This window comes from Budorcas taxicolor, chromosome 2 (genome assembly GCF_023091745.1).
Source record: "Budorcas taxicolor isolate Tak-1 chromosome 2, Takin1.1, whole genome shotgun sequence".
NCBI classification, from domain to species: Eukaryota; Metazoa; Chordata; class Mammalia; order Artiodactyla; family Bovidae; genus Budorcas; species Budorcas taxicolor.
The window spans coordinates 105667584-105808585 of NC_068911.1; the positions used below are offsets into that span (position 1 = coordinate 105667584).

A 141002-nucleotide genomic window follows, 5' to 3' on the forward strand; every position below is an offset into this window, starting at 1 on the left:
ACTCGAAGCACAAGAAAGAAAACCATACCAAAACACTTAATAACCATATTACTCAAAATCAATGAAGAAGAAACAAATCATTTTAAAAATCAGAGAAAAAAGACACATTACACACAGAGGAATAAAGATAAGGATGGCTGCAAATTTTAATCAGAAGCAATGCAAATGAGAAGACATTGGAACAAAAAGAACTGAAAAAAATCGTAATCTTAAAGAAATATTACAAACCCTAGGGCAACCACTTAGAAAGTTATTTAAGGAAGTATATTTGATATGCTTAAGACGAAAAGAAACAGAATCATACGGAATGTTCAGTTAAAATCAGAGAAGTCAGAAAAAGAGAAAGATGAATGGTACAGGAAAAGATATATCATGCTAATCAAAAGAAAGTTGTAGTGACTATATTAATTTCAGACTATGCAGACTTCAAAACAACGAAAGTCTTTAGGACTAGGGAGGAGCATGACCTAATGATAGAGAAGTCAATTCTCCAAGAAGATATAATCCTTAACATGGACTCCTAACAACAAAGCATCATGACACAAGAGGCAGAAACTGGTAGAACTGCAATAAGAAATAGACAAATATAATAGTTGGAGACTTCAACACCCATCTTTCAGTAAATGACAGAAAAAGGAAAGCAGAAAAAGGAAAAAATAGTGAGAATATAATTGAACTAAATAGTATCATCAATCAATTGGATCTAATTAACATTTATAGACTATTTCATCCAACAGTTAGCAAATATACATTCTTCTTAAGTTCACCTGGAATACTCACCAAGATAGGCCATATTCTGGGCCTATCTAAAATAGGCACCTAAAACAAAATTTTTTTAAAACAAATTTTAAAAACAGAAATCATATAAAGAGTGTTCTTAGACAGCAGTGAAATTAAGCTAGAAATCAGTAACAGAAAGATAGCTGGAAAATCCTAAAATATTTGGAGTTTAAACAAGGCAATTCTAAAAAGACTAATCATAGGAAGTGTTGGTGTTGTGTACAATTGAAACCCTTATACACTGCCAATGGGAATGTAAAATAGTACAAGCACCCTGGAAAATAGATTGGGTTTCTTAAAAAGTTAGACATAGACCTGCCACATGATCTATGCATTCTATCCCTAAATATTTATCCAAGAAGAATGAAAGCATATATTTATAAAAAGACATATACATGAACACTCATAGCAGCTTTATTTGTAATTACCAAAAACTGGCAACAGTTCAAATATCCTTCAACAACTATATGCATAAATGATTGTGGTATAGCCATATAATAGAATGCTCTATGGCAATAAAGAGTAATGAACTACTGATGAATGGTACCATCTGGGTGAATCTCAAAATAATTCCTGAGTATAAGAAGCTAGACAAAACAAGAGTGCATACTGTATGGTAACTTTATATAAAATACTAGAAAAACACAAACTAATCCATAGTGACAGAAGTCAAATCAGTAGTTAACAGGTGATGCTGGGTGGAAGGAGGCATGTAGAAGTGTTTGGGAGTAATGAATATGGAATATATTCGTTACCTTGACTGTGGCAGTGTTTACATGGGTTATACATAGGTCAAAATTTATCAAACTGTATATTTAAATATGTGCATATTTAAACTGTATATTTAAATATTTATATGTCAATTATACCTCAAGAAAGCTGTTTTTGAAATGTATGTAATGCAAGTGCCCAGGAAAAAAATGCAGTTACATAATGTAATTATTTCTTTTGTCCTGAACCAGATTAAGGGATTTTCTAATTTAAGTGGTCTCTAATTTAACTGGTTAGTTCACCTGGCTATCACAAACTATCAAAATCTAAAAGCATAAATGATAAATCAACTTCATTGCAGTCCATCTCATTTTGTTTTGTTCCATGAATTATTTTTTTCAGTCAGCAATTATGTGCTTGGCTGTGAGGGTAGCAAGGCCATGAAGTATATGGAAAGAAAAGAACTTCAAACTAAATGATGGTAGGTTAGGAACATTATCTTCTTATACAGAAGACATATGTTGGTGCTAAGTCACTTCAGTCACGTCTGACTCTTTGCAATGCTATGGACTACAGTCCACCAGGTTCCTCTGTCCATGGGATTCTCCAGACAAGAATACTGGAATGGGTTGCCATTTCTTCCTCCAGGGGATCTTCCTGACCCAGGGATCCAATCGCATCTCTTATGTCTCTTGCATTGACAGGTGGATTCTTTACCACTAGCACCACCCTGGAAGCCCTATACAAAAGATAGCACACTATGTTTCTACAAGAAGGTGTTTTATATCTCTACTTTCCTGAGCATCTTCTTGCAAATGTCAGCTCCTAAATACAGAAATCACATCATTTACTTTGTGTTTCATGGAGCATCTGTGGCTTAAACATACTCTTTGATGAGAACAAGGATATTCCTATCAAATCTCAATTTTGCTCTAAACTGTTTCATTATTTTGCAGCTGCTTAAAACAAGTGTGGTCTTCTAGGGCTCTAAAAAAAGTAAATGAGCAAATATTACCCATTCCCTAAGACACTATCTGAATATCATGAGGTTCACTTTGTGTAACTATGTTTTAGATTCTGGGCATGTGATCCTTTACTTGTTTTCATAGCAGACTAAAGTTCCTTTGCAGTCTTTCCTTAGAGATCTGCTGATGACTTCTTTCATTATGGGATTCTCAACCAAAGGGCTGTTTACCAAACATTTAACTTGCTTCAGCCTGTCACCTCTACATAACATTAACTTAATCATGTTTGAGTAGGAAGAGAGGAAGATTAATATGCTTTTATAAACACTTAGTAAATAAGGTAATGATATTAAATAAAGCTATGCTTGTAAAAGTTTCTGTTTTTACAGATAACATGAATACCATTTCTCCAAAGAACCAGCTTCTTCATTTTCTCTCTTCCATGAGTTGTCTTTTCTTTCTTGGCACCTCTGAAATTAGTGTCCACTGAGAGGTACAATTAGAGCCTTGTAGACTCTGCCTAGGAGACTGAACACTCTTCACTCTGAACTTAGATTTAACATATAGTTAGAACAGCTCACATGGACGTTAGCAAAGTGTACTTAGCATCATTAGTTTTTTGTATTAATCCTTACTCTCCAACAAAAAATTGTGAATTAACTGTATTGCCCCTTTGAGTCTTAATGTTGAACCTATCTAACTCTTGGTATTGTTACTTTTTAAAAATCTTCTTCAGAAGTTACGTATAAAGGGGAGTAGAATTTGAGAATACTACATCATCTTACAACAACATGTATGGAGCACTGCCCTTGATGCCAAGAATTCTGCTAGACCTGTTGGAAATACCAGGATATGTCAAGTTGTCACAGAGGTCGCATGAGATCAGATCGCAGAGGGTTCCCCAGTGCAAGGCGAAGGGATTTGGACAGGATGCATGCTTAGTTGCTCAGTCCTGTCTGACTCTCTGTGATTCCACGGACTGTAGTCTGCCAGGATCCTCTGCCCATGGGATTCTCCAGGCAAGAATACTGGAGTGGCTTGCCATGCCCTGCTCCAGAGGATCTTCCCAACCTGGGGTTCGAACCTGTGTCTCCTGCACTGGCAGGTGGATTCTTTACCACTGGGCCACCTGGGGAACCATTAAAGGTTTTAAAGCAGGAGGAGGACAAAATGAAAGTCAGTTTTTAGGAAGTCTTTATCTGATAGAATCATACAGGATGAATAAATTCAGGACAAACTAGAGGCAAAAAAACAAAACCTAATTAGTAGAGTAGGTAAGGATTGAAGTTGTCCAGCTATGAGATCAAGACAGAAAGAAGTGGAAGCAGTTCAGGGAGAAAGGAAGATAACTATGGGCTGAAGGCTTGATAATGAAAACACAACTTCTATTATTTAAGTCCTAAGTATTTTTCTCTATAATTTTTATTCTTTACTTATATATCTGTCTTCTTCCAAAATAGAATTTCAGAAAGTTTATAAAACTTCATGCAGGATAACATGAAATTTAAAATAAGTTGGTCACAAAATTAGAACAAAGGAACGATTCTGGTTAGAAAGTAAGGGAAATCAACCCTGAATACTCATTGGAAGGACTGATGCTGAAGCTGAAGCTCCAGTATTTTGGTCATCTGATGTGAACAGCTGACTCACTGGAAAAGTCCCTGATGCTGGAAAAGATTGAGAGCAGAAGGAGAAGAAGGTATCAGAGGATGAGAAGGCTGGTTGGCATCACTGATGCAATGGACATTAACTTGGACAAGCTTCAGGAAATGGTGAGGGACATGGAGGCCTGGCATGCTGCAGTAATGGGGTCACAAACAGTTGGACACGACTAGGCAACTGAATGACAAAGACAAGGTTGTTATAGAAAATGCATGCTGAGAGGAGAACACAATTTGATACTTGAATCATTGTGCAAATAAATGTAAAAAATTAAGATGGAAAAAACCAATTTCTCAGTATAAGCCCAATAGTTTCTGATACCAAAAACAAAGAGACATGTCTCTCCAAGGTGTGCAGACAGAAGATACTGTGCTCTTTGGTGAAAAATAACTGTCCTCAAAAAAAATTTTTTGTGTAACTGCACCACACAGCTTTCAGGATCTTAGTTCCCTCACCAGGGCTAGAATCTGCCCCCACCTCCCGGGGTGGGCAGGAGTTCTAACCATTGGACAACTAGGGATTTCCCCTCAGCAATATTCTCAGAGTAAAAACATCTAGTAATGTAGGCACTTGGTATAACACGAGGAGGAAAAAAGTCAAAATTAGTGAAAATAATAACAATGAGAGGCTCCAAAGCAGCAGGATCTCTTTTTGGCTAGTCTGACTGAACTTGGGGATGGATTTCTTTTTTAATCCCCAGATGTCATGTTTCCCAAAATATGACCTACATACCATCAATATAAACTGAGGTACTTGATAAAAATGTAGACTCCTGGATCTCCCACAAGTTGTAATGAATCAGAATCTCTGGGGAAGGAGCCTCAGGAATTTAACTTTTTTTAAAAGATTCCCAAGTAATTCTGGTAAACACTGATGACTGAGAACCTCTGACTAAAGCCAAGTTTTTCAATTCTATAGTTTTTCAGATCTATAGACTTGTTACAGGATGTGAATTCAGTGAGCCATGATAGACCTTTTAAAAAATGAGAACAGAGACTTCCCTGGTGGTCCAGTGATTAAGACTCTGAGCTCCCAATGCAGGGGACCCAGGTCAGATCCCTGGTCAGGGAACTAGATCCCACAAGCCACAACTAAGAGTTTGCATGATGCAACTAAAGATCCTGCTTGCCATAACTAAGACCTGGCACAGCCAAATAAATAAGTAAATAGTAAAATAAGTAAATAATGAAATAAAAAACACAATAGACTAGAATATATCACAGTGCCCCCAACTCATAAGGGTATGGAACAAGCATAAGTATTCTTCAGGGTAAATTTTGTGAATATATACATATTATTATATGAAATACATATAATTTAACATAAAAATACTTATAGAGTATATCCATATATATGTATATATAAAGCATGACTATTATATACATGTATGACATCATAACATATATAAAAGTCTTACAGTCATTATATATTTTTTCATGGCAATACTAGTTATAGGAATCCTTCAGAGGATATTTCCTCTGGCTTGTTTTCTCCACTCAGTTTTCATCAAGTTCTGAGCAGCAGTGTGTCTGAACTCAGACCTGAGGGAAGGACCCTGTAGGTAAGTGTCATGTGTCCTAAACCATCAGCCCAACTGGGCAGAAGCAAGTTATATTCGTGAGGAGTTGAGAAGTTAAGACAAGAACTAGAAAATAAATAGAAGGCCAGAGATAGCAACTGTGCTCCCGAAGGCCAATCCAAGAATCTCCTCAAGATATAACGGGTTCACCTAATACAGAAGTGGAACAAGCAAGTTTACCTCTACAACTGAACAGTTCTTTTCCTTTTTGACCACTTTTCCTTCTCTTTCTAAAAACAACCTCCCCTTCTACTCAAGAAAGAGCTCATCTCTTTGAATCCAGGGCCTTAAAGTTGAGGCATCTTTTCCCTGCCTTCTCAACCTAAGAAATATACATATTTCAAGACCAAGCTGAAGTTCCACCTTCTCAATGGAAACATCACAAACCACAGTCAGGGTTCTTTGCTCTGAATTTCTATACTCATTTATTCATTATCACAATTTGTCTTGTATAAATTCATGCATTCACTCAGAACAAGTGTTTATTAAGCATCTATCATGTGTCAGGTTTCTGTAATGGTAGAAAATGTACTTGGCTTTGAACTCTTCACAGCACTCAGGTCAATGACTTGCATGTATTAAGTACTCAACATGCATTGTTGACTAAAATGCATTTTTGCCTCCTACTTCTGTTTTTTTGTCACTTTCTTCTTTTAAAATAGTAACAGTAGATACACAAAAAATACATGAAAATGTGTAGCAAATTAAGTGGCAGCTAACTGTGTTCACATTTTCATGTCTTTACAATACAAGGCTGTTCTTGTGTGTGTAGATATGACTTTCTTAAGTTATATTTAGTTAAATTAAAAACATTTATCAGACTACATTTATCTGAATACATTCCAAGCATCATTTACCCTAAAAAGGCAAATCAATTTTGAATTCACGATGGAATCTTTAATTTGTTTCAATTTGTTCTACCTGAGATGCTTAAATGAATACATAATACTCTCACATCTCCCTAGGAATATCCTAAACCAAAAGCTAAGAATGACTTTCTCCTTTCTTTGTTAAACAAGCTTTAGGAGTGAATGTATCATCTTATGCATTTTTAAGCAATAAAAATATCTTCATGGAAAAAAATTTTTTTACTCAGTTTCTATGATTGAATAATTTGCAACAGCTCGGAAGCTAGGTACATTAAACCCACTTATAACAAAGCTTTTAAAATACACAATAATATGTATTAATTGTCGTAATTTTTAGACAATCACCTATAACCCTATTACCTAGGAATAAGTACTTGGAAAATATCCTGCTAGGTTTAAGAAGTCATTCAGTTCAGTTCAGTCACTCAGTCGTGTCCGACTCTTTGCGACCCCATGAATTGCAGCACACCAGGCTTCCCTGTCCGTCACCAACTCCCAGAGTTCACCCAAACTCTTGTCCATCGAGTCGGTGATGCCATCCAGCCATCTCATCCTCTGTCGTCCCCTTCTCCTCCTGCCCCCAATCCCTCCCAGCATCAGGGTCTTTTCCAATGAGTCATTAGTTTATCAGTTATCTATGAGAAATCTTTGAATTTACTAGCCTTAAGGATAGAACTTTGTCATCCAGCCTTAGACAACAGTGGTAGAATCAAATAGGAGAAAACAATGTGGAATAGGTAGTTTTTTCAGAGAGAATTCATCATACATCTTTCTTCATGAAGCTATTAAGATGGGGGAGAGAAACAGTTAAGAGAAGGTAACTTTATCTCTGAGACAAGATATGTTATTATTGCCTTAATAACCAAATTACTCTGCAATATTACTTTCACTCAAGAATGTTATATGCTTAATAAGAAGTACCAAGATAGGATGTGCTCAGCATTTTCACACTCATTTACTGCAGTACCTCAGAGCATTATAAAATGTTCAATTGAAATATCATTTTCCAGCTGAGTTACAGTTCTGCAAAGAGTTAGGGAAACTAAAACTCTAGATTCTGTCCTAGAGATTGTTAAATTTAATGTTATTATGACTATCTCACATGCCAAGGTAAAGCCAATAGTGTTAACTTACACCCAAGAGAATAGAGTGAAACTATAATCACTGACTGACAACTGACTTACAACAAAAAATCCTCACAGACTTAAATTGCTGCTTTAAAGGAGACATAACTAATGTCAGTACTAGAGAGAGGAAAGCAACTTGATCCCTGCGTATTCATGTCAGTATGTCAATGCATATCTATCTATGATCTCAACATAAAAATGGAAGAAGGTCAGGATATCTGAGCATGGTGTTAAAGTCTAGACCAAATTTGATCAAAGATCAAAGCTACTGCAACTACCAATCTTAACCACATTCTGTTAGGTTTAATTACAATTAAACTCATAATTCATTTCCAGGATCTCAACATCCTGGCTAGTACTCTGGAAATTTCTACCTAACCATACAGGGATTGAGATATTTTAAGATTCTAAGCCTATAATAGTATGTTTGTAGATAATTATATGCTATGGGATGCATAATATGATTCCCTGATCTTTAGATAACATGGGGACCATTGAATGAGAGCCTGAGTAAAAGCAGTAATTCAAAATTTCCTTCCTTTGTAATTTGTTGGTCTAAATCTCACCATTACTTTTTCATTGTTTGGACCTTATTGTATTAAAAGGCAGGGCAAGCCTGATAAGAGCAAAGGAAAGGCTTAACACAGTTTGGAGAAGGCAGCATGGATTTCCTCCAGAACAGGGACCCACCCTAGAGGCCTGGAACCATGGGAATTTCCTGAAGGATGTGCCAGTCTATAGCTTAATTTTCACCCTAAGATTAATGGACCTGGGTGGGTATGGAACATTCTCCAACTCTGGGTGAAATCAAATATCACAAGTGAGAAGTTCAGGTGAATTTCTCTTTTCTATGGATACCAGTATACTGTCAAGGAGACTCACAGACTACATGAAGGGAGAAAAATGTTTTTCCTGCAACTCCTATGAACTGTGAAGAATTGAAATTATATGCTTGAGGACAGCAACAGCCCAAAGCCTAAGAAGAAAAAAAAATTTAAGCTACTTCTGAAAACTGATGAATGTCACATATTATGCTCACAGGATATCCTATCCAAAAGGATTTGCTTCTTTCAACTGTCCTGCAACTCACAGCTGTGACTGTCACATTCTTGAGGTGAAGTTATGCTCCATGTCCACTTAAGCATGATCTGCCTATGAAAACTGCCAACCACAAATATGCAGGCATTAGATCATCCTGCCCTCCCATCACTACCACAAACACTTGGGATAGTGCTGGATGTATTAAAGTGATTAAGTGATTCTACTACAGCAGTGGTTCTCAACAGGGGGTGGTTTTGCCTCCTAGGGGACTTTTGGCAATGTCTAGAAACATTTTTGATGGTCACAACATGTGGGGTGGGGGTGGGTGTTGCTATTGTCATTGAGTGGGTAGAGACCTAAGATGTTGCTAAACAAGGCACACAACAGCCCTTCAACAGCAAAGAATTATTGTGCCCAAAAAGTCAATAGTACCTAGGTTGAGATACTCTGAACTAGAGTTTTCTTTTTCTCACAATTGCTCTGTGGAGACGTGCATGGATGCAGGTATGTAAGGATGATAGAGCAATGTATTTGCTCCCTTATTTCTGCATCCTTCAAAATCCTCTTCTCTACCTTTGTGTAACTGCTTACCATTCTGCTTTCACCAAAATCTACAGCTTCTAAATGAAAGACACCAGAGGTCAGTTTTAGCACGAAACAAATGTTTCTCTCTTCCAGTAACCAAATGGTGCATCCTAACTTTTCAAGTGTCTTCAAATGTTTTGATGAATTGAGGTTCTTCTCTAGCTGGTGAAGAAAAACAACATAGATAATGGTCTCTGCAGCTGCTGGGAGGTTTGTGTGTTGTGTACTTTTTTTTGTCAAGGTTAGCTGCCCCGGCTACATTAATTTATGCACTTGACCAAGCAAAATGCCTCATTCCTAAAATAGGGTAGTCAAAGAAACCAGATCAACCTGGAAGGAAACATGAAACTGTGGAAAAGAAGATAAGGCTGACCACTCAATCACCTCATTTTCAGAAGAATCAAAGTCTTGCCATGCCAAGGCCACCTGCTAAAGTTCAGAAAAAGAAACATTGCAAGAAGAAAGAAATGCTGATGCAGATGCAATGATAGGCCAAACTAGAACTAGAGGTTGTGGGGCCAAGGGAGAGCACATTCTTTTCCCATAACTACTTCATAATCATGCTCCCAAGTAGAGGTATTTGCCTGCCTTATGTTAAAAGCATTAAAGGATAACCCATATCCTCTTTTGCTTACAGACCTCATAATCAAAAGGAAGATAACTATTTCCAGGAAAGTTTGAGTCTGCAAGAAGAGTGGTGTAAATAACTAAAAGTTCTTACCTGTTATCAGCCTTTAACATAGAACACATTTTCATTCTATGTGCCAGTGTTGCAGATAATATAATGTAAGGAGGGGAAAGCCAAGACTTAATCAAAAATCTATTCCCCTTATGAGGAGAATAGATTTGAACTTATATTTAGGCAGAGTGACATAAAGATGGATCCCTTTCTCAAACCAGGTTTTCCAGTGCCTATCACAAAGCCCATCAGTCATCCATCCTCCTTGCTAATTAAACTCCAGTTATGTAAGGAAGTGTGATTTTTCACACTTAAGGACAGTTTCCTGGCCTCTTTTCCTTTATCATACTCTTCCTCACCATTATCCCCACTTTTGTCTTCTCTTTCTTTAAGATTAGACTCAGGTGTCAGTTTTAGGGAAACTTCCTATGACCCTCTCTCTTCTTTTTCTGTGCTTCTATAATAGCCAATTAATAACAGCATTATTCTTTATGACATTTTCCCATCTACTCACATTTCCAGTGGATATCAGATGTTTAGTATTCAAAATATTCACTTGAGGAATTTGCTAAAAATACAAATTCCCTTGCCCTGTGCAGAGATTTTTGAATCAGTAGGTGTGGGGTAGGCCCAGTGATCCTGATGCTGGTTATCCACCAACAACACTGGAGAACTGTCTTGAACCCAGAGCTCCTTGAAAACTGAGACTAAAAGCCATCTTTAATTATTCTTCATATTCCTAGCTCCAATCCAGGATCAATCCATGGCACAGGGAAAGTCCATGTTTCAAAAAGCTGTTGAATAAATGAGTCCTGAAATATCTCTGGTTGAAAAAAAACATCAAATAAATTCTTTATGTATAGTAGTTGTGAGTATGAGGCCAGGAAGAGAAATTAGATGATAAGAGTGATGGAAAATCTCTGAAGTCAAATTTCTAACTACCTCATATTTTGCCAAGAAACATTACTGAAAGTCTCTTCTTCACTTCGGAGAAGATGATGGCACCCCACTCCAGTACTCTTGCCCGGAAAATCCCATGGATGGAGGAGCCTGGTAGGCTGAAGTCCACGGGGTCGCTAAGAGTCGGGCACGACTGAGCGACTTCACTTTCACTTTTCACTTTCATGCACTGGAGAAGGAAATGGCAACCCACTCCAGTGTTCTTGCCTGAAGAATCCCGGGGACAAGGGAGCCTGGTAGGCTGCCGTCTATGGGGTCGCACAGAGTCGGACACAACTGAAGCGACTTAGCAGCAGCAGCAGCTTCTTCACTTTCAGAATCAACTCCCATTACTGAGCCCACCATGCCTGGTATTACACCAATCAGCTACCTGTGGACTTTTATATCATCTTTATCCTGCATCCCACATCCTTCTCGCATTGCATCAGGAAGAAGATGTGCTTTATGCTAAATGCCCTCCTGTACTTTCTGATCATCCATTCTTAATCAGTAGTGCCCAACCTGAGATAGAAAGTTTTAAATCTCAATTTGAACAAAGATACGGAAAGGGTTTCATAATATTACACCACTTTTAGACAAAGATAAATAATACTCTGTATTCAAACAACAAGTAAAATCAGGACAGGAATAGAGAACCTGGATGTTAGCCATACTTGAAAAGTGTGTGTGTGTGTGTGTGTTGTGTGTGTACATATGTGGGTGTGCAGTTAAAAATGAGCTTTCCAGGAATTTTCAAATTTTCCATTAGAGAAAAATGGAGTTGATTCTTTGTCCTAGTGTCTCCCCATTCTGATTCAGAGGGAGCTGAAATATTCTTCACCCAACTCTTAGGGTCAAAGAGGTCTCCGTTATTGGAACGCTATTTTGTTTTCAAGCTATGTGATGTTAATGGCCTGATTACCAATATGGTGGTATAGCAGGGGTTTCATTTTAGGAAATCTGCAGTGAAGAATCTGCATGCCATTCAGGAGACTCAGGAGATGTGTATTTGATCCCTGGATCAGGAAGATCTCTTGGAGGAGGAAATGGCTGTCCACTCCAGTATTCTTGCCTGAAAAATCCCATGGACAGAGGAGCTGGCAGGCTAGAGTTCAAAGGGTCACAAAGAGTCAGATATGACTGAATGACTGAGCGTGTACCATATGTCAATGAAACTTTAAAAAAATATTTCTTTATGGCTTCTACACACACACCCAACTCATTTACCCTCTCTCCATAACAAATCCCTTTCCAAACATTCTGTCTAAAAAGCTTGCCGTTTAAATATATTTAAATAAACTTTCAATTTTGGAATTTTAGGTTTACAGAAGAAATTACAAAGAAAGCCCAGAGAGTTCTCATATACCCTTAATCAAATTTTTTCGAATGTTAACATATTTTATAACTGTGGTCCATTTGTCTAAACCAGAGAATGACAAACTATAGCAGTCTACTGGCCAAATCCAGCCTGTTGCTTGTTTTTGTAGGACCTGCACGCAAAGAAGAGTTTTTATACCTTTAAGGGGTTGAAAAAAATCAAAAGAAGAACATTTCATGACACATGAATAGCAGATGAAACTCAAAAGTCAGTACCCATAAATAAAATCTTACTGGAAGGCAGCCACGCCCATTTTTGTACAAACTGTCTGTAGCCCTTTATCACTATTATGGCTGAGTTGACTGGTTGCAACAAGAGACCACAGAACCCTCAAAGCCCAGAGTTTTACTTTCTGATCTTTTACAGAAAAGTTTGCTGACTCCTGGTCAAATCCAAGAAATTTACAGTGGTGCAATACTACTAAATAAACCATAGACTTTTAATGACCAGTTTTTCCACTAACGCTTCAGGATCCAATCCAGGACAGCACACTGCATTGGAGTGTAGCCATGTTTGCTCCACTTTTGTATGGTGAATATATTCACCCACCAGGTGTTCTGCATGTATATATTCACCCACCAGGTGCTTGATCCAACTTTGGAAAATATTCCGGCCTAACAAATGGATTTCAGCTGGCCACTTGAACAGGGTTTGTTTTTGTTGTTTGTTTGGGATTGTTTACATGTTTTACACAATAGGCAGCCAATTTAATGCAACATCTGGGCTAGGAACGCTGTGAATTTGAAGATGGAGGAAGAGCTATATTTATTCAAGCAGTCCATGCGCTGGGCCAAGGCAGGGTACCAACTTGGGCCCTTCATAAGGCGGCTCCCAACGTCCACCCACCCTCGTACAGTGTGAGGCCTTCCCGCGGTCCCATGTAATCCCTGTCCTTTGTTTCCTCTTCCACCAGCCTGGCCTGTGAACAGCACCGCTCTCCCTTTCACCCGGCGGCTTTCAATGGGCTCCGCAGGCACAGGCGGGCGGCGTCCGGTTGCTGGGCAACGGCCAGAAAGGCAGCGCACGTTGCCGCCAGGGCCGAGACACATCCGCACCAGCCCGTCTGCACTACGAGACTGTGGCCTGATTTCTCCCTCTCCATTGTTGTAGCTCACACAAAAGACTACAACTCCAGTGTCGTCCCGGGTCCTGCATTAAATTACGCGCCAGGCCATTCTTTGAACCCCAGCCTTTGTGGGCTGGGATGCGTCCCATTCCAGTGCCAGAACTCCAAGCCTGTCACTCACAAGCTGAAGCGCTTCCCCGAGTGTGGGCGAGTTGTCTCTCTCCCTCTTTCCTTTCGCCATATCCGCCCACCAACCGCTTTTGTTCCTTTCAGCTGGCAGCCAGGCTTCACGTTTGCCTTTTGACTGGTATGAGATCACTCCAGTGGCGCTCTTGGGCATTCCTCCCCACTTGCTTCCTTCTTTCTCAAACTTAAGCGTCGAGTATAAAAATCCCAGGCCTATGTGGTCATCTTTTCTTATCTCTTTCTCAACCATCCCCCTACCCCCCATACCTCACTCTCAAGTTTTTGAGGCTGCAGTTGCCAGGGCACTCAAACAACTTTAGAGATGAAGGGAGCTTTTCTCTGGTGTCTGCCAAAACTCCTCAAACTTCAGAGGCTGAAGTCATCCCTGAGCCCTTGGGATTTGCCAGCGCTCCTCTGTCCTCCAGTCTGAAGAGTTCCCTTTTACTCACCACCTCTGTTCCCAATCCATTGTTCAGCACCGTGTTCAGATTTGGGGCAATTCGCTGGTGAACCGAGAAGAGAAATGTTAAATCACACTTAGGAGCAACTGCATGTAAAAGCTGAAAGGGGTCTCCTCCAAAGGAAAAACATTCTGAGATGAATCTATTTTTCTTAAACGTGGACAAAGTGCATCCCATTAGATATTTGATACCAGTTCTTACTTGCTGAGGGAGAAGTACATGAAGATAACACTAACTCTTCTGGCTTTTTTTATGCTGTTTATGTGAAATGCTTGTTCAGCGGAGGTTCCCAAGTGTGGGCTCCACCCACAGTGCCTTCACAGGCCAGGGGTGGAGGCAGGCACTCAGGTCTCAGCACGCTGGCTACTGGCAGTGCGGGAATGCAGGTGTACCTGCCGCCTCCTGCCATCTCTGTGTGTCTCTCATTAGTACTGCTCCCTTCCCCATCAGTGCATTCAGTTCGGTCAATCATTCGTGTCCGACTCTTTGTGACCCCATGAACTGCAGCACGCCAGGCCTCCCTGTCCATCACCAACTCCCAGAGTTCACTCAAACTCATGTCCATCGAGTCAGTGATGCCATCCAGCCATCTCATCCTCTGTTGTCCCCTCCTCCTCCTGCCCCCAATCCCTCCCAGCATCAGGGTCTTTTCCAACGAGTCAGTTCTTCACATCAGGTGGCCAAAGTATTGGAGTTTCAGCTTCAACATCAGTCCTTCCAATGAACACCCAGGACTGATCTCCTTTAGGATGGACTGGTTGGATCTCCTTGCAGTCCAAGGGACTCTCAAGAGTCTTCTCCAACACCACAGTTCAAAAGCATCAATTCTTTGGCGCTCAGCTTTCTTTATAGTCCAACTCTCACATCCATACATGACCACTGGGAAAACCATAGCCTTGACTAGACAGACCTTTGTTGACAAAGTAATGTCTCTGCTTTTGAATATGCTATCTAGGTTGGTCATAATTTTCCTTCCAAGGAGTAAGCGTCTTTTAATTTCATGACTGCAATCACCATCTGCAGTGATTTTGGAGCCCAGAAAAATAAAGTCAGCCACTGTTTCCACTGTTTCCCCATCTATTTGCCATGAAGTGATGGGACCGGATGCCATGATCTTAGTTTTCTGAATGTTGAGCTTTAAGCCAACTTTTTCACTCTCTTCTTTCACTTTCATCAAGAAGCTTTTTAGTTCCTCTTCACTTTCTGCCATAAGGGTGGTGTCATCTGCATATCTGAGGTTATTGATATTTCTCCCGGCAATCTTGATTCCAGCTTGTGCTTCCTCCAGCCCAGCGTTTCTCATGATGTAGTCTGCATATAAGTTAAATAAGCAGGGTGACAATATACAGCCTTGACGTACTCCTTTTCCTATTTGGAACCAGTCTGTTGTTCCATGTCCAGTTCTAACTGTTGCTTCCTGGCCAGCATACAGGTTTCTCAAGAGGCAGGTCAGGTGGTCTGGTATTCCCATCTCTTTCAGAATGTTCCACAGTTTATTGTGATAAGATGCTGCTAAGATCCAGGGACAATGACACAAAATGGGTCACGAGAGGAATTCAACCTATACAGTTAAAACTTACTTTTAATGCAGAATTCTTATTATGGGAGTGGGAGAGAAAGAGCAAAAGTCTGTATGTCTTTAGTATATTTTAGCTTTCAGTTGGCTAATGTCAAACTCCAGCTACCATAAATTAATCAAGCAGGGATGATATGCTACTATTTGTCAACTAATGTGTCACAAGCACTGACACAGAACAGATACCCTAGTAGTGAGCATGGACCCTGGCCAGTAACTTGCATGGGTATGAACCCACTGAACAGTACTGCTGTTCACCACAAGGATCACAAATCCACGCCAAGCAACTGAGTGAGGGGTGAGTAGAGTTCCAAAAGGTAAAACATTGTCTTTTCTTCGAGGTATTTATTATTTAGTTTTTTTTTTAAATGAAACTAGCTTACACTAAATGATGAGATGGAGAAGGAAATGGCAACCCTCTCCAGTATTCTTGCCTGGAGAATCCTATGGGCAGAGGAGCCTAGCAGACTACAGTCCATGGCGTCACAAGTGTCAGACATGACTTAGCAACTAAACCAAATGATACCAATTGATAGAAGACAATAAAATTAACTATTCACAGCTTGGAATTTTTCTTGGTAATAATAATAGCTACATTTTTAAAGCAATCCTATGAAGTTATTGGTACTATTATTCTCCCCATTTTACATATATGGAAATATAAAGAAATATGAGAGACTTCCTCCTCTACAAAAAGAAGAGTGAAGTCCTTATTAATTGCCTGCAGGGTTTCAGGTACAGTTCCAGGCAAGATGGCCATGAATACAGATGACCACACTTTAGAAACCTGGATTTAGTAGCTCTGTGCAGGATGAATAAGAGGAAGAAAATGCTACAATCAAAGGTACTAGGTAGGAGAAGTTTGGAAGAACCTAGGTCAAAAGACTGTAAAAAGGAAACCAGGGTGTTGGAGTAAACTATCTTCCGTTATCTAGCAAATTCAGGAGAGCAGATAAAAGACAATCATGTTTTGAAGAAAAAGAGAAGAGAGATGTCAGGGGTATAGAGGCTCTCTGTGAGAAGGGGCCCCAAGGTTCAACCACAGGTTAGAGGTGGCAGTTGTGTAACAGGGCCTTTAAGACAAGCAGAGGAAGAAAGAAAAGAAGTGATGTAAGAAGCACTTGGGAAAGAATGTTAGCCACTGATTTATGTGGGGGATATGAGACCAAGGAGTAAAAAGTGATGGAGGTTCCAAATTTGCAGAAGTTTGTTATAATAAACAACTCTCGAGTGGTATCCAAGAGTTAACTCGGCAACTCCCATTGTCAAACTTGCCTCTGAGTAGTTTACTGACAGAAAATCTGAGCTAATAAATAAATATTAAATTACTTTACATCCTGTAAAGTAGTCCTGGGCACCTAGTAGAAGCTAACTGAATATTTATTGATTGACTGACTCCTAAAATAAATTGAGAAACCAGGGTATGTGCAAATCCTCAGCTTTTCTTAAAATCAGCGTGCTTCTGAGTTTCTGCCCTTGGGACCCTCCAAAGGCACCAAGGTGTGGAGGAGCAATGGAAAGGACCGGGAGACCTGGGCTCTGTCTCTAGCTTGGATATAACCCCTTAACAGGTTATTTAGTTCCTCTGTACTTGGTCTCCTTGCCTGTTAAACATTAAGGCTCAACTAAATAATCGAAGGGATGAACATTCAAATTTTACAAGTGTATATCCATCCAAAGCATATGAAGAAAAGTAAAGCATTTGGCACTGATCAGAGCTTGATCATTTTCTCCCAAAGCAACAGAAATGCATCTTACAAAAGAGTAAAGGATGGTATTTCTAGGCTCTTTTCTCGCAAGAATCCTGGCAATTCTCTAAGTGTGAAAGGGCTTTCCCATCAGTTTTGATTTCCATGATTTCACACCCATGGAAAGTGCTTCCTCAGAGAAGCAGTTTCTCTTGCAGCCCTGTGTTCATGATCTGCTTAGTATCAATGGGAGTTCCGCAGACATGTCAGCAGGGGGATAGGCCTCTTCTGGGCAGTGGGAAAAAGGAGCTGTCTCCTTTTATTACCAAAAATAAATACAGAAGGCACAAAAGATTTGTACTACACTTGTCACATACGGTGGAGTAAGTTGAAGATGGAACTAAAGCCTCCACTATGAAATAAAAGGCTTTTTGTGTGTTTCAAAGGCATTTTATGTTGCGTAACATGGAATTAGCCCCAGCTCCAGCCCTTTGAGCTTTGCATATTTATATAAATATATTGTCTACAATGAAAGAATTTTTAATTCTTTCTTATATTTACCCTCCCAGGAAATTAGAACAACACTGGGGGGAAAAAAAAGCTGAAAGGAAACATTGTTTGGGGAGAACCTATCTATAAACAGTGAAGTACCTTCAACAGTAAACCCTTGCAACAAATTGTTCCAGTGGTCAAACTCATGGTGTTTAGTACTTGCTATAATTTTCAAATCTAGACTTAGCTTTGATTCATGACTGTTTAGCCCCATGCTCTACACAGTGTGAGCCATGGATCAGCACCAACAGCTTCACCTAAGTGTTTGGTAAAAATGTAGAATTTCAAGCCCCACCCAGATCCACTGCACCACAATCTGCATTTTAACAATAGCCCAGGTGATTTCTATGACCACTGGAAAAGACTACTCTAGTCTACAGCAACCCATCCAGTAGAAGTAATGTTTAAAAATTATTTGCTTGTTTTGAAATGAAGTTTTATTTTCTGGGGAAAAACTTGTAAAAATTATTGGTTACATCTGTCAAAAATGGGACTAGACCCTCCCTAGAGACAGAGAACAATAAAATACAGAATGCTATCAGCAGTATAAAAAAAATGCCAAGAGACCTACTATCAGTGAGGCTTGCATTTGGGGTGGTTTTAGGGCTCCTGTATATACACAACCTTCCTGTGACCAAATACACACTTTTGAAAGATGACTAAGGTTAACAGTGCAATCTGGCCACAGAAAGGAGAAAAGCTCACTGACCCATGCTGGCCTCTGACCTTGACCTCATTAGCTAACCAAATGAGCTGACCAGCCATGGACATCAGAGAGCATTATGTGTTGATTAAGCCAAAGCATAAGAAGAACCAGCAAAAGATCAGTTACACAGATGTCTCTACCTTGATCAGCCATATTTATTAACACAATATACACATATTCTTCCATCCTCTGTTATTTTCCCCTTTGTAATACTGATCAAGCACCTGAAGATCTTCTCTGAATGTTCTTCTCTTTCATAGCTCTCTAGTCTTTTCCTTCAAAGCACTTAAGACAAATTTTAATCAAAATTTTATTTTTGTGTTAATTTTTTTATAACAATTTCCACCAACAAACTCTCCAAGGGCAGAGACCTTCTCCCTCTGGTTCACCCAACACTTAGCAAGATCCCTGGCATCTAGTAGAAGCTCAAGGAACATTTGTTGAGTGACTAAGTAAATGAATAGTAAATATGGATCATATCTCTAAAAGCAAACCTACGTAAGCTACCTTATAGCATTCAATAAATGTTGAATATTATATTATGCTAGGGATTAGACATACACGTTTGCCCTGCCTTTGAAGATCTTATAGTCTAGTAGAAAAATAGATTTATTACCCACATTAATAGCTAACATTTTAGTCAGCATTCTAAGAATGTTATACTACTAATTTATTGATTTCCAATAATTTTAGGAGTTAGATATTATTATCTCCATTCTGCAAATGTAAAAACTGAGGCTCAGAGAAGTTAAGTTACTTTCGCAAGGTCACACATCTAGTACAGAATGGACCTGTATGTAAACACAGGTGATCTATCTCCAGAAGCCATACTCTTAATTAGGCATGTTGATAGCTGCCTTCTAATAAGCCATGAGAAATGATCAAACAGGTATGCACAGAATCTAAGGAAGCAGAGAGGGACAACTAGTTCTGAAATCAGCCTGTGCTCTTCAAACAAATAACCGAAAGCAAGCACTTGCTGCCGATGAAGAGTTTCCTAGGCAGGTGTACGCAATGGATGCAGCCCAGTGTTCCTCGCGGGTTGACGTCAGCCTGAAGTCGATCTCATCTTCCCTCAGCTTGCTCTTTTCAGCCTTGATAGTCACAGAGATCCCAGTTCAATAAAAACACATGTTAACCCTACACTGTGAGCTTGGTGCAGGAATTGAGCAGTGGCTTCAACAGTTTAATGGATTCAGAGGAAGACTGAACAAGGTATCAGTGAGGTCCAGATTCAGAACTCAGGACACAAGGTAATCACTTCCCCAGACACAATGCTTGTAACTGTTTCCCCTCTTGGTCATCTCTCTACTTTTATTCTTCCTTTCTCCCCACTCTGGAAAGGGCCCTACCTCCTCCAGTCTTGACATTAGGGTCTTTCAAGTGGAGTCACTTCCTCTAATTCCTGACAGGTTCTGAATGTGACCTCAGGTTCCGCTTCATGTGTTTCAAGCTGAGATACCATCAGAACTCACATTTCCCTTCCAGGGCTCCACAAATTACTCTGGTGTGCAGGTTACATAAAAATAAAACTCTCAGTTCCTCGAAGTAGTTTAACAGAATTTGGAATTGAAGGGAATTCATGCACTCTGAAGCAATCTTTAAATAATGTGATTAGACCAGTTAAGTTCTAAAAAGGAAGATGCCCTTTAATTCAAGTCTTCTCTGGGGCAGCTATGTATAATTAGCTCCTTGGCTACCCAATTGATTAAGTAGGTACCTTTTTTCTAAGGGATAAACCATAGGAAATAAAATAAACCTTCTACTACATTAAAAGTTACTTTGCACAATCTGCCTCTACCTTCTACCTCTGTTTTTGGATAACTGCATCTCTCAATATGTTTTTGTTTGTTTCTTTTCTTATTTCTTTTATACTTAGACGATGCCTCAGTGTTTTATTCAAAGAAAAATCTCTTCTTACAGTGATTCCACTTACGCTGTGGTGTTTGGTTGGGATTCCCTCTACTCCTCTTTTTTTTACTGGCCCCTCCTAAACTCTTTGTCTTCTCTACTTCTCCCTGTCTGTAGGTTTTCCCATCAGCACAATTTATCTTCTTTCTCCCCTTCTTACATGCCTAGATAGTACAAAATCAACAGTACAAGCTGACTGTTTTTCTATGTGTCCTTCCATCTATCTGCCACTTCCCAGGTGGCACTTGTGGTAAAAGAATCCACCTGCCAATACAGGAGACGCACGAGATGTGGGTTGGACCCCTGGGTCAGGAAGATCCCTTGGAGGAGCAATTGGCAACCCACTCCAGTGTTCTTGCCTGCAAAATTCCACGGACAGAGTTGCTGGTGGTCTACAGTCCAATGGGCCGCAAAGAGTCAGACATGACTGAGCGACAGGGCACTGAGCACTGCACTTACACCTGTCTATATTCTTTCCTCTCTGTGGATATGTTATCAGAGAACTTGTCACTCCTTGGAAAACACAGCCAGTGGCTTGCAACTCAGCGTTTATGATCCCTATTGTTTGTAACATACAGCCATATCAATTCGCAGCCAGATCAAATAGAACTGATGGCCAGTATGAAGGCCAGATAGTGGTGAGCGTGCTCTCCTCACTGCTCAGAGCCCCTCCCTGCAGTGGCCTAGATGAAGGGGCCTATTAAGTGAGAAAACACCAGTGGCAGTGGCTTGGGGATAGGGGTGCTGCAGTGCAGCAGTGGCAAATATTCTTATTAGAAAGCATTCTGTTTCATTCGCTCTACGTGGCCCACCAGGAGACCCTGAGAGCTTTAAACTTGACGTGAATAGCTAACCACTTATCTGTGATTTTCCAGCCTTGTCTACTTTCTGTGTACCTGAAATATTTTTTCTTTTCCTGATTTCAAACAAGCATTACTTTCAAAGCACAAAAGTTGAGTATGTAAACTCAGTAAAATTGGTAGAAGTAATAGTGTAGTCACACTGTGTTTCATTATTAACATTTTGCAGCATTGCATTGTTTTTTAATACTTGAATAAGTATTAAATTTAACTTCCTAATTTTAACTTTCTTAGAAAAGTTCTTCCTAAATCTAGATTTAACTAACGCATGTTAATAAGAGTAATCCTGAACTGCCTGGAGTTTTCATTACCTTCCTAGCCAAAAGTGCTATGACCATGGTTTAACTCTTCAGCTCACCAAAAGCATAAACAAGAATATTCAGCAACTCTACTTTCATTGTGAAATATCAATTTCATTAATATCTAAAGAAAGTCTGGACAAAATAAATACAATTAAGGGGTTGGACTGAGGTGGTGTGGCTCTAATACATCATTTTCTGCTAACAGTATTTCTAAATCTATTACCTTGTTAGTATAAAATATAATTGACAATTTCCTATGTGTGCTATAACAATAGAAGTCAGGCTGGAAGCTTGTTTCTATCATAGGTCTTCTGCACTGTCACTGTGCAAAACAAGGTCTCTTTCAACAAAGTGCCCACATCCGACGAGTGGTGTTGAAATGCTAAGTGATTTGTAATTCCTAATAACAACTTTCATTTGTTAATCTCTTTCTGCCCTTTAGCATCCTTCAAGGCTTTAATGATCCATATAATTAAATTATAACTCAGAAGGAGAACTTTCTAGATATATAAAACTAGAAATATAGATTTTGTTTAAAATCAGAGCAATACAATTTAAAGATAAAAGGCTATATGTGATTGAAATTGGAGGAGCATAGACCTGAAACAAGAAGTACTTCTAATAAAGAAGTGAGTTGAAAATGTGTGAGAGGACAGAGAACCACACCCCAGGGGCCAAGGTCAAGATTAATTCACTTTCTAACCAAGACAGATGAGAATCATTGCACACAGGCTCACAGAGATGAGGGCCATGCATCAAGCCCTGATGCCTATGGATCTCAAATGCTACAAATGGCCACTGAAAACTCATCAATTCCGTTTCAGAGGAGGGCAGTCTTAATGAACAGGGAGCAGGGCTCACACAATCTCCTAGTTCAGACCTGGGGGACTTACTGCCCAAACAGTAAATGGTGTCAGATTCCTGCTACAAACAGAACTACAAGAAAAAGAGAAAACTGGGTTTCATCATCATAAAATGTGTTGCCATTTTGTCATCTGGAAAGAAATAACAGCGCAACTGCACAGCTGACACATATGGATGAGGTTCTGCTATCCTGGGAGAAAAAGGATTGTCCCTTTGAAAAGTGTGGCAAGTTTCAATCTGGATTCACCACTTTCATATTTTAAAAAAGGTGAAAAAGGTGAAGGTATGAAGTGAATGTGAGCAGGGGTGTGTGTGTGTGCACATGTGTGCACCAACCTCACAGTTGAAAGATTCTTATTTGCTAGACAAAGCAAATCAGCCATGCTGTTCCAGGTGGTCAGGGACAAAGAGATCCCCTCTCTACCCCCACTCCTACTGGCAAGGAGAAAATGTCTCCTAGACATTACAGTGCAGGAGGCACCGGAGAGGATGATTAGCCTGGTCAGGTCCATTCTAGCATAGCATTTTAGCAGAGCACATCTGTTAGAATTTCTAGACTGGTGCCTCACTGTCTGCTCCCCAGACACTTAATTTTAGACACCTACCGGAGATCAGAATCTCTGGATATTAAGTGCTATCTACAGATCAAAATATTTGGCCATGTAACAGCTCTAGCTTCATCTAGCAGTTTCTACAACATCCCAGCTCTGATCCATTATCTACAGTGCCAAGAACTCAAATTATCTTGGAATTGTGAAGAAGTAGCCACAATTCAGATTAGGCAGAGACTGCCCATTGAGTTTCTCTTTCTATCCCTTGAGACTTTTACTGTATCTTTCTTATATCCTTTTAATCATACTTTTTGAAGTTATGACAGTTCATAGCTCTATGGCACTTTCAAAATATGAGGAAGGTGGTTTTCCTGGACAACTTTGCCAAGTGTGGAGAGTCCACACAGAGGGGTAAGTTAATTTACAAAGTACCAGCTCGATTTAAGCCTGTATTTAAGCCATGTGAGGTTCTCTTTCTTAGACTCAAAGCCCAGACTGAATCATTCTGTTCTGTTTGATAACAGCAGTGCTGCCTACACAATTGGTCTTCCAAGACAACTTAGATATTGGACTATCTGAGAATTACAGAAAGCAGGGCTTCCCAGGTGGTAACATGGTAAAGAATTCACCTCCCAGTGCAGGAAATGCAGGTTGGATCTCTGGGTCAGGAAGATCCCCAGAGAAGGAAATGGCAACCCAATCCAGTCTTCTTACCTGGAGAGTCCTATGGACAGAGGAGCCTAGTGGGCCACAGTCCATGGGGTTGCAAAGAGTCGAATACGACTGAGCAGGTATGCACTCACTGAAAGCCAGTTCACTGAAATTCCGTCCTGTCTGGAACTCAACCAGAATTGGAAACCCTCTGGCATCCTGACCTTGTTAGTGCCTTTTCCACACCTCCTAGATTTTCTCCCCTCCCTCAAGAGGGAGACATTGAAAGAGAAGTTCTGGGAAACAGCAGAGAGAGAGGTATGCATGTGCCTGGAGGAACTTGGAAAAGAAAACTCTCTCTGTGAAGTGGAATGCCAATAAAGAGCTTACACTGTGTTTGGAATGCCAACTGAACAGGGTCCTCAGGAGAGAGATTTTTAGAATAACATGTTTGTATTCATGTACCCACCATGTGATACTTACAGTTCATAGGGAAATGCCAAGTGAAAGGCAAATTTGCCATACATTCCCCATACTCCAATTAAATATTCCCACTGTAACTTGTTTGCTCTCTACTTCATACAAAGGAATTTAGGACAATATAACCCCTTCCTTTAAAAACAAGCAGTTTTCCCTTTTGGCCACCACACTGTAATACAATTGCAAGCCTGGCTTGTGGGATGGGCCCCACACAGCCTGCACCCTCCCCTTCCTCAGGCTCTGGGAGCTTCCTCCACACACTGTGCAAACTCTGAGAGTTTCTTTGACTTTGCCTGTTTATAGCACTGCGGGAGGAAGAAACAAAGCAATTGTGAAGCTTGTTAAGAGGCAGTTCATATGATATTAAAGGTGACCTTGTCACTTCCAGTTCTATTTATTCCACTTCCTTCCAAACCGGGGCAAATCCTTCCTTTCAGGGCAAGAACATCACTCTGTGGATGCAGTCTGTGGGAACGGAGAAAAGTTCAAGCCCTCAGAGGTTATTCATTACCCAAATCGGGAAATATAGTATTTCCCATTGGCTCACATGTTAAGTCTTAAATCACTGCTACTTGGCAGAGGGAGTGAACCTTTGTTTGGTGAAAAGTAGTTTTTGTTGTTGTTTACTGATAAAAATAATTCAGTGAGGCTTGATTTTGCCACACTGGGAAGTTAAAACAAAGGAATGGTTCCCCCCTACACAAATTATAAATGCATACGTATACACATGCATAGATTCATGCATACATGTACAACAGAATCCAGAGTGTGGATTCTCCATATTCATAGGAATTTTTTAGATAATAATTTCTTTTGCGAACTTGGCCATAGCATAACCTGCAAATACCAGTCACCCAAGTATCTAACCCTGTCCCGAGGGGAACCACAATTCAGTTTGGTGTCAGCTGGCTGCAGTGGTGTTTTGTGTTGTAGTTTGTGCATTCTTCAGAAAGTTAAAGGCATTTCCTGAAGGCCCACAAAACGCAGCAGGTGTATTGGTAAGTGCAATATAACATGTAGGCAGGGGTTCTACCAGGTGGGTCAGAAAATGCCTTAGCAAGACTTAAGCGTGACTATTTTGAACAGTAGTTCAGCTGCTCAGATTATTAACTTCCGTACTGATAGTGTTCTCATCATCAACATGAATGGCATTTATGCTGTCTATTGAATCTAGAAATGCATAAATCAACGTGTATTCACTAAAACTCTTTCAAATTTCTTTTTCTCCCATGGAAAATATTTCATTTTTATTTTGCCTCTCAATTATCTGAATAATCCTCATTCCTTCATTTTGGTACAAATGTGCTGTCTTTAAGCCCTGCTGATTAAAGCAGATGTTATTGGGATGGCAAATGAACTGAAAGCTGATCAGAGGTGCTTACTTGACTTTGCAAAGGTCTTCATTAATTCCCCCTCTTCCACTAAATGGAGGGGGGATGCATGAGGGTCGGGGAGATTGCAGTTTGCTTTATCATCCTGGTTTCCTCTCTCAACAACTCCTCTCAGTCCTGGTCTTACTATTCTCATCATGGTTCGGAAGGAATACATCAGCCCCCTGCCACACAAGAGGGAGGCACCAAAGAGCATCTTTTGTACTTGTCAAGCTCATCCTATGCCTGTGGAGATCCCTAGAATTCAACTCCAAGGGCACTTCTTTCACTCATTCATTGAACAACCATATCCATCATGCTTCATAACTATGGGGGATATAATTCTGAACATGACTGGCCCCTGTCCTCAAGCTGTTTGAAATCTTAACAGGGAAAATAAAATTTATATTCAGATCATTATAATATAGGACAGAGGTAAAAAGGGCCACCTAACAGGAAGATAACCAAATTCCTATGAAAGGACAGAGAAGGGAATAAACACTCCATCTGAGTGATTTAGGAGAACATCATTGTAACATCATGTAGGGAGGCTTACAAAACTGAGTCTTCAAGACATGGATCTCAGAGATTAAGGTAAGACCTCAGACAGTGTGAAAGGCATGAACGAGACCAGGAAGACAAAAAAAGTGTGCAGGGTCAGTTAAGGACACAAAGAACAAGCGGTCCTGTTGGCCAGTGTACAGAATATCTAAGAGGAGGAAATGAGGGAAAAGGGTTGACCTTAGGGAGACTGACTGACACTCAGGAAGATTTTTTTCCAGACCATGGTTTCTAGGTTTCCAGGTGAGTGGACCGCCACTATTTCCTTCCTAGTATAATACCGTATATATACAACCCTATTGGGAAACATTTATTTCTTTACTGGTTCTTCCGAATAATAAAGCACTAAGGAATATTTTGGTACTTGAGTATCTGCACACATCTGTATTGTTTCCAAAGGGTTTCCAGGTGGTTCAGTGGTAAAGAATCTGCCTGCCAATGCAGGAGACACAGGTTCAATCCCTGGGTCAGGAAGATCCCCTGGAGAAGGGAATGGCTACCCACTACAATATTCTTGCCTGGAAAATCCCATGGACTGAAGAGCCTGATGGGCTACAGTCCATAGTGTCAAAAGAGTTGGACACAACTGAGAGACTGAGCACACTTGCTGTTTCCTTAGAAAAGATTCCTAGAATATTCATGAGCTGTAGGACGTGGACTGTCCTCCAGCGCTGATGAACCAGGAGGTACTTCACAGGGAGAAGGAGGGGGCCTGCTCCTCCCATCCTCCCTAACACTTCGGAGCTGTTTAAAATCTTTATTGATTTGAGAAGCCAAAACACTTACGGTATTACAGTTTGATTTTCATATTCTTTCATCTTTAAATATTCATGAGGCTAAATATTTTTATCAAATATTAGTGGCCATAGAGCCAACATACAAAACCCTTTAACTTGGATTTTATTAGGAAGAAATGAACTAAAAAAATAAATCAGATTCATTTTCATTTTGCTTCCTAAAGTAAAACTGTAAAACTCTTGATCTCGAGGGTACATCTCCAGGAAAATAAGGGAGGGAGCCCTGATTTTCCCATTGATCGAATCTACCCTCATCCTTGGGCTTCACCTGACTGGGAACAGCTGGCCTTTGAAAACTGGCCATGCAATAATGCACTGCACCAGAACCCCAGCTGCACTCCTGATCTTGGGCTCTTTGAACCTTGACCTCCTTTCCTTCCAGCTCTTTGCAGCTTCATTAAAATTTATTCTTCTCTAAAGGCATGTATCATATTTTGCTTCAAATAGGTACTTATATCTTTCCCTTCTACTAGATTACAATTTTCCTTGAGAGCAAGTTACTCTGTCATATTCAGTTTCTCCCACAGCACCTAAGATCCACCTCCAGTGTTTTTGAATGGAAAGAAATGTAACAGCTTAAAAAGTATTCATTTCCTTTTCTTGAAAACAATTTCTTTTGTTGTCATTGGAATCTCTTATTCTTGGAAAAACTCCTACACACACACACACACACACACACACACACACACACACACACAAAATCTCAGGGAAGATATAACCAAATTATTAGCCACAGTGAATTAAACAATGCCTTTAATATGTAACACCTAAGGAGGATATTGTCTCCTTTCTAGAAACCTTCCCCTTCATGGGTCAGCTGCCATTGAATCATTAAATTATTTTGTATTCCAGTGGGTGTAAATAAGAACATATTTTTAAGGGACTTATCTTTTGATTCACAAATAAATTTGGATTTTTTTGTATATGTTTCAGGAATATTAGATTCTAAACAATGTATGTTTTATTTTTCCACTAAAAATATTCACCTCTGTTAAGCACAGGGTTTCTGGAAGGGAACCTTAATAGCATACTTAGCAAAGGAGTAGTTGCCAGCTGACTAGCTATTGATTTAATGTTCCATAATTTCCATGGTTCAATCACGCCTACCATGGTGAATCAGATGGAGCATCCTCAATGAACCAATAAATGAGCAATTTCCCCCACCAGAGGGATATGTTTCCTGTGTGGCAAAGGCATACATAACTTATCACAAACAATGTGAGGCTTCAGTGAAGCATTGATTTACCTTGGATCATCCAGCCTTCTGTTTTCAGTAATGGTTTATTCTTCTAATTGGCACTCACCACACACCAGCTTTTTGTTTAAATGTTTGGGTATGTGATCTATCTCTGCTTGAGGTCAGGGACCATTTCACAGACACTTTATCATTTTCTATGACATATATTGGGTGGTCAATAAATATATGTCAAGTGAAAATCGTATGTGACCACAGAATAGGGCCAGAGTTTGCTGTATGTGTGTGGCTCTCAACCCTGGATTTCCATCAGGATCACCTCAGGATTTTTTTCGAAAAGACCCAGGCCCCATGCCAGAGCTGTGGAGGTATCTGGTTAGAGGTAGGGTCTGAGCATCCTACCTAGACCCTATGTTTTACAGGTTTTGTGGGTAATTCTAATGGACAGCAGAGCTGATAATCACTGCTCTAAGTCGTTGTGATACAAGACAGGCAGGCAGATTAGCAAGTAGCCTAATAAATATGACCATTTTGCTTTTTCTCTCTCTTCTTAAAGCCTGGTACCCAGATCAGCAGCTTCAGCATCATCCCAAAACTTGTTAGAAATGCAAATTCCCAGTTCCTCCCCAAACCTAGAGAATCAAAAGTTCTGTGAGTGAGGTTCAGCTCTCCATCTGACTCCAGTTTGGGAACCACCACAATAGAGAAATATGTTGAACTAAAAATGGCAATGTTGTGGATGTCTTAGGGAAATTGATTTCAAGACTATTCAACTCAAAGCTTCAGATTATGCTTTATGAAACAACTCTCTGGTAGATAGTTTTTCTTAGTATTAGCCTTCTGGCACCTAAAAGAAAGTAAATTTTGGCATATATGGAAAACATTCTGTAAGGTTTGACAGTGGCAATGACTGCAGTTGACATCCCACACACAGTAACACTTGACCAGGAGGAGGGAAGCAATCACATCTCAATCGGCTCCCATCCCGTTGTTTTATGCTGTGTGGTAGCCCTCGGTGCTTGGGCAAGAGATCTGTTACTCAACTTTAGGTTCTACTCAGTTGTAAAATCAAGACAGCAGGAAATTCAAACCACGGGCACAACTTTCCTACCAGGTTACAGAGCTCCTTAAGCAGCCAGGGTCAGAAGCAAGTGTTTCTTTGCTCCCAGACGTGGGGTTGTGAATGCAGGATGAGAAGGACCTCAGCCTGCCTTCCACAACATGCCTCCCTGTATGCTTCCTCAAGAGCTCCACGATGGATCTGACTCAGCCTCAGAGGAGGAGGGGCCTGCGGGTGGTGGTGGTTGGTGGTGCCCAGGGGAAGTGGCAGAGGGAAGTTTGACAGTGAGCGGCAACAGCAGAAGTTGTGACTGGCAGCACATGATGTGGTGGGGTCTGATGCCTTGACTGTCACACCCTACAGTGACAGACACCTCCTCTGCCACACCTTTATCTGGGACCCATCAGAGAGACAAGGCAGACCTGAGTTACTGGTCTTAAAAAATGATTAAAGGCCTAACATCAAGAAAGGTTGGTGATTCGGACTTGTGAGCAGATTTCTCCAAGCGCAGTCCCTGTGCTGCCCACACTGAAATCATCCGGGGGACACTTGGTAAAGTTGTAGCTCCCTGGATCCCAGAACCTACTGAATTGGCATTTCTGAAGGTGGGAGGTTCCAAAATCTTCACATTAAACAAGTCGCTCAGGTGGCTCAAATTCTGACTTTCACAAATCTGCCTGAATATAATTTTGTTGATTCAAAATTTGAAGTCACTTAACATTCATTGGGAGAAGGCAATGGCACCCTACTCCAGTACTTTTGCCTGGAAAATCCCATGGATGGAGGATCCTGGTAGTCTGCAGTCCATGGGGTCGCTAGAGTTGGACACGACTGAGCAAATTCACTTTCACTTTTCACTTTCGTGCACTGGAGAAGGAAATGGCAACCCACTCCAGTGTTCTTGCCTGGAGAATCCCAGGGACGGGGAAGCCTAGTGGGCTGCCATCTCTGGGGTCGCACAGAGTCGGACACAACTGAAGCGACCTGGCAGCAGCAGCAGCAACATTCATTGAAGACTCTGTGCAAGGAAATGCAGGAGATATAAAGATACAGTCGCTTACAAAGAAGAGTTAACCACAAAAAGTAGTAGTGATGATAGTGGTAGCAGCAGCAGTGGCGACAGTAGTGATAAACAAATACGTGTTAAACCGTAGCAAGGTAGAGTGAGGTAGGAAAAAAGAGAAAAGGAAGACCTGCGAACATTCAAATTAGATCAAAACTCAGGGTTCAGGAAAGGTGGTAAGGAGATGGCATTTCAGATTTTAATACTTTTTTTCCTAAAACAGGAATGCATATCTAATAGTAGGGTTACTTATAGATATCTCAGATCATTCTTGGGGAATGGGGAAGATTTCATCGGGAAGGGGAAGGACAGCATTCCAGGTAAAGGGAACAGTGTAAGCAGTGCTGTGTATTGACCAGTATTTCTGCCTTCTCTGAATTTCCTCTTAGTAAGAGTCCTCAAGGTCCTTGGAGTTAGTCAGGAAGCTGAATTTCCTTTCTGGCTTACTGATGCTAATCTACATTTATTGTATCCAATGATATTTTTCCAGTAATTATTTCTGGTTCCATAATGTGTATGCATTTGGGGTATCAAATAATTAGACAAATAATGATAAATAATAATTAAATAATGACAAAGCATAATGCTGATTTAAGGGAAGAGTGTAGATGTCTGCAGTTCACTTTAAAATGCTTCCAAAGGACTTCCCTGGTAGTGCAGTGGCTAAGAATCTGCCCACCAATGTAGGGGACATAGATTTGATCCCTGGTCCCAGCAGATTCCACATGCTATGGGGCAGCTAAGCCAGTGCACCGCAACTACTAAAGCCTATGTGTCTTGAGCCTGTGCTCCATAATAAGAAAAGCCACCTTAATGAAAAGCCCTTGCACAACAATGCAGAGTAACCCCCACTCACCTCAATAAAGACTGAGCACAACCAAAAATAAATAATAAAGTAATTTAAAAAAAAAAAAAAAAAGTAAAATACAGCCAAGAAACTTCCCTGATGGTCCAGGGGTTAAAACTCCTCACTCCCAGTGCAAAGAGTACAGGTTTAATCCCTGATGGGGGAACTAAGATCTCACATGCTACAGGGCTCAGCTGAAAAAATAAAATCCATCCAAATAATAAGGTAGGATGACAGGGAGATGGATAAATGAAAAGATGCATGATGCAAGAGATGAATAAAGTGGTAATGGTAGAATCTAGGTAATGGGTGTATGGGTAGTCCCTGTAAAAATCATTCCAACTTTATTATGTGTTTGAAATTTTTCACATCAAAACTGGAGGCAGGGCGGATGGTCTGCTTCCAAAGGTCACGTGACCTTGAGCAAGTTTCTACTTGACTGTCTTGGCTTTACTTTGTTTAGTTATCCAGGGAGTTGAACTAGTTAATCTCAAAGTTCCCTTCTGGTTCCCAAATTCTCTCATTCCTTTAGCCTTTCTGACAGGGAACAGAAGGGTTACTACCACAGAGGGGCAGCCATCTAACCTACCATGACTTAGCTCAATTAATAAAGGTAGATAATCTTCCTCCTAGCATGGCGGAGATGACTTAACTCAGACCCAGACAGAGTTACACTGCTGTCTGTGGCCCTAGAGCAGGTGCTGTAAGAGTCAGACCTTGAAATTTGTTTTGAAACCTACCACCTGTTACTGTGATTGTGTGGCTGTTTTCCTGGCTTATGGGATTTTACTTCAGCTGTTGTTCTCAGGCGAGAGTTTATTTCCTCCAGGAATCACCTCGTTCACTGGCCCTAAACTTAGCATTTGTGTGCAGGGATCTTCCGGAGACTGATTCAACTTTGCAACACTGAATGTTTTGCCAAAAGTCCTGAAGTCACTCACAGACTTGAGTAACAGATTTTCAAGCCAGGGAAGGGGTGGGGATGGTGGAAGGGTGTTAGGAATTCTCTTTCAAGTCTTTTGTTACAGACAATCATCTTTCTGAATTTTGATTTGGGGGGAAGGATTGAAAGAATCAGATTAATAGTAGCTCCTGACTTTTTTTTTTCCTGCTAACAATCAGCATTGTGCTGAGTCAGTACTTCCCTGGCCTTCATTGCGTCTCTGAAAATTCTTGTGCCTATAAAATTTTACTGCAAGTTAAAAACTTGGCAGATGAAAATTCAATTGCTCCCTGACAGTTTGAAGGGAATGATACAGTTTTGGAACTAGAATGGATTTTAGTGATTAACTAGTTTCAATCCTTCATTTTGACACTGAGGTACATGAAGCTCAGTGACATTATTATAAAGAGACTTGCTCAAGGTCATAAACCTCATTAAGAACTGAGATAGAAATCTACTTATATTACGGTGTGTGCTCTGTAAAGCAACAATAAAAAGCTTAAAAAGATATGCTTACAAATATTAAGTTATTTTCTTATTAAAAAAAAAAAAGCCATGGTGTTCTAGTTTCCTATTGCTGCCTAACAAACAACTGCAAAACTGAGTGACTTCAAAGAACAACATATCTGTCATGGTTCCACGAGAGAGAACAACGCTTGGCTCTGCTAGGCAGTTCTCAACGGGAGTGTTTGTAGCTGAGGTCCGACACTAAGAAGGCTCTTTGATTACTATGTCTGGTACCTGAACTGGGATAGCAGGGAAAGCTGGGGGCTGGTCAGACATCTCCCTCTCTCCATGAGGATAAGTTGGGCTTCTCACAACCTGGTGGTTCCAGGGAGGCAGATCTCTTACATGGCAGCTGGCTCTCTCCAGCACAAGTATTTCAGGAGGACATTGGGAGGCTTCTTATGACCCAACTTCTGCTACATTTTATTGGTAATACAGGACCAACCTAGATACATGGAATGTGGATTATAAAAAGGCATAAGGGACTTTCCTGGCAGTCCTGTGAGTAAAATGTGACACTTCCACTGCAAGGGCACAGGTTTGATCCCTAGTGGGGGAATCAAGATCCCACATGCCACGTGTGGGAGTCAAAGAAAGCAGGGAGTGGGGAAGGCATGAATTCATTAGGGACCAGGAGGCAGAGTTCATTAGGGACCATCTTTAGAGACTGCCCAATATACATGATTTCACCTCTACTCTTTAGAAATAAATATTTTAATATTCTAAAAACAAAGAGAAGTAATTCTAAAATCTATGGCTCTGCTCCAGAGAAGGCAATGGCACCCCACTCCAGTACTCTTGCCTGGAAAATCCCATGGACGGAGGAGCCTGGTAGGCTGCAGTCCATGGGGTCGCTAGAGTCAGACACAACTGAGCAAATTCACTTTCAATTTTCACTTTCATACACTGGAGAAGGAAACGGCAACCCACTCCAGTGTTCTTGCCTGGAGAATCCCAGGGACGGGGGAGCCTGGTGGGCTGCTGTCTCTGGGGTCGCACAGAGTCAGACTGAAGCGATTTAGCAGCAGCAGCAGCAGCATGGCTCTGCTCAGGTAATACCAAGGACTGCAGGAGATGGTAAGAGTTTGGAGTTAGAAAAGCCTGAATTCAATTCCAACTATTATCATTTACGGAGACCTCAAGCAAGCAATTAATTGCTTAGAGTCTTGAGTTTCAACATTACATAATTAGAATGACACTGACTTCCAAGGATTATCTTTAAAAACTAGATAAATAATGGGTGTTAAGCTCTTTGCACATAATAGTTGCTCAGTACATTTCAGTTCCTCTTACCCTAAGCCATCTCAGAATCCAGAAATCTAGCCAGGTATTCACTGAACATGTGTTTGTCCGATTGACCAGGTTCTGTCATTGAATTGTTATTGGATCATTGAATGCCTTATTCAAACATTACTAAGACAAATTCCCTTCCTTCAAGGAGCTCATACTTCGATGAAGGAGAAGAAAATATAAACACAGCTGTAACCTAGTGAGAGGGGTACTATCATGGAGGCTCCGATGGGAAGAGTAGGGAAGAGTCCACACCCAAGAGGAGTCCTCAGGGAAAGCTTCACAGAGAAGGGACTGCAGAGCAGTATCATACAAATCGGGTAGGAGTTTGCCATACACGGGGGGTGGGAAGGGAAAATCCGAAGAACAGAAGTCGCATGTGCAAAGGCACAGATGGGCGAGACAGCATGAAGAGTGAAAGCAGCTGGGGCACACTGAAGCAAGGAACAGTGGGAAATGAGGTCAGGTAGACGCCTAGGTAAGGGGGCCACCTTGAAAGCCATCATGGTGGCCTAAGGAAGAGACCGTGGAGGCCGGAGGTGGAGCTACAGAGGAGATGAAGAGGAGAGGGATCAGAGAGAGGGAAGACTGGCTATCCACAGGGAGGGAGAAAAGAATCCAGAGGCAATGCCTATATTTCTGGCTGGGATGATGCAAAGGATGGTACAGTCATCAGCTTGTAGAGTGTATCCGGGCAGAACAGTGGGTGGAGTGGCAATGACTCTGGATTGGGACTCTCCAAGTCTGAGAAGTCTGTAGGACATTCAGAACAGAATTGTTCCACACACAGTGGAATTTAGGATTCTAGAGCTTATGGAGTGGGTTGGGCAGGAGAGAGAGATTTGGGAGTTGCCTGACAACTTGGAGAAGTCTTCTTAAAAGTTAATCTTTTCTTACTAGCCAGGTAAATAAATGATGTCTGAGGTTTAAAAGATTGCTTAAACAGCTGTAGCTTTGGGCTTTTTTTTCTTTTTCTACAGTTTTCTTCTTAGTTAGAAGATGTATGCAAAGGGAAGGAAGCATAGCGGTTGGTAAAGGACTGCAGGTCTACACTATCTTACAACTCCCATAGCAGGAAAAAAATTTTTTAATTCCTGTATCACAAGCTAACAAAATACATCAAACTTAAATTGATGGTCCATTTAGCTAATTCCATAATAATCACAACTAAATCATATACCAAAAATAGCCCATTTTCATTGGACTTGATTCTCCCTAGCTTTCAAGGGTAGCAAACAGAGTCAGGGTCTAGTAAAAGTGACAGAATTATTGAGACATTGGCTTAACTATTTTCACTAAAGGCTAACCATTTGTACTTATTCTTCTCAAGACCCTATAGCAGCAGCATATTAAACATGAGAGACTATATATTCTAATTCCCATTCTTCTATGTTCCAGCATAATCTGTTATCAAATTTTTGGAGCTTCAGATTCTCCCAGGAAGTTTTTTTTTTTTTAATCCATGTTTCAGAGCCTCAGCCACAGTGATTCTCATTCAGTAGATCTGGGGGTAGAGCCAAGGTATCTGCAATTTTAACAAGTTTCCCAGATGATTCTGATAAAACTATATGACCAGAGGCAAACTGAATTATTTCTTAGGGCCCAGTTTCCTAATCTATAAAATGGCAATGACACCTGCCTTAGCAGTATGGATCATGAACTGGGTGAGCCCTGGTGGCTTGGATGGTAAAGAATCTGCCAGCAATGTGGGAAACCTGGGCTCGAACCATGGGTTGGAAAGATCCCCTGGAGAAAAGCAGGGCAACCCATTCCAGTATTCTTGCCTGGAGAATTCCATGGACAGAGGAGGCTGGAGAGCTACAGTTCATGGAGTCACAAAGAACTGGACAATATAGTCTAGCCCTTCCCAAATTTTAATTTGCATGCAAATCACTGGAGATCCCCTTAAATAGGGCCTGAGGCATTTCTACCAACCGAGCTGCTGCTGCTACTGCAATTGATATCCAGAATACACTTTGCATAGCAAGAGTATAGAAAATATTAGAAAGTAAAGAGAGAATGTTCTGTCATCCTTCATTGAGAGAGAAGTGATATTTTTCTTGAAAATACAGATGAAAGTTAAAGGGAATGGTAGAAGATGGGGGACTTAGGATAAATCATGATATTGGGGAATTCCAGATGTTGAATATTATTCAGAAGAATCTATTATGTTCCTTTTAGCATATAGATTTAAAAGTTAAAATATTGTCATCAAAATAGTCTAGATAAAATAAGAATTCCTTTTGTAGTTTATTTAGAAGCAGCTTTAACAGATTTTACAGAACAAGTTTTTCTGCTCACAGCTAAGTGCTGCTGCTCTGCCCTAGGCCTCCACCAGCCCTGCTTTCCCCCGCTTCCAAACGTGAAACCGTTTCCACTTCCTCTGTGGCTCCTTGGGATTACTGCCCACAGCCAGAGCTCAGAGCTGCCTACCATGGCCTCTCTCGCACTTTCTCTTCACCCTTGCTAACCGATGTTGCCAGCGTTCTCCCTCCATCCCCTTGAAAAGGACCCAGGACTTGGCTAGATTGAGAGGGGAAGCAGATGACTAAGGACACCAGGGAGAAGGGGTTATGGAAGATGCCTGTTGCCTCCATGGTGCTGCCTGCTTTGAAGCCTTGAAAATAACAGACAGAATCTGTTTCCCCGACTCCCTACCACTCCCGGCTCTAGAGGCAGGGGTGGGAACTGAGTCATTTTATGTTATAAACCATATGGCTTTTTCTTTTAAGGAATAATCTTCCTAGAATGCATCCAGAGTACACAGCAGAGTTAAAAAAAAATCTAAAAATCGGATGCCTCTTTGCGTAAACTGCTATACCACACGATAGATCCCTTGTTTGTTATCATAAGCACGTGTTTCCCCCAAATTTCCTGTTTTTTAGATGATTTGTGAACTGAAAATTTTGTGCATGGAAGGAAAGCCACATTATTGAAGCTGTAAACAATAGAATGACTATGGCTTTAATCCTTTGAATACGACTTTGTTTCCCATTGACCAAAAACTTCCTAAAGGAAGGAAAGCTAGAAACATTCAGGAAGGATTTGTATTTTATTTCATAACAGCTTTGTGAAGAGGGAAAATCATTTGGAAACCTTCGATTCCCGTTCCTGGTTGATGGGCATCAGAACACACAGCCGTACTGGGCTCTGTTTGCAGACGGTAGCTTCCCGCCCACCAAAGACTTCCTGACCTCAGTGCCAGCTTTGTTTCATTATTGTCACACTGACACCAACAGACGTTCATCCTGTGCCAGAGTTTCACATATTCCCTGGACACACTAGGAACAGGTGCACCCACCATTCATCTCAATTTATTTACGCAGATCAAAAAATGTTTCCCTAATATAGTCTATTGCATATTCCATAATTCATGGATTATCTGTTAATTAAAGGGATGTAATAATAACAGCTGCAAAATTAGTCATCATCCATTGAAATCTTATTAATAAATCACTTTAAATCCTCTCCCCTGAGGACTGTATTTTCATTTATTTTATGTTCCAACAAACACGCTATTTAAAAACAAGGTACAAACAGGTATCTCATAATAACCTATAATGGAAAGAATCTGAATATATATATATTTAGTTGTAATATGTATGCATATGTATATACATATATATATAACTGAATCACTTTCTGTACACCCAAAACTAACATTGTGAATCAATTATACTCCAATAAATTATTTTTGAAAATGAGTATATATTACAAGAAACTAGAAAACATTAAACTTAGTAGTGAAATGTTGAAACTTTCCATATTTTAAAAAAAGTTATTAATTAGCTGAATTATCCTTATAATTTGGGAGACAAGGGTCTGTGGATAAGAGAAACTAGCATTAAATCCCTAAATGCTGATGTGACCATCTCTGCTTTGTGTGTATTCTGTGCCGGAGGCATAAATTACAGACCCCAGTGCTCGAGCTGTCAGTCCCCACTGCAGAAGCCAAAAGGGCCCCTTGGACACCTGCCCCTTCCAAGATTCTAAGTGGTATCAGCCTCATTTAATAAGCCCCACTGAATGAAGAACACCACACACACTCCTTGTGGCCATCAGCCTTTAGAGCTTTGCCTCAGGTATGTGTCTAGAGATATAATTTAGATATTTGTCATCCTGAGAATTATGTTTCAGGTAGCAAATCCTCATTATCAATCTGCTCCATCAATGACTTCCCAGAGACAGAAGGTGCAGCTGAGGTTAGGCTTTGGTCTTGTCAGTGGTAAATAGGGAAGGCAACACCTCTTCATCCACAAGGTCCTGTCTTTACAGCATTACCTGAGCCAGCAGGAATAGCCAGCCTCCCACTCTGTTAGGGACATACTGGGGAAAAAAGACTGGCTTAAAGACAGGATTCATTTCCACTGCTTTCCAGAGCAGTGTTTGCTTTGTTTTAAGTCAGGGAAGGCCTCCAAGTTACTTTCAGTAGAAGATTTAAGCAACTGTTTCTGTACGAGTTTTTTAGTCTTTTGTCTAAGCACAGACCCTTCTGAGTGTCTGTTGCTAATTATGAACCATTTCCCCCCACCAAAAGTGCACATACATGTAGACACACAGTGTCGCATACCATTTCAAAGAGGTCAGGGACTCTTCGAGACCAGGAACCCTCAGATTAAGAACATGTGATTGAGACTGAGATACTTTTTAAACTTGTATAAGTCAGTTTCATAACACATATCTCCAAAGCCTTTATGGGATGAAATTAAAATGAAAGCATCAAAAAAGATCATACTTTTTTAAAGTAGTTGTGACAGTTGTCTTTTTTCCTGAGCAAACATTGTATAGTTGAGCATGAAACACCAAGTCCAACCTTTGCATCTTACACTCTAAGGAAGCATGGTAATTCATGGTTATCTAGATGTCCATATATATTGTGTATAGAAATAATAGGTAGCCTGATTATAGCTTAGTTTACATGAAACCAAGAAGTTTGCCTATAGGATTTATTTAGTCCTCACAACAACCACACAATGTAAATACCACTAACCCTTTCTACACCTAAGGACATTGATGCTCAGAGAAGAAAGCAATTTTTCCAAAGCCACACAATTAAGCAATTAAGCAGCAGAGACAGGACTCTGACCCCAGAACTGTTTGTCTCCAAAGACCTTGCTCTAAATACACATAAGAATGCAGATCTATCCAATTTTATAATTAGCTTTTTTTATATCCCCCAGAATTCTTGAGGCAGTTATCAGGCAGATAGGGAAGAGAAGGACTTTAAAGCTACTTGAAGCAAAATCACACCCTGTCTTCACAGTAATATCTCTAGAATGTCTGCTTAAGAGGGACCTGAAGGCAGTCATCCAGTTTGGCAAGTGGCACTGGGAGCTCATGTTAAGGCTGCAATTACATAAGAAACGCAGAGGCTACTCCCCGCTTTAAGTATGGCTGGAATCACTTTGGCTGCCCCTGGCTTCTGTTATGAGAAGCAGCAGCTGTCCCCTCCACTCTGATGAATGATGAGGGACTCTGCTGCACTCTCGCCTGGGTCTCCCTACCTAGCCCACAACGGCACTGCCTTGGTCCTCCCGCCAGCTCTGTTTCTCTACCCGCTTCTCCAGGTGGCTGCCTGCCTGTCACTCTGCTGCCCTCTCTGGTGGCCACATGGGGATGAGAAACCTGTGAAAACTGAGCAAGCGCTCCATACTACCCACTGTGAATGTAGAAATAGTCCAGCATTTAGACTCCTCTAACATTATGTTTTTCTAAATGTAAGTGGCAGCATGAGACACAGTCCAGAGCCTAGTATTAATAAAAATGAGTGAAGCAGTCAAAGCCTGAAAGAACTTTCTTGAAGTGTGAGGATCAAGTAACCTAAGTGAAAGAAATTTCACCCGCCTAAGTCACTTTAGGGATAACCTGATGAGCATGAGGCATTTTTTGTGGGAAGCAGTTCGTGGCTGGTGATTCCTTCACTTGCTATTGGACTTCACACAAGTAGCTTCACTTCTCTGTGCCTTGGTTTTCCCATCTGTAAAATGGAGATAATAATAGCATCTAGCTCAAAGTTGTTCTGGGGGTTAAATATATTAATAAATATATTACATTTAAAACAGTGTCTGACACATGATAAGTATTCAAAAACTATTATGACTACTTTGGTTTATCATTTGGCCATTTTCATAAACAAAGAAGGGTGAACTATATAGTCCATAGAGCCAAAAGGATATTGTGAAGTCCCAGAAAGTAAATTACACTTGTCCAGAAGTCTGGGGGTGGTAAGGTAAGCAGGTGAACTTGATGCAAGGCCTCAAAACAAGGTGAGTAGAGCCCCAGCAGTCCTGTTAGGTATTGGACTGTAGCCCGCCAGGCTCCTCTGTCCATGGGCTTCTCCAAGCAAGAATACTAGAGTGGGTTGCCATGCCCTTCTCCAGGGGATCTTTTCGACCCAGGGATGGAACCCATGTCTCTTATGTTTCTTGCATTGGCAGGCAGGTTCTTTACCACCAGCACCACCTGGGAAGCCCTTTACTGCATTACAAACCATCTGAAAACATAGTGGTTTTAACAGCAGCAACTTATTATTTATCGTTTTTCTGTGAGTTGATCAGGCAGTTCAGAGTGTTGGTTAGGGTCCTGAGATGGCCGGAATGTCCAAAAGGACCTCATTCACATCCCAACTGGGAGCTCAGCAACGGTTGCTGATCAATGCCTTCATTTTCCTCCATGAGGACTCTTCACGTGGCGTCTTGGGCTTCCTCACAGCTCACAGCATGGCAACTGGATCCAAGAAAGATCACTCCAAGACATGAAAGCAGAAGCTGCAGATTTCTTAAGACTCAGCCTTGAAAGTTGCAAGGCATCATTTTTTTTTGCTGTATCCTATTGATCAGAATAAATCATTGGCCAGCTTAGATTCACAAGTAATGAAAATAACCTCTACTTATGTATAAGGGAATATAGCACAGTCACACTGCAAAAGAACATATGGGATGGGAGATCTTTTTTCTTGCCATTCTCAAAAACATTCCTAGCTCACAGAATAGGAACTAGATTTTCTTAACAACTTTTGGATTGAGTGACTCAATTAGGAAGACCAGTCTGAGTTTGGATCATTGAAAAGAGAAATAAATGGAATTCAGTGTTTTAATTTAGCATGACTTGTTTATAAGTGACTTAAAGTTATTCTTCAGAACACAGAAAATAGTTCCTTTGGATCTAAAAGTCATACTTAGAATCATCAATAAGAATAGATAAAGGACATTAGGCTGATGGAGAGAATGGACTTGTGGACACAGAGGAAGGAGAGGGTGGGATGATTGAGAGAGAAGCACTGAAACATATACATTACCACATGTGAAGTAATTAATAGATAGGTAGTGGGAAGTTACTGTATGGTACAGGGAGCTCAGCCTGGTGCTCTCTGATGACCTAGAGGAGTGCGATGGCGGTGAGGGGGATGGTGGGAGGAAGGTTCAAGAGGGAGAGGATATATGTATGTAGCGTTAGCTGCTCAGTCATGTCCGACTGTTTGTGACCCCATAGACTGCCACCCTCCAGCCTCCTCTGTCCAGGGGATTCTCCAGGCAAGAATACTGGAGTGGATTGCCATGCCCATCTCCAGGATATATGTATACTTATGACTGATCCACATTGTTGAACTGCAGAAACCAACACAACATTATAAAGTAATTATCTTTCAATTAAAAATAATTTTTTTTAAAAAAGGACATTAGACTAGAGAACATAATTATCAGTTAAGAACATTTCTAAAAGTAAAACACTTTTCCTTCAAGAAGAGATAGATGGTAAAACTTCACATGCTCCCCGAATGGTGGCAACAGTGAATTTATAGTGAAAAACTGTATTATGTTAAAGTGAACAAAGCAGAAAACAACAGAAGGGCACCTGAATAATGAATAAGAACAGTCAAACAGCGAGAGGCACATGAGATCCCCATAGTTGCTATTATGGAGAATTTGATAGTTTCCCCACTTCCAACCTCATGTACAGTTCTTTTAAAAGTACGATATACTTTGCATTTGCTTCTTATTTTATATTTCAATTTATTGCAGGGAGGGAGTTTGAGTCCTTTTGTAGTATTTCTGGATATGACTATAGTCAAACATGGAATCACAAAATAAGATTGGACATAATCCAACCAAATGAATTATTATTTACCCTGAACTCTCTAGGTCCCTACGATTGTACAAAGCCTGGTCTTTGAGATAAGTTATAGATGGATAATGTGAAAAAGTCAAGAGCAGATAGATATGGGTAGATTTTTCAATGTTGGGGAGAAGAGAAAGCAATAAGAAATGACACCAAGATTTGGGGCCTGGATGTTATATGAATGGCTATGTTTGCTAGAGTGATTAAGAAGGTAAGTAGGAGGGAAAGTGAATTGTGTATTGCAAGGGAAGATTACAAAAAGAAGTTTGAGACTGAAAGAATATTTTAAGACAAAGTAGCAGCTTGCCAGCATTTTCATAACATACTGATATCCTCAGCTTCTATTTGGGAAGGGATCCCCACTCATTCTCCTTTTATGAGACTATAACTTTTTATTATTCATTTTACTGTTTGTCATTTATTGAGTTGTTTCTACCCAGTGTGTTTACAACTCACATAAAATACAGAAAACAATCAAATATACAGAAACAAGCCTGGGAAATGCAACTCACCCAGAGAAAATATCATTAGTATCTAGCGGCAGCTGCACACTGTAAAACAATTGGAATCATCTCAGCTAGAAGGCAAATGAAAAACAAGGGAAATGAGTATCTAGGTGCCTCAATGGAAAACTTTTTTTTTTTTTAATAGAAGGTAGTTTTAAATGGGCCGTCAGGGAAAGAGGATAAGTTGTGTAAGTGAGAAACAAGACAATCCATCAAGGACAGAATGCAAAGAAGAGAAAAAGGTAAAGTTCTCATGGGAACAGGATATAAAGTTGATGACAATGGGCCTTCACAGAGGATGAAGAGCAACATAACAATGTGTGCTATGTGTTATTTGCATAAACTCCAAAGAACTTGGCACCATCTACATTTTTCACATCACAAACATAAACCAGGAAGTGGGGGAAAAAAGTGTTTCATGCAGCCAAACTAGGAGTGGGAGTTTTCAACTTTACTCAAGTCCCCAGGCCCTCACTCTGCAATAATTCCAATAAGCTTCGCTACTTTTTTAAAACTCAACCATTTCAAACAAGATTTAAACTCAACATCTACATAGTTTCCACTATAATAATAGTTCACACTTGTTGAGCACTAACTATGCACCAGGCATTGTTCTAAATTCTATCTGGATGGACTCATTTATCACTTATTGCAACCTTAGAGATAAGGACTAGGAATATCTTCATTTTATAGATGAAGCGATTGAAACACAGAGAAGTTTTTTAAAGTACCCAGAATCACACAACTAATAAGTGGTAGATTTAGGACCTGAACCTAGATTAGTCAGGTTCCTACATCCTAAATAACTAGACTGGCCCCATCCAAACTTGAGTGCTCATCAGAATCATCCAAAGGGCTTTTAAAAACACAGAGCGCTGAGTTCCACCCTCAGAATTTCTGACATTAGTAGTTCTAAAATTAAGCCAGAGCCTTTACATTTCTAACAAGTTTCCAAGTATATTAATTAGCTAAGGCTGCTATAACAAAGTGCTGAAACCATGCGACTCAGATTTGCAACATGAACCCTTGTGAGGGGACTCAAACCTGGCCTAAACCCAGACTGGGATTGAACCCATTGTTTTTTAAATTGAGATCTCACAGCTAGTCTCAGGACTTAAAGAAGCTCAGGTTCTAAATGCCTCCTCACTGAAAGAATGCAGTGAGAGATAAAGTGATAGGAAGGAAACAAGATTTATTTAGAGAGAAACACAGATGGTGACTGCAGCCATGAAATTAAAAGACGCTTGCCCCTTGGAAGAAAAGCTATGACCAACCTAGACAGCATATTAAAAAACAGACATTACTTTGCCGACAAAGGTCCATATAGTCAAAGCTATGATTTTCTCCAGTAGTCATGTATGGATGCAAGAGTTGGACCATAAAGAAAACTGAGCGCCAAAGAATCGATGCTTTTGAACTGTGGTGTTGGAGAAGACTCTTGAGAGTCCCTTAGCCAGCAAAGAGATCAAATCAGTCAATCTTAAAGGAAATCGGTCCTGAATATTCATTGAAAGAACTGATGCTGAAGTTCCAATACTCTGGCCACCTGATGCAAAGAACTGAATCATTGGAAAAGAAGCTGATGCTGGGAAAGATTGAAGGCAGAAGGGGACGACAGAGGATGAGATGGTTGAATGGCATCACTGACTCAATGGACATGAGTTTGAGCAAGCTCCGGGGAGTTGATGATGGGTAGGAAAGCCTGGCATGCTGCAGTCCACGGGGTCGCAAAGAGTCAGACAAGAATGAGCAACTGAACTGAACCGAAGAACTCAAAAATCTTGGCAATTCACAAAAAAACAAATATTTTATTATTCCATTTATATGAAATACCTAAAGCAGTTAAACCATGAAAACAGAAACTAACATGATAGTTTCCAGGGAACTGAGGAGGGGGGAAATGGTGAGTTGTTCTTTGATGAGTATACAGTTTCAGTTTTACAAGATGAAAAAGTTCTACAGATCTATTCTATAACAATGTGAATACGGTTAACAAAGCTAAACAGTAGCTTTCAAAAAGTTAAGAGCATAAATTTTATATTATGTGATTTCTTAATCACAATTTGAAAAAAATTTTGTGAAAAAAATTGCATAGCAAATCTGAGTCATTTAGGCCCACACTTCAGAGGCCCTGAAGACATTACTTTGTTGTATAGAATATTTGCATTGTTCCTCTCACCTTAAATCCCATTGGCTGTTCCCTTGCCTGTAATGCTTCTTCCCCAGATATGTTCCTGGCCTCGTCTCTATCTTTAAATTGTGAAATGTCACCTTCTCAATGAAGCCTACCCTGATCATATTTAATATTGCAACTCACCCCATGCTCCTGCCACTTAGCACTCCCCATTCCCTTATCTTGCTCTAATTTTTTTTCTTTCTTATTATCACTGTCTAACATGTTTTAGAATGTACTCATTATAATTTTTTTTATTGTCTACCTCCACACCTCTAAAAGTTAAGATCTACAAAAGCTGGTATCTTTATCTTACTTTGTTCCCTGATGTATCTCAAATGCCCAGACTAATGCCTTTCACATAGTTGGTGCTTATTTGTTGAGCAAATGAGTAAGCATTCACCATGAGCTAAGTGTCTTATATGCACCACATGTGTGTGTGTGCTAAGTTGTTTCAGTCGTGTCCAACTCTTTGTGACCCTGTAGACCATAGACTGCCAGGCTCCTCTGTCCATGGGATTTTTCAGGCAAGAATATTGTAGCAGATTGCCATACCTATCTCCAGAGGATCTTCCCAAACCAGGGATCCAACCTGAATCTCTTATATCTCCTGCATTGGCAGGCAGGTTCTTTACCACTAGCACCATCTGAGAAGCCCCTTACCTGCACTAACATTATAAAATAAAATATGAAAAATGGCTTTTGTGTTAGGATGGCAGATCCAGTCTTGCTTCTGTCCCTAGTCCTACAGAAACTAAAATCAAACAGATGGGAGAACAGAAAGGGGGAGAATACCCACAAAATTCGAGGAGCTGGAGAGCAGACAGACCAGTGCTAACCAATTTTGCAGATATGAAAAGCTGAATCCTAAGGCAGTAGTCAGGAAAGCTGAGAATCAACCTAATTTATACCATAGAAACCTCAGAATACTCAGGATAAGCAGCACCAACTACCTCTGCAAATAGAAGTGGGGAGGAGAACTTACAGCGAAAACTGTGGGAAACGACATGAAAAGTCTGATCTCTACATCCCTCCCTACTTCACTATTTTGTCAAGAGTCCTCTTCTACCCTGACATGATGTATTCTCTGGAGAGGGTAAAAGAGTGGGTCCTTGAACTTTAGAACCTAGGTACTCTACCAGAACTAAAATTCAGTGACCACGAGCATGCAGAATGCTGAACTTTCCTAGAACACTAGACGCCTTAATCTTCAGGCAGGAGATTAGAAGCACTTTACACTGAACAGTCTGACTAGCCAAAGGGAAAGAACTATAGATATAGACACCTAAGGTTGCCCATCAAATGGCCCAACCAGATCATCACCGGGTAAAACTTGAAATTGGCAAACTCCAGTCAAATGCTCAGAGCTTCTAATTAGCTTTCTAGTGCCCACTTTTAACATGAGCTGACAATCAAAGAACCACCCATAAACAAATGAGTGAATGAATGAATGTTAACATCACAATATACAGGAAATATAAATAAATATAAACTTATTTATGCCGATTTAGCACAGCATAAATAAATAAGGATTCACCAGACAGCTGACGTGTGTCTCTAACATGAAAGAGACCAAAAGAAAACAAAAAGCAACTTGTAAGACATGGGCTATTCAGAGAGAATACTTTAAAACTTACCCCCCAAAATCACCTTATTGATATGCTCAGAAAGATATTTCATTCATGAAAAAAGATTAGGATTCTATTCTCTTAAAACACAATTCAGAGAACAAAATGGTGTGTGGGAAATGATAACATATGACAGCAGAAATGAGAAAATCTCACTTGAAAGATTGGAAGATAAAGCTGAAGAAATCTCCCCAAAGGCAGTTTAAAGAGGCAAGGAGATAGAGAATGGAGAGGAATGATAAGGAAATAAGATGACCAGTTTGGAAAGGCCAGTATTTGAATAATAAGAATTGAAGCAAGAAAGCAGACAGGAATTAAAGGGAGAGAATCATTGAAGAAATTTTTAAGAAAATGTCCCAGAATTAAGTGAGTTTCCAGGTTGAAATGCCTTCTGAGTGTCCAGCACAATGTTGAATTTAGACCCATAGGTTGGTACACTTTGTGAAATTTCAAAGGGTTAGGAACAAAGAAAAGGACTAGTGGTAACTTACTTGGAAACTTCTTTTTTCCAAGGGAAAAAAAAAATCACATACAAAGGATTAGGAATCACAGTGATGCTTCAAACCTCTTAACAGCAATACCTATACTGGATCCATGGGTCTCATAGTTATTTTCCAGGTCTCTAAATGCATAGTTTGGAATGAACACATTTGGTAGTTGGCAAACCCCACATTGGTTCCTGGCAAGACAGGAACACACAAAACAAGCAAGGCCAAGGTCAAACCCTGACAGATTTGATCAGTCAAGCTATAACAACCACTTCTAGATTTAAACAGTTTGCTACTCACTTACACAGCAAAAAGAATAGCCAAAGGTGTCAGCCCACCTTGATCCTTGCCCTTCATACCAAAAAAGGACAACACTGAAACAAAAGGGACCAGATGACTGCAGTGTGACTTATGGGACACCCTGTTGCTGAGGAGGTTAACACTGGCTATGTAGTTTTACACTGTTTAGCTTCACCAGTGGGGAGTAGGGGTAGGGATCAGACAGCCTCCCAGAGGAGACAGGGAAACCAGTGGGAGACGGTTTTCATCCCCTCTGTTACAGGAGGATCACAAGGTGTGTTTCCAAGACTCAGATAAGCTGCACTTCAAGCCAGCCCTTGCCTACATGGCTTATTTGGATGCCTACAACAGACTGGTTCCAAATAGGAAAAGGAGTATGTCAAGGCTGTATATTGTCACCCTGCTTGTTTAACTTATATGCAGAGTACATCATGAGAAACGCTGGACTGGAAGAAACACAAGCTGGAATCAAGACTGCCGGGAGAAATATCAGTAACTTCAGATATGCAGATGACACCACCCTTATGGCAGAAAGTGAAGAGGAGCTTAAAAGTCTCTTGATGAAAGTGAAAGAGGAGAGTGAAAAAGTTGGCTTAAAGCTCAACATTCAGAAAACGAAGATCATGGCATCTAGTCCCATCACTTCATGGCAAATAGATGGGGAAACAGTAGAAACAGTGTCAGACTTTATTTTTGGGGGCTCCAAAATCACTGCAGATGGTGACTGCAGCCATGAAATTAAAAGACACTTACTCCTTGGAAGAAAAGTTATGACCAACCTAGATAGTATATTCAAAAGTAGAGACATTACTTTGCCGACTAAGGTCCGTCTAGTCAAGGCTATGGTTTTTCCTGTGGTCACGTATGGATGCAAGAGTTGGACTGTGAAGAAGGCTGAGCACTGAAGAACTGATGCTATTGAACTGTGGTGTTGGAGAAGACTCTTGAGAAGTCCCTTGGACTGCAAGGAGATCCAACCAGTCCATTCTGAAGGAGATCAACCCTGGGATTTCTTTGGAAGGAATGATGCTAAAGCTGAAGCTCCAGTACTTCAGACACCTCATGCGAAGAGTTGACTCATTGGAAAAGACTTTGATGCTGGGAGGGATTGGGGGCAGGAGGAGAAGGGGATGACCCAGGATGAGATGGCTGGATGGCATCATGGACTCGATGGACGTGAGTCTGAGTGAACTCCAGGAGATGGTGATAGACAGGGAGGCCTGGCCATGCTGCGATTCATGGGGTCGCAAAGAGTCGGACACGACTGAGTGGCTGAACTGAACTGAACTGAACAAGGAGGTCAAGTGACAAGGCAGAACTGTTCCCTTACAGTTCTTCAGCCTGTGGGTTAAAGCTATCATATTGCAGAAAGCTAACAGGAAAACTTAAATTTGCTTCCCCAGCCTCCAAGTAGGATGATAAACAGTATCACATGCTCAGAGGGGAATAGCAGAGATGAGTGCATCACATGCTCAGAGGGGAATAGCAGAGATGAGTGCATCTCTTGAAGACCTGAGAGCTGACAGTCCACATCATATTCCTGTTTTTGCTCCCGCAAAAGCCAGAACAGTCTGCGAGGTTGGCGGTTGACTACTGCAAATTCAACCAAGTTGAAGCTTTAGTTGCAGCTGTATCTTCATTAAAGCAGATTAACAAGACCTCAGGCACATGATATCAGTGGCCACTGATCTGACAAATTCTTCTCTACCATCACAGAGGGATTTCCCTGGTGGCTCAGACGGTAAAGCATCTGTCTACAATGTGCGAGACCCGGGTTCAAGCCCTGGGTTGGGAAGATCCCCTGGAGAAGGAAATGGCAATCCACTGCAGTACTATTGCCTGGAAAATCCCATGGACAGAGGAGCCTGGTAGGCTACCATCTATGGGGTCGCAAAGAATCGGACATGACTGAGTGACTTCACTTTCCATCGCAGAGAGCCAGAAGCAAAAGTATTCCCCCAGGGCTATGTCCTAAATAAGAATAATCTGAGGCCTCACAGGCGATGGAAAGTTAAGATCCATACCCTAGTTAAGGGACAATATATGGGATTTTTGTTCAGATTTCTGAAGAACAGTTCATATATTAGGACTATACCTAACTGAGGGAATAAAAGCTTTAAAAAAAAAAAAATCCCAAGATGGAACAGTTTCATAGACTCACTTCTATATTGGAATGTCATGAGTATGATAGAATGTTTCATTGATCACAAAAATCCAGTGATGTTCCCTCACAAGAGAGTAAATTATCCTGCCCTGTTGAACTCATGAATAGCCATGTGACTTGTGTGGCCAATGAAATAAGAGTACAACATGAAACATGTCACCTCGAGGCAGCCATTTTAAGAGCTAGGTTCTCTCTTCCCTGCCTCTGTGATCATGGAAGTGAGGTAGTGTCACTGACACACAAGTCTGTATGTCTGACATACAGTGAGGCCAAACAATACCAAAATGTTGGAGAAGAAGCAGAGAAATGTTTATCGCAATGCCATGCAATGAGATGGGTGGTTCATGCCTTAAAAACCCCAAATTCCCCAAGAGCTTTCAGCAAAGCCCTTTTCTAGGAAAGGTGAGGGAGGGGCGTGGGTAGTTGTTGCAAACTTCTTGGTGTCAGAACCTCTGTTCTTGAGGTCAGGTCATGGTCAGGTAATGATGTTCCTGTAAACCTCCACCAAGTAAGATTATTCCCTGTTCTGACAAGAACAGGCAAGGTCCCAAGGCATAACTCTCACCCTCCAAGGTCCAGGTCCTAGCTGAGAGGAGGCAGATCTCAGCTGACAGCTCCCTAAGATCATGTTCCCAGACTTTGCCCAGCTGTTGTTGCTGAGGGAGCCAGGCGCCCACGACCCAGCTGACCCTCAGGCTCCTCAGCCACCCAAATGGCAAGGGCCAGGTCCAGAAGACTGCGACCCAGGGAGAGTGCCACTGCCATTAAATTGCAGAGGTGGCAATGGGAGACAGATTCACCAATTCAAGGGCTGTGGGGCCTTGGTGAGTAATCTGCAGCCATGAAGGACACAACCCCCAGCCTGTTCCCTGTGCCTTGCCACCCCCCACCACCCCAGCTCACCCACCAGCCTGAGGCCAGGTAAGCTGGAGGGCCCACAGAGAAGGCCAGGATTCGCCTGTTACCTCACTCTCTGCCTGAGGACCATCACCCTGAGGACTATTGACTGAATGGTCCCATAACAGTTGATCGTTGACAGTTAGTTGCTTGAGGGAGGGGCACACTACAGATTGACCAATGGCTAAGCAGGACCACTAACGGTCACTCATTGACGGTTGCTTGGGGGAGGGGCCCACTGCAGCACCAACCAATGGCTGAGCAGGACCACTAACGATCACTCATTGACAATTGGTCGCTAACGGTCCTGTGGCAACCACTACCTAGTAATCGGGGTTCGGGTTAATGGGCGGGTGCTGGAGAAGGCAATGGCACCCCACTCCAGTACTCCTGCCTGGAGAATCCCATGGACGGAGGAGCCTGGTAGGCTGCAGTCTATGGGGTCACACAGAGTCGGACACGACTGAAGCGACTTAGCAGCAGCAGCAGCCCCAAGAGCCACGCTAGGGACTGCGCACAGCCACGCTCTTGTAGGAGATAGATAGTCCCTGGGCTGCACAGCTGGGGTTTGTGAAGTGGAATAAAATTGAAGCTTTGCTCTTACCCAGACACTCCAAAGTCAAAACTAATGGCAGAAACTGAGCTCTGCTGAAGTAAAGAGATACAGTGACCACTCCTGAAGTCAACTTCCTGAAAACTTCCCTGTCTGTACCTACACAGGAAGGCTCTTTGGGGGTCAAAAAGTGAGGGGGTACCACCCCATAATAAGTATTGCCATGCACCCGCTTGCAAGGCCTCTGCTATGGAATCCATCTTAGTAAAAAGATGTGCACACAGGTTGGGAAGTGTCCTAGAACAGGTCAGGTGTAAAAAAGAACAAGGTAATTGGCCAAATGTAAACCAAGTTCCTGGTGGCTCAGAGGGTAAAGCATCTGCCTACAATGTGGGAGACCTGGGTTTGATCCCTGGGTCGGGAAGAGCCCCTGGAGAAGGCAAGGACAACCCACTCCAGTACTCTTGCCTGGAAAATCCCATGGCCTGAGAAGCCTGGTAGGCTACAGTCCATGGGGTCGCAAAGGGTGGCAAAGAGTCGGACACCACTGAGCGACTTCACTTTCACTTTCAAATCAAGTCCCAGAAGGACTGTTCTGTATGATTTAAATCACCTCTTTACTATACTCCTTGTTATGGGGGATGCCCATACCCTTTGTCTCTGAGTGTGTATTTCTGCCTTGTTTCAGTCTTAAGTAAAATGGTTTCTCTGTGTGCTATCCCACTTAATGTGTTGTGTCTCTAATAATAACCTTTGTACCTGTTTTTACAAGTTTTGCCTCCCTGAAATGTTCTTGTTTTCAACAAGGGTAAGAGCCAGGGAAGCTTTGCTTTTAGCTTCTAGCCCCTGGTGGTCTAGCAGCTAGGACTCCTGGTTTTCATTCAGGCTGTGCATGCGTGTGTGCTAAGTCATGTTTCAGTCATGTCCGACTCTTTGTGACCCTATGGACTACAGCCCGCCAGATTCCTCTGTCCATGCGATCCTCCAGGTGAGAATACTGGAGGCGGTTGCCATGCCCTCCTCCAGGGGATCTTCCTGACCTAGGAATCAAACCCACGTCTCTTACTCGTCTGCTGCATTGGCAGCCGGGTTATTCCTGGCGCCGCCTGGGAAGCCCTTCATCCAAGCTACCCAGATTCAATTCCTAGGCTGGAAACGAAGATCTTTCTTCAGGACTGCTCACTGCCATCTCTCCAAGAACAGAACCATATGTCATGATGGAGCATCTATCATCCTAGGTGCCTGAGTAACTACACGAGGACAGCCCCTTTGCTAACCTGCTGCTGCTGCTAAGTCGTTTCAGTCGTGTCCGACTCTGTGGGAACCCATAGAGGGCAGCCCACTAGGCTCCTCTGTCCCTGGGGTTCTCCAGGCAATACAGACCTAATATGAACAAGAAATAGGTGGTGGCGGTTGTTGTTGCTGTTGAAGTTGCTGAGATTCGGGCATTAGTTTGTTACTAACACAACATATCCAAAGAGTCCTGACCAGATAGGAGGAGGCACTCCCCTGGAGTCTGCTTATCTGTCCAAAGCCCAGATCTTCTTGACCTCTAAAATGGTTACTTGGAGTTGCCTTTCCAGAGTCCATTTCCCTGTCCCTTAGCTTCTGACAGTGGTTTCCACATGGTTCCAGTAAGCTAACTCTGTTCCAAACTCCAGGGGAAATGCAACCTAGGCTAAGCCAATCAGAATATTCCATTTCCCTGACTGTATGGATTGGGTCAGTAGTGGACTTGTGTCCTTAACTGGCCCAGTCAAAGTGAATCTTAGGGTTCTCGCTGGAAATGCACATACTTACCACTACTACAACAAGTTTCACATTTCTTTATCATTAGTTATATGCTATCTTACTAAGCGGATTATGTATAATTGAGAACCAGGATCCTAATTTATCTCTTTATTGCCAGAACCTGGCATAATTGTTGGCACAAAGTAGATGCCTATAAATAATCATTGATCAATTAAAGGAGGAATAAAATTTACTCCTTTTCGTCAAATTTCACTTCTCAAATTTCAGGCCCACCAATCCATCTACAGAGCCACATTCAGCTGTTTGCATCTCTGTCCTTTCCTTTCCTCCATCTTGATCTAAGAATAAATGATATGTTCAACGTTGGTCTTTCAAAAAAATTACAGGTAAAATTTTCTTTCTCATTTTCCTGGGATGTGTATGGCATTTGCATGAATACTTAGGGCAAACATCTTCTGGGCTCCCTTCCACTGTATAACGTCAGCATCAAAACCTCCACAGTGACTAAAGTAACTACCTCTTTGTGACGGCACATCAGCCATGTGCTACTGGAGAAGTCTCAGTTCCAGGACCAAATCATGGGTCCTTATTAAATGGGTCCTTACAATGCCCAGAAATAATACCAAATACCAAATAACCTGAAGAACTATAAATATTTTAACCTTTTCTATTCTCCTCAAATCACCAATCTCCCTTTTCTACCTCCCCTGGAACCTCCAAACTCATCATTCATAACAGCCTCCTCTTTTAGAGAAAACAGAAGTCATCACATGGGAGATCTCTCATTGCCCTGAAATCAAACATCTACCACTCTCCTGGCATCCTCACTTCCAGCTGAGATAGAGGAATTGTTCCTCTTCCCCTTGTCCCACCTCCTATCTCTCCCTTATTAAAAAAAAAAAAAAAACTTATACCATCACTCAATCCTTTTCTGTCTTGTATATCAATCTACTTTTTCATGAATCTTTCCCAGTAATTTTTAAATGCACTGAGATATTCTCTTTTTAGAAAAAGCTTCACTTATTCCTTATTAACTACCACCTGTATTTTTCCTTCTCTCCCATCTTATCTTCTCATTATCTCCAAAAGACAGGAAAGGCAGTGAGGTACAGTGGTTAAGAACATGGATCCTGGCACCACACTACCTCCTTTGAAATACATCATTTAATGACTCTGAGACCATGAGCAGATTACTTCTCTTTCTGCCTGAATTTCCCCATAGACAAAACGATTATAACACTGACACTAGTGCTTAGCACAGAGTAAGCACTATATAAAGGTTGGCTGTAATCACTTTTATTTTTATTTCTTTACTTTCACTCACTTCTCAGCCCATCCTGACCCCATCACTTCACATGTTTACTAAGAACACCAATGATCTCTATGTTGCTAAATCCAACAATTCTTCAGTTACTATTTTACTTGAAGTCCAGGCAGCAGTTGACAATGTTAACACTTTCTTCTTGGAACATCCTCTTCACTAGTCCAGGGGCATCAATTACCACCTACCTGGCAGTGTCTTCTTCATCTTTATCTGCCCATCTTTATCTTTTTCTAGACCCCACAAAGCTAGAGGTTTAAGGGGAGAATGTCTAAATGTCTCAAAGGCATTTTATATGCACTATGTCAAAAACTGATCCAAGATCTTTCTCTCCCTAACCCCCTGCCTTGAATATTCTTTTGTCTCTTCACCTGGCTAACTCCTACTCCTTCCTTAGACTTCAGCTGAAGTATGAGTTTCTCAGAGAAGCCTGAGGTGAATGCCTTCAAAGAAAATTTTAGCACTTGGTACCTCTACTTCACACCTGCAATGAGATGGTAAGTTACACGAGGGTTGGGACCATGTGTCTCCTCAGTATCCTATCCCAGGACATGAATGCAGTAACCTCCACAACCCGCTCAGTCGTGCTAGGGCCTAACGGCACTCTTGAAAAGTATAAACTGTGCCACTTTGTGCCAGGTTAAGATTACTAGAATAACTAAAACATGGCAGGGTGCAAAGAAGTCTAGCAGAGGAAATAGTATTTTACCAAGCCTCTAAATTAGTTTCAATCGCAATAAGAGGTTCGTGGATGACAATTAAAAAAAAAAAAGCTTAAATTGGGGAGATTCATTCATTAGACAACCAACACATATATTGCCTCTAACAATGCAATCAGACCAATTGTGTGGCAATCGGTGCAATTGTGTGGAAGGTTTTGCCATTGGGTTTACACCTCACAGGTTTTATCTTTCCCTGGTGGCTCAGACACACCTACAGTGTGGGAGACCCAGGTTCGATCCCTGGGTCAGGAAGATCCTCTGGAGAAGGAAATGGTAACCCATTCCAGTACTCTCGCCTGGAAAATCCCATGGACGCTGGAGCATGGTACACTACAGTCCATGGGGTCGCAAAGAGTTGGACACGACTGAGCGACTTCACTTCACTTACACCTCACATATGACTTGGACACCAGTATTCGATCCTACCTCAACAAGCCATCTACCTATAACCCAGCACTCCTGTGTCCCACTACACGGCAGCTTTTTGCTAAGTCTGCCGTGAGTCCAGGCAGTTACACTGCCGCTGGGGAGTACTGACGGGGAAGTTCAAGGGAAGAAAAGTCCTGAGCGTGTGTGTATGTTTTAGCAAACAGTTTGCTCTCAAAGCGAGGAGGAGTAAATAGTGCTGAAAAGAGAACACAGTAGACTTCGCAGGTGGGATATAGGTGAAAAATGAATGAGTGGGAGAGCGTGCCAACTGGCATGCCCGGGACCCTTCCCCTCAGAGTCGATCTCGCGAAACCATAACTAATTCCCGGGCAATTCCCGGGGATTCCCTCTAACTCCAGGCAAAGTCCCGTAGGGGCGGGGCAAGAAAAGGAGACGCCGGCGCGCGGCCTTCAGCCTCCGGGATCTCGAGAGAACTGAGGTTATCGCGATCTTTCCGGAGCCGACACTCCACGCGGAGTCCGAGCTCGTGTGCTCTGAGTCCAGGGAGGGCGGAGACTGTACGGGAGGGAGAAGCCCCTTTGGCCTGCCCTACGGAAGCCTGCGAGGGAGGGTGGTGATCGCTGCCCAGTCCAGTTGTCCAGATGCCCAGCGCCAACGCCAGCCGAAGGAGTCAGGAGAAGCCGCGGGAGATCATGGACGCGGCGGAAGTGGGTTTCCTCCTTCTCCGGGCCTGGAAGAACAGACCCTTGGGCCGGATCGCGCTGGGGGGGTGGGGTGGGGGAGTAGGGTGAGCGGGGGCCCTGGCCTCTGGATCCCTGGCGGCACTCTGCCTGTAGGCCACGGGCCTGGGGTCCGGGCGCCCGGAGCCTTCAACCGGGCCTCCAGGGCCCTTGCCCAAGCACCTTAGCCAGACCCACCCTGGATCGCATTTCTTACTGGGGCGCCTGGAAGCGTGGCTTTCGAGAAGCGTGTCTCAGAGCTGGAGGGCGGGGGAGGGGGGCGCGGAGGGCGTGAAGTACCCACTGCCCCGGAAGTAGGAGCGGTTGGGCCAACCTTAAACCTCGCTGGTTTAGGCACGTATTTCACGTACTTCGTCTCTTTCCCCGGAAATTTTTAATGTCCACTGATAATCGATTTTTGCTCAGCACTCGTGTACCTAATGTTTTTCAAGTAATGACAGTACTTCGTAAAGCGATCTGCCACTATAATGACCGTTTTCCATGTGACAGCTTTAGAGAAAAGCTGTCATTTTTATTTCCTTTATTTTAAGTAACCCAAGTGAGGTAGGTGGGGAAGTTTGTAGGGAAAGCGTTTGAAATGAAGTGACCGCAAAGCGTCTATGTGATTCATAATACCCTATAGTCCGTCAGTGCTTTTCAGAAATGAATGCTTGACACCTTTCTACAAGTGATGTGTGCTCTTAGTGAAACTGAGATTTCTACCTGGCTGCTAATTTTTCTGTTGAGGAGACATGAATTTGTGATAATCTGCATAAGGAATAGATCATTTTAAAAACATTAGATGGAATAGGGTTGCTGAAATATGAACAGTACTAAGTGACCCCCTTTTTTCTTTTCGCATGCTGTAACCTTTTTATGCTGCCCTCCTACTACTTTTTGTTACTGTATCTTTATAGTAGGACTGGGGTTATCTTTGTCTTTAAGGTGTATTTTTTTTTTAATTCGGAAAAAAATTGTTCAGTAAGCACCTTAACATGTTGTCTGGTTTGTTTTGGTATAAATACAGAATCTAATATCTTCCAAATCTAAAGGAGAGGATTCCAACAGATAACTGTAGTGACAGAAACGAATTGTTTTATTCACATCCTAAATTACCTTGAAAGAAATCATTTTTATGTATTCTTGATCTGATTAAGTATGTAAACTAGCAGTGTGCCTTTGCAAATAGTGTAGGTCTATAGATTATATACAGTTGACATTGTGGCAGAGTTATGTCACTTTATAGCTGGAAGGATCTTAAGAGATCATTTTCTCAGTAAAGTGAGATTAAAATAAAAGGCTGCTTACCAATTTAATAAGTATAGTTTGTTAATAATAGTCTGGACTCTAGGCCTCTTTTTTCCTCTTCCTGGCTTAAAATCTGTAATAAGAATTTTGGTGTCATATTGTCAGTGTTGAAGCACTTGCAACCTGATATCATGAAGACGGTTTTAGAACAGGAAGCTGGCAAAAGTTTTGATGATATTTTACAAAAGGAAAGTTGTAGTTATCTTTTATCCAACATCTCTGATTTCTAAAAACTGGACATCTGGTGCTCAGAAAGCTTATCCCTAACTGTTGGTTCTCTTTGAACATCTCTTCCTGTAATAGGAAGTTAATAAAACTGTGGTATCTCATCATTTTCCCTTCAAAAAGAGGAAATTTATAACCCTGCTTTGAAGTAGTTTAATCTCTTTTTGAAGAAAGTAGTTAAGATGTGTTGTACATGTGTGTAAATTTTATTTGAGAATGCTGTTCTGTAGTATGGTATATCAATCCAGGAGTGGTGATCTTCAAAATAAATTATCCAGAAGCTGGGTGCTTATCCTTTTTCTATGGAGTGCATATTAAGTGATATGACATATTTCCACAGTTTAAAACTACTAGTTTGAATTAATAAAATAGTCCTGAAAGTTAAAATGAATTCATCTTTTTCTGTTGTGTTTCTGTGTTTATTAATACTATGCTATTAGTGTTTAAATAAAAAGTCATAATGTAAAAACTTTTTTTGTAGGATTATGCAAAAGAAAGATATGGAGTATCTTCAATGATACAATCACAAGAAAAACCAGGTTAGTAGTTATGTGATAATTTTAAAAGGCTTTTTTTACTTTCTAATTCCAGCAAAGCTCTTCGTAAACTTTTAAGTAAGGCTGACATAACTGAAAACATAGCTCTGAAGGCATAATTCTGAAAAACTTAAATGGCAAATTTATGCCATTGTTGTTGTTTAGTTGCTAAGTCACGTCTGACTCTCTGACCCCATGGACTGTAGCCGGCCAGACTCCTCTGTCCATGTGATTTCCCAGCCAAGAATGGAGTGGGTTGCCATTTCCTTTTCCAGGGGATCTTCCCAACCCAGGGATGGAACACACATCTCCTGCTTGGCAGGCAGATTCTTTACTACTGAGCCACCTTGAAAGTCCAAGCATATGCCATAACCCTGTGCAGACATTATCAATTTAGGGTCTCTAATCTAGAAAAGGATGGATTTCCCTGGTGGCTCAGACGGTAAAGCGTCTGTCTACAATGTGGGAGACATTGTAGAAAAGGAAGAAAATACATTAAATTAGTATATTTTAAGCAGTAAATTATATTAGAAAGATATCCGTAAGTGATCATGTAAAAAGATTTGACTCTGGCCTAGGAGATAAAAGATAGTTAATAGTAGCTGCTTTCTTCATATGCAGCCTTTTTCGCATGCCTCATGAAGCTACCTCTTTTAGTACCCTCCTTGACTTATATAAATATTTCTTTGAAAATGATTTAATTGTTTCTCTCAGACCTGTAAGTTTTCTGTTTATAAACATTTGTTTTCCTTTTATTGGTTTCTTTTTTGTTTGTGTCTATTTTTGTTTCTCTCTCTTTTTTCCCCCCTATTTTATATATGCAGTTTCAACAAGTTTATCCTACTCAACAATTTAACAATCATTTTTCTTCTGGTAGACACCCCAAATTATGTCTTTCAAGCTTTGGTACACCTGCAGACCTTTAGGTTCTGGCCCATTGGAAGCACCAAGTACTGCTAATATATATGCCTGCCTGTGAATTTTATGCTTTGAAAATATACCCCAGGTCAGTTTTAATTGTTATTTTAGATTTAACTCATTGCATGGTCACAACATCACTTTTCCTCCCCAACTTTGTTGGGAAAATGTGCAATGAAAGACCAAAATAGGTTCCTGAGAATAAACCATTTCCAAAATTATCTTTTGTGAAGTAAAATAATTGAGTATAAATTGGGATAGAAGCAATATGCTATAGGAGAGGACTACAGCCCCTGCCAGGAAGAGCAAAAGAGGTCATGTGAGACTTTTTCTCAGCTTATCTATCTTCCTGAACTGCACTTCCTTGAGCTCTAACATCAAAAATCTTACTGGAGTTTGACTTCTACGTAAGCCTCAGTCACCCTTTGCCACAATTATTGTTCCCATTTAGCTATCAAATCCAGACTACTGTTATAACAGTAACTATAACAGTTATAAGCTTTCCCTACCAAAAGAAAGTTTACCTATGTAATCTGATTACACTAAATAACAGCAAAATTCTACCCTTGATTTTAACCTCTGTTAAAATCAGAAAATTTTGTTCAACATAAAGTTATCTGTCTGCTTCCATTTCTCCAAAATTCTTTTATTCTAATATGAATGACTTAACTGTGGAGGTCGTAGGTTTTCAAGTGGAAACCCTACTGCCACTAATCTTTGCCTTAGCCACTCATATTGGTGGGAGTGTGACAGGCACCTCAGCTGTGTGTGAATACATTAAAGGTTGAGAACGCCTATGCTAATTCATTGGAATGCCACATGAAAGAAGGGCCATTACTCTTTCTTTTCCAAAGTACTATTAAAATTACTGTAATCATGATGCTTACTTATAAGTCTTATTCTTTTAGACTTATTGTTTTGTTTTGAATTTTGATTGTCTAGTAAGTTTTTTGGAGAAGGCAATGGCACCCCACTCCGGTACTCTTGCCTGGAAAATCCCATGGGCGGAGGAGCCTGGTGGGCAGCAGTCCATGGGGTTGCTAGGAGTCGGACATGACTGAGCAAATTCACTTTCACTTTTCACTTTCATGCACTGGAGAGGGACATGGCACCCCACTCCAGTGTTCTTGCCTGGAGAATCCCAGGGACGGGGGAACCTGGTGGGCTGCCGTCTCTGGGGTCGCACAGAGTCAGACACGACTGAAGCAACTTAGCAGCAGCAGCAGCAGTAAGTTGTTTGCTCTTTCAATCTTGGCATTTTCAGATCTGTCTTTTAAAATATTATGCTACTATGTCTGTCTTTTCTCTTTCCCATTTTCTTTCTTCTGAGTTTACACAGCAGACTTGGAAGTTAGCTTAATTTCTAAGGTCCATGTACAGAGTTTTACAGAAAGTCTCTTGTGATGAGTAGTGCTTGAAAATTTCACATTCATTCTCTATGCTTTTGGCAATGAGAACCATGGTATTCTCCTGTAAAGCAAATTCTCTCTAAGCTGCATCTTTACTTCAAGAGATAAATTATGTAAATACATGTAGGCAAAGTAGGTGAAATATATTTATAATTTGATTTTATTATAATATCCCCCACCTAAATACCCTAAGTATTTTTAGTATTAGGGTAACTAGGTTTTACAGCATGTGATGTTGACATATTTGGTTACAGTCAGGCGACATAACCATTGAGACTTGAGATTTTTTATTATTTGTATTGTTGTGGTATCATTCTATTAGAATATTTTTAATTAATGCCTATATCTTTTTCTTTAATACTGAAATTATTTCATATTTAGAACAATATCAAAATAATTTCTCGATCATGATTGCCTTGTATCACTATCTTCACACCATAGTTTTTTCACAGTTTTCCTGTTTGGGGGACTCTAGTACTTTGCTATTAGTATTGGGGGGCATAATTGTTGGGTCTCACTTGTGGTCAGAAGGGGAATTTATTGGTTCATGTAACAGTAGGAAACAAAGTATAAGATGGCATATGCCATGATAGGATTTAGAAGTTGGAGAATTATTGGTGGGGCTTTCAGTCTCTACTTCCTGGCTCTGCTTCCACTGAGCTATTGACTTCATTCTCCCATCCTGCAAATTCAGGTAGTAGGAAAGATGGCAGTCAATACTATCTCAGCCCAGTGACCTGGAGGAGGACAGCTTCATTCCCATTATCTGTATATTACATACCAGAAAAGGACTTTCTAGTTGAATACAGTCACTGTATCCTGGGGAGTGGGGTGCTGTGACTGTCCAGGCCTGGCAAAGTGTCCCCTCATGTAGCTAGCTGACTTACATACTGTGACAGGCAAGCAAAAATACCATGTCCACTCAGGCAGAGGCAGGTGAAGACAGGCTGTGTTTGGCTTTATAAGTCATTGAAATGTTCAGGAGGTTTGCATTTTGAAATTATATTGACTCCACTGTAGATTGAATTATCAAGGGATTGCCAGTTAGAATGCTTTTGCTCTCATTTAGGCAAGATATAGTATGTTGGTTTAGAATGGTGGCAGTGAAGATGAAAGAGAATTGGATAGATTTTAGAGATATATTTAGGATATTCATAAAACTTCAGGCAAATTGCATACAGAAGGTGATAGAGAAGGTGTTAACCCTCGTACAACGTGTGTAGGAATGTAAATTGGTTATAGCCACTATGGAAAACAATACAGGGGTTCCTCAAAAAATTAAGAATAGAACTACCACATAATACAGCAGTTCCACTTCTGGGTGTTTATCTGAAGAGTATGAAAGTACTAATCAAAGTATATGTGCACCCTTATGTTACCACAGCATTTTTTCCAGTAGCCAAAATATGAAAACACGCTAAGTGCCTGTCGATAGATAAATAGATAAAGAAGATGTGGTATATATGTGTGCCATTAAGAAAGATGAAATCTCCCCTTTTGCAACAACATGGATGGAATACAAAAATTAATAAATGAGCAAACCAAACAACAAAACACAGAGCAGAGTAGTGGTTACTAGAGGGGGAGGAGCATGAGGGGAGGGTGAAATGGGTAACAGGGTCAAAACTGTGGTAATATTTGGAAACTAAACTTTTGGTATTGAGCATGCTGTTAAGTATATAGAAGCTGAAATATAATGTTAAACATATGAAGCATATGATGTTATAAACCAATAAAAAGAGTGTTGCTAGAAATGAGAATCATTTAAGATAATATCAAGTACTTATGTTAGCTATCAAAGTAATTTTGATCTTGATGTCTTTGTAAATTCTGAATTACAGAATTGTTTCACTTTTCTGCTACAGATCGAGTTTTGGTTCGAATTAGTGATTTGACAGTCCAAAAAGCTGGTGAAGTTGTTTGGGTGCGTGCAAGGGTTCATACAAGCAGAGCTAAAGGTAAGATCGATTAGATGGTTACGGGTCTTTTGGTAATCACTGAGTTTTTCTTTTGCAAATTTCTCACAAGGCAAGGCAGATCTTTAAAAACAAAATAGAAACACCTGTTTTCCTTCTTAAATCAATGTAAAATATTCAGTTTAGTTCAGTCGCTCAGTCGTGTCCGACTCTTTGCAGCCCCATGAATCACAGCATGGCAGGCCTCCCTGTCCATCACCAACTCCCAGAGTTCACCCAAACTCATGTTCATCGAGTCAGTGATGCCATCCAGCCATCTCATCCTCTGTCGTCCCCTTCTCCTCCTGCCCCCAATCCCTCCCAGCATCAGAGTCTTTTCCAATGAGTGGACTCTTCGCATGAGGTGGCCAAAGTATTGGAGTTTCAGCTTCAGCATCAGTCCTTCCAAAGAACACCCAGGACTGATCTCCTTTAGAATGGACTGGTTGGATATCCTTTAAGTCAGCAAAAAGTGAACACCCAGGACTGGTCTGCTTTAGGATGGACTGGTTGGATCTCCTTGCAGTCCAAGGGACTCTGCAGAGTCTTCTCTAACACCACAGTTCAAAAGCATCAGTTCTTCAGCGCTCAGCTTTCTTCACAGTCCAACTCTCACATCCATACATGACCACTGGAAAAACCACAGCCTTGACTAGACAAACCTTTGTTGGCAAAGTAATGTCTCTGCTTTTGAATATGCTATCTAGGTTGATCATAACTTTTCTTCCAAGGAGTAAGCGTCTTTTAATTTCATGACTGCAATCACCATCGCAGTGAAAAGTTATACCCACATCTTACCCAAAAAGTTATACCCACATCTCATTAAGCCTTTAGATCTAACTACCAACTTACAGGAAAGTTGTAGGACATGTTAAACGACAATGGGGATACAGGCAGTAAAATCTAGACTGTAGTAAACTACCAGGCAAAAAAGGTCTGATCTCTTCAAGAAATAAATTGAACCAGGAGGAGGAGCCTATGGATTAAAACAGATACATCTCTCAACTAATCACTTATTTAGATCCTAATTTAAATATATAGTTGAAAGGGCACTGAGACTGTTGAATATTTGAACACTGACTAGATATTTGGTGTTAAAAAATTGTTCATTTTTTTTGAAGTTGATATAATACTGTCGTAATGTTACTTTTAAAAAGATATCTCTTACGGATCCATACCGAATTATATATGGATGAAATAATAGAGAGTTTGCTTCAAAATAGTACAGAAATTGAGGGATAAGGCTGAAACAAATGGCCATGACTTGATAATCATTGAGGTACATGAGGATTATAGGTAGGCATTGATATCATTTACAAATAATCATTTTGTCCTTTTCTTTCAAATGTTTATCTCATTTCTTATTTCTCTCTGCAATAATTAGTAGATTTCCCAGTTTTGCAAGGATTCTCACAATGAAGAATTTTTCAAACAGTAGAGGTATAAACTTCTGCTGAGTTATTTCATGTCTTTAGGTGTTCTGCATACAGTGTTACTAGGAAACAGTACCAAAGTTTAAAAAGTAGGTTAGAAGAAGTTTTCATCTAGTCTGAGTTTTTTGTTATCAGGAATAGGTGTTAAATTTTATCATTCCTATTCCAGAAAAAATTTTCCCACAAAATATCATTGTGTTGAGCATATTTATATGGAGATTCAGTGTACTCTCCTGTTTGGTTTTTTGTTTGTTGGAAATAATCAGTTGATCTTCATTATTCACAGATTGTGTATTTGCAAATTCACCTACTATAACATGTATTTGTAACTCCAAAATCAACACTTGGAGTGCTTTCACTGTCATTCACAGACGTACCCAGATATTCACATGAACAGTGGTGAGAAATTTGAGTCTCCTAATACAACATTTTCAGCTGAGGTTAAACACAGTGAAGCTCTGCCTTGTATCAGCTCTCACAAACAAGTGTCCTCTTTGCAATCTATTTAATGCCACATTCTTCACAGTTTTCTGCTTTATTTTGTTAATTTAACTGTTTAAAATTGCCCCTGAAGCACAGTGCTACAGTGTTCTTTGGTATTCCTAAATAAAGGAGCACCCGTAATATATATTATGGAGAAAATATGAATTATTAATAGCTAAGTTTTGTCCCAGCATGAGTTATAGTGTTGTTGGGCATGAGTTTTATGTTAATGAATCAATAATATATACTAAATAAGGTGTCTTTAAACAGAAATACACACAACAGATTTATGTATTTTTGGACTAATAAAAATACCGTGACCAGACGTGCACAGAAACCTCACTCTATATTTCCCCTAGGAGCAGTGGTTCAGTACTTGCTAATTCATTGTTCCTGGTGACTTTATAAAACGTGTGTGTATACTCAGTTATTCAGTCACGTCTGACTCTTTGCAACCCCATGGAAAACGTATAAAGCCACAAGTAGCAAGAACCAACTGTATGTAATTGTATTGGTTTACAATAATGGATTTCTTAATGTTGAACCATTTTTAGATTCTTGTAATAAACTGAATTTGGTAAAGGAGTGGATAGTATTCTTTTAGTATAGTACTAAGCTAAATTTCAGTAATTTTGTTTTTGAATTTTCATTAATCTGGTTTTTATAATTTTTACTTAGAAGATCCTACTTTGTTTTTGTTTTTTTTTAATATTTTTATTTTTAGTTTATTTTACTTTACAATTCTGTATTGGCTTTGCTATACATTGACATGAATCCACCACGGGTGTACTTTGTTTTAAGTTTGTATACATGTGTGTATGTAAGTTGTAAGTTACCCAGGTAATACATTAATGTTTTCACATGGATTTTTCAGAGTACAGATATCTTCCTTTTTCTTCTCTACTGCCTATCCTTTGCCCCAGCCTTTTCTATTAATTCTTAATAGTTTGTTCAGTGTCTTTCCCCCCAAATCTTTTTAATGCACATATGCACACACATATATACATACATGATTTTGTTTTGTATGTGTTTTAATTTGTCTTATTTTATGTAGATGATATTGTCCATGGTTTCTGTACCTTTTTTTTTTTTTTTCAATTAACAATGTTTCTTGGAGATACTTCCATGATATCGGTTATAGATCTACATTAGGCAGTATTTCTCCAAAGTATATTTCTAGAAGTTAAATTGCTGGGTTGAAGGGTTGGCATACGCATATTAAAATTTTCCAGTACCAGATTACATTCCCGAAATGCTATACTCAGTTATACTCCCCCAAGTGTGTGACAGTACCACTTGTTTCACACTCTTGCCAGTAATGATTGTCAGCGCTTTTTATTTCTGACAAGATTATTTGAAAAAGATAAATAAAATCTTTGAATTTCAGAATCCTGGTTGCTGCTGCTCCCTTCTTCCTTACATGGAAAAATTATAATGACAATAAATATGACTGATTAGGAATCATTCATGTGTTTTAACTCCAGAAGTAGTAGCACATTAAAATTGGACTTAGAAAAACTACAAATGCTGTCAGTTTCAAGTAAAGTGCTGAAAAACCATGAATAAGAAAATTAAAGTGTCAAAAATATGACAGCTAGAATTCTGTTAAGGGGGGGAGCCTTTAGTCTGTTTATATAACAAATATTTGTATATTCTCCTCAAATTAAGGGCAGTATTTTATAAATTTTTAAAGATTACAAATCAGATTTCTCACAATAGGTTTATGTATCAAATCCCTAAAATCAAGAGTTTCATATAGAAGTAAGGGGAAGTTTTTAATTCTTAATGAAATATTTAGCATTAGTTTCTTTGACTATGAAAGCTTAAGTCCTTATTGAAAGTAATTGAAATGGCTGATTCATGTGAATGTATGGCAAAAACCACCACAATATTGTAAAGTAATTAGCCTCCAATTAAAATTAATTAATTAAAATAAATTCTTGAAATGAAAAAAAAGAAAGTAATTGAAATATGTATGATTCCTTTCAAATTTTATGCATACTGCATGAAGTCATTGGCACAAGATTATTCTTCCTAAAACCTTAACTTATACTTCCAAAATAGCTGATTTATTTAGGTGGTCAGAGAGAATTTTTATTTATTGTTGTATTTAGTCAATAAGTCGTGTCTGACCCTTTGCCACCCTCTGTGGACTATAGCCCGCCAGGCTCCTCTGTCCGTGGGATTTTCCGGGCAAGAATACTGGAGTGGGTTGCAATTTCCTTCTCCAGAAGATCTTCCTGACCAAGGGATCAAACCCACCTCTCCTGCATTGATAGGTGTATTTTTACCACTGAGTCACGAGAGAAACCCTTAGAATTTTTAATACCGAGTCAAAACCTCAACTTATATCCATATAAGAATATTTCAGAGAAAATAATAAATGGAAAGTATTTTAAAACATATAGGTCTTTGTGGTTTATTCCATAATTGATTAACATAAGCAGTAAAGGAAGATGTTAATGTTGGGTGCTAGGAAGTGAAGATACATCATCTAATAAATTCAAGAGCTTGGCAAGCTAAAGGACAGTAGGAATAGATGAAAACATAAAATTGCCTCACATCTTTGATAACTGGTTCTTCCACCAAGGCTTACTTCTTTATTGAGCCATCACTGAAGTGGAGATAAGAGTAAACCTTTTGTCTTGACTATGTACCATGTTTGTTCTTCATGGAAGAAAGGAAGGTTTCCAACTTTACACTTTTGTAAAACAGTCCTCTTGTGTAAATTTAAGAATCTGCTTCTTCTAAAAACTTAAAAATAAAAGTGCAACACAAATTTTTAACTGCTGAGGACTTAAAATATTTAAAAATAGTGAATTCATTTTGCTGTTTTGAACATTGGCTTTCCTTTCTATAAACTCACTTCTGACTGGGGCATTCCATGAAGAAAGATAAATTGTTGTTCAGTCACTCAGTCATCTCTTGACTCTTTGCAACCCCATGGACTACAGCATTCCAGGCTTCCCTCTCCCTTCTCTATCTCCCAGTTTGCTCAGACTTATCTATTGAGTCATGACGCCATCCAACCATCTCATCCTCCATTGTTCCCTTCTCCTCCTGCCTTCAATCTTTCCCAGCATTAGGGTCATATATAGCAATTGATAAATCTGTCATATAAAGTTCTTGTACTAACTTAAGTAATGAAAACTCTTTGGTAAACTGAGAAATTATCTAATTGCTTCTTAGAATAAAAAATAATATATTGCTATAGTAAAAATTAACATCCTATAGTTCAGAAAGACATAAAGTGAAAAATAGAGCTACACTATGATCCAGCAATCCCACTCCTGGGCATGTATCCAGAAAAGCCAAAAACTAGTTCATAAAGATAGATGCACGCACCCCATTGTTCATAAGCAGCACTGTTTACAATAAGTAAGACATGGAAGCAGCCTAAGTGGCCATCACCAGATGAATGGATGAAGGTGTGCCAGGTATCTACCTATCTGTTTTATCTATCTCCCCATCTGTATTTTGCTGTACACCTGAAATTAACACAGTGTTGTAAATCAACTATTCTTCAGTTTTTAAAAAGGAAGAAAAATATAAATATCACAAATCAGGCTCCAGTCTATTCCTCTCCCCGCCCCCAAAAATAACCAGTGTTGTTTCTTGTGTATTCTCTCAGGAAGAAAAATGCATTTGCAAGTATGAGCATATCCTTTGTTTTTAAATTTATATAAAAGGAGTCACACACACTGCCCCTTATAATCACTCACCGGTATCTATAGGAAAATGCCTTTTAGGACATTGAACCGAGCAGATCACACTGTGCAGTGTATCACTGACCAGAGTCAAAGAAACAACAATTTAGTTTACTAACACCTTTCAAGAACTTGGTGTCAAAAGCACTTGATAAGAGGGGGTCTGAGAGGACAGCTCTGTTTACCAGGAAACCAGTACTGATTTTTTAAGTCTTTAAAAATCTTTTTGAATGTACCATAAAGGTTCTAATATTTGAAAGTGCTTTGAACACAGAAAACTTGGGACCATAGCATTAGAGTCACATGTAGATCTGTTCTACTAGTGAAAATGACATAAATACGGGGTGATGTTAAACCTCATTTCTTTAATTTAAATAATGCTACTGTGAACACCTTTGTCAGTAAGACGTTCGCTATTTAATTTTCTTAACATACATTCTAAGAAACATATTTTTTGAATCAGATCACTTTAAGCCCATTGCCAAATTTATCTCTGAAAGCATTGTACAAGCCTATCTTGCTATTGACAAGTTATGAAAGAACGGTTTTCACTTAATTCTTCTGAGCATTGAATAATAGTGTACATTTTTAAATTTATTCTAGTATGAGAGGTATGTGTCATAATCAGTATTTGTTTCAACTTATATTAGTTTCATTTACACTAACATTTTTCTCCTTACGTTCAGTCGCTCAGTCGTGTCCAACTCTTTGCAACCCCGTGAACTGCAGCACACCAGGCCTCCCTGTCCATCACCAACTCCCAGAGTCCACCCAAACCCATGTCCATCGAGTCAATGATGCCATCCAACCATCTCATCCTCTTTCGTCCCTTTTTCCTCCTGCCCTCAATCTTTCCCAGCATCAGGGTCTTTTCCAAGAAGTCAGCTCTTCGCATCAGGTGGCCAAAGTATTGGAGTTTCAGCTTTAGCATCAGTCCTTCCAGTGAACACCCAGGACTGATCTCCTTTAGGATGGACTGGTTGGATTTCCTTGCAGTCCAAGGGACTCTCAAGAGTCTTCTCCAACAGCACAGTTCAAAAGCATCAATTCTTCGGCGCTCAGCCTTCTTCACAGTCCAACTCTCACATCCATACATGACCACTCTAAAAACCACAGCCTTGACTAGACAGACCTTTGTTGACAAAGTAATGTCTCTGCTTTTCAATATGCTGTCTAGATTGGTCATGACTTTCCTTCCAAGGAGTAAGCATCTTTTAATTTCATGGCTGCAGTCGCCATCTGCGGTGATTTTGGAGCCCAGAAAAATAAAGTCAGCCACTGTTTCCACTCTTTCCCCATCTATTTCCCGTGAATACTTACTAGGGTGTTTTTCTTTTAGATTATTTGTTCTAGTCCACTACCCATTGGGATCTCAGTGTTCTTTACTTACACATCTTTAAGATCTTTATGTATTAAAGATATTAACTCATATAGGTTATATGTCATTCAGTAGATATTTTTCCCAGAGTGGTTTTTTTTTATTTTTATGCATAGGCATTCTATAATTTTCAAACTTAGAAAGTCCTCCCCTTTTCTATTGTATAGTTTAATATTCAGTTCCATTTTTTTATTACTCAGTTTTTAGTTACCTCCTGAATTCCACTAGAATTAAAATCTCTTTGCTCTAATAGGACATCTTCTCAGTTCTTTTTTATGCTGCATTGATCTGCCTGTTTCTGTACATTTTTACTTACTGTGGGTTTATAATATGCTGATGGTATTGGTCTTGGACGTCCCGGGTGGCGCTAGTTGTAAAGAGCCCACCTGCCGATGCAGGAGACCTAAGAGGCAAGGGTTCGATCCCTGGGTTGGGAAGATCCCCTGGAGAAGGGCATGGCAACCCACTGCAGTATGCTTACCTGGAGAATCCCATGGACAAAGGAGCCTGGTGGGCTACAGTTCATGGAGTCTCAAAGAGTCAGACACGACTGAAGCGACCCAGCATACATTGGTCTCACTTCCCCTTTCCTTTCATCTATTGGCTTTTTTTAAAAAAAAGATTTAAATTTTAAAATTACATAGAGTAAATACATTAAACATTAAAAGAGAACAGTGAACATTCTTTGCTTCACTCATAATCATTGATTTCATGATTTCTGTTTTCTAGCAGGCATGTTGGAGAAGGCAGTGGCACCCCACTCCAGTATTCTTGCCTGGAAAATCCCATGGATGGAGGAGCCTGGTGGGCTGCAGTCCATGGGGTCGCTAGGAGTTGGACATGACTGAGTGACTTCACTTTCACTTTTCACTTTCATGCATTGGGGAAGGAAATGGCAACCCACTCCAGTATTCTTGCCTGGAGAATCCCAAGGATGGGGGAGCCTCATGGGCTTCCGTCTCGGGGGTCGTACAGAGTCGGACACGACTGAAGTGACTTAGCAGCAGCAGGCATGTTAGCTCTTAGAAGTATGTTTGCTTCTATGTACTCCTAAGTACATAGTTCTGATTATCTCCTATGCTGAATCTGGAACATGGCCACAATTTTCTTTTAACCCTTACCTTTCTTCTGTACCTTCATCTTTGACTTTATTGGTCTCTTAAAACTTATTTTTTCTGATTAAAAAAATAGTACATGCTTATTGTAGAAAGTTCATAAAATATGAAGAACAGAATAATTCTCCATGATTTCACCATTAGTAGCCACATTTTTTGGTGTTTTTCTTCCTATACAATTTCATATTTTGGTGGGTTTTTTTATGCAGTCAGTTTTAATATCTCTTAAAATTATGATTGGCTTTATCACTTTGTTCACATAACAGTCTGTCTAACAAGTAGGTCCGGCACCCACCATAGTTTTTGGACATGGTGATCCAGCTGTGAAATAGAAATGGTCATGCAGTGCACGCATGCTGTCATGCCCGACTCTGCGATCCATGGACTAGAGCCTGCCAGGCTCCTCTGTCCATGGAAGTTTCCAGGCAAGAATACTGGAGTGGGTTGCCATTTCCTGCTTCATGGGATCTTTCCGACCCAGGGATCACACCTGTGTCTTTTGCATCTCCTGCATTGGCACACAGGTTCTTTACCACTGGTGCCACCTGGGACGCCGGTTTTCATAGTCCTCAAATAAGTAGGCAGTGGCAGTAGTGCTATTAGTAACAATAATAACAGTTAAAAGCTAGTAATACTAGTTTACAGTTAACATTAATTGGGTGTTCGTCACAATTATAAACTTGTTATAAAATCCTCAAGAGTATAGATGAAAATTCAAGAAAACCCCATGAGTAATATGCTGTTATTTTGTTCATTTTGCAGATGAATAACTGAGACATAATTAATATTCTGGTAGGCCTCTTATAGGAAGTAACAGGCTATGATCCCATATCTTTTTATTTAAAAGCTTTTACTCTTTACCAAACCCTTACACTACATGTCACCCCCTAGTGCTAACCTAAAGACATGGTCACGCTTTGTAAGTACTATGGAGCTCTCTGTTCTCTCCCAGGGTTTTTGTCTGGCATTGCAGTTCATCCCAAGATTGCTTTGTAGTGCAGCCAGGTCAGTGCTGCCACTGTCTGCACTATTAGAGCAGCTAAAATGCTTACTAAGGCATGCACATTACCTTCTATTTCCTGTTAACATTCTTCTGAGTGGGCTAACATCTGGCTATAATTTCAGTAGTTCTTGGAATAATGTCATTTGCTTCATCTGCAGATTTCTCTAGAGTAAAAATTCTTATCAATTCAGCGTCTTAAAAATCCCTTTGAATTTGTACAGCTCACGTAATTTTCTAAGATTTTGCTTAGAGCTTCCCTTGAAGTCCAGTGGCTAAGAATCTACCTGCCAATGCAGGGAACACAGGTTCAGTTCCTAGCCCAGGAAGATCCCACATGCAGCCAAGCAACTAAGTCTGTGTGCCACAACTACTGAAGCTGCACTCTGGAGCCCACACACCTAGAATCCATGCTCTGCAACAAGAGAAGCCACCACAATGAGAAGCCTGCACACTGCAACAGAGTTGCCTCCTCTCACCACAACTTGACAAAGAAAACCAACCTGCAGTGACAAAGACCCAGTGCAGCCAAAAATAATTAAATAATTTTTAAAAAGAGAGACATTTTACTTAGCAACTGGATCATACTCCAAAGGAAAGGGGAAATGGTATCTGTGTAGTGTAAAAATAAGTCAATCATACATGATTTGGAAGTCCATAGGTTGTGTCTGTGTTGGCACTCTGCAGCCTATTTTTTAACATCATGATTGCTGTCAGGTTTGCATTTCAAAACTGTATGTTGAAAGTATTAACTACAAGTCTGCTTGCATCTTTTGCTTTTTTAGGGGAGGGAGGGAGGGGCAAAGCTAATTCTCGGTGTAAAAGATAATTCTCATTTTAAAAAGCCTCCGAAATCTTTTGATGTTTTGAAAGACAATCTGATAAAAAAAGTGGTCTGGAAAAGATTTAACTTGTTTTATGAGGAAGTAGTGTCCCAAAATGTGATCAGAGACTTGTAAAAAGAATCTTTTTAGAAAAAACGAGTTGCCACAAGGATAGTGACTGGATCTATTATGAGTATCTTTCAAAAGGTTGATAATATGGAATGACAGTTCCTTATGAAAGAAGAATCACGAGGCTCAGAATTATGCAGAAATAATACTCGTTTTAGGGCATAAAGAGAATGATCTTTTATAGACAAAGTGAATTATTGGGGGTTTTAAAAAAAGTGTAACAATTATATAGGATGAAAGATTAGGAAGATCATAAAAAATGAGTAAAATAGAACATGAGATAAGCTAGTCTGTTTTTCTAAATGCTCTTTAAAATGTACTTTGGAAGGAAATGAAAGGAACCACCTGCAAAGAACATTTATGTTCCTGTGACTAAGCTCAGTATTAGTGCTTTCATGGTTGCATCATTTGAGCCTCCTGTGATGGTTAGCACAGTACCTTTGCCTATAGAATATACTAACTTTTGAATGAATGGTGAAAATGATCTGAAGTTATTTGAAGTTTGTTTAGTAAGTACCTACAATGACAAAATAATTCTCTTGATAAATAATGTTTTTTGAAATTGATGATTTGCCTACATCCTCAATAACATTTTAAAAGCACAGGAGGAACTTGGGTTTCTTTGAAGCCTGTGAATTGAGTATGAGTATTTTGGCTGTCATTTTTCTTCTTTGCAAAACCTGAGCTAGCATGTTGTAAAACTAGCATGTCCTTAATACACTTGTATACTTTTTGTCTTTTTCAGGAAAGCAGTGTTTCTTAGTCCTACGACAGCAGCAGTTTAATGTCCAGGCTCTTGTGGCGGTAGGAGACCATGCAAGCAAGCAGATGGTTAAATTTGCTGCCAAGTAAGTAAGCAATTATATCCTGTTGTCAGAATAAACAATGGTGGGAACCAAGACTCCCAGGGCTTTGGACCATTTTCATACATTAACATCAATGCTTCGTTTGTTTAAAAATGTAGTTATTTAAATTGTCAGTTCAGTGTTGTTGAATACATTAAACTTACAAAAGAGAAAATATGGAGCACAAGCTTGAAATTCATTTGGAACTGCTGAAGCAGCACTCTGTACAGGCAAGTCACATTTACTTTCAAGTAGAGTAACAAAAAGCCTGGCAGCCTCAACACTGCAAAGCAACTTTATTTTGTTGTGTTTGTTGAGCTTCATTTCCTCCCTCCCGTTCCTAGTTTAAGATTTGCATATTAAGCAACAAGTTTTCTAACTGAATAACAGAAGTGTTTAAAATAAGAGAGTGGAATTTTGCAAATGATTCCATCCTGAAGGAAGTAAAACAATTGTTTTAACGTGTCACAGCTTTTAACTTGGACACCAAAAGGGTTTTTGTTTTTTAAATAAAGCTTGCTTTTTTCCCCCCACAGAAGTATTACTTCCTGGCCCAGGGTTCCTGCAGAAGCTTATTGTTTTGTTCAATTTGTAAGGGGCAGGATATAGGATTAGGATATCTCTGCTCTTTATATGTATACACTTTAAAGGTGAGTTAACACAGATAGAATTGTCAATTGTAGAACTAGAAAGAAACTAAAAACTGATCTAATTTAATATTTTAATTTATGTTTGACCCTCCCTGACTCCCTCAGCACAGTGGTCTACATATAGTTACTGCTTAGCAACTGGTTTTGGATTACAAATTTAGTTTGATTGTATCCTAACAATACCTGCCCTCTGGTTAAAAGACTCCAGCCCATTAATTACATCCATTTATCTCTGATGAGCTCAGCCCCACCCCTCCCTATCTCATAGCCCTGCCACTGAGAGACTATCACTTTCATCTTTTCAACCTGTATCCTTTGTGGATTCATTTTGCTCTTTCCATCCCGAGTCTTCAAGGGTATATGCTTGTGGGGGTGCCTTTGTCACCTAGCCTTTTCAGATCAATCTGTATCCTATGAAGTAGAACATAAGTAAACTTGGTTCCTAGAAATAATCTATCTACAGTGAGGCTTCTGTAAGAGCTCCTGAAAACCACAGATGTATATGCTTAATTACATTTAATATACTGGAAAATACTGGGGAAAAGTCAGCTTCAAGTCAACAAACAACTTTAGGACTTTGTTACAGGAAGGGGGACCCTTTTTAGGGCCTGAGAATGGGCACTTATGTAACACTTGGAAATGAATTGTCCAAGGAGACACACGTGCTGACAAAGCAAGAGACTTCATTGGTAAGGGGTACCTGGGTGGGGAGCGGGAAGGCAAGGGAAGCCCAGAGGCGTGCTCTGCCATGTGCTTTCAGTCTCAGGTTTCATGGTGCTGGGATTAGTTTCCGGACTCAGAGTGCATTGCTCAGCCAAGAGGGATTCCAGCAAGGAGGATTCGGGCAGGTTGGTAGGATTTGTGGTGTCTCCTTTTGACTTTTCCCGAATTCTTCTGATTGGTGGTGGCTTGTTCCTTACCAAGACCTCCTGTCATAAAATAACTCACGCAAATGGTTACAGTGGTGCCTGGTCAGGGTGGGTGGTTTCAGTCAGTGTTTCCCCTAACAGCTTCTATCCTTTATATATTAAATTGGTTCTGAAAACTAATATATGAAGCTGACAGTTTGGGTTTTGGGGTTTTTGTTTTTGTTTTTTTTTGTTTTGTCCTGGGGTATAACCAATTAATGTTTCAGGTGAGCAGCAGAGGGGCTCAGCCATACATAGAGCTGACAGTTTTATATCAAATAAATTTTTTATTTAAACTGCATTATAACCTCAGTATTACATTCTTAAAAGATTCAGTTCAGTTCAGTTCGGTCGCTCGGTCGTGTCCAACTCTGCGACCCCATGAATCGCAGCACGCCAGGCCTCCCTGTCCATCACCATCTCCCGGAGTTCACTCAGACTCACATCCATCGAGTCCATGATGCCATCCAGCCATCTCATCCTCAGTCGTCCCCTTCTTCTCTTGCCCCCAATCCCTCCCAGCATCAGAGTCTTTTCCAATGAGTCAACTCTTCGCATGAGGTGGCCAAAGTACTGGAGTTTCAGCTTTAGCATCAGTCCTTCCAAAGAAATCCCAGGGCTGATCTCCTTCAGAATGGACTGGTTGGATCTCCTTGCAGTCCAAGGGACTCTCAAGAGTCTTCTCCAACACCACAGTTCAAACGCATCAATTCTTTGGCGCTCAGCCTTCTTCACAGTCCAACTCTCACATCCATACATGACCACAGGAAAAACCATAGCCTTGACTAGACGGACCTTAGTCGGCAAAGTAATGTCTCTGCTTTTGAATATGCTATCTAGGTTGGTCATAACTTTTCTTCCAAGGAGTAAGCGTCTTTTAATTTCATGGCTGCAGTCACCATCTGCAGTGACTTTGGAGCCCAAAAAATAAAGTCTGACACCGTTTCCACTGTTTGCCCATCTATTTGCCATGAAGTGATGGGACCAGATGCCATGATCTTCGTTTTCTGAATGTTGAGCTTTAAGCCAACTTTTTCACTCTCCTCTCACTTTCATCAAGAGGCTTTTTAGTTCCTCTTCACTTTCTGTCATAAGGGTGGTGTCATCTGCATATCTGAGGTTATTGATATTTCTCCCAGGAATCTTGATTCCAGCTTGTGTTTCTTCCAGTCCAGCGTTTCTCATGATGTACTCTGCATAAAAGTTAAATAAGCAGGGTGACATTAAAAGATTAGCAGTCTGAAAGTCTTTTGGAAATCCAATTTGCCGTTAATCACTTAAGAGTCATTCTAATATCAAGAGAACAGTAACTTCATTTGATGTCTTTAGAGGCAGACACATTAAAGTAGTCTACAAATAGTTATTTCTTATTTTGGGTCTTCTCGGAAACTCCTAGAACTTGATTAACTGACAGCAGTTGACCATATCAGATGTCAACCAAAGCTTACCAGCTGGAAAACATACTTGCACACAGAACTTAGTTCACTGATGCCCTTATTTGTCATTTAGTTGCTAAACCATGCCCAACTCTTGTGACCCCATGAACTGTAGCCCACTGGGCTCCTCTCTTCATGGGTTTTCCCAGGTAAGAATACTGGAGGGGGTTGCCATTTCCTTTGCCAAGGGATCTTCCCAACCCAGAGATTGAATCTTCCTGCATTGGCAAGCAGATTCTTTACCACTGAGCCACCTGGGAAGCAATGCCTTTATAATGAATGTTAAAGAAAGGCTTTTGTCTAAATGGTATAGTGTATGGGTGACCTTTTTTTTCTTTTTAGAATAAGGGAAGAATTCAGATAATGTAACCTGGATTTCATAATCCTAAAGTGGATTAAATTCAGTCACAGTCTTATCGATAGACCTGATTTTAACCTTTTTCTTTCGTTTTTGTTTTGGCTGCTTGCAGCCCAGGGGTACTGGTGCTCTGACCAGGGATTGAACCGGGCCCCATCAGGCCTATGGCAGTGAAAGCACTGAGTCCCAACCACTGAATCACCAAGGAATTCTCAAGATCTGATTTTACTCTTGATTCAGGTTTGACTATTAACCAGGACTTCCCTGGCAGCTCAATCAGTAAAGAATCTGCCTGCATTGCAGGAGACCAGGGTTCAGTCCCTCAGTCAGGAAGATCCCCTGGACAAGGGAATGGCTACCCACTCCAGTACTCTTGCTTGGAGAATTCCAAGGACAGAGGAGCCTGGTGGGCTATAGTCCATGGGGTCACAAAGAGTCAGACATGACTGAGCAACTTTCACTGTTTCACTATCATGATGTGACTTTGATTTCTTTTCCTTTTTTTGACTTAATTAATTTATTTATTTGGCTGTACCAGATCTTAGTTACAGTGTACAGGATCTTTAGTTGCAACATGTGGGATCTAGTTCCTTGACCAGGAATCAGAGCCAAGCCCCCTGCATTGGGAACATGGAGTTAGCCACTGGACCACTAGGGAAGACTTGAGTTCTTTTTTAAACCAGAAAAGAACATGTAACTATTTTTAATCCATTTTAAAAACTGCATTTTATATAATTAGTAATGTGTGGGAAAAGATGGTTTCATAATAGAGCTGTTGCAAATTACAAAGCCTTTAACTGGTTATATACAAGTGAATGAAGCCAATTTTATACAATAGGTTTAACATGTGCTACTTAAGTTGCAATTATTTAACTTTAAGGTATCTTGCCTGAGTAAGAATAAATGTGTTAATAGCAGTTGCTACCTAATGAAAAAGGAAAATTCTCATGACTCTCTATGGTGAAAGATGATAAGCTTTTAATTTTTGTGGCTGGTTGATAAGATAATTAATTTTCTTAGGAACATGATTTCTTGATATGTCAGTCAGCTTATCTTTTTTTATGTGATTTTGCTATACTTCTAAGGTAGTTCAGAAATCATGCTCTTTCTTGGTAACAAGTCTAAAGCACACGTCCTTTCTAACAGAAAGCCAGCAGTACAATCTTATATTCAAAGTACCAGTTTTAAAAGAAGAAAATCAAGAACAGAAAAATTTTGCTTTGAAAATTACCTGCTCTATTCATGAATAATAGATCAGGTAAAGTTGTAATGTAAATTCTAAAGAACTTTCAGAACTTTTTTGTAAAAGATGGGTTGATTTTTTTCTTCATCCTTCAAAATCCTTTTCTTAAGAAGTCCACACATGCCAGAAGTTTCTAAGTGCTATTTTTATCTAAAATTTTCAATGGCTTCCTATTTCCAACTATGTCCAATATTAATTCTGCCTCCCAGTTCCTCCTGTTATTTCCCACCACTTCTCAATATATATGCTTCAGATAGGGTAGTCTCTCCATATCTACAGTGGCCTCATTTTTTAATTTTAAAATAAAAATTTAAAAATTATCTTAAAGATACATAAAAAAATACTATGCCATATCATTTTATAGGCTAACTTACAGAAGAGAACTGCTGTGTAAATTGTGTTCATGCCAACTGAAGCCAGCAATATCCATGTTCTGTACAAATGAAGATTTCATTATAGTTTGAAAAGTGACCTGCTAAGCGAGTTATTTGGTGGTACTTGGCAGTTACTTACTTCTTAAATACTTCTTAAGTCTGTGCTGCTCAAGCAGAGTTATTGAATCCTATTTTCATCTGTATAGAGGCAGCAGATAACTAATAGTACAATAGTTTCCATACTAGGGAAAATGTTTCTGTTTACAGTTCTCTTATTTATCAGATTAGATACCTGTTTGATTCAGATATCAGTTAACATACTACATTATTAACTCTGACTGGAACACTATGGTTTTATAAAGTCATCTACTGATAAATTGTCATTCTTAGATTGCTCTTTGCAGTACTTTGGTTAATTATGAGGCCTGATTATCCTGAACCAACCTCAAAGTTAATGTTTTATGTAATTGTGAACAAGCATTCTTTATTACTAGTGTTAAAAATACAGAAAATTAAATCCAGAAGTGTACATGAGTCTACAGCTTTATACAGTAAAACAAATGTCAGAAATTTACTTTTAACAAACTTTAAAGTGATATTATTAATTTGAATTTTATGGGTTTTAATATTTGCTTTTATTTTCTTTAAAAATTCACCTTGAGGGGGAGTTCCGTAGCAGTCCAAAGGTAGAACTGCTCGCTTTCATTGACGAGGGGCCAGGTTCAATCTCTGGTCTGAAAACTAAGATAATCCCACAGGCCGTGCAGCACAGCCAAAAAAAAACAGACTGTAAAAATTCACTTCGATTTAAAAGTAAGGGCTATGACAATAAGGCATTTACTTCTACTAATTTTATATTTGTATGTATTTAAGTAAAATGATAAAATTAAGTGTTCACTGAAGGTCCCTGATATTGTAAAGAGAGACCACTGATCTATGCCACATTGAGTAGTGCTTAATTCTTACCAAGCTTACTGTGAATTTAAAATTCCCGGGATTTTGATGAAGAAAATTGAGTTCACAAAATAAGTTATCATAGAACTACTAAGATGATGTAGAAACCAAAAAGTCTGAGGTTGGATGTAGTGCTAATTCACTGTAATTGAAGGAAGTTACTTGACACATAAACCAAGCTTGTGCCTGCCTTAGAATTGGAGTGCAGATTTTTATTAAGGTAGTTTATTATTTTTAAAAATATATGCACAGTTGATGTTGAGGGGGAGGGGTAAAGGGGGTAAATAGGAGTAATGTAGAAATTGTTTTGAAAAATATGAAATAATGCCTGCCTAAAATTATAATTTAGGTCATCACCTAGCTTTCAGCTCTCAGCTTTATCCCTACTATTAACAAGTAACAGCATGTATCAATATAGTGTAGGATATCTTACATTTTAGACCTTTATTGTGACAATCTAGTATAATAAAGCTTAAGGGCTTTTGAAGGGCTTAAATCTGTAGTTTTTCAGTTCAGTTCAGTTCAGTTACTCAGTTGTGTCTGACTCTTTGTGACCCCATGAATCGCAGCACGCCAGGCCTCCCTGTCCATCACCAACTCCCAGAGTTCACTCAAACTCATGTGCATCGAGTCGGAGATGCCATCCAGCCATCTCATCCTCTGTTGTCCCCTTCTCCTCCTGCCCCCAATCCCTCCCAGCATCAGAGTCTTTTCCAATGAATCAACTCTTTGTATGAGGTGGCCAGAATATTGGAGTTTCAGCTTCAGCATCAGCCCTTCCAATGAACACCCAGGACTGGTCTCCTTTAGGATGGACTGGTTGAATCTCCTTGCAGTCTGAGGGACTCTCAAGAGTCTTCTCCCAACACCACAGTTCAAAAGCATCAATTCTTCGGCACTCAGCTTTCTTCACAGTCCAGCTCTCACATCCATACATGACTACTGGAAAAACAAAATAAAAGGTAAAAATCACTATTCATACAAAGCTTATTTTGTTAACATTCCATCATTATCTTGTGTATATTAAGAAGATTATATGGATAATGATGGGATACTGTTCAGTGATGTATATAACGGGTGCCTTAGATTTTGGGGGGGAGGAGTGGGGCATCCCTAAATGGGCATGCCATAGATTTTTTTTGAAGAAAGGCCATGGAAAAAAGCTCCCTCCCTGACACACATATACCTGGACTTTTATTGCATGTGAAATAATATTTTTAATATTTAAGAAACTTAATCTACAATTAAAATTTAGTATGGTGATTGCTCTTGCTCTATCTTGCCAAGCTTTCCAGTGGCTACCATGAATTTTTATGTTTATGGGATGCACCCCAGTAAAGGTTCAGTGTAGTGATCACCAGTAGCTTCCCTATCTCATGTACAGGGGAACTAACAGATTTGCTTGTAACAGTAGCAGCAATAACATCTGACTACTACTGTATATTCAGTATGAAGTAGCAAAGTACAGTACTTGGATTTTTCCTCTTGAGCCTCATAACAGCACTGTGAGGTATAGATACCCTTTTGTCTTTTTTTTTCCCTCTTGTCTATTCATTTTACAGATAAGAGCCTCGTTACTTAAAATACTAAGGTCTCTGACTCTAGGCTCATGCTTCTCCTATGTCATCCTGCCTCTCTAAGATTGTATAAAGATACCGTTCAGTGCCCTCCACAATATATATAGCTCACTTAGAATACAACTTTAATGTCATTGAAATGTGTTGGTGACTGGGAAAAGGAAGCCCTATTGCTTTTTTGCCTCAAAAAAACATTTCTGGAGTGTGCAGTCTATTCTGGTATACATCCTCAAAAGTAGATAGCTGTTTTATTTCTTGAGTGTGGTAGTGACTTTCGTTTATTGTCCTCAAGTTATTGAGAACCAAAACTGATGAAAAATAATAATTTTGGTTTTAAAGAGTATAGCTGATACTAAAGTCATAAAAAAGACTTTTGTGTTGAGTCATAAATTCATGCTAGAGACAGTTCCAAAGGAGGAATTAAATGTTTTTCTAGCCATCAGTAATATTAATGAGCTTATCTCCTCTAGCATAAAGCAGTAGTTGCCATTCATAAAGCAGAAATCACCCAGTACCTTAAAAGCATGCAATAAAAACAGTAGGGAAGAAGGGGTCGAGAGTTTCATGTTTGCAAAGACAGTTATTTTTTTGAATAATTTCAATATAAAAATATTTGATAGCTATAAGTATAAATATGAGGCCTAAAGCTCAGTAGGCAAATTTACATCTGTTTTTGCTTAATCTTTTGGCTTTTCTTTATCATCATCGGGCTTCCCTGGTGGCTCAGATGGTTAAGAATCCACCTGCAATGCAGGAGACCTGGCTTCGATCCCTGGGTTGGGAAGATTCCCCTGGAGAAGGAAAACAGCTACCTACTCCAGTATTCTTGCCTGGAGAATCCCACAGACAGAGGAGCCTGGCAGGCTACAGTCCATGGAGTCGCAAAGAGTCGGACACAACTGAGCGACTTTCACTTCACTTCACTTAGCAGCAGCAGCACTGCCACACGGGGCATTTTACATGTTCTTTTCACTCTTGTAAGAAATAAAATGCAGTCACTCAACAAAGCACGTATGTGATATATGGAACTGATGTGGAAATTAAACCACACTCAGAATCTAAAATAAGAATTTATCCTTTACCAAGATTCTGGACTTGGGAAGGAAATGAAAGAGTTTAGCTGGGTAACTAGTGCTGTTCCTTAACATATTAGGCCCTTTGTAACATACTTGTACTGATAGAATTGCTCTGTTGTCAGCAAGGGAAGAGATCTTGGACATTGTGGTATGGGTGTCCTTTTGGGTTAACTTTTTGTAGAGTGGTGCTAATATTCAGTCAGTTCTGTTGTTGTAATAAATACTTTCCTAAAAATCACCGTGCTATGCAAAATTATGCAATAAAAACCTCAAGATTTGTGCAGAAAATAGGTATACAGCACAGCGGTCAAAAATATCAGTGATACAGTTTTATAAAAAGAACCTAATTTTTTTAAAACCATAAAATAGTTTTATACATATTGAATGTTGAGAGTTACATAAATATTTCATTTTATCTTTAAAATGACTCACTGTTTCTGAGTGGAAGTGGATATCAGAAGAGTTGCAGCTTGTAAATTGTTATGTAATGGTACAAGAAAGGCTGTCTGAAACCAGAAGGAAAGTTAGACTGGCTGATGTGAATGAGTGTGGCTTATAACACAGGTAGATGATTGAGGTGTGTATGTTTTATGTATTCCTGTTTGGCTAAGTTCACCTGAGTACAGTTTCTGCATTGACCTAGTATTTCTCACTGATGAAATCTGGTATTGGCAAACACAAGTTCTCATTATTCTCAGATTGATATTTAATACATCAGTTGTGCATTGCATGTGTGCTCAGATGCATCCGACTCTGCAATCCTAGGGACTATAGCCTGCCAGGCCCTTCTGTCCATGATATTCTCTAGGCAAGAATACGGAGTGGGCTGCTATTTCCTCCTCCTCCAGGACCTTCCCAACCCAGGAATGGAACCCTCAAATCCTGTGTCTCTTGCATTGCAGGAGGATTCTTTACCACCGAGCCACCGGGGAAATCCCAATACATCAATTGGTTAGAGTTAATTCACGTTTTCAAAACAAGTGTTAAAGCAAAACTGTATCCTTAAAAGAGATGATGATGCTTGCACAGTGAGTGGGTCCAAATGTAAGAATCTCATCTGTTTGCTGCTGCTTATGTGTGGAGGTAAGAAAAAGAAAGAAGTGGAAAATGGCTTCAAAGTTTCTAGTTTGAGAAACTATATGGAAAAGACACCATCAGTCTGGAATCAATTCCCAGGGTGGGCTGGGACTAAAACACAATTCACTCTTCAGAGCTGGGATGGGCTCACCTTCCCTTAGAACACCTGACCAGGTAAAGGTGAAAACTGAGCTGGATGGGGCTCAGTTAGCAGTGAACAAGGGGAGAGGGATTTGGACAGCGTCTCCTAAACTTGCTCTAGATGATGTTGAGGTAATCGGAGAGAAGTTCCAGCCTTTCGAGTTCATGAAAGCCAAAGACTGAAATGGATTGTTTTACTGAAACCATTTTCTTTTTCTGGCTTGATAGAATTCTGTTCCTCCGATTCCAAGTCATTGTCTCATTTTAAATGTTTTCAAGTGACTACCATATGGGAAAAGTTGGCCTTGAAATTTCTTACTTTTCCTCCACCATCTTCGCCATTGCTTCACTTTAATAACTCACTGCTATGGCCACAGGCTTGATTTTGCTTGTTAGAATTTCATTTTGAACTCCAGTATCTGTTCTCCGTGTGGGTTTCCCAGGTGTCTCAGTGGTAAAGAATTCACCCGCCAATGCAAGGAGACACAGGAGACACGGGTTCAGTCCCTGGGTCAGGAAGATACTCTGGAGGAGGAAAATCTCCCCACTTTCTTCCAGTTTTTTCTGTCCCCTTTTGACTTCACACAACCCCAGTTCCATTCCTAGAACTACTTTCACTGCATCCTTATCCACTGTTCTCTTTGTTTCTTTTGCCCTGCACGTTCTTTACTAACTCCGTGTCCCATATACTACTGTTGCCATAATCTAACACCAGGCTTAAAGAGTGTATTGTGTGTTTATGGCTGAACAATTGATTTTTATTCCTCAGCTGGGCCTAGGAGACTATATTCTACTTTATAATGAAAGTAGAGGTTTATAGGTTGCTTCTGTTTTCATTATTTCACTGAACTCTTCGGGATTTCATTCCTCTTTATCCCTTGTTTCCGAGTATAACTATAATAAGAGAATTAAAATTTGGAAAATTCTGTGGGTTCCATTGCTGAATATATTATTCTGTATGTTAGGCACTTAGTCTTGTCTGACTCTTTCCGATTCCATGGACTGTGGCCTGCCAGCCTCCTCTGTCCATGGGATTCTCCAGGCAAGAATACTGGAGTAGGTTGCCATGCCCTTCTCCAGAGGATCTTCCCAACCCAGGGATTGAACTTGGGTCTCCCACATTGCAGGCAGATTCTTTACCTTTTGAGCTACCAGGGAATCCCCAATATATTATTAGCCTTCTGTTATGACTGAAAACATATTAGCAGCAACATATAAATTTTAATGGATTCTGATACATATTTAAATAAATAAAAAATCCGTATAGATTTTTTTGCTTTAGAAATTTGAGGATCAGTGAAGCATGAGGTAATTCAAATGAATATTTAGTAACATTCACTTTGGCAGACTAGCAGTTTAGTTAGTAAGCCAACTAAAGATTCTGCTAGAATCTATGGTTTGGAAAATAGCATAGCAGAAAATATGCTCATGAGGAAAAGGCCATTTCTAATCCCTATTTAATTTTCATTCTTAGATTTTTATATTAAATGCTTGTAATTATCTTTAGTACGCAGGGAGTGCCTAAGGACTGTTTATTTATTCTCAAGGTGTTTGCATCTTGAATACTGCAAAGATATTGGACATTTAAAACATGTGAACTCCCACACAAAAAAGTGGGAGAAAAATGGTATTTATATGTTAATTCCATGAGGCCCTACATTTAACTCTATTCCCTCTGGCCATATACCAGGTGGAAAAAAGCAAGGACTCCACTATTAAAAATATCAAATCAGATTGTTCCAGCTGGGGTTTCCTAATCATTTAAAAGGCAAACTATGAGGTCACTTTTAATATCTTAAGTAGATAACTATCTTAGCATTTACTTAAGATATTAAATCTTAGGTGCTTATTTTTGCCTTACTGACTAGATTGTACCACTAGCAGTTTCTAGCGTTTTAGTATTTTCCTTAAGAGCAACATTAACAATATGGGGTCAGTTGTTTTCCCCATATTATCTTTCCTGGGAATATCCAATTCATCAATATACTAATCCGAAAAGTTGACTCATTAATTGGATTTAAGTGTCACAGGACTCTTCAACACATTATTTTAATCACTTTGTTGGAAGGATCAATTTTCTCATGGTTGAATACATATAGAAATGAAACAACTAAATGAGTTATATAGGAAGGTTGGCACATCTCATTCCCTAGAGGTCTTTAAGAACAGATTCTTAATTGTGTATCCGAAATGGTTTGAGATCTTTAAATGAAATTTATCTGGAAGCAGGAAGATGGGATACCCATCTAAGCCAATGTTTCTGGATCCCCATCTTATGTTGACATTAATGTCCTAATATTTAGTAGCTGGAGTTAGAACTGAGGCAAGTCATCCCTTTTTTTTCTTTTTAAAACTACGGTTTATTTAGTGACATTTTAAAATAATGAAAGAGTAATCTGTATTAGTTATGATTGAGTCTTGTAAAGGCAAGTTTTTTTAAAGGCAGCCCTATAGGCCTTTTTGTATTGACTGCTTTTAACAACTGGAGTAAATGTAAACACAGGTTTTTGAAGTTTAAAATTAAAATCATAGTGACTCAGTGCAGAAGCCTACAGTTCATTTAAAGAACAGATGTTAAAAATTCTATTTTGCTATTTATGTTCATGTAACCCAGCAGCAGCATAGAGATGTTTGGATTCTGAAAAAAAGAAAAAAAAAAGTCTTTTCAGGCTGTAATATTTGTTAAAAAAAAATGTGTATGTTTTATTTTCTTTTTCTTCGTATTAGTCATTGTGGTTAGGTTATTTATTGGTAGCTGGTGAGTCACAAGTGTGTTTCTCATTCTCTAGTGAGTCACCTAGCTACTTACAAGTTTGATTATTTTCTTTCCTTTCTAGATCTTTCACCTGAAAATAACTATTTTACTTAGTTAATAAGCTAAATCTTCAGTTTGCACATTGATTTTTAGAACTATAAATAGCAAAATAATACTCAGAAGAAGGTTCATTGATTTAGAAAATTTACCTCTGCTCTGGTCCAGGCATTCTGCTGGGCTTAGTTATTTAGTGACACTAAATAACACATAATAATCACACAAGGAACTTAATTTAGGGAGAGGACAAAAAATAAACAACTTCATGAAGAGATATGTTACAGGTCCTGTGATGAAAGTATTTCTATACATCATCTAAGCTGAGGCCCAGACACTGGTGGGCATTTGGGAACCTCTTGAGCATCCTGTAGATTAATTGATGGACATAGGCTGGGTTGCACACTGTTCTAGATTGCAGCCCTTTGAACAACTGTACTTAGATGGTTTATACCTCTTTGTTGGAATGAGGTACTTAACTATTGGATCAGAAACAGACCTTCTATATCTAGTCCTGTCCAGCTCAAAATTTGTATTGAAAACCTTGATAAATAAGTGCTTTAAAAGTAGGTTAAAAATCTGGTGTCACTAGATCCCAGTTTATGGGATTAATTCTAAGTTATTAAGTAATAACTTAATGTTGTCTTATACAAAGATTCTGATGAATATATGTTGAGGCTGGCAACAGCAGGACCTCAGGATACATCAGCATTACCAGAAAAGGCAGCATGACTCTTGGGCATTTTGAAAACTATTTGTGAAGGGCATGTTATTTCCACTTTCTTTTACACAAGCTATAATGGAATCTGGCAGCTCATGAGCTTCTAAGAATGAGAATGAATTATTTCAAAGTGAGCTGACAATGCATTCTGGAGTATTTAAATTTGGAGGCTGGTATGTGAGTCTGTAACAGAACTGTTTAGTGCAGTAATCTGTACATGATCTTACTAGCTGCATGATCTTGGGCTAATTACTTGACCTTTCAGTCTCAGTTTTTTCAACTATAAAATGGTAGTATACCTACCTTGTAGGCCTTTGTGAGGTTTAAGCAAGATGATATATGTGTAAAGCACTTCACATGGGAACTAGAACATAAACGGAAGTTGCTAATAATGGAACTAATGGAAATAATACTTTCCATGGAAATAATATTATGTTAGGTATTTATATGTATTAAGATCAATTGCATTGAAGCTGTAGAAATAAAACTGCTTCCTCAAACTTAAAAAATACGGAGAAAAGGAACAAAACTACTGTAGATGCATTATATATTTTTTGTAAATGAGAAAAAATGTACAGAAGTATAGAAAGCAGTGATTAGAGGAAGAGGTAGTTCAGTATATGATAGGGAACCTGAATTTTTAAATTTACACATTATTGAACATTGCAGTTTTTAACAGTAAGTATATTCTTTTATATATAGAAATAATGTTTAAAAAATAACTTAAAACTGTAAGAGCAAACCCTGCCATTTCCCCATCCCTTGCTGGTGAGAGGCGTTGTGAATTGGGGGTGATTCTTTTTTTGTTCTCCAAAAGGATTTGCCAGAACCAGCACCTCACAGTGGGACCCAGCAACAAAAAATGGGTGAAGTACTTCTTTACCAGATCTATTTCTCCACTATTTATATGCAAGATCAGGATCTCTCTGACTCAGTTGCTGCTGCTGCTGCTGCTAAGTCTCTTCAGTTGTGTCTGACCCTTTGCGACCCCATAGATGGCAGCCCACCAGGCTCCCCCATCCCTGGGATTCTCCAGGCAAGAACACTGGAGTGGGGTGCCATTTCCTTCTCCAATGCATGAAAGTGTGGTCGCTCAGTGTGTCCAACTCCTAGCGACCCCATGGACTACAGCCCACCAGGCTCCTCCGCCCATGGGATTTGCCAGGCAAGAGTACTGGAGTGGGTTGCCATTGCCTTCTCCGTCTGACTCAGTTACATGCTATTAAATACATTTTCACCTGCAAATCACCTACCTGTTCCAACAGCCTTTTCTCAGTTGTGATTCTTGTATCCTATCCCAGTGACCCCCAAAGTGTGATTTGCTCAAAATTACCTGTTAAAGGAAAGAAAATAATCCTTTCCTTCCTTTCTTTTTTATCTAAGAGTTATAGGAAAAACTATAATAGTTTTTCTAATAGTTAATTTATAAACACTGGACCTATCACTTGGATCGCACCTCGTGAGGTCACACACATGCCACCTCTAGCATGTGAGGTCTCTAAAGGAAGACTGCAGGATTCCAGGAACACAGAGGAGCAAACAGTTGTACCCCAACTCTCTGGTTCACTTTCAGCATATTACAGTTTACTGTGTCTGGTTAAATGGTTTGGGAGATTATATTTATTAAGATAATAAACTGACCATCACGCAGTAGACAAGTGGCTTAAAATGATTTCTTACAAGAGACTCTGTTCAGTTCAGTTGCTCAGTCGTGTCCGACTCTTTGCGACCCCATGGACTGCAGCATGCGAGGCTTCCCTGTCTGTCACCAACTCCCGGAGCTTACTCAAACTCATTTCATTGAGTTGGTGATGCCATCCAACCGTCTCATCCTCTGTTGTCCCCACTCTTAATGCCTTTAGTCTTTCCCAGCATCAGGGTCTTTTCCAATGAGTCATTTCTTCACATCAGTTGGCCAAAGTGTTGGAGTTTCAGCTTCAGCATCAGTCCTTCCAATGAATATTCAGGGCTGATTTCCTTTAGAATTGACTGGTTTGATCTCCTTGAAGTCCAAGGGACTCTCAAGAATCTTCTCCAATACCACAGTTCAAAAGCATCAGTTCTTCAGCACAAGTGTTAATGCTGACACTTCTACTGATAATGGGAAATCTTTGTATCAGCCCCATGATGAAGCATTTTTTTTTTTCTAATGATAATCCAATCATATCTGACAAGATTTTCATACTCCCCTAGCTAGATAGAAATTATCAGGAAACTATGTGAAGTATGGATTTGCTACTACTAATTATGGATCACTGTTGCTAATTATGTATCTCACCCTAAATATATATTTGCCTAAAGATAGCATATTGAAAAGCAGAGACATTACTTTGCCAACAAAGGTCCGTCTAGTCAAGGCTATGGTTTTTCCAGTGGTCATGTATGGATGGGAGAATTGGACTGTGAAGAAAGCTGAGTGCCGAAGAATTGATGCTTCTGAACTATGGTGTTGGAAAAGACTCTTGAGAGTCCCTTGGACTGCAAGGAGATCCAACCAGTCCATTCTAAAGGAGATCAGCCCTGGGTGTTCTTTGGAAGGAATGATGCTAAAGCTGAAACTCCAGTACTTTGGCCACCTCATGCAAAGAGTTGACTCATTGGAAAAGACTCTGATGCTGGGAGGGATTGGGGGCAGGAGGGAGAGGGGACGACAGAGGATGAGATGGCTGGATGGCATCATGGACTCATGTGAGTCTGAGTGAACTCTGGGAGTTGGTGATGGACAGAGAGGCCTGGCGTGCTACGATTCATGGGGTCGGAAAGAGTCGGAAATGACTGAGCGACTGAACTGAACTGAACTGAACTGAATGTGCAGCTGTTAACCCTATAGCTTATGTATTTAAATATTCTCTCCTTTTTGAAACACGTTACATCCTTGCACCTCTAATGCCATTCAGTTGTTTTGTTTTTTAAGTCTCTTCTCTACCCCCCAGAGTTCTATTATGATCTTTAGCATTTCTGAAACAAGAGGGATAAGTGAAACTTGCCCCCCAAAAAACTGATTGGTGTGACAGAACCAAAAAATAATTCCAGATAAGTTGTTTTGATTGTTTTAGGCCATTCTGATTTTGAAATGTGTTTATAACCCCTCCCTCCCTCCCCTGAGCAGTCAATTTGAAGAGGCCACTATTCACTTGCATGGATAAATTCTACTGTACACAATCCTAATGCTTCATAGTCAAATTTTGTGTATCTGCTTTTTTAAAAATCTCTTTACAGTGTATAATACCCACTATAGGTTTGCAAAGTGTATGTGATGGTACGCAACATTAAAGAATAAGGCATAACTCAGTAGTGCATTATATTAGACTATGCAGCTAGCTTCTTCCTTCAAGTACTAAAACTATTTTGACAACCGTAACAGAATCGTTGAAGCCTGTTTTATACATTCTTCGTGTTTAACTTTTTCTTAATGACACAGGGCCATTATTCTGAACTTCAGTTACTATGCAAGGTTATAAGATGGTGTTTGGTGCTTTCATGTCTTTGTTTGTTTTTTAATATATTTTCTTCAGTAGTCAGTTGTTAACACAACAGTTGTGCCTACTTCTAATCGTTCCAACAGACGTTTTTTTAGTTTGTTGCTTCTTGTGTAATGTGGTTTTAGTTCCTGAGTCAAGTCCGACTCTTGCTACCCCATGGACTGTAACCCACCAGGCTCCTCTGTCCATGGGATTTCCCAGGCAAGAATGCTGGAGTGGGTAGCCACTATTCCCTTCTCCAGGGGATCATCCCACCCAGGAATCAAACCCAGGTCTCCTGCATTGCAGACAGATTCTTTACCAACAGAGTGAAGCCCCAGTGTCATATAATGTAGACATGACAACTTACAATCACAAATGATAGAACTGTGGGTAATGAGGGTATTGCTATGGCTGATGGGGAGGCCCTAAATAACAAACTGTATGACAGTCATGTTGGAAAGATGGGATTTTATTCCTTCAGATAACTGAGTACGGTTTTTTTTTTTTCCACAAGCTGTGTTCTATAATTGTTTGAGTTACCCATACATTATATCATTTGTTTAAAAAAAACTTGAAAAACTCACAAAACTTGATGCACTTGTTTTAGTCACTCAGTCGTGTCCAACTCTTTGCAACCCCATGGACTGTAGCCGACCAGGCTCTCTCCATGGAATTCTTTAGGCAAGAATACTGGAGTGAATTGCCATTCCCTTCTCCAGGGAAACTACCCAACCCAGAGATGGAACCCAGGTCTCCTGCATTGCAGGCGGATTCTTTACTATCTCAACCACCCATAGTCCACCTAAAATATTTTTATAAAACACTTTATATGAAGAATGGTGATTTTTACAATTTTTTTTCTAAAGACAGTTTAAATTAGAAGTTCAGATCCTGGATAAAAGGAGTTAGAAGTAAATTAATTAAATTGAATGGCTGATAGTTCCTAATGTATGACATAAAGTCTGTTCTGCCTATTAAGTATTTCTAATATCAAGGCTCTATTAATTTTATTTGTAGAGTGATTCCCTATATTCCGGGGCAGAAGGGTAGTTGGAAAATGAAGTATAAAAAAACAATGATGTGATAGTGGGTTTGGGGAGGTGATGGTAATAATAAAAAATGGCTGACTTAGCTCTTGAAAAGATATATTTAATTTACTTCATCTATTTCTCCTATAATAAAGTAGTTCCTCTACTTGCATGCCTGCCATATCCTTTATAAAAACCAAGGCTTTTAGTTGCCTGTTAGACATAACGCTCTTTCAGAGTACAAAACACAGTGACATATTAGTTTCAAAATGTAAAGCAAACTTTAATAGGATCTCTTTATGGCAGCAGTCAAGATGTAGTTTATATACAAGATAGTATTAAGCCATCTTAATACACAGTGTCAGATGAAATCATGTTAAATAGACTTTTTCTACAAAGTGGAATATTGCAATTAACTTATTCAAGTATTCCAGTCTCTCTTGTATTGACTCTATACATACAATACGCGTCAGTTCAGCTCAGCTCAGTTCAGTCACTCAGTCGTGTCCAACTCTGCGACCGCATGGACAGCAGCATGCCAGGCCTCCCTGTCCATCACCAACTCCCAGAGTTTACTCAAACTCATGTCCATTGAGTTGGTGATGCCATCCAACCATCTCCTCTGTTGTTCCCTTCTCCTGCCCTCAGTCTTTCCCAGCATCAGGGTATTTTCATATGAGTCAGCTCTTCGCATCAGGTGGCCAAAGTACTGGGAGTTTCAGCTTCAACATCAGTTCTTCCAGTGAACACCCAGGACTAATTTCCTTTAGGATGGACTGGTTGGATCTCCTTGCAGTCCAAGGGACTCTGCAGAGTCTTCTCCAACACCACAGTTCAAAAGCATCAATTCTTCAGCACTCAGCTTTCTTTATCATCCAACTCTCACATCCATACATGACTACTGGAAAAACCATAGCCTTGACTAGACAAACCTTTGTTGACAAAGTAATGTCTCTGTTTTTTAATATGCTATCTAGGTTGGTCATAACTTTTCTACCAAGGAGTAAGCGTCTTTTTATTTCATGGCTACAGTCACCATCTGCAGTGATTTTAGAGCCCCCAAAAATAAAGTCTGCCACTATTTCCACCGTTTCCACATCTATTTGCCATGAAGTGATAGGACCAGATGCAGTGATCTTAATTTTCTGAATGTTGAGCTTTAAGCCAACTTTTTCACTCTCTTCTTTCATTTTCATCAAGAAGCTCTTTAGTTCTTCTTTGCTTTCTGCCATAAGGGTAGTGTCATCTGCATATCTGAGGTTATTGGTATTTCTCCCAGCATTCTTGATTCCAGCTTGTTCTTTATCCAGCCCAGCATTTATCACTATGTACTCTGCATATAAGTTAAATAAACAGGGTGACAATATACAGCCTTGACGTACTCTTTTTCCTATTTGGAACCAGTCTGTTGTTCCACGTCCAGCTCTAACTGTTGCTTCCTGACCTGCATACAGATTTCTCGAGAGGCAGGTCAGGTGGTCTGGTATTCCCATGTCTTTCAGAATTTTCCAGTTTATTGTGATCCACACAGTCAAAGGCTTTGGCATAGTCAATAAAGCAGGAATAGATGTTTTTCTGGAACTCTCTTGCTTTTTTGATGATCCAGTGGACGTTGGCAATTTGATCTCTGGTTCCTGTGCCTTTTCTAAATCCAGCTTGAACATCTGGAAGTTCATGGTTCACGTATTGTTGAAGTCTGGCTTGGAGAATTTTGAGCATTACTTTGCTAACGTGTGAGATGAGTGCAGTGTGCGTGAGTTTGCGCATTCTTTGGCATTGCCTTTCTTTGGGATTGGAATGAAAACTGACCTTTTCCAGTCCTGTGGCCACTGCTGAGTTTTCCAAATTTGCTGGCATATTGAGTGCAGCACTTTCACAGCATCATCTTTCAGGATTTGAAATAGCTCATCTGGAATTCCATCACCTCCACTAGCTTTGTTCATAGTGATGCTTTCTAAGGCCCACTTGACTTCACATTCCAGGATATCTGGCTCTAGGTGAGTGATCCCACCTTCGTGATTATCTGGGTCATGATGATCTTTTTTGTATAGTTGTTCTGTGTATTCTTGCCACCCCTCTTAATATCTTCTGCTTCTGTTAGGTCCCTACCATTTCTGTCCTTTATTGAGCCCATCTTTGAATGAAATGTTCCCTTGGAATCTCTAATTTTCTTGAAGAGATACCTAGTCTTTCCCATTCTAAGCCCTCATATAAGCTTTTACTAGTTTTAACTAGCAAGTTCTAGTCTAACCCTTTTTGACAAGTTTGACTCTTCTTTTAGTTTTGTTTTAATGTTTATTCTTCTGAATTTATTCATGTGCATGAGTAAATAGGGACAGCTAGATATAGATAAGGCCATAGAGATTAGAATGGAATTATGTTATTATTATCTAAGTCTGCTCTTCTAGCACATAACTACTAGAAATAAAGGAAGGGCAAAAAAAAGTTTATTATGAGAATCTTCTATATGTAGTTAATCCTACCTTCTTTCTCATTTATTCAGTAGACCAATTTGTGATAGCAGAAGTTTAGCTTTGGCCCTAGTTTAGAAATAGGTTGGGTTTTCAGAGTTCTTTTGTCAGTTTATTACTAGAAATGATGTTTAAATGGTGGTAGTTTTCTAGTCTAGGTGATCAAATATTTTAGCACATAACACTATTGATTCAATGAAGTAAAGGTAGTCCTAATTTCAGGTCCTGGATAAAAGGAATCATCTGGTTACTTTTCAGAGAGAGAGAGAAGAGAAAACTGGTTTTTTGGATCAGACCTTTAGCTAGCCTTAGGCAGAGTGTATTTGACCACATCCCAGCTTCTGTTTGGAAGGACACTCACTTAGTGCTCAATCCTTAAGAGTAGATGTGTTTAACTTGGCTTGAAGAAAACGTCCTGATAATGGAGTGCCTCCTGCTAGGAAGTTGAAGGAGGTGAGATAAGAGAACCAAATGAGCCAGGGACATAGCACACTCTCTCAGGGTGGGGTACTAGTTGGGGCAGGTCAGGTTACTCCATGACACAGTTCACTGATGAATAAGGAAGAGAGAACCTACCTCGTAGTAACATGGAAGATAAGCAACAATTCTTACAGTTCTCACAAGCTCTGAATTATATACTCAGGTATCAAGTTAACCCATTGTGAACAAATAAAGCAACGGTAGGTGGCAGTCACATTATAGAAAGATTTCAGTGATCCTAGATTGCCAGTATTATGAGCCCTTTTAATAATAAACTGAAGCCTCTCTATCCCTTCTTTTTTCAGAGGAGTCTTATCTTAGTTCACCAACTACTTCTTTTACCATAATAAGTTTTTTTAGTTTCTTCAGTATACAAGATGTTTACTATAGATACTAGGTGATGGGTTTAGTGCAGATTTATGAGAGAGTGTAAAAGGTGTATATATATATATGTTGATATTTTTAAGGTAGTTGATAACAGACATTATAGAATTCTAGGTAGTGCAGCAAAGTGAACTGGAAATTTTTCTGTCTCACTTCACGACACTTGATCTATTATATGATCCTTTTCCTACCCAAATGTTTGTTGAAATGGTTTGTAATATAAGTGGTTAGATTTCTAGAATCTTGTCAGATAGCTCCATAACTAATAAGGACCCAGTTCCTTATCCAAATGAATAGACTTTTTCTTATGAAGGTTAAATCTTTTTATTGTTGTTTTGCTTTGTTTAGATTCTGGTCATCCGTCTTGCAGCATTTTGTATAGGGGACTTGAGCCATGAGACCATAATACAAAAGTTAACTAGAGCTTATGATAGCAGATAAACAGGGAGTCCAGGACAGATTTTCCTAATCCATTTTTGCCCTTTCTATTATGCCGACTGCCCCAGGAAATCTACTATCTGTCAGTTGTCACTTTGGCATTTTTCTTCTTTCCTTCTCTCTTCAACTCACTTCTGTAGCTTCAGTTACCACCTGAGAGTTTTAGCTAATAGATTTACATGGGAATTTGCATTTGGCCAGTTGAACTGCCATCGTACTGAGGTCACTCGCCAAGATCTGACAGTTAAATTTTATCCTTTTCCACAAATGTACAGTGACATGTGCTGTCAGTACAAGAACATACACAGGGGGAGAGCTGATACATTTTGTATGGGAACCACCATTTTAGATTCCACTTTTTTCCCTTGGTTATATACCAGAGACTAAAAAATAATCAGTTATCTCCAACTTTGAGTGTCTGGTATTCAAAATTCAAGTTTGTTACAGAATTAAATTGCTCAGGAGATACAGGTTTTTTTTACTCATAGTTTATATTTAGCTAGCTTCAGGTAGGCATTCAAAGTACACAATCCAATAGGGTATCTGCCACAAATCCAGTGACAGTGTGTACTCAGAAACTTTAGGCAATGAAGATTTCATTGTAGCACTCTAATGTCCTCTTATTGCCTTGAAATCTTTTCAGTTGACCTTCTTCTATTATTCAGTGTATTTCTACATTAATGTACTTTATTACATACCAGTAACTGCATTTATTGAAGGCAGTGTTTCTCTTTATGGGAAATGCTGATCTTGGTAAATTTTAACTGTGGGTAGGGAGATATTCTTTAATAAATAACTGAAAGACTTTTTCATAGTTAAGTGCTGGTCCTGTTATCTGTTATGTCTAGAGTATTTTATAAATGGTAACTAAATTACGAGGTCTGGAAAATCATCTCTTCAAGTGATTTCAGAAGGTGTGCTACGTGGTAGCTTATAAGTAGGTTAAAGCGACTGGCTTTATCTCAAGTGGCTTACTATGTTAAAGAAGAATTTAATATATTCAGCTCTACTGGTGAAACACCAAACAAGTTCTGACACCTCTGACAAGATGATTAAAGTTGGGAATGTTTTCCTTTTGACAGCATCAACAAAGAGAGCATCGTCGATGTGGAAGGCGTTGTGAGAAAAGTGAATCAGAAAATTGGAAGCTGTACACAACAAGATGTAGAGTTACATGTTCAAAAGGTAATTTTTTTCAAAATATAAGATTGTGTCCAGAAATAGATTTGAATAGTTCTTACGACTGTTGACATCAACTCTTTAATTAGAGTTGATATAAAATATTGAGATTTATAAATTGATTATTGACTCAACTAGTTTTTGTTATATAGCAAACCACTCAATACTTAGCGACTTAAAACAACAAACATTTATTATTTGTTCATGATTCTGTGCAGTAAGGGAATTAGGGTCAGCATCTGGGATGCGTGATCTGTGCCATGTGGTATATCAGCTGGGCTCACTGATGTTCCTGGGACATCTCTCCCTGTGACTCTCCTCATCCTGCAAGCTAGCCCAGGCTTGTTGACATGGTACATCTACCATAGCCATGTACAGGAAAGTATAAAATACATCTGAAAAGCTTTATTCACTATCATGAACCTATTTTGCTGTCAGCTTCTTTGAATGAAGATTGATTCATTATACTAACTCTTATTAATCATTGTATTGCCTTATAATCATTGTATTTCTGGTATTTCACAGTATAGAGAAGACAAAAGAGATAATACTGTAGTGGGCTTAGATTCCAGCAATAACTTTTTCACATAGGATTTATCCCACATTTATTTTCTTAGACATAGAAACTAAAAATGTTATAAGTGAATTCACATATATTTAGTATTTTTGAAATAACCCTGCAATCTTGAACCTACAGTCTCAGATCCAGACCTAGTTTGTATCCACAATATTCTTCATTGAATTTCTCTTATGGAATAGTCCTTTCCCACTCTAACCCATGTGTATGCGTGTGTGCGTGTGTGTGTGTGTGTGTGTGTACATGTCAGGTAGATGGACAAAAACAGATGGATGCAGGAAGACAGATTCATCCATACATGCTAATTTGGGAGTAGAGGTTGTATTTAATTGAAATTTATTGTCATGAAACTCTTTAAGACTTCGAAATTCTTGTATTTTTTACTGACCTAATTTGCCAAATTACTTTGTTCTCTTTTTGTACGTCTTATTTCAAACTAACTGCGCCAGGAAGTCTATAACCTAATATAGGCAAACTGATCTAAAGGTATGCTGACCGGGGGGGAAAAAAAACCCTATCTTCCAAGTAACATCTTTTTCAATACTTGAATAAATAAGATATTAGTGACTAGAGCAAGTAAATGTATTTCTAAAATATTTTAATTACCTAGGATCCAATTCAACCTTAATAAATGTTATATATAAAGCCTAAAGTGCTTGCAGACACATTTTGCCTTAAGAAAAATAATTATAAAGTATCTCACAAAGCATAAAACACTGTATACTAAATAGAATTTTATAATAAGCATAATGACTTATCATTTATTTATCCAGCCCGCAGTTACTGAGTAGTACCAAGCACTATGTGAAATTCTGGGGATGAAAGTGGTCACAACGTAATGAAGGAGATTTTTCTACTAGTTAGAAAAATAAAAGAGGTAGCTGTCCATATCTCCAGCTTTGCATTGGAGATGAAGTTTCTATTAACTAATCAAAGGGAAGCACAAAAACTTGGGTATAGGGGATAGCAACAAATAGTTCTATTTTACTATGAGTAGGACTGGAGTATCCTTCTGATACTTTTTCTTGAAGTGTCTGAGTTGAATGCTAAGTGTGATTTTACCAACTGGAAGAATATAATTTCCTTTCTGTAATTAACTAAGTAAAGTCTGTTTTCCTCTTGTGCTTTAGCAGATTTTCCAGGAATATTTGGGGAAAACTAATAGGGTAACATGCATTTAAGTGGCCGAAAAACCCAGTCTCCTTTATGACCTAACTGCTTTTTAGCACTAAAATGTGCATTTTTAGTTTGAATAAATATTGAGGGATTTTAACACCATAAAGAAACACCTTCTCCAGCAGCTCCCAACCAGGAGAGCAGCAGGAAGTGAGATATACTTGATACACCTGATGAAAGAAGGCAGTGAAGGGATATTTAGAAAATGAATGAGGAAAGGAAGGAGCAGTGTAGCAAAGTTGAGCTGACTTTGGTCCTGGTAGTGGAAATGGCCAGATACTGTTAACAGTTACGATAACTTATTTGTTAATGGCGCCTTCATATGATCAAAGTGTTTTCTTATTTTTTATTCCACTTGATTCTTAACACCAACCTCATTTTACAGAAGAATATTGAAGCTCTAGTTAAGGTGATTTGCCTGTGACAAGTTTCCTGTGACAGAAAGAGGCCTGAAGCCAGACCCCTCAACTCCAGTTATTACTTGTTTATGATACTGATGGGCACCTTAGAGTTTACAAAGTCTTCATACATATGTTATCTCATTTGACTATTCCAGCAACACAGGGATGTAGACAAGAAATAACTATTAACCCCATCTTATAGGTGTAGAAATATGTGCCATCTTGTTTGATTTTAGCAAGTAGTTTCAGTTATGTATGCAAACAATGTTTCTCATGTTAAGTCAACTGTAGATTCTTTTAAGCAAAAGATAACAGGTTTTGTGTGCTTCTTGATATTTTTGGTAATCTCTCACTTTCAGATTTATGTGATCAGTTCAGCTGAACCCCGTCTGCCCCTGCAGCTGGACGATGCTGTTCGGCCTGAAGTGGAAGGAGAAGAGGTGAAAACTATACTTTTGAAATAATGTGCTTCCTCTGTATATTTAGTTTACAAAGCATTGAAAACTTGATGTCCTGCTTTTATAAGAAGGGTACCTATGAATTGATTTGAGCTTCATTTTCATTAAAAACTACTCTTACATTAAAAGTTCTCAAAGTTTTTGCTCTCAGGATTCCTTTACATTTTTAAAAATAACTGACCCCACAAGCTTTTATTTTTATAGGTATGTCTACCACCATTTACAGTATTAGATACAATATTAGAAATTAAAACAAAATTTTTAATATTTGTGACCTTATTAAAAATAATAATATAATTAGATTATATGTCTATATTCCTAAATAAATAATAAAAAGAACAATAACATATGAAATGTTTTTTTTAATGTCAAGAGTAACATTGTGTTACGTGTCTATATTCTTGGTAATATCTGGCTCAATACACAATGATTAGATTTTCATATCTGCCTCAGCATTCATTCTGTTGTGTCTGCACACATCATTAAGCCTTTGGAAAACTTCTAAATATAGTCAGGAAAAAACGGGTGTTTGAAGATATTATTGTGAAAAATAGGTTTGTCTTCACAGACTCTCTGAAAGTGTCTCACTGGTCCCCAAAACATACTTTGAGAACCACTGTTCTTTGTCAGCTTTTATTTGTTCCTTCCATTTTCAACTAGCAGGTAAACTCCAGGGATCAGTGATTGTGACAGTGTTAATTATTCTGATATCCCAGTAATGAGTCAAAGGTTTGGGTGTGGGAGGTGGATAAAAAGCATTTAGCTTAATTCATTCTCATTTCTCTTCTTTCAAGCTCTCTTTCTCTTAATAACTTCTCTCTGGCCCCACTTGTTTCTAGGATCTTTGATTAGGGGGTATAATGTGAACACACATGAATATACCTATTCTCATTTAAAAATTAACATGACTTTTACAAATGTTGTTTGTGTCCTTAAAAAAAGTTAATAAAATCTGGTTTTTTTATCTTTTTTTTTAGGAAGGAAGAGCTACTGTTAACCAGGATACGAGATTAGACAACAGAGTCATTGATCTTAGGGTATGTCTCTTTTGTTTATTTAGTGACATGATTGTGCTGAAATCAAGGTGGGCAAGAATACCATACCTGACTCAGGTTTATAGAAGTGATTGGCATTTGCCTATATGTAATATGATAATACAAGAAGTAATTTACCTGACCCTTCCCCTAAAAAGAATTGCGGGCAACAAGGACAGTCAAGTAATAGTTCACAGGATACTGACTTGCTTCATTTTAAAATGACAAAGGAGTATGAAGCTAATAAATGGGCTTACTTCCAGGTAGTACCTGTTTCAGACAAGATAGTCAGCAAGAAAAAACATAATTTTCACTACATAATTGTGAAAGAAGTTCTGTGCACATTTTAGAATGATCAGGTAGAGGTTAGCAGTTAATACCTCAATGCTTTGAATTTGATCTGAGCACAGAGTTCATAATAAAGAAGCAGTTGGCTCTGGTGGTGAATATAGTAATCCCATACATAGGTCTTCTGTTTCCCTTTCTGGTTTGGTTGCAAGTGAAAGAGTTCAGTGGTTTCATCATCGTAGTAAAACCAATGTCATCTCTCTTTCTTAATATTTTGACCACATCTTCTTCCTCTTGCTTAAATAATCTACCTAAAGCTTAAATGCTTTGTCACCTTAAGAGTTCTTTCTAACTTGTCTGCCCTTATTGTACACTCATTTTTTTCCCTGATTTTTTGCTTTTTGCCTGCTTTTTACCTTTTCCATTTTCATTAGCAGTATATAGAAAAGGTTAGCAGTAATCAAAAGTTCTGTTAATACTGCCTAGAAACCTCAGGTTTTTCATAATTTTGGCCACAATAGTTAGACATCCTACTGTATTGGCTATTTGTTCACAGAGGTTATTGGTTGTGCCTCCAGCATTTGGCCTGAAAAGCATTTTTCTTTGATTGGAAATAAAAGAGCAAAATTGTAATTCTCCTTCTAGATTATGAAAAATTCTGAAATATGTTCCTATACTGATTGTCATGCACCTAACTTTTCTCTCATATAATGAGTTATTTTCTCTATGAAGTTTCCAGGCATGTGGCCTGATTAGAAAGTACTCTGTCTCAGTTAATGTGTCAGATTGATTTAATTAGATTTTATAATTGTCTTATAGACATCAACTAGTCAGGCAATCTTCCGTCTCCAGTCTGGCATCTGCCATCTCTTCCGAGAAACTTTAACTAACAAGGGTTTTGTGGAGATCCAAACTCCTAAAATTATCTCAGGTATGCTTTATTTCTCTTAATTTTTTAAAATAAATTGGTTTCCCCGAAGTTGCTTCATATTAGATGTTTTATGGGGGACTTTTTTTCATTTGTTTCATTTTTTAAGAATCCCAAATGTTCCTTAAGGTTTATTGCTATGAGACTGTTTTGAAGACTGTCCTATATAGCAGCAATCAGATAGCACTAACACTAGTAATACTAAATTCCCTATTTCAGGAGTCATTACATGATAATGATTATAAAGTAAGGCAGTAATGCATAAAGCAAGATTTTTTTGTTAATATAAGGTACATCAGAAACTACTTTCCTGATGTAGATTTCTTTCTAATTGGTATTACAATTTTGTTTTTTATAAACTGCAATGTGAAGTTACTAGATACAGATACTACAGATGGGAAAACCTCATTAATTCTTATTCTTAATGAGAAGCTTAATCATTTTTAATCATTTAACTTTTTTAGTTACTTAAATAACAATGTTATGAATGGATTTTAATTATGTTTAAAATTTGAACATTGCATTATTGATAATTAGGAAATTATTAAGAATATATCTTTTCTCCCATTAAAAAAAAATTGTTATAACTCGAGAGTAGCTTTAATAGATTTAAAATTGATGTAGAAAGAGAGCATATGTAGCCAAAGAAGTAAAATGGAGTTGTAGCCAAAGAAGTAAGTCTGTCCTAAATGTAAACTGTTTAGAATCAGATATATGACATATTAAGATGGTAGTTTCTCTGCAATTCTTGATTTTCTAGTTGTTTCTTTTAGGGAAATACTTGAACCAAAAGTATAAACTGTTTTTACTAGAAGTTTGCATTGATAAGTTTACAATTACTTGTAATAACTTAAATGTTTACATTTCAGCTGCCAGTGAAGGAGGAGCCAATGTATTTACTGTGTCATATTTTAAAAATAATGCATACCTGGCTCAATCTCCACAGCTGTACAAGCAAATGTGTATTTGTGCTGATTTTGAGAAGGTTTTCTGTATTGGGCCAGGTAAGGTTTTTGGCAGTTACGGTTTTCTCAAAATTCGTTAATTGTACCATAGTAATGGTTTTAGAAACACATATTACATGCAGATATTTTGAAAGCTTAAATCTTTTTATATGCTGACTACATAAACACTAGAGTTTGGGTAAAAAATGACAATGTACTTAGGTAGACCTTCCAAATAATAAATTTTGTTGTCCTTGATAGCCCCTTTACTACTCTTGGAAGTTTACAAATGTGCTACCAATTTTATTCCAAAGCTGTTCTATTTTACTATTACTATTTGTACTGTTCTTAGTATTGTTAATATGCTAAAGCCCATTAGTAAGTAGTACAAATGTATGATATTTAGTAGGTTATATTAACATAGTTTTTAAGATATAGTTGCGACAAGTCCAGTATGCACACATAATCATGTGACAGATTCTTTTTTTTTTTTTTTTTAATTTTTATTTTTACTTTATTTTACTTTACAATACTGTATTGGTTTTGCCATACATTGACATGAATCCACCACGGGTGTACATGCGATCCCAAACATGAACCCCCCTCCCACCTCCCTCCCCACAACATCTCTCTGGGTCATCCCCGTGCACCAGCCCCAAGCATGCTGTATCCTGCATCAGACATAGACTGGTGATTCGATTCTTACATGATAGTATACATGTTTCAATGCCATTCTCCCAAATCATCCCACCCTCTCCCTCTCCCTCTGAGTCCAAGAGTCCGCTATACACATCTGTGTCTTTTTTGCTGTCTTGCATACAGGGTCATCATTGCCATCTTTCTAAATTCCATATATATGTGTTAGTATACTGTATTGGTGTTTTTCTTTCTGGCTTACTTCACTCTGTATAATCGGCTCCAGTTTCATCCATCTCATCAGAACTGATTCAAATGTATTCTTTTTAACGGCTGAGTAATACAGATTCTTTTACGAGACTAATTATAAGCAAAAACTAGCTTTACTTCATTCTTTAAAACTCACCAAATTATTTTATATATGTAAGTTTTTGATGGCTTAATAAAAATTAAATACCTGCTAATAGAAAAACTGGCAAGATCATTAAGTTTTTTAGTTTTCTGAATCTATTAAACAGTTATATGTTGAACACCTACTGCATGTATACAGCCTTGCTCTGGGTTCCATGTACATAAAAGAGGAATCAACCAGCGCTTCTCAAATGTTAATGTGCACATGAGTCACCTGGGGACTTTGTTAAAATGCAGATTATGACCAGTAGGTCGGGGGTGAGGCTTAAGATTCTACAGTTCTCACATGTTCCCAGATACTGCTGATGCTGCTGATTTGCAGACAGACCATGCTTTGTGAAAGGAAAATCATTCTCCCTGCTTTCAAGACAGAATAAGACATGTATACATATAGCAGTCACAGGGAGTAATCAACTGATTTTCACAGCAGATAATCAGATTGTGCTGTGCAGTCAGCAGATTGGTGTTAATTATATAGTATAGAGGGTGTAAAAAGGGGAAAAGATGGAATTTGCTAGAGTCACAATGAGAGAGAGTTCATGCTGAAGTGGGCTCTAAGGACAGAGTAGGAGATACAGGCAGTGGGGATTGGCGTTCTAGTCAGAGGAGGCGAGATGAGTAAAGAGCATGGGAGGAAATAAAAATAAGACTAGTTAGTGTTAAGAAATGGGAAGTAGAGGATAGGACTAAATTATGAAAGCATAAAAGTTTTAAACATTTTGTCATTTTGTCTTATGGTAGTCATTTGGGAACCATTGTAAGTTACTGAGCAAGGATGAGTTATAGAATATGTCAATCTTGCAGTGATACGAAAAATGGAGCAGAGTAGAGTCAGGAAGACTGGAGAGGAGGAAAGTGCAGTGAGGATAATAGCAGCTGGACTGAGGTAATGGCTGGAGTGTGTAGTGTTACTTCATCTGCACAGATTTCATTTAGCTTGAGTCAAGTTTTAATAAAATTAAGAAGTCACTATATTGAATCTATTTTAATTATTGAGAAGGCACTTCAGAATCTTGCATTCCCTTGGGATTCACATGAGGCTCATTTATTAATTTGCATTTGTTACAGCTTTTACTACTGTAGGAATTTGTAATGAACTTGCCATCCATGAGAATGCTGAGACAGATGACTTATCAAAGATTTTTTTCCAACCCTATAATGATAATGAAATAGTGCCATTGGAGTACTAGTAAATAGAATTTTTGTATTTAAATCCCAATTTATCCAAAATTTAAAACACCATTTACTATGCTATGTAATGTATGCCAAGTATGTATTTACATACTATGTAAACACCATTTACCATTTTCTTTTATTAATGTTACAGTATTCAGAGCTGAAGACTCTAATACACACAGACATCTGACTGAATTTGTTGGCTTAGATATTGAAATGGCTTTTAATTACCATTACCATGAAGTTGTGGAAGAAATTGCCGACACTTTAGTGCAGATATTCAAAGGACTTCAGAAAAGGTAAAAATATATATATTTTATAACCTTAGATGAATATAATTTTTACAGTAATTTAAGTTCTTCAAAATGAAGCAGTTCTTAAAACATGTAAACTAAGTTTTTATTGAAAAAATATATATATATGAAGATTTGCCAGTTAGATTATCAGTTAATTAGTGGGAAAAGCCACACTCAAAAAAGTACTTCTGAATCTAAGTCAGTTAGGGCTGCAGCCAGTTAACCTAGCTAGCTAATCTACCAGATTGTAAACAGCCTAACTATATTTGTTTTTTCCTCAATGTTTTACATCCTGAATTTCTCAGATATAGAGCCTATGTTACCCTTATAGCAGTTTATTGTTTGAGAGATAGTATGAGATAGTAGGACTTCCCAGGAGGCTCAGTGGTAAAGTATCTGCCTGCCAGTGCAGAAGACTCTGGAGACACAGGTTCAATTCCTGGGTGGGGAAGATCCCCTGGAAGAGGAAATGGCAACCCACTCCAGTATTCTTGCCCGGTGAATCCCGTGGACAGAGGAACCTGGCAGACTACAAGTCCTTGGGGTTTGCAAAGAGTTGAACATGACTGAGCAAGAGAGCACAGGGAGGGAACAGTATTTCACAGCTTCAACTCAGCTAGGTCCAGGTAGCCTGAGATCGAATCCCAAGTTTGCTATATATATCTTGTGTGGGCATTTTGGAAGTTATATAACTCTGCCTCAGTTTCCTCTGCTGTTACAAGTGAAGATAATATTATTACTTATCTCAAAGTTAGAGTCCCTTTAGTCTTTCAGTTTCTAATCTTTACTGAATCTGTGTAAGTTAAGCCTCTGTTCAGTTCAGTTCATTTCAGTCGCTCAGTCGTGTCCGACTCTGCGACCCCATGAATCGCAGCACGCCAGGCCTCCCTGTCCATCACCAACTCCCAGAGTTCACTCAGACTCACGTCCATCGAGTTGGTGATGCCATCCAGCCATCTCATCCTCTGTCGTCCCCTTCTCCTCCTGCCCCCAATCCCTCCCAGCATCAGAGTCTTTTCCAATGAGTCAACTCTTTGCATGAGGTGGCCAAAGTACTGGAGCTTCAGCTTTAGCATCATTCCTTCCAGGGAAATCCCAGGGCTGATCTCCTTCAGAATGGACTAGTTGGATCTCCTTGCAGTCCAAGGGACTCTCAAGAGTCTTCTCCAACACCACAGTTCAAAAGCCTATGTTGGGACTGTTTAATTTTTTGATCAATTTATATTTACAGCAAGTGCTCAGTAGAAATTAGAAACTAGTATATTAAGGGACTTTCAGCTTATTTGGGCCTGGTGAATTGATACATTTATAGAAATTATTAGGCATGTTCTGGGTGTTCAGAAAATTGAATTATGTAAAATGTTCACTTTCTGTATAACCTTTAAACGGGCAAATAGTTTCTGCCTTAAAAGGGCATTAGAAATTGTTTTCTTATGATAATGTTTAAAATAGAGAAAATAAGAAAAGACAGAAAGCACATTAACTAGGATCAAGAGTATCTTTTTTTCTCTTTTCTTTTCTCCATACTTTTGAGAGTACTCCAAGGATTAAGTTGCGTATGACAGATTTATCTAGTGCTTTGATAACTGATGAAGGATTATATTTAAAATTTCTGTTTGAAGACCACTGATTTTTTTTCTCATGACATTTTATTTTCTTTCTGATTTTACAAGCAATACATGTTTATTGCAGACAGCTAGAAATAAAAGCATAAAATAAAAATTAACAATCCACCATAATCCTACCCCCCAAAGAATAACCATCATTAATATCTTGATACCTTTTTTTAATAGAGGTATAATTGACCTATCCACTGTGTTGGTTCCAATGCACAACATAGTGATTCCATATTTCTGCAGTATAATTGACTGTATTTCTCATGCTGTACCTTTCATCCCCATGACTTCTGTTTTTTTTTTTTGTAACTGGGAATGTCTTTTTCTTAATCCCCCTTACCTGTTGCACTCATCACCCAAGCCCCCTCTACTCTGGTAACTACTAGTTTGTTCTCTGTAATTCTATGTCTGTTTCTGTTTTGTTATGTTTGTTAATTTGTTTTGTTTTGTTTTGTTAGATTCCACTTATAAGTAAAACCATATGGTATTTGTCTTTCTCTGTCAGACTTATTTCACTTCATATAACACCCTCTCAGTTCAGTTCAGTTCAATTGCTCAGTCATGTCTGACTCTTTGCAACCCCATGAATTGCAGCACGCCAGGCCTCCCTGTCCATCACCAACTCCCGGAGTTCACTCAGATTCATATCCATCAAGTCAGTGATGCCATCCAGCCATCTCATCCTCTGTTGTCCCCTTCTCCTCCTGCCCCCAATCCCTCCCAGCATCAGAATCTTTTCCAATGAGTCAACTCTTTGCATGAAGTGGCCAAAGTACTGGAGTTTCAGCTTTAGCATCATTCCTTCCAAAGAACACCCAGGGCTGATCTCCTTCAGAATGGACTGGTTGGATCTCCTTGCAGTCCAAGGGACTCTCAAGAGTCTTCTCCAACACCACAGTTCAAATGCATCAATTCTTTGGCACTCAGCTTTCTTCACAGTCCAACTCTCACATCCATACATGACTACTGGAAACACCATAGCCTTGACTAGACGGACCTTTATTGGCAAAGTAATGTCTCTGCTTTTGAATATGCTATCTAGGTTGGTCATAACTTAATACCCTCTACATTCATCTATATTGTCAGAGATGACAAGATTTCATTCTTTTATGGCTAAGTAATATTCCAGTGTCTGTCCGTGTTGCTGTTTAGTTGCTCAGTTGTGTCCAACTCTTTGAGACCCCATGGACTATAGCCCTCCAGGCTCCTCTGTCCATAGGATTCTCCAGGCAAGAATACAGGAATGGGTTGCCATTTCCTTCTCCAGTGTGTCTGTATATATATGTGTATGTGTGTATATACACACTACATCTTCTTTATTCATCTTATCAGTGGACATTTAGGTTGCTTCCATATCTTGACTGTTGAAATCATAATGCTGAAATGAACTTAGGGATAAATATAAATATATTTTCAAATTAGTTTATTTTTTAAATTTCTTCAAAAAATATCCAGAAGTGGAACTGCTAAATTATATCTATTTCTAATTTTTTGAGGATGTCTATACTGTTTTCCATGGTGGTTAATTACAACAGTACACAAGGTATGTTCTCTCTATACCTTTATTGAGAGTTTTTATCATAAATGGCCACTGAATTTTGTCAAAAAGTTCTTTGTTGAGATGATAATATGATTTGTATTCCTGAGTTTGTTAATGTGGTGGATCACATTGATTAATTTGTGGGTGTTGAGCCATCTTTGCATTCCTGGGATAGATCCTAGTTGATCATGATGTATGATCCTTTAAATATATTAATGATTTCAGTTTGCTAATTTTTAAGGATTTTTGCATATCATTTCCTTTTTGTCTGGTTTTGGTATCAGTGTGATGCTGGTTTTATAGAATGAGTTCAGAAGCATTTCTTCCTCTGGAGCTTTTTTGAATAGGATGAGAAGTATACCTGTTAATTCTTTAAATGTTGGTAGAATTCACCTCTGAAGCCATCTGGTCTTGGACTTTTGTCTGTTGGGAGTATGTTTTTTTATTACTAATTCAACATCATTACTGTTAATTGTTCTATTCACATTTTTATTTCTTCCTGATTCCATCTTAGGGATTTCACATTTCTAGGAGTTTGTCCATTTCTTCTAGGTTGTTCAGTTTATTGACGTATATGTATTCATAATAATCTCTTATGACTCTTTATATTTCTGTGGTGTCAGTTGTAACTTCTTTTTCATTTCTGATGCTACAGATTTGGATTCTCTTTTTTTCTAGTCTATTTTATTTCTTTTTACTCTGATCATTATTACTTTTTTCCTTTTAGTAACATTGGGCTTTGCTTGTTTCTTTCCCATTCCTTTAAGTCAGGTTAGGTTGTTTGTGACTTTTCTTATTTCCCGAGGTAGGCTTTTATCACTGTAAATGTCGCTCTTAGAACTGTTTTGCTGCATCCTGCAGACTTTGGATTGATGTGTTTGTTTTCATTTGTCTCTCGGTATTTTTTTATTTATTCTTTGATATTTTCTGTAACAGTATGGTTGTTTAGAACCATATTGTTTAGCCTCTATGTGTTAGTGGTTTTTGCTGGGGTTTTTTGTTTGTTTGTTTTTCACCTTGTAGTTAATTTCTAGTCTCTTTGAGTGTGGTCAGAAAAGATCCAGGATAGGATTTTAAGTTTACTGAGGCTTGTCTTGTGGCCTGCTGTGTGATCTGTCTTGGAGAATGTTCCTTGTGTGCTTGAAAATAATGTGCATCCTGCTGCTTTTGGATGGGATGGTCTGTGTGTGTGTGTATGTCTGTTAAGTTCATTTCATCTAATGTGTTTTCGAGGCCAATGTTTCCTTATTGATTTTCCATCTGGGTGATCTGACTATGGATGTAAGTGAGGAGTTAAAAGTCTTCTACTGTTTTGTGTTATTGTGTTATTTTTCCCTTATGTTTGTTAATATTTGCTTTTATTATTTAGTTGCTCCTATGTTGGGTATATTTATAGTTACTAGATCTTCTTGTTGGATTGATCCCTTTATCGTTATGTAGTGTCCTTCTCATTTCCATTTGCATGGAACGTTTGTTTCCATCCTCTTACTTTTGGTTGGAGTATGTCTTTAGATCTGAGATGAGTCTTTTGCGGACAACATATGTATGGACCTTGTTTGTTTTATCCATTCAGCCACTCTGTGTCATTTGGAGCATTTAGTCCATTTACATGTACTATGTTCTTATTGCTATTTTGTAAATTGCCTTCAGGTTTTTTAATTTATTTTTTGTTTCTCTTTTTTTCTTCTTATGACTTGATGATCATCTTTAGTGTTAATAAAAATTCCTTTCTCTTGTGTGTGTGTATCTATTATAGATTTTTGGCCTATGGTTACCATGAGGTTTATATATAGCAACCTATATATGTAGGTTCAGCTTGAGTGATTTCCACCGCTTGGTCTTCCAGTATACTAATCTGTTCCTCTGTATCATCTAATCTCCTTAGGGGAGTATCATCTAATCTACTTATGGGAGTTCCCTTGTATGTAACCAGTTACTTTTCCCTTGCTGCTTTTAATATTCTCTGTCTTTAATTTTTGCCTAATTACAGTGTGATAAGGAAGCTACAGGGCTTCCCCAGTAGCTCAGCTGGTAAAGAATCCGCCTGCAATGCAGGAGACCCCAGTTTGATTCCTGAGTCAGAAAGATTCCCTGGAGAAGGGATAGGCTACCCACTCCAGTATTCTTGGGCTTCCCTGGTAGCTCAGACAGTAAAGAATCTGCCTCTAATGCAGGAGACCTGGATTGGGAAGATCCCCTGGAGGAGGGCATGGCAACCCACTCCAGTATTCTTGCCTGGAGAATCGCCATGGACAGGGGAGCCTGGCAGGCTACAGTCCATGGAGTTGCAAAGAGTCAGACATGACTGAGTGACCTAGCACGCACAGTGAACTTGTGGACTTCTTTGGGTTGATCTTATCTGGGACTCTTTGTACTTCCTGGGCCTGGATATCTTTTTCCTTTCCAAGGTTAAGGAAGTTTTCTGCTATTACGTCTTTACATGCATTCTCTGCCCCTTTCTTTTCCTTTTTTGATTTGTATAATGTGAATGTTAGTGTGCTTGATGTTGTCCCAGAGGTCACTTAAATTGTCCTCTTTTTTGTTTGTTTGTTTCATTTTTATTGGAGTATATAGTTGATTTACAATGGTGTGTTAGTTTCTCCTGTACAGTAAAGAGAATCAGCTATATGTATACATATATCCTCTCTTTTTGGGATGACCTTTAGGTCATCCCTTCCCATTTAGGTCACCATAGAGCACTGAGTAGGGTTCCTTGAACCTCTACAGTATTTTCTCATTAGTTATCTATTTTATACATAGTATCAATAGTGTATATATGTCAATCCCTATCTCCCAATTCCTCCTACACCCCTCCTCCCGCCTTGGTGTCCACACCTTTGTGCTCAACATCTTTGTCTACATTTCAGTTGGGCAAAATTAATATCTGAACCATTTTTCTAGATTCTACATATATGCATTAATATACAATATTTGTTTTCCTGACTTCACTTTTTTTTTAACTTTTTATTTTGTATTGGGGTATAGCCAATTAACAATGTTATGATAGTTTCAGGTGAACAGTGAAAGGACTCAGCCATACATACACACATATCCATTCTTCTTCAAACTCCCCTCCCATCTAGGCTGCCACATAACATTGAGCAAAGTTGCATGTGCTATACAGTAGGTCCTTATTGGTTATCCTTTTAAATATAGCAGTGTGTATATGTCCATCCCGAACTTTCTAATTATCCCTTCCCCCAACCTTCCCCCGGCAACCATAAGCTCATTCTCAAAGTCTCTGAGTCTGTTTTTGTTTTGTAAACTGTCCTCATTTTTAATTTTTCTTTTTATGTGTATTAGGTAGGTTAATTATGTTTCCTGATCTTGGAGAAATGGCCTTATGTAGGAGACATCCTGTAGGGCCCAGCGACACACTTGCCTCTGTTCAGCAGAGCAATATGTTCTAGGGATGCCTGCTATACATGAGCTATGTAGGCCCTCCTGACAGGGCTAACTTCTGTGGGCATTCTGGTGGGCTTGGATGGCCCCCAGCCCAGTTGGTGGCCAAGTGCTGCCTAGTGCTGAGGCTTCTGGTTACTGGTGGACAGGACAGGTCTTCCAGGACTGATGCCGGCCCACTGTTTGGCGGGACCCAATCCTGGGCCCTCTGTTGGACATGGCCAAATCCTGAGGTAGCTGAGGTGTTTTGAGCAGGGGGTCTGCAGCTGCTACTAGCCTGATGGTGGGTGGCACTATATCCCGGTTGTGACTGACTGCTTGGCCTGGGGCTTCCCAGGACTAGTGCTAACTGGCTGGTAGGCTAGACCTGGAACTTGCTGCAATAGGCTAGAAGGAGAATTCCAAGATAGTGCTTGCCAGCAGCAGTGTCTTCATGATAGAATGAGCTCCCCAAAATGGATGCTGCTAATGTCTGTCCCCAGGGGTAAATCTCAGTTGCCTCCTGCCTCTTTAGGAGGCTCTGCAAGATCAACAAGTGAATCTGACCCAGGCTCCTTTCAAATTACTGCTTCTGCCCCAGGTCTCGAGATTTTACATGTTCCCTTTAAGTGGATTCACTGTTTCCTACAGGCCTTCAATTCTCCCAAGTGCCTGCCCCACTGGCCTTCAAAGTCAGACCTTCTAGAGAGTGCTTGTCTTCCTAGTGTAGGGTCCCTAGCCTAGGGAGCCCAATATGGGACTCAGTCCTCTCATTCCTTGGAGGGGATCCCTGCAGTTGTGATTATCCTCTCCTTTGTGGGTTTGCCTGCCTGGGGATGTGAATATTGACTCTGCCACATCTCTGCTGCTCCTGCCTGACTTGTTGTGGTTACTTCTTTATATCTTTGGCTGTAGAATATATTCTATGCTTGCCTTCATGTCATTCTTATCGATAGTTGCTCTGTAAATAGTTCTGATTTTGGTGTGCCCATGGGAGGAGGTAAATTCAAGGTCTTCCTATTCTGTGATCTTGGCCACTCCTCCCAACTTGTTTTTTTTTTTTTACTCTTTTTTCTCTGAAGCATTTCTATACAGTTTATTTTAAGCAACTTCCATTCAGATAGTCTATAGAACAACTAATGTCTCCCTGTAAAACAAAATATCTTTTGAAACTACAGTTAAGAAATAGAGCTTTTCTCATTATTTATTTACTATATATTTTTAAAATTTATTTATTTGGCTGTGCCAGGTCTTAGTTTTGGCACATGAGATCTTCCTTTTGGCATGTGAGATCTTTAGTTGTGGTGCTAGGGGGATCTAGTTCCCTGACCAGGGTTTGAACTGGGGCCACCTGCATTGGAAGCCCATAGTCTTGAGCCACTGGACCACCAAGGAACTCCCTCATTTTTTTAACATTTTTATTTCATTTACATTTATAATTGAAGAAAGTTTATGAAACTCATTTATTTTAGGTATTGATATCTTCTCTACTTAATATTGGAAGTGGAATTTCCACTTTGGTTTTTGTAACAGAGCAAGCATGATTTGAGCAATTGGGATTAAGCAAATCTCTGCTTACAAATTAGAGATTCAGACACCATTATCACTGGGCTTAATGGGTAGGCTTAAGATGGCAACTTGGAAATAAAAACCTTCTTCCTGTCTTCTATACATCATTTAGGAATTTTAGGTTTCTGTGTCAGTTGTAAATTGGGTTATTTGGTGGTTGTCTTATCCTTCTTGTGTTTATCATTAGTACTTATCTCTAACAGAAGAATAAACAAATGTATTTTAAAATATTGATATTTATATTTTTTATTACCATTGATTAACATGAATAGGGGTTAATGTTCAAAGCAAAGCACTTTAAAAATTAATTCTTGGGGTCATTTTAACCCATCTTATGTCAAGATTTGAATAAGTCAATTATTTATTCTATTTTCATAGAATATAAACATACTTTTTTCAATTCTGTTGATTATGAAAAAATTTAAATATCATACAAAAAAAAGGTAGACTAGCCTAATGAACCCCCATATACTTATCACCCAATTTCAACCATTGTCAATCCATGGCCAGTTTTGTTTTACGCATTACTCTGTTATTCTGAAGCAAATCTCAGCTACCATTTCATCCATAAATATTTTAGTAAAACTGCATTTTTAATCTTGCCATCCTCTACAGCAGCAGTTTAATGCAATGAACATTAGTTGTATTTAAAAGGTAGACGATGAACATACTATAGGGATATTAAAATGGGAAAGAAATAGGCATTCTCCTAAACAAACTTATGGTATAATGGGTATAGGGGAAGACAAGACAATATTCATTAATTTGGTCTTCCTCAATGATGACAAATGTTGTTAAAGTATTAAAAATCAGATTTTTTTAGTGCCTCATAAAATGAGTATTTTATGTTTCTAACAGTGCTAGTTGATATGAATTATAAAGGAAGTTTTTCATCCTGTAATGCCACTGTGGTGACAAATAATACAGGATTGAGAAATGATGTTAAATATTTTTTTAAGTATTTGCATTTAATTATTTAACTTAATTTCTTGGTAACAGTTTTTTTCTGATGCATACACTAATTCAAAGAATGATTTTAGGTGACATAAACAGGGACTCAATACCTACTAGATATTTTTTTCTTAGCTGCTGTTTGTACTACTAATGAGCTTGAAAGTCCCCGAGGCAATTTCTGCACTGAGGCTGAACTTACAGGAAAGAGCTTTGCTCTGAAAGCATTTCCTTTTGTTATCTCTGAATTCAAAATAGTTACCAGTGGAAACATGGAAGAGTAGTGCAGTAGGCTCTTGGGTCCATGTCAACTGGCCTCTTGAGTACAGGCTCCCTCAACCTCCATAGGAAGTCTGGCGATGAGTGGGGTGAGCAGGAAAAGGCATGTTTCCACCCTGGAACCTGCTCAGGTGGCCCTTTTCTCATCACTGCACATGTAGTAATTCCTCTAAAATGTTAAAAATGTTTCTTTGTTTTAAAAAAAAATGTGTATCAAGTGTATGAAAGAGAAAAGCTGTATGTTCCTTACTTCAACAGTATTGGTTAAAATTTTTTCTTTATATATTGCCACAGTGACCTCTTGTGTTAAAAACATTTATTTCACATTTTTATTAACTCTTGTACAAATAGGTTTCAAACTGAAATTCAGATGGTGAATAAACAGTTCCCGTGTGAGCCATTCAAATTTTTGGAGCCAACTCTAAGACTAGAATATTGTGAAGCATTGGCTATGCTTAGGGAAGCTGGAATTGAAATGGGAGATGAAGAAGATCTAAGGTTTGTTTTTATTTGTGATTTTTAAAACTTCAGTAATTAGATTTAAGATATGAAAGAATGAATATATTGATGAATGTTTTTCACCTACTTGGTAAACTTAAGTTTTATTAACTTTAGTATGATGCTGTTTTGTTCAATGTGTGATCTGAAATAAACTGTTATGTTTAATGTGGTTTGCCTAAGCGTTAATATTTTTGTATGTTAAGGTGTGAAACTTTTAACAATCTCTAAAAGTTATGCAAGTCTCTGTTCTCTATTTGATATACTATATTTTATTATCTAAATTCAGATCAAATAATTTATAATTTTGAAATGATAGTTTAATAAAGATTAGAGATTTCTACTTATATTTTATTCAGGGATTCTTAAGTTAAAATACTTTAAGACAACACAGTGATTCATAATTGATATTGGAAGGAAGAGGGGATGATTATTAATTTTTTAGGTTTTTTTTTTAACATATTTCACTCAAAACCCTCATTTACTTTTGTTTAACGAATATATATATGTGTGTATATGTATATACACACATATGTATATTGTTTTAATCATCCTCTACATTGCTAGATGACAATTTAAGGAAAACCATAAATTCTATAATTTGGATGATATTTTTGTATGTATTTTGGAAAATTTTCTTGAATAGAACTTAAATTGGTTTATATATACACTGTTATATTTTATTTTGAAATACTGATTTTTCTTTTATAAACCTTTAATAAGAGTAACAGAAAAGAGAAACCATTTTGCCATGCTACTGCTGCTGCTAAGTCGCTTCAGTCGTGTCCAACTCTGTGTGACCCCAGAGACAGTAGCCCACCAGGCTCCCCTGTCCCTGGGATTCTCCAGGCAAGAACACTGGAGTGGGTTGCCATTTCCTTCTCCAGTGCATGAAAGTGAAAAGTGAAAGTGAAGTCGCTCAGTCGTGTCCGACTGACTCCTAGCAACCTCATGGACTACACAGCCTACCAGGCTTCTCCATCCATGGGATTTTCCAGGCAAGAGTACTGGAGTGGGGTGCCATTGCCTTCTCCGCATTTTGCCATAGAACTATTTTAATGGCAAGAGTAGTCTATGTTGGTGTAGTAGACTTTCATTATATGTAATTGTAGGAAACTACTTCATCCATGTTATTTCTGAATCAGTGAATTGCTAAATTCTATTTATACTTTTATTTAAATATTATTGAGTAGCACCGACTAACTGTCCCAGGTATACCCATGAATGGTTTCCAGTAGTAGTTGCCTTTTTTAAAAGGAGCAGAATAGACAGCTGTGTGTTTTGGCTAAATTTTTTTTATCCTCTGAGAACTTCAAATAGAAGAGGTTCCTTGTAAACTTAAAACTCTTTTAAGTTGCTGTTTGATCTTCAGACACCTGGTTTCATGTTTCTTTTGCAGTACACCAAATGAAAAACTGTTGGGTCGTTTGGTAAAGGAAAAGGTAGGACTCTTATGCTTGCTGGATTTCTTTTTCTAAATCTGAAACATATGTAAATTGTCAGATTAGTTAGAGAGGACCTCAAGGTGATTGAAATTATTTAGAAATGGTCTTCCCTGACTACCCTTGCTGACTCGTGGGACTAGAGGGTGAATGAATTTTTTTTCTGCCTTTTACATGAAGGCTACTTTCCTATCTTATTTTTCTATAAAAATCCAAAGAGAAAAGCTAAACTTGGTGTAATCTTTAAAGAAATTAAGAGAATTGTGTAATTGAATAAAAACAGTCCTTGAGCTCCTCCTGCTGGTTGCACTCAAAATGGTTCAACTGACTGGGGAACAAGTCTGTGAAACTGCACAGTACTGAGTTCGTACCTTTAAAACACTATTTCATCGGAGCCAGTTTCAGCATGTTAACATTCCCTCTACACGCCAGTTTTAGGAAAAATGTTTAACATCAAAACAGTTAAAATATGACTGTTTCTTTTTAATTAAATGTAGGTCACATAGTAAATATTCTTTGTAACAAAGATATCATAATTTCATGTTAATGTTATTCATTTCAATTGTTTTCATTTGAGAAAAACTACTAAATTTATTTTAGACATCTTAGTGAAAGTGTAAATCATTGGGGAAATAATCAAGGTTTTTTGAAGATAAAAGACGTCAGTTTTTCCCAAAATAATTTATAGATTTAATGTAGTTTTTGTAAAACCCAATGCGATTTAGAGTAATTTAACAAAAACAGTTTTAAAATATATCTAGAAAATTAAATGAGCTAGAATTGCGATGGAAAAAGGTGAAAATAAGTTTATCACAGCATAGTTTTCAGCGGAGGAGAAATTGAGAAGAGAGTACATGTCCAAAAAGAGAAAAAGAAAAATGCTTATGTGAACTATGATTGAATAGTCCACAGCTCCTAAAAATTAAATATATTGGAAGAATATATAACATCATGGCAAAATACTGTAGAACACAGCTGTAGGAAGCAGAACGGTTATTGTATATAGAGTATAATTACAGTAATTTTGAAGAACAAAACTTACATATAGAAAAAAAGACAATTACCAAATGGTAGCCTTCTTTTTACTTTCATTAAATGTCTTAAAAAATCTGTTTTAATCATATTTATTCTTTTTATAGTATGATACCGATTTTTATATTCTTGATAAATATCCATTGGCTGTAAGACCTTTCTATACCATGCCTGACCCACGAAATCCTGTAAGTAATTTGATTTTAAAAACCTGTTTGGGGGAAGAGGGAAAACTATTGTCACTGTGTCACATTATACAGTGGAAGTAATGGTTTTCATTAATAACTTGCAGTTTTAAAAGACACATTACTGTATGTATTACTACTAGTGTCTGTCAATTCAGGTCAAAGTGACATTGTAAAATTAGAATATTCTAGCAAATTAGTCCCCAAAACCTGCATTAAAAATAATTTTCATGTATAATTTTTAAAGATATATGAAGAAGAAATACTATAAAAACAACAAATAGTATTAATAGACTTGAAGACTTTATCAAATCATTTTATCATTGATCTTGAACTAAGAACTCACATTCTATCCTGGTGAAAGTGAAGTAGCTCAGTCATGTCTGACTCTTCGCTACCCCGTGGATTGTAGCCTGCCAGGCTCCTCCCTCCATGGGATCCTCCAGGCAAGAATACTGGAGTGGGTTGCCATTTCCTTCTCCAGAGGATCTTCCCAACCCAGGGATCGAACCTGGGTCTCCCACATAGCAGGCAGACACTATCCTGGTAGTCAATCTAAATAATGTTTTGTGGCCTTTCACTGGTTTTCCTTTGCATTGGTTCCCCAACTTTAGTGAGTATCAGAATCACTCGGAGGGCCTTTAAAACACAGACTGGGGCTTCCCTGGTGGCTCAGTATAAGGAATTCACCTGCCAGTGCAAGAGACACAGGTTCAATCCCTCATCTGGGAATGTCCCATGTGTACAAGCCTGTGCACCAGAGCCTGGGAGCCACAATTATTGAGCACATGTACAAGAACTTGTGATACCTGTGTTTTCACAACAAGAAAAGCTGCTTCAATGAGAAGCCCGCACACCACGACTCAAGAGTAGCCCCCGCTCACCACAACTGGAGAAAAGCCCTTGTAGCAATGAAAACCCAGCACAGCCAAAAATAAATAAATAATTTTTTTAAAAAACTTTTTTCTAGGTGGGGCTTGATAATTTATATTTCTCATAAGGTAATAGTGAACCATTGGTTAACTGAAAGATAGGGAAAATAAGTTAAAACCTGATAAAGAATGAATTGAGCTATGGTAAAATTGATGTTCAGTTCCCTTTCCTTAAAATTATAACTTTTAAAAATTAAAAAGACTAACCCCTGTTGATAATTTGAAGTTCCAAAAATGATCCACTTAAAATCATATCACACTTAAAAACATTTCAGATGATAAAGTGAAATAAGAATCAGTACTATGGGGACTTCCTGGCAGTGTAGTGGCCAAGACTTTGCTCCCAGTGCAGGGGTCTTGGGTTCAATCCCTGGTCAGGGAACAAGATCCCACATGCTGCAGCTGAGACGTGGCACAGCCAGATAATTTTTTTAAAGAAAGAATCAACACTATGCTGCTGCTTAAAAGAAGATGTATTGTTCTGATTTGTTTTTGGAAGGTGTGGGAGAAGGGAAGCATAAAATCTGATAGAAGTAAAGAAGAAGTTATTTCAACCCTCACTAGTTTAATCCCATTTTAGAAAAGCAAATCATGTTTATTGGAGCAGGCTGTATAATTAATTGTAGGAAAGAAATGATATTATTCTTTATGCAGCAGAGAGTGTTTTTCCACATGTGTGTGATAGAAATAGGGTGATAGCCTGTTGAGTGGTATTTTTGTTTGTTTTTCCTACAGAAACAATCCAACTCTTATGATATGTTCATGAGAGGAGAAGAAATACTGTCAGGAGCTCAAAGAATACATGACCCTCAGCTGCTAACAGAGAGAGCCTTACATCATGGAATTGGTAAACAATTTCAGTATATTGAGGAGGGTCATGTATATTCTGAAAGCAATACGTTTTAAAACCCTTTAAAGACTTTTCAGAAACACAGTCATTTAATTTTCATTGCACGGTAACTGCTTTTGCAATTTTTTTAAGCTAAATAAGAGGATAAATTACGTTTTTTTTTTAATTTTATGTTTGTTTTGTAGATTTGGAGAAAATTAAGGCATACATTGATTCCTTCCGCTTTGGAGCCCCTCCTCATGCTGGTGGAGGCATTGGTAATATTCCTTTATATGATGACAATATTTCCAACCCAAATTTCATTTGGCAGAGTGTTTCTTCAGTTCTAAATGTCCTCAGTATTAGACTCCAAAAAGTAAATTTTGTATTTTGTTATTACTTACAAATTATAAGTGCTAAATATAATACAAATTTGAATTGAAAGAATTTTTAAGTGAGTTATGACTGAATGAAATTTTTGAGTATCCTCTTTTTTCTCTGTATTCATGAGTTCATTCTGATTAGTCCAAATTAAAGCTGTCCCTCAAGTCAGCTCAGATGGCTGCTAAATGTTTTTGTTGAAAACATTTCATTGGCTTTTAGAACCATTTCTAGAGTATGTGAAAGATACTGCTCTGTGATTTAAAACGAGTAAATATTTAACTTAACTTTGGGATGTTTGTATCAAAAATTCTTAAAAAGAATTCTGGGGCTTCTCTTGTGTCTCAGCGGTAAAGAATCCACCTGCCAATGCAGGAGATGCAGGTTCGATCCCTGGTCCAGGAGGATCCCACATGCCCTGGAGCAACTAAGCTCTTGCGCCACAACTATTGAGCCTGTGCTAAAAAGAATTCTGAATTTATAGTTTTGTTGAAGGTTTGGTTGTTTGTTTCAGGTTTTTTAGTGAACAGGTAATATACAAATTTCAAATTCAAAGCAAATAGAATGGTGTACATTCACCTCCCTACAGAAAACTATTGTTTCTGGTTTTCTCTTTACCTCCACAAAGATAATCTTTGCATATGCAAAAGTATATAAAATATATTTTTTACACAAATTGTAGTGTGCTGTATAAACCATTCAGTACCTTGCATTTTCACTTAGTATATTTTGTAAGTTGTTTCTTATCAACACTTAAAAAACTTTTTAATTATTTTTTTTAAATCACTACATAGAATCCATTGAAAGAATTCATGGTAATCTTGGTAACCAGGTTCTATCAATAGGAACCTGGTTAAATATAATAGTAGGCTTATATTATATTTTTGAAAATATAATAGTAGGCTTATGAAAATAAATAGTAGGCTTATATTTTTTTTGCTTAAATCTTAAGTTTTAGATATTTACATAGATTTGTGGTTCACATTTCACAGAATCATACAGCTTAAGGATATCTCATTTATCCTTCCCACATATAGCATCACCTGTTTCTGAATCAGACCTGGAATGTTCCATTTTAAACTCATTTAAAATAATAGAAGTCATTTCCTTTCTAACAAGGAAAAGCATTTTGTTGATCAGTGATGTTATTTTGGTAGTTTTCAATAAGTATGACCCTGAATGATTAATTCTGAAAATGAATTAATGATTATTTTGTTTTCTCCAGGGTTGGAACGAGTGACTATGCTGTTTTTGGGCTTGCACAATGTTCGTCAAACCTCAATGTTTCCCCGTGATCCCAAAAGACTTACTCCTTAAAGAAAATGTTTTTTTAATTCTTTCCAGTAACCTGCTATTAATCAGGCTGTACCTTAGGTACTTAAAATATGCAATAAAATAAATGTCTTATCCAAAGTGCCACTTTTGGACTAATTCAGTGTACGTTACTTTAAAAGAGAAAATTTTTATAACTTTGAACATGCTTCAGTAGGAAATGGTTAAACATTTTAATGAAAAATTAATATTATTATGTTAAAAGTTCATTTTGCATTACTACAATAAATGTTAAACAACAATTTTAAACAGTTAATAATGTGTAAATTTTTTTTCTATATTATAGTGGCTCTAATATTAATGTCTTAAATTTTCAATATTTGGTCTTTTTTTTAAAATCTGACATCGAGGTAAGAACAATTTTAGGAAACTGTCGAGGTTCTAATGAATGTATAATTGGCATATCATGGAAAATTAGGCAGAAAATATCAATCCGTAATAACTGTGCCTGTAAATCATGTAAAGCAGGGGAGAATACTGGTTAGAAATGATACAACATAATATATTAAATTGTTAACTAATTAAACTTGAATTTCAATAAAATTTTAAAGCTAATTATGGATGTTTCTATGTAACTTCATGGCAGTATGATTTTATAGCTGATTCTTGGCATTTATAATTTGGAGGGGGAGTAGACAACCAGTTTATGTAAATACCTAAAAGCAAATGAAGACTGATATATTCATAGCATGGATTAATCAAGAGATAAATTCAGATGAGTATAAGGATACAGTTCTTAAAGCTGAAGGCTTAGGTTGCTTAATAGTTTATTTCATATAGATTAAAAAATATTGAAGAATTTTCTGTTTTTATTTTTAACTGATAGGCATTTAGTGAATGTCACTAAAATGCATTCCCGTTCCCTCCCAGAAAGAATTACAGTTAAATACGCTTTTCCTCTAGATTATTAAAGATATCCATGCTAATGTTATTTTTATGGTGAACCACACATAATACTTATGAACAAAACAATTTAATGCAGTTATTTTCCTACAGGAAAAAAAAAATACAGAAAAGTAAGAAGGTCAGAAAGGTAGGATATTACCCCTGGTTCATAAGCATCTGCCCATTATTTTTTAAAGTTAATTTATTTCACCATCCTAGATTATGAGTTCTTTGAGAGTAGAGACTCAATTTTAAATCTGTCTTCCATAACCCACCAAAGTATCTCCAGATAACTTTTGTTAGACACCCCAGAAGTGTTAAATACTTTTAAGCCACACCAAGACCTATTTTTTTCTGTGTTGTATAACCCAAACCCAAAAATAGTATAATAATAGCCTTAGAACTATTCTTCTCAAGTTCATAGAATTACAGCTCTTTCGAAATAAATTGTTTATAAAGTCTAAAGAACGATGTAATTTTTTGTTTGTTTTTTAATGAAATATTTCAGACATGTCAACCAGATTAGAGCATAATAAAAAAGGACACCCCTGCACTTGCCACCAAGCTTTGGCAAATCTTAACACTGTCATATTTGCTTCAGATGTTTATTTTCTTTTTTGGGGAAAAAGTAGTAGATACACTTAAGACTTCCCATTTAACCACCCTGATCCTATTCCTTCCTACCCTAGTGGTAACTACTATGTAAATTCTGTGTTTTTTTAATTCCTTTCCATGCTTTTATATTGAACCTAAATATTTGTTTCTATGAACATTGTCTAGTATTATTTTACAGATTTATTTGATATGTATATTCTGGGATTTTGATGGAATTACCTTGAATTTATGAAAAAATTTGAAATTTTCAATCTCTTCAGTCTACTAGTTAGTGAACATGGTATATCCCTTCCTTTTTTGGTATGTTTTCCCTAATTGTGATAAAATATATTGGTGTTCTTTTAATATCTTTCGAAATTACTTTTTAAGGAATTCCCTGGCAGTTCAGTGGTTAGGACTCCATACTCTCACTGCCGAAGGCCTTGGTTTGATCCCTGTTTAGGAACTAAAATAACACCAGCTGAACAGTGCAACCAAAAATAAATTAATTAAAGTAAATGAAATTACTTTTTAATTTTTCATTTATGCTAAAAAACCTTACCATTTTTTTTTCTACTGGAAACAAGACTTTTAAGTATGGATTCTGTGGCTATTCCACCTGGATTAGAATTCTCATGTTGCTGTTTATCAGCTATGTAACCTTGGGTAACTTGCTTCAACTTTCCTCATTTTCATAATCCTGTTTCATGGGACTATTGTGGGGATTAAAAAGCATGAACCCCTAAGAACAACACAGAGAATAGTGTCAGGCAGATAAAAAGAATTTGATCTCTTCCTGTCTAATTTTCATGTCATATTTACTTATTAGTCAAGCTCTTCAGTGGAATGTTGAATAAAAGCAGTAATGGGAGCATGCTTTTGTTTCTGATTAATTTTAAACACTCCTATAGGCTCAAGATTAAGTGATAATTTCTGTAGGTTTTTGATAATTGCCCTTTAACAGGTTAATGAGGAGTCCATTTGTTAAGAGTTCCTGTTAAGAATGACTGTTGAATATGTCAAGTACTTTTTCTGTATTTGCTGCATTTTTTTTTCCTTTAGTTTTGAATATGACAGATGATAGTAACAGAAATTCCTGATATTTTTCTGAAATAAATACTGCTTGAATATGGTGTATTATTAATATTTTATGTATGTACTACTGAATTCAACTTGCTAATATATACAACAAAATTTGTTCATCTTAAGTGTATAGTTTAATGTATTTTGGTTATTTTATATGGTTAGGTAATCTCCGCCTTAACTACAGAACATTTCCATTGCCCTAGAAAGCTCCACAGTGCATTAATAGTTGCCATCTCCGGCAACGAAGATCTTTTCTAGAGTTTCATATAAATGGAACAATATATAGTGTTTTGTGTTTGACTTCTTTCTTTAAGCATGATGTTTTGAGATTCATCATGGTGTTGCATATATTAATAGCATATTTATTAGTATTGATCAGTAGTATTCCACAGAATGGATATACAGTAATTTGCTTATCTCTTCACCAGTTGATATACATATAAGTAGCATTCAGTTTTTAGTCTGTAGTGAATAATGGTGCTAGGAACATTTGATGGAAAGTCTCTGCAGGCATGTTTTTATTTCTTTTAGGTAGATAGCTAGTAGTGAAATGTCTGGGAACTATGAGAAGTGTATATTTAACTTTAGGAAATACTGCCATTTGTTTTTTCCAGAGTTGCTATTATCACCTTGCATTTCTACCAACAATTAGTGAGAGTTTAAGCTGCTCCACATCATCACCAACACTTAAAAATGTCAGCCTTTTTAATTTAAGCTACTCTCATGGTTGTGGCTTTAATTTGTAGCCATGAAATTAAAAGACGCTTACTCCTTGGAAGAAAAGTTATGACCAACCTAGATAGCATATTGAAAAACAGAGACATTACTTTGCTGACAAAGGTCTATCTACTCAAGGCTATGGTTTTTCCAGTGGTCATGTATGGATGCGAGAGTTGGACTGTGAAGAAAGCTGAGCACCGAAGAATTGATGCTTTTGAACTGTGGTGTTGGAGAAGACTCTTGAGAGTCCCTTGGACTGCAAGGAGATCCAACCAGTCCATTCTAAAGGAGATCAGCCCTGGGTGTTCTTCGGAAGGAATGATGCTAAAGCTGAAGCTCTAGTACTTTGGCCACCTCATGCGAAGAGTTGACTTATTGGAAAAGACTGTCATGCTGGGAGGGATTAGGGGCAGGAGGAGAAGGGGACAACAGAGGATGAGATGGCTGGATGGCATCACGGACTCGATGGACGTGAGTCTGAGTGAACTCCGGGAGATGGTGATGGACGGGGAGGCCTGGTGTGCTGCGATTCACGGGGTCGCAAAGAGTCGACACGACTGAGCAACTGGACTGAACTGAATGATTAGTATTAATGATGCTAAGCATCTTTCCATGTGCTTATTGGCCATTTGTACTAATATATCTTCTTTGGTGAAGTGCCTTCCTATATCTTGCTCATTTTTTTAAATCGGTTGATTGTCTTCTACTTGATAAGGGCTTTTTATGTATTCTGAATATGAACGTATGTCAGATACATTTGGCAAGTGGCTTCTCTCAGTCTGTGGCTTGCCTTTTGTTTTCCTTACTTGCCTTTCAAAGAGCAGAAGTTTTTGATTTTATGGTTGTTCTTCTGTGGTCTGTTTTAAGAAATCGCTGCTTAATCCAATGTCACAAGTATTTTTTGTTCTCTTGTACAGTTTTAGTAATTTGATCTCTTAGATTTAGATCCATGATCCATTTCAAGTTAACTTTTGTCTATGGTATTTATGGTATTTGTAATGGTCAAGGTTTACACACACACACACACACACACACACACACACACACACCCATGTAGTTGATCCACACCATTTGTTGAAAATACTTTCCTTTCCCTGTTGAATTAACTTGGCACCTTTGTGGAAAAGAGTTAAGCATATAAATATGGGTCTGTTTCTAAACTCTGTTGTATTCCATCGATCTAAATGTCTGTTCTTGCATCAATATCACAATGTCTTGATTTTCACAGTTTTAAGTAAATCTTGAAATCAGAAAGGTTAAGTCCCCTAGTTTTGTTCCTCTTTTCAGGATTATTTTAACTATTCTAAGTCCTGTGTTTTTCCATTTAAATTTTTATATCATCAATTTTTTTTTTTTTTAGTTGTCAGTGTACTAGTTTTGTGTACTAATTCATCATATCTTTCTGTAAATCTAACCATGTGCTTTTGGAAAGAATGTGTTAGGTATCTACACTTTTAAAATTGTTATGTCTTCCTAATTAATTGACTGTTTTATAAAATGCCACTTTATTACTCCAGTAATGCGCTCTTTTGAAATCAGTGTTATCTGATATTAATATAGCCATTCCCAATCTTCCTGTGGTTATCATTTGCATATATTTCTTTATAACTTACCTTCAGCCCACCGGATCTTGTTTATCCATTCTTAGTCTCTACATTTTAATTGGAGAATTTGTCCCAAAAGATTTAATGTTGTTGATTATATGGTAAGATTCGTATCTTCCATTTTTTTGTTTCCTCTTTGCTGCTTCTGTTTTTTTTAATCTGTTCTTTCCTGTCTTTTTAATGACTATTTCAATAGTTTTTAGAATTTCATTTTTGTTTTTCTGTTGGCATTTTCAGTAAACTATTTCTATTTTTTTTTAGTGATTGCTGTAATGATTGTAATATACATTCTTAACATTTACACTCATAGTTGCTAACTTTCTATAAAGATTTTGTATCTATGTTTATTGCCACTATTTTCTTTTCATGTTCTCTTTCAGTTTAGATATCTATGGCATATCAGTTTCTGTTTTTTGAAACAGTTTAAGAGTGAGTTGTTTTTCTTTCATTTTTTGGCCATGCCATGTGGCTTGTGGGATCTTAGTTCCCGCACTGGGAATCAAACCCTGACCCCCTGAACCGGAAATGGAGAGTCCTAACCAGTGGACTGCCAGGGAATTCCTGAGAGTTTTCTATTTAATGGGACAAGGTTCCCAGTATTCTCATATTTTTTTAAAAAATTAGTCTCATCTTTGTGTGCATTTTCTAACTTTTAAAAACTTCTTTTACTAGACAGTTAGCTTTTAAATCTCTTAGCTAATATTTTTTAGCATTTGATTATATTAATCCTCTCTGTTTTGTTTTTGGTTCATTAATTTCTGCTCTTGCCATCATTTTCCTCCTTTAGCTTTCTTTCAGTTTTGTTTTGTTTTTTTTTTTCCATACTGTTAAATTCTCTTGTTGCCTATGAACAGTTTGCTGTTAGTACTGTATAATTATTTTTCCTTTGTAGATAATCTGCACTCTTTCCTTGGTAGGTAGAGTTGCTTCTTTCTCTTTGATATACTACTAATTCCTTATGGTGTTATTCATCTTGTTCATTAGTCAGTTTGCCTATGTCTAAGAATCTATATCTTTTCAATTATGGAAAATTCTTAGCAAGTCCCTCTTCAAATATTGCTTCTTTACTATTTTCTCCACTTTTTGGTATTTTTTTGAAACTCTTAATAGCTAAATTTGGGCCTCTAACCATTCTGCTCTGTCTCATATTTGTCACCTTTGTCTCTGTTCTGTGTATGGATGAATTCCTTAGTCCTGTCTTCTAATGTATTTAATTATTCTTCAAATATGCCTAGTCTAAAATTAACCTGATTTGTTGCATTTTTTATTTTGATGACTATTTTTTCACATCTAAAGTTTCTAATTAGTTTTTATCTCATTTATGTCTATTTTTGTTCATACATTCTTTCGTGATTTCGTGACAATTATGCCAATGACGTATGACAATTATCATTTATGCCTTTCAATAAATTTTTTATTACACTGTCCAACAAAATATTTTTGCCTATGTCTGATTTTGTTTTTGTCTATTCTTGATGTGTTCACATAGAAGGGGTTGTCACATGTAAATTCATTGGAGCATCTTGAGGGAGATGACTAATATGAGAGAAGAAAATAATGCTTAAACAATGAGTAGATACTCTCTACTAGCACAGTAGTTTTGTGCTAAGCTGTTAGCAGTTGACGTTTGCAGAGGCTGAGTGTAGCAGGCTCCACAGGAAGTTCTGTCTGGCTGTTGCATGGAGTGCAAAGGGCTCTGCTAGAGTCAAATTGTGTTGAGGCTTTTGCCATAGACCATCTCTTGCATTGCATAACTTCCTGCATTTCAGATTTGTTTTCTTTTTAACATTTATAGTAACAGTACTTTCTGAAGTATAACTTCTGTTAACTCACGCTGAAACAGGTTTAAGGCTTAAAAAAATATTTTTCCTTTAAGTTACTGTTATATACCATACATTACTGTATAGATGGGTGAGATAGGAGTATATTTTTCAACATAGAAGCTTCAGCATACTCTGGAAAGTTTAGGATTTTTTGTCTTCATTTTTTACTAGCCTTATTGAGATATAATTGACATATCAGGAAGTTTTTAAACCATTAAAATAGTCTTTTTTTAAGGAAAAAAAGCCAGCCTTTTTATGAAAAAATTGTTTCTAATGTTTTAATAATTGACTTAGAATGCTAGTTTCAGATGTACAAGATACTGACTTGATATTTTTATATTTCACAAAATGATCACCAAGATCAGTGTAGTTACCATTTCCACCATAAAAAGTTATTACAATGTTATTGACTATATTGCTCATGCTGTACATTTTATCTCCATGACTTACTCAGTTTATAACTGGAAGTTTATACCTCTTAGTCTCCTTCACCTACCTATTTCACTCATCTCCCCTTTGGCAAGCCTCGGTTTGTTCTCTGTATCTATGAGTCCGTTTCTGTTTTGTTGTCTGTTCATTTGTTTCGCTTTTTATAAGTTTTTGCTTAGAGTGCCTGATGAACTATGGAATGAGGTTCGTGACATTGTACAGGAGACAGATAAGACCATCCCCATGGAAAAGAAATGCAAAAAAGCAAAATGGCTGTCTGGGGAGGCCTTACAGATAGCTGTGAAAAGAAGAGAGGCGAAAAGCAAAGGAGAAAAGGAAAGATACAAGCATCTGAACGCAGAGTTCCAAAGAATAGCAAGAAGAGATAAGAAAGCCTTCTTCAACAATCAGTGCAAAGAAATAGAGGAAAACAACAGAATGGGAAAGACTAGAGATCTCTTCAAGAAAATTAGAGATACCAAGGGAACATTTCATGCAAAGACAGGCTCGATAAAGGACAGAAATGGTAGGGACCTAACAGAAGCAGAAGATATTAAGAAGAGGTGGCAAGAATACACGGAAGAACTGTACAGAAAAGATCTTCACAACCCAGATAATCATGATGATGTGATCACTAATCTAGAGCCAGACATCTTGGAATGTGAAGTCAAGTGGGCCTTAGAAAGCATCACTACGAACAAAGCTAGAGGAGGTGATGGAATTCCAGTTGAGTTGTTTCAAATCCTGAAAGATGATGCTGTGAAAGTGCTGCACTCAATATGCCAGCAAATTTGGAAAACTCAGCAGTGGCCACAGGACTGGAAAAGGTCAGTTTTCCTTCCAATCCCAAAGAAAGGCAATGCCAAAGAATGCTCAAACTACCACACAATTGCACTCATCTCACGTGCTAGTAAAGTAATGCTCAAAATTCTCCAAGCCAGACTTCAGCAATACGTGAACCGTGAACTCCCTGATGTTCAAGCTGGTTTTAGAAAAGGCAGAGGAACCAGAGATCAAATTGCCAACATTTGTTGGATCATGGAAAAAGCAAGAGAGTTCCAGAAAAACATCTATTTCAGCTTTATTGACTATGCCAAAGCCTTTGACTGTGTGGATCACAATAAACTGTGGAAAATTCTGAAAGAGATGGAAATACCAGACCACCTAACCTGCCTCTTGAGAAATCTGTATGCAGGTCAGGAAGCAACAGTTAGAACTGGACATGGAACAACAGACTGGTTCCAAATAGGAAAAGGAGTATGTCAAGACTGTATATTGTCACCCTGTTTATTTAACTTATATGCAGAGTACATCATGAGAAACGCTGGACTGGCAGAAACACAAGCTGGAATCAAGATTGCCGGGAGAAATATCAATAACCTCAGATATGCAGATGACACCACCCTTATGGCAGAAAGTGAAGAGGAGCTAAAAAGCCTCTTGATGAAAGTGAAAGAGGAGAGTGAAAAAGCTGACTTACAGCTCAACATTCAGAAAACAAAGATCATGGCATCTGGTCCCATCACTTCATGGGAAATAGATGGGGAAACAGTAGAAACAGTGTCAGACTTTATTTTTTTGGGCTCCAAAATCACTGCAGATGGTGACTGCAGCCATGAAATTAAAAGACACTTACTCCTTGGAAGAAAAGTTATGACCAACCTAGATAGTATATTCAAAAGCAGAGACATTACTTTGCCGACTAAGGTCCATCTAGTCAAGGCTATGGTTTTTCCTGTGGTTATGTATGGATGTGAGAGTTGGACTGTGAAGAAGGCTGAGCACCGAAGAATTGATGCATTTGAACTGTGGTGTTGGAGAAGACTCTTGAGGGTCCCTTGGACTGCAAGGAAATCCAACCAGTTCATTCTGCAGGAGATCAACCCTGGGATTTCTTTGGAAGGAATGATGCTAAAGCTGAAGCTCCAGTACTTTGGCCACCTCATGCGAAGAGTTGACTCATTGGAAAAGACTCTGATGCTGGGAGGGATTGGGGGCAGGAGGAGAAGGGGATGACCCAGGATGAAATGGCTGGATGGCATCATGGACTCAATGGACGTGAGTCTGAGTGAACTCCGGGAGTTGGTGATGGACAGGGAGGCCTGGTGTGCTGTGATTCATGGGGTCGCAAAGAGTCAGACACAACTGAGCGACTGAACTGAACTGATTTCCACATATAAGTGAAATCTTTCTCTGTTTCACCTAGCATAATATCTTCTAGGTACTCATGTTTTCACATAGGGCAAAATTTCATTCCTTTTTCTGGCTGATTAATATTCCATTATTATATACACCAAATCTTCATTCATATATGATAGATGCTTAAGTTGCTTCCATATTTTCCTTGTTATAAACAATGCTACAGTGAACATGCTGCTGCTAAGTCGCTTCAGTCGTGTCCGACTCTGTGCGACCCCAGAGACAGCAGCCCACCAGGCTCCCCCGTCCCTGGGATTCTCCAGGCAAGAACACTGGAGTGGGTTGCCATTTCCTTCTCCAATGCATGAAAGTGAAAAGTCAAAGTGAAGTCGCTCAGTCGTGTCCGACTCTTCACGACCCCATGGACTGCAGCCCAGCAGGCTCCTCTGTCCATGCGATTCTCCAGGCAAGAGTACTAGAGTGGGGTGCCATCGCCTTCTCCACAGTGAACATAGAGGTGCATATATCTCTTCAAATTGGTGTTTTTGTTTTCTTTGAAGAAATACTCAGGAGTAGAATTGCTGGATCGTGTAGTGCGTGCGAAGTAGCTTTAGTTGTGTCTGATTCTTTGTGACGCTATGGACTGTAGACCACCAGGCTCCTCTATCTGTTAGATTCTCCAGGCAAGAATACTGGAGTGGGTTACCATGCCCTCCTCCAGGGGATCTTCCCGACCCAGGGATCGAACTGTGTCTTATGTCTCCTGCGTTGGCAGGCAGGCACTAATACCACCTAGGAAACCCTATGGTAGTTCTGTTTTTAATTTTTTGAAGAACCTCCATACTTTCTATAGTGACTTGATTAGTTTATAGTCCTACCAATGGTACACAAGGGTTCCATGTCCCCCACATCTTCACCAACAGTTGTTATTTATTACCTTTTTGATAACAGCCATCTGATAGATATGAGATGTTATTTCATGATTTTGATTTGTATTTCCTTGATGATTAACAATGTTGAGCATCTTTCCATGTGTGGTGGCCATCTGTATATCTTCCTTAGAAAGATGTCTAGTCAGATCCTCTGCCAATTTTTTAATTGGGTTGGGTTTTTGTGGGGAGTTGTTTTGTTTGTTTGATGTTGAGTGGTATGAGTTCTTTTTATATTTTGGATGTCAACCCCTTATCAGATATATTAAATATCTCCCATTCAGTAGGCAGCATTTCCATTTTGCTAATAGTTCCCTTTGCTGTAAAAAAGCTTTTTCATTTGGTATAATCCCATTTGTTTATTTTCATTTCTCTTGCCTGAGGAGACAGATCCAAATAAATATATATAGCTAAGGTCAGTGTTATTGAACATACTTCTTATGTTTTCTTCTAGGAGTTATGATTTTGGGGTCTTACATTTAAGTTTTTAACCCAAGTTGTGTTTATTTTTGTATATGGTGTGAGAAAGTTCAGTTTGATTATTTTGGATGCAGCTGTCTAGTTTTTCCACCACCATTTATTGAAGTGGTTGTCTATCCCCATTGTATGTTCATGGCTCCTTTGTTGTAAATTAATTGACCATGTAAGTGTGGGTTTATTTCTGGGCTTTCTGTTCAGTTGCATGGATCTTTGTGTCTGTTTCTGTGCCAGGACCATACTATTCTGACAATAGTAGCTTTTTAGTATAGTTTGAAGTCCGGAAGCATGATATCTCCACCTCTTAAGATTGTTTTGGGTTCTGCCCTGGAAGTCCTGGTGGTCCAGTGGTTAAGACTCTATGCTTCCAATGCAAGGGGCACAGGTTCAATCCCTGGTTAGAGAACTAGGATTTCACATGCTGCTCAGGTCAGTCAAAAAATAAATGCATCCAAGAATAAGATGATAGGGGGATGGATAGATGAAGAGTTACATGATAAACAAGCTTAATAAAGATAGTTTTAGCTATTCAGGTTTTTTGTGTTGCCATACAAATCTTAGAATTATTTGTTCTGTGAAAAAGGCCATTGATGTTTTGCTAGGGATTGCATTGAATCTGTAGATTACCTTGAGTAGTGTCATTTTAACAATATTAGTTCTTTCCATCCAACTTTCCATTTGTTTATGTCATCTTCAGTTCTTTGGGACACTAGACCACCATTTCAGTCTGCTGGCCTTCCAAATCAAGCACTGTTCCTTGCCCTACCCTGTCCCCAAAAATGTCATGTGTTTGATATTGGTTATAAGTTGATGGGCTTATTTTGGGAGTTCAAGGATGAAGCTGTTAATAATTAGTCCAAGGCAAAATGGAGTTTACACAGGAGTTTTACTTTTATATTCACATATGAAAGTTTTCTGTGTTCATTTAAATGTAACAATGTATTATATGTATATATTTAGTTAAAACACCAAAGTGTTCCCCAAAGGCCTTCTTTAAAAATAAGTCATCCATAGGCTTCCCTGGGGCTTCCCTGGTAGCTCAGCTGGTAAAGAATCCACTTGCAATGCAAGAGACCCCAGTTCAGTTCCTGAGTCAAGAAGATCCCCTGAAGAAGGGATAGGCTACCCACTCCAGTATTCATGGTTTGCCCGGTGACTCAGTTGGTAAAGAATCTGCCTGCAATGCAGAAGAGCTGTGTTCAGTCCCTGGGCTGAGAAGATCCCCGGAGGAGGGCATGGCAGCCCACTCCAGTATTCTGGCCTGGAGAATTCCCGTGGACAGAGGACCCTGTTGGGCTACAACCCATGGGGTTGCAGAGCGTCTGACACGACTGAGCAACTAAGCACAGCACAGCATAGGCTTCCCTGGTGGCTCAGTGGCAGAGAATCCACCTGCCCGTGCAGGAGACGCGTGTTCAGTCTCTGGTCTGGGAAGATCTCACATGCCATAGAGAAACTAAGCCTGTGTGCCGCAACTATTGAACCTGTTCTCAGAGCTTGGGAGCTGCAACTATTGAACCTCAACTGCTGAAGCGCGGGCACCCTAGAGCCTGTGCTCCACTAGAGAAACCAGTGCCGTGAGAAGCCAATGTACATCAATGAGGAGTGGCTCCTGCTCGCTGCAACTAGAAAAAGGCCTGCACAGCAATGAAGACCCAGCACAGCCAAATATAAATAAGTAAAATTTTGAAAAATTAAAAAAAAATTAGCCATCTATGACAAGGAGCCTAGATGAAGAAAATGGGACCTTAGTCCTACAACCCCAAGTAAATTATTTCTTCCAAAAACCTGGACAAGCTTCAATGTAGATGCCTCTCCAAGAGTTTTCAGAGAAGAGGCCAGCTTGGTTGATATCTTGGTTTCAGCCTTATGAGACTCTAAGCAGTGCACCTAGCCAAGCCCTCCTAGATTTTTGATCTATAGCAGGGGTCTCCAACCTTCTGGCTCTAATACCTGACAATCTGAGGTAATCTGATATAATAGTGATAGAAATTAAATGCACAATAAATGTAATGAGCTTGAATCATCCCAAAACCATCCCCTAACTCCAAGAAAAAATTGTCTTCCATGAAACCAATCCCTGGTGCCAAAAATGTTGGGGACCACTGATCTACAGAATTGTGAGCTAACAAGTGGATGTTGCCTTAATTTCCTAAATTTGTCATAAGTTGTTATATAGCAGAAGAAAACCAGTACACTGACTGACTTGTATTCAAATCTTAGTTTTGTCCTTTCTTCAATTTGTGATCATGTGCAAGTTACTTTATCTCTGTTTTCCCATGTGTAAATGGAGATACTAATGCGCAGCAGCTCGGGACTTCCCTGGTGGTCTAGTGGTTAAGAATCCCCAGGCCAGTGCATGGTACTGGGGTTCAATCCCTAGTCCAGGAAGATCCCATGTGTCGTGGAGCAACTAAGCCTGTGCACCTCAACTACTGAGCCTGCAACCCTGTAGAGTCCAAGAGCTGCAACTACTGAAGCCCGTGGGCCTAGAGCCTATGCTCCACAACAAGAGAAGCCACCTCAATGGGAAGCCCGCACACTGCAATGAGGACCCAGTGCAGCCAAAAGATAATAATGATACACAGCCCAGAAAGTTGCTGGGAGGACTGCAGCTACCTGCACTCCCTCCTACTGGCACCTAGAAGCTGCTACTTGTGAGGAAGAATCAGAATAGCCAAAATAGTCCCCCAAACCGGCCACCAGGTGGTGCCACCAAACAGGGATTTTTTTTTTTTTGTTCAGTTGCTAAGTCGTGTCCAACTCTGTGACATCATGGACTACAGAACGCCAGGCTTCCCTGTCCTTTACTCTTTCCCAGAGTTTGTTCAAACTCATGTCCATTGAGTCAGTGATGCTATCTAACCATCTCATCCTCTGCTGCCCGCTTCTCCTTTTTTTAACTCCAAACATGAATAGCTGGGTTTTTATCCTGAACCTCTGGCTGAACTAAGTAGAGGGAAGCAGTGAAGTGGACAATGGAAGTGAGGCTGGCTCTTTATACCTACAACTGTTTACAACTCAGCTGTACAGAATCAAGAGATTAAAGAGGTCAACTTCAGAGAGATGCTCTGCAGTATGTGCAGAAGTTGTAAAATGTGACTTTATGTAATGATACACTTGGGCTTCCCTGGTGGCTCAATGGTAAAGAATCCACCTGCCAATTCAGGGGTCACGGGTTTGATCCTTGGGTCAAGAAGATCCCTGGAGAAGGGAATGGCTACCCACTCCAGTATTCTTGCCTGGAGAATCCCAGGGACAGAAAAGCCTAGCAGGCCACAGTCCATGGGGTCACAAAAGAGTCAGACACAACCTAGTGACTAAAAAACAATGAATTACTTAAAACCTATGTCATTCCAAATGTATTTGAGGTAGTTTACAAAATAAAACAGGGCTTCCCAGGTGGCACTGGTGGTAAAGAACCCACCTGCCAATGCAGGTTAGATGGAAGAGACATGGGTTCAATTCCTGGGTCGGGAAGATCCTTTGGAAGAGGGCACAGCCACCCAATCCCGTATTCTTACCTGGAGAATCCCATGGACAGAGGAGCCTGGCAGGGTGCAGTCTGTGGGGTGGCACAGAGCCAGACACGGCTGAAATAGCTTAGCATGCATGCATGCACAAAATAAAACCATACACCAAGATAATTGTTAGTGAGAAAACTGGGGAAAAGAAAGGGAAACTGGGGATATATAAATGGTATGGTATTAAGATCTTTCACCCATGCTAAGGATGGTTTTTTACCTTCCCAGTAATCACTGAAAACAAGGACACAACGATGGTATACAATTCACAGAGAAATGTGGTTAAAAAAAAAAAAAGCAGAGACCTGGATCCTTACAAACCAGACACCACATCATACTGGGCAAGAGTTCTTGGAAGATACACCACAGACATTTATATTTCTTCTCGAACATTTATGTTTGTGTGTGTGTGTCTTTTGCATATTTTTAATTAAATTTTAGTGTTTTTCTTCATGGGCTTCCCTGGTGGCTCAGATGGTAAAGAATATGGTTTATATGCGTTTGTTACACAATAAGAATAGCTTCTTGTCACATCTGTTGTCTATAATATTGCAACAAATACACCAAGAGTTAATATCACAAATATACTTATTTATTTTAATTTTGTTGTATTTTGACATGAGTGAGTTTTAAATTTTGATGTAGTCTAATATATAGGTATACATTTTTCCTTATATATGTGTGTGTAAGGAACATGTACACATATGTACCTATATATTATACAATATCCTATTACTTTATTACTAGAATGCATTTTTCCATCTAGAGACCAGCTAAATAATTACCTTTATTTTCTTCCCATTCACTATGGTTTAATTTTTTAAATTTTTATTGCTAAAGACTACTGAATTTCAAAATGTATCTGAGGTTCAGGCCAATGTTCATAAGAACTGGAATGGAAGGCCTTCGCTGGTGGTCCAGTGGTTAAGACTCTGCACTCTCAAAGCAAAGGGCCTGAGTTTGATCTCTGGTCAGGGAACTAGATTCCACATGCTGCAACTAAAAGCCAGTGCATCCAAGTAAATATCTCTTTTTAAAGAACTGGAATAGATAGTGTTCTTTATGCAAATAAAAAGGAAACTTTTTCTAAGAAAATAATTTTAAAATAATAAATCTTAAAAGATAAAAACGCCATCTGGCTAAGAGTAGTAGCTACCAGTTTGCAAGATCTTAACATTTTTTTATATACTCTGTCTTCAAATCATTGTTTGTTTGTTTGTACCTTGCTTAATTAAAATGAGCCAGACTATTAAGTGCTGCGCAGAAAGTTGGACAGGTGCTTGCTGCTGTTTCTCATAGATTAAGATGTCATCACATCTCTGGAGCAAGTAAATGCTCTGTCTATTTTCAACATCAGTAATCTTTAGGGAACTCTTTTCCAGATAACTTTTTAAAACCCTATCTCTTAAAGATGTTCAACATCCCTGGCAATCAAACTGAGACACCAGTGAGATATCAAACTGGCAGTGATGATAAGACATGCTTATTGTTAGCAACAGAATGGAGAACTGGAAACTTTGAGACCCTGTGGGTGGAGCATAACCTGGCCCTCAGCCTGCATATCTGGAAGGCAGTTTAGCAGCACATACTCAAATGTGAATGTGCACAGCCTTTGACCCTGTAAACCCTCACTCTTAGAATTTATCCTAAGAATACAGGTACTCAAAAAAGATGTTACAGGGATGTTCCCTGGCCATCCAGTTGTTATAATGCCAGGCTTCCATTGTAGGGGCCATGAGTTCCATGCCTGGTCTGGGAATCACAATCCCATATGCCTCACTGTACAGCCATTAAAAAAAAATGAAGAAGAAAATGGATATTATAAGGATATTTATATAAGGATATTTATTGCAGCATTGTTTTATATCAGTGGGCAAAAACGTATCAAATTTCCACTAATAGGTCATTAAATAATTTATACACTTTATAGAATGTTAATCAGTTCTTGAGGAGCATAATACAGGCTGTCCTTGTTTTGCATAGTTCTGCAGGACCCTAAAAATGACCATACAAACCTAAACTGTGCAAAGCAATGTCAGGAATCAAAGGGGGAAAATATGATTGTTCTGTGACCTTTAAAATCTGTCAAACGCTAAAAATTCTCTTAGTGTTGATTATAAGTGTATAAGAAAGTAAAAAATAGTGAAATTAATATTTAATTATATATTACAATTGAAAACATTAGACATATTGAGAATTAAACAGTTTTCGTCCTTTGTTTTAACATTTTGTTAAGAGTGTTTCCCTTCTTCTTGTTTTAACTTTTAGTATGAAGACCGTCTGTCCTATGCTTTGGTGAATTGTCATGCTACTTCTTAAGTTCAGATAAACTTCTGACACTTTACCTTTGTACTTTCAATGTCATGAAGTATCTCCAGGAGTTCTTTAACTGTGAAGGTTTTTGCTCTTGTTGCTTTTTCTGAAATATCTTCATCCTTTCCATCACAGCCACTTTCCTTGTTTGTGTTAAGTATTTCATCTGGCTGCATATCTTTTTTTTAATTAACTAATTTATTTATTTTAATTGGAGGCTAATTACTTTACAATATTGTAATGGGTTTTGCCATACATTGACATGAATCAGCCATGGGTGTACATGTGTCCCCCATCCTGACCCCCCCCTTCCCATCCCATCCCTCAGGGTCATCCCAGTGCACCAGCCCTGATTGCCCTTTTTTCATGCATCAAACCTGGACTGGCGATCTATTTCACATATGGTAATATACAAGTTTCAATGCTATTCTCTCAAATCATCCCACCCTTGCCTTCTCCCACAGAGTCCAAAGTTTGTTCTTTACATCTGTGTCTCTTCTGCTGTCTCACATATAGAGTCATCGTTATTGCCTTTCTAAATTCCATATATATGCATTAATATACTGTGTTGGTGTTTTTCTTTTTGACTTACTTCACTCTGTATAATAGTCCAGTCTCATCCATCTCATTAGAACTGATTCAAATGCATTCTGTTTAATAGCTGAGTAATATTCCATTGTGTATATGTAGCACAGCTTTCTTATCCATTAGTTTGCCAATGGACATCTAGGTTGCTTCCATGTCCTAGCTATTGTAAACAGTGCTGCAATGAACACTGGGGTACACATGTCTCTTTCAATTCTGGTTTCCTTGGTATGTATGCCCAGCAGTGGGATTGCTGGGTCATATGGCAGTTTTATTTCCAGTTTTTTAAGGAATCTCCACACTGTTCTCCATAGTGGCTGTACTAGTTTGCATTCCCACCAACAGTGTAAGAGGGTTCCCTTTTCTCTGCACCCTTTCCAGCATTTATTGTCTGCAGACTGCGTGAGATGGTACCTCATTGTGGTTTTGATTTGCATTTCTCTGAACCTAGATAGCATATTTAAAAGCAGAAACATTACTTTGCCAACAAAGGTCCGTCTAGTCAAGGCTATGGTTTTTCCAGTAGTCGTGTATGGATATGAGAGTTGGACTGTGAAGAAAGCTGAGCACTGAAAAATAGATGCTTTTGAACTGTGGTGTTGGAGAAGACTCTTGAGAGTCCCTTGGACTGCAAGGAGATCCAACCAGTCTATCCTAAAGGAGATCAGTCCTGGGTGTTCATTGGAAGGACTGATGTTGAAGCTGAAACTCCAATACTTTGGCCACCTCATGCGATGAGTTGACTCATTGGAAAAGACCTTAATGTTAGGAAAGATTGGGGGCAGGAGGAGAAGGGGACGACAGAGGATGAGATGGCTGGATGGCATCACCGACCCGATGGACATGGTTTGGGTAGACTCCGGGAGATGGTGATGGACAGGGAAGCCTGGCGTGCTGCGATTCATGGGGTTGCAAAGAGTAGGACACGACTGAGCGACTGAACTGAACTGAACTGATAATGAGTGATGTTGCTGGCTTCCTATCTTGAGTTTCTTAAATGGTGGCAGTGTCAATACTCCCATATTCCTATTTCCCCTATGAATCCATTTATGTCAGATTCAAATTTTACTTTTTGGTCCTTTGCCACACTTTCATTTTTGTTAGACAATTCCCACTTTTTTTTTCGATTTTTGTTTATTTATTTTTGGCTGTGCTGGGGCTTTCTCTAGCTGCAGTGAGCGGGGGCTACTCTTTGATGCAGTGCACGGCCTTCTCATTGCAGTGGCTTCTCTTGTGGAGCATGAGCTCTAGGCACACGGACTTCAGGAGTTGCAGCACGTGGGCTCAGTTGTGGCACACAAGCTTAGTTGCTCCAAGGGATGTTTGATCTTTCTAGACCAAGCGAATCCATGTCCCCTGCATTGGCAGGCAAATTCTTAACTGCTGGACCACCAGTAAAGTCCAATTCCCACTTCAATGATCTATTTTTGTAAAATGTCACGAGTTCATCAGTAGATGATGTTATCTGTATGAACTAACATGTGCAGTCATCAGTTACTGACACACTTTGAACGAAGTGAGGTGATTGGTCACTAATCATGATGAGTATCTGTTATTTATGGAGGGATCTGTAGACTGAAGAGTTAGCAATGACATTTGTATTTTCTGATAACTGAAATCTGAACCATGTTGTTAGACGACAGGTATAATTTAACAAGATGGTAGAAACTGAAAATCGTATTTATCAGAACCATGCAAAGCTAGGACTACATATATATGTATGCATTGACATTGAAAACTCTTCATGTAAGCTGGATATTATTTGCCCCTTCACCTTTCTGCTGTTGGAATTTCAGCTTTTCTGTGGACTACATCAACCAGGTAACCTTCACAATGTCTTCTAATTGGATTTAATCATCAGAAGGCACCAACAAGAAATCAGATGGCAGGAGAAGAGAAAGATATTTTTTTCCTTCTCTGCTGGGCCGCATTGTGGCCTTGGGCTGCTCTCCTCTCCTGAAGGCCACAGCTTCCTCTCTACAACCACAGCTTCTTCTCAGGCCCCACTGCTGCTTCCTCTCTTTGCCCTTCAGGCCTAACGAAGGTGACAGCTTCCTATGGTTGCTGGCTCTCGGATGCTTCGCTGTCCCTTTATAGTTTCCTTTAAAGCCTCCCAGACCTTTGTTTGGGGCTTCCCTGGTGGCTCAGATGGCAAAGAGTCTGTCTGCAGTGTGGGAGACCCAGGTTTGATCCCTGGGTCGGGAAGATCCCCTGGAGAAGGGAATACTCCAGTATTCTTGCCTTGGAAATCCCATGGACAGAGGAGCCTCGCCAGCTACAATCCATATATACAATATATAATATGTGCTCAGAGAGAGGTCTGAAAGGATATAAACAGTAAACTTGTTTTTAGCCCTTTGCTTTTTTCCTGTCTGCTTTTAGAAATAATTGGATTACAAGTATTAATAGTTATATGAGCTTCAAATTAGTTATTTATTTCTCTGATTTAGTCAAATCTTTATACAAGTTTCCAGATTAACCACTCAACTTTTTAACATACTCAGCCAGACATATCTTTGAGTGTGCTTTAAAGCTGTTCCAGCAAGAGTTGATCATACAGCAGTGTGCATTAAGAAATTGCTGAACAGAAACAAGTTTTAGGAATTAAATGAGATCACTTTTCTGCTTTCTTAAATGAGGAAATTCAGATCATGCTTCATTCCCTAACAGGCTCCTGCACCTGGGCTGTCACTAGATCTAATTTAGGATAGCTGACGTTTTCCAGTTTGCAGGAAAACTGTCGACAAGCACACATAGCTTTATTGTTGTTCTGGCTGATTATTAGCCATAGCCTCCATGGACCCAATTTAATATTTCCTTCAGAACCAGACCTAATTGAATTTTCCACCTGTGAGAAGCATTAACATGCTAATTCCAAAATTCTTTTGTTTTCTTATTACTGGTCACCAGAATATTTAACAAAGCAAAGCAGACATGGTAGGGCTCAACATATACACAACATGAAGTTTGAAAATGCCTGTGTGACTTTATCACTTGAAATGCTGAAGATTTGGGGGGGTTTGTTTTTTTTTTTTCAATTTTAAGGTACTAAGAAAGTAAAACATTTCTTGAAATATTTTTAAGGAAACCTATCATAGAAGAGCATCTTCAAAGAAGATCTGTCACTGGAATTCCTTCCCTTTGCCCTAACAGTTTACACAGCATTATTTGCAGAATGCACCATGCTGCTTTTCTGATTCTAGATTAATGAAATATTTCTTCTGTAACATTTTTATGTTTGCCCCACTTTTTATAAGACATTTTAAAACTGTAATAATAATAGTATCCTAGTTTATTTTTACTTTCCAAGTCTAGTAGACATGGAACAAATAACTGTTGAACAAAATATTTCCCACTTTGGTCTAATGCATCTATGTGGAATGCTATCAGGTTTGAGTAGTGTCTAGAATAGGAGAGGGATCTTAAGCAGGTTCAGGCTATGGGTCAAGTAGCAGAACCTGTAGTCATTATGGTATCAGTGGTAAGAAAAGGTACCATGTGGAGTTTATAGGAAGCCCCAACAGGAGAATCACAACATAGACCTGTTAACTTCTGGAGCAAGTCTATGCCATCTGCAGCAGAGAAATATATACTATTCAGTAAACAACCTCTGTTTGCTACAGGGCCCTGGTGAAGATAGAACATGTGACCACAGGATATCAAGTGACCATGCAACCAGACCTTTCCATTATGTGCAAGGTTCTATCAGATCCACCCAATTACAAGGGCCAGAGCAACCCATCATAAGATAGTGGGAGGTACATCTGGGACCAGGCATGAATAGAAAAAAGCCCAAGTGGGCTGCATAAGCAGAACTCCCAGAGTCCCCTGTCATCACCACAGTTACTTCCTTGCTTCCCTCAAACTTATGGCCATGTATGGGGGAATCAGGAACAAGGAGATATCCTTAAGGCCAGCTGGCAGAGGAAGAAAAGGCCATGATTGGTTTCTGGTTGAGCTGACCTGGCAAGTGGCTGCTGCTGTTTCACTACCACTCAAAAGTGGCCTTGAAAGGCTTGAAATCCTCCCAATGGAC

At 38.9% G+C, this 141002-nt stretch overlaps 1 protein-coding gene across 1 annotated transcript; it reads left to right on the top strand.

Annotated features, from left to right (window-relative positions):
• Positions 1-55384: 55384 nt before the first annotated feature.
• DARS1 (aspartyl-tRNA synthetase 1) lies at positions 55385-120347 on the top strand. The gene is made up of 16 exons (XM_052659750.1): positions 55385-55521; positions 57548-57605; positions 61795-61887; positions 72699-72801; positions 95470-95572; positions 98080-98160; positions 99156-99215; positions 100320-100431; positions 101298-101432; positions 103747-103894; positions 113579-113725; positions 115125-115167; positions 116307-116387; positions 118052-118163; positions 118352-118423; positions 119752-120347. The coding sequence occupies exons 1-16, from the start codon at positions 55456-55458 to the stop codon at positions 119841-119843; spliced, it is 1506 nt and encodes a 501-aa protein (XP_052515710.1). The 5' UTR covers positions 55385-55455; the 3' UTR covers positions 119844-120347.
• Positions 120348-141002: the final 20655 nt, after the last annotated feature.

Coding starts and splice junctions, on each gene's coding strand:
- DARS1 (XM_052659750.1), top strand. CDS start 55,456: ATGCCCAGCGCCAACGCCAGCCGAAGGAGTCAGGAGAAGCCGCGGGAG. Junction 99,216..100,319: donor ACAGAGTCATTGATCTTAGG/GTATGTCTCTTT, acceptor ATTGTCTTATAG/ACATCAACTAGTCAGGCAAT. Junction 113,726..115,124: donor GGAGATGAAGAAGATCTAAG/GTTTGTTTTTAT, acceptor TTTCTTTTGCAG/TACACCAAATGAAAAACTGT.